We start from the raw sequence: 116,607 nt of genomic DNA, 5'->3' as shown, positions 1-116,607 counted from the left end.
ATCAGTACTACAGAAACACATGGGGGAGGGCTCAGATGTCATGTTAACAGGTTGAATCCTCTACATGTTCTATCCACTTGTTCCTTAACACACCTGTTCATTGGAGAATGGCCAGTGCAAAGCAGTGGTAAATTATGAAAAATTCTGTTGTCTCCTCACCATCCAATGTTTTCTCTCTAGGATGTCCCAGTGCCAGATACCACTCAAGCTCCAATATGTGGGACAAACGGCCTCCCTCCTAGCTTATTTTCAGAAGTGCATGGAAATGCTATTATAGTATCTGGCTCTGCTGGCTGAAAGTGTTCTCTCTGCAAAGCCTCCATATGTTTGCAGTGCAGGGACGATAAGGGCAATGAAGAGAAAACACAATGAGCTTGATTGAAAGCAGGGAAGGGTATAGCAGAGCTCAAAATGAAAGATGCATTGCTGAGTTGCAATGAATGGACCTCAGGAATTTCCAATTGCATTTAATTTATCATTATTGGATGATAACAGATGGGCTTTAATCTCAGCACAGATGCTAATAACTGGGTCTATTGTTCTTATGCAGTTCTACTTTTTAGATTGCTATTGTCATATCCAAAGGGAAACTCATATGGCAAAACATGCAAGTCATACATTGCCTACATCCAAAACCATGGCTTTGGTCAATGCACATTTCCCAGAAGACAAATAAATAAGAACAGTAAGCACTTATATCAGAAAGTCCTTTCGACTGCTTGTAGTCATTTTGTTAGACAAGCATGTACAGGGATCCACTTTTTGTTGTTGTGCTAGTGATTTAGATTGTTGTTTCTCATATTTTATTTTATTTTTTAATAGTGTTTTTATTGGTCTGTAGAGATTCTCAGTTATCCAGATCATGGTTTTCCTAAAGGTGCTTTTTCAGGAGGCAACTGGACTTTCTTGTTTTTTCTTTTGAAGATGTTCCGCTTCTCATCCAAGAAGGAATATGCCACGAATATAAATCCTTCCATTCCCCACTATCCTATGAGAGCTGAAGAAGTTTCTTGGATGTGAAATGAAATGTCTTCAAAAGAAAAAAGTCCAGGTACCTCCCGAAAAAAACACCTTTGGGACTATAGTGTTTTTATTGTTTCCATTTAATTTTACTTCAGCCCAGGATTGCTAAGTAAGATGGGTAGTCATATATATTGGATAAACAAACAAACAAATAAACAAATACATACCATTTTTATATGTCTTCCCACAGCTACTATTTAAAGAAGAATTACCTCAGATATGTCTAAAAGGCTTCCTTAAAAAACAATTTTATATCACCAGAATGGCCTGAAAATCCCAGTGTTATCCTCTGGTTTCTTGACACCAATTTTCTCTCATTCCTAGGCTGCCCACAGTTATATGGGGTACTAAAATGGGTGCATATACTTTTAATAATAAATAGGTTTTTAAACATGATTTAACTAGTGTAATTCCATTGGTTTATGTCAGTGGTTCCCAAACTCGGCAACTTTAAGACTTGTGGACTTCAACTCCCAGAATTCTGGTTTACATAAACCATTGGTTTATGTATTACAAATAAATCATTTTTCTTCCTGTTTATCATAGAACCATGTTGGAAAAAAATAAACAAGGTAATTCTGCCTCTGATTTTTGAGGGAGTTAAATTTATGTTACAAGGGCAGATTTTAATTGGTAGATTCTCATGCCCAATTAATTTTGACACAGAGGCTACATCTTACATAAAAGAAAGGTGAGAAGTATATGACACTAGTTGTGCTTCAGCCAATCCCTGCCTTCAATATATCCACTCCTCCCAGAGTGTGTTGGCCAGAACTTACCTCAGTGAAGAATTTTGACTTGCTCAACAATCCAACCACACAGTGTGGTAAAGTTCTTTTGGAGACCACCTTGATAAAGTTCAAGGCAGAGCAAAGGTGGTCTGTTTTGAAGAGTGGTTTGTTTCAATCTCAGGAACTTGTGTTTTTGGTTTATGTGCTAGACATGTTCTAAATGAATATTCAGCAGAGCAACCCGCCCACTGCCTTTTGTAATTTAGAAGTGGAATTCTACTTTGCTTTTTAGTTTTGCTTCAAAAGGCCGCTTTTGCTCAAGCCTTATAAAAAACAAAGCACATTTTTCAAAGATCTGTACTGCCTTGGTGGACAGCACACATTTGATTTAGCCTGTCCCTGGTGACATAAAGTAGAAACAAGATTTCAAACAACTGATAGCAGTAATTGAGTTTTGCTAAGGTTTGCTGGTGAGGAAAGATTCTGAAACCTGAACTTGTAAATAAGTGTTTTTCAAACTTGGCAACTTTAATGTATTTGGATTTCAACTGCAGAATTGCCCAGTCAGTATACTGGCTAAGGAATTCTTTAACTCCATCCATTTGCTATGAACTACTTGTGATTTATTAGCTCAGTCAGGGTAATTGCCTATTAGGCATTTACACCACTGATTTAATGTTTTCCCTACCTGTTTGTCCTTCCTGCTGGTTGCCCATTTTTTAACTCAAAGATCTGTTGCCTTTGTTACCCAGTCTTAACACTGTGAATGGAGAAAGTCTCATTTAGAGAGGAAAAAGACCTTTTTGAAGTATTTAATAAACTTCTGTGGAATGTAAAGAAATTGGTCAACTTTTTCTTTGGCCTATCCCAATCTTTCCCCTTCTGTTGTCCTCTATATGCATTGAACTCGGAACTCTATATACATTACACTCAGAAATTGTCCTCCCAGTGTGACCAATGGTTTTGCTGACTGGGAAAATATAGTCTGCCATATCTGGGGAGTACAGAATTCAGACTAACACAGCCTAACACTGGTGCATGTCCAGTGTATCTTGAATCATACTACAGCAGTTAATTGCTATTGTCCAATCCATACTGTTTTGCAAACATGCTTGACTTCTGTCCTCATGAAACAAATGTAGGTACCATAAATATTGGCACATGGTTGGCTCTAAATTAGTATAGGATGGTTTCCTTGCCAAATTATCCATTATTGGTGCAGCTATCATTAATTTGGTTCTAGGCTATGCAGGTGCATAGATTTTGTACCAATAGGGACACATCCCCAGTTACATACAATCTGTTTTGACAGCATCAATCTGTTGGGATGTAACTCAGCAGAACGAAGAGCAACCTTTGCCAAGTGATGATTTGGAATGCAGCTTCGACGTCAGATGTTTTCCCCCACCCACTTCATCTTTCTTATTTAAATTAGTTCAGAAAGTGCCTGCCAAGATTAAGGTCAGATGTGTGAATGTTTCCTGAACTTTGTTCAAGCTTTGCTTTAGGCCTCTCTTCCTCCTCCTGTTTTAAAGAATTGGCTGCAATTTCAAAGTAACACATCTCAAATGGCATTTTTTTTTAGAACTCTACAGGTCTGGGTAGTCTCCTCCAGTTTTAAAATTTTCAGCATACAACATTGTTTAAAAGTCAATGAGAAATTAAGACTCCATCTTCATTAAGTGCCATCGTTCAATTAGTATGCTGGAAAAAATGTCCATCTGGGTTCAGTTCCAAGTGGGGAGAAAGACATGGAAGCTGTTTAATGGTGGACAGGTTTGATGTCTTGGGCAACATGAGCACACGGGTGAGAGAGAGAGAGTTTTATACCCTCCAAGGCCCTGCCTTGGAGCTTCCTGTTCCTGTGTAAGAAATGTATTCTGATTGGTTGTCAAACTCCCATGGGTCCATGCAGGAGTAAGGTTGTTTTGAGTCCCAGGCTTGGTTGAATCTTGCTGGGTGATGTAATGAAGGGGCTTTGGGCAATTCCTATTATGGTTTAATGGCTTTGTCCCAGTTTGGATCTTGACTGTGGCTAATCCTATCACCCTGGAGCTGAAAGTTTCTTGCAAACAGGATGGTGCACACTGTTCCCTCTAAGGTGCGCGCCTGCGCGGCCGCGCACATGAAAAGAAAAGACCGCGCAGGACTTTTTAAGTCCCGCGCAGTGATTTCCACAGGCTCCGGAGCTGGGAAGGAGGTCCTTTGCAGGCGCTGGCCAACTGGCCCTGGACTTGTTTTGATGACCACGGGGCGACTGACGGTAATTGTGAAGCCCCAAAGCCCCCACCACCACCGGACTAACTGCTGCTGCCTTCTCCTCCTCTAACAGCACCGCCGGATTTGCTGCCCGGCGCTGCGGCTTTGAGGAGCCTTGAGGCTACGGGAGCCAGCCAGTAGGAAGGCAGCGGGGGGGCGGGAGCAGGAAAAAAAGCCCGATGGCTCTTCAAAAGCACGGCGGTGGAGGAGGGGGCAGGGTAACGTGGAGCTCAGGTGCTCCGAGCAGAGGGGGAGTCGCGGGAGCTTTTGCAGCTTCACCTCAGCCGCAGCGCTGGGCAGCAAATGTGGTGCTGTTGGAGGAGGAGGAGATGGCAGCAGTTATTCTAGTTGTTGCAATGAGCAATACTCATTGCTTCCATTATTATCTTCATGCCTGAACGATGACCTTTCCATTTTAAAAGTAAATTATTTATGGAAAAAAGCCCAGTATCCATTTCAGGTTATGTAAGTAAAGTTAGATAGCTATAGAAAGTACAGACTAATATCTGTTTATATTTTGGGCTGTCTAAGGTCTTATTGCAGAATATTCCTAAAAAAATGACAAGAGCTTCCCTTATGTCTCTTATCATTATTATTATAATTTCCAAAATGCCAGAAGAGTAGTTGAGTGCAAGGAATTGCAGAGAAAGTCATCCAGCCTTGATTGAAAGGAAAAACTGAACATAACTCTATACAATGAAATGCCAGTAGTGTTTAAGCTTGTTCATGTTCCAGCAGAGTGGCTTGCTAAAGTGACTGTTTCATGTAAATTGAACTGAAGTTGTCCATTTAAAGTTGCATGTGGCAATCTAAGCATAGTGTCTTACATTCTCTTACAGCCCATATCAAATATTTATCCCCATCCAAGATGGATGATGGTCCTCTAGGAATAATGTATAAAATCTGGAGGAGTTGAGAGTATTATCTTAAGATGCCATCCTTTGTTTGATCTATATTGGGATTTTTAGGGTTGACAGGTTTCTACTTGATGATTAGACCCATCATTCCAATTTTGTAAGAGATGCTGGTGTTTATTATGAATGGCTTTAGGAGGTTGTTCTTGTTTTGTGGAATTTGTACCCTAACCTGCAGATCTTTAGCAATTCAAACTATTTTCTAAAAGCAGCCTTACTTGATCATATTTGTACATTGTTGTTGGCTGGTTTCAAAGAAAATATAGGAAATCATCAATTAGATGTTATTTGGTTGAATACAAGGATTCCTGATTAATACTCCAACTTCAGACAGGACTGTTTTAACTGTAACATAAGGCAATGGGTTTCTGAAACACTGCTACAGTATGGGATTCCTTAGAAGGTAACAGGAGGAAATTATGTTACAGAGAGATTGGTATTAATATGCTCCATGATTTATTACAAAAAAAAATGTTGACTTGCAAATTTGCCCAGCTGAAAGAAGAGCTATCCCACAAAGAGCAAAGTCATAGCAGAGAATTGGAAGAAATGAGGCTTGAGGTTACCCAACTAACACGGGAACTGCATCAATATGAAATCACAATTGCTTCTTCTTTGGGTTCTACTTTAAGCTTAGAGCAACAACAACTAAAAATAGAGAATGAAAAAGTGGAGCAAAAGACAATAGAGCACACAAGTCTTAAAGCTGTCAAGTTTGAACACCTCTGGGTTTTTTTTTCCTAAAGGGTTAGAGGTGCAAGGATCTTGTAACCTGACAGCTTTAAGACTTGCGCACTTCAATGCCAGAGTTCCTGAGCCAACATTTTGGTTGCTAAGCAGGAGCGTTGTTAAGTGATACTGATATTATATAACACTTTTAATTAAGCGGGTACCTTGAATAAACATAACTTTGAGTTTCAAATAATACTGATTTCATTGTTGTCTTAGGTAACATCTGTGAAAAAAATTCAGGTGCTCAGGCATGAAAATGTGCCGCTCAAACACTATACTTTTCCGCTCACACTGAAAAAAAATTAGAGGGAACATTGATGGTGCAGTCTTTGGTCTTGTAGATAGGTTGGCACCAGTCTTTCTGGAGCTATTAACAAAGGTGATGGCTGATTTCCATGAGCATGTTTCTCCTTTTCTCATCCAGGAAAGTATAATATCCTTTTTAATATTTCCTAGTATATTTCATTCTTCTAGGAGAGGGGTGTGCTAACTTCCTACAAGCAGATCACAGGGGAATTAGGGGGAGGGAGTTGAAATTTGATGACAACCCATCTCAAAAGCTCAGGAGTTACATCAGAAAGAAATGGCACCACAAGGGAAGGGTTAATTGTGGCATTTGGGAATCAATTTTATTATTCTGAAAGATGGACTTACTGCTCAGTGGCAAAGATCTAGAAGTCAGTTTTGCCAAACTTTCAGCAGCAAAGGAAATTATTTCCAACTTATGAAGAGGCTTAATCTGCCACAAAGATCAGCAGATATGATTGAGTCTGATCTCTGAATCTGATATACTTTGCCTCACTTTGGAAATAAGAAATAGAACGGTTGATCCCTCTGTAAGCAAAACATTTAAAAATCAAATGGTTGATTGTCCGCAGGAAGATAGAGCCAGGGAGAAAGGGTCAATCCACTATCAAGCATCATGCCTGATATACCTAAACAGGCATATATATCTGCAAAGTGGCTAAATCAATCTTACTGATTATAGCAGAAATTTGTTAGGTGTGAAACCTTATAATTATGTTTACCAGCTCCCACTGTGTGCTGCACCACAAAACGAAAACCCGTCTGCATCTATATCTTACCCTGCCCCATATGTCCCTCGTTGCTGTAACCTCACAGCTGTCTTACATTACCTCCCCAGGGCTTCATTCCCATCCCCCAAATGTCACTCTTGATTATGTATTAATTACTCATCACCCAAAGTGTGGAGGCGCTGTACTTAATGCCCAGCTTGAATGTATACATCTTCCAGTTTGTCATTTAACTGCCTCCAGCAATAGCTGCCTTTATAAACCGCCTCATTAAGTTTAATTTAGTCAAATGCCTTTGCCTTGTTTTTTTTAAAAAAAGTAGAAGAGGGTTAATAAAGAGAACAAGTACTTCAACTGGTCAATGCTTATTTTTTTAATCATATCTACAAGTTGGAAGAGTGTATTTTAATATTATAATCTGCCTAGAGTTGCCTAGCAATGAGATAGGTGGCTAAATAAATAAATATTGAATATATACCTTATATTGTCTGTTGTCTACCAAATATAGCTGAGGTAGCAGTTCATTGCCTGCTATCTGGAAATGTAGGACAGTAGTCTTGGAATAAGGCATGCTTAATTACTACAAAATAGGACATCACAAACTCAGAGAATATATTCAACTGTAAAAACATGTATTTAGAGTTCCAGTTTATTTCATAGTGCACTTTTATGTTAGAAAAACATTTTTCCCCATGATGCTGTGCTCTGCCTTACTGGAATGGTAATGATTTTAATAGATTTAAAAGTAGTGATTTTACATTTATTCTCTTGCCTGTAATTGGGGATGGGGTATGGGGAGAGAACAAGGATGAGTTAAAGCAGTAGAGGAAGCAATTGAATGTAAATTAATTTGTGTAAGGGGGATCCTAAGTGAGGATTCAGATTTTCATTTTCACTTTTTTAAAGTTGGGAGCCAGAAAAAGGAATGAAGAGCTAAGGCAGCAGCCAAAATATTTTTAAAATATAAATTAATCTCTTGCATGTTTCTGAGAAGGAGAAGGTGGTGTTTTTATTAATTTATTTTGTTCTCTGGTGGATGGAGGAAAGCAAAAGAAACTAGGTGCAAGACACTATAAAGGCATTTTAATAGTAAACATTAATGTATCTTGGAGGTCAGGAGATGGATGAATTTTAATTAATTTTGATTTTTTAATGGAGAAGAGGAACCATCCTTCCACTGGTGCAGTTTTGCTTGTTAATGTTTTGTTGTTGTTTGTTGTGCGTGTCACTCTGTGCATTTTCTGGGAAATTTTAACTGATCAGAATAAAAGGTTAGGATTTCTGAGGGCTAAATATCTTATTAAAGACAGGCTATCCTGGATACAGGTTTCAAATAAGATCAGCAAAGATTTTTTTAAAAAGAGGAAAACAAAGGAGATATTAGAACCCAAAGGCAAAAATACACAAAGAGAAGGATCTTAGCAAAGAATGTCAGAGAGCTCTTAGAAGTAGTATTAAACGAGCTTTGTAAAGACTTCAAAGATGAAAACAAATACAAAGACAGAAGAAAAGTCTTCCAAAAGATCTCCAAATGCAGAAAGTTCAAACCCTGAACTGGTAGACAAAGGACACCAAAGAACAAATAGTAAACTAACTGTTTCAAAAAGATCAAATAAAGACAGAAGGGCTATACTGAAAATTCTGAACAGCAGAGATGTCAACATCCATGATATTTTTTTTACTTATAAGATGTTTCAGGACTTGGAGCTAAAGTTGGATCAGTACTCCAGACATGACCAAGTTAAAAGACTACAAAAATTAATGGAATATCTATCTATAGAAATATGGCAAGGAACAGAAGAAGGATCAGTAAAAGTTCTAAACAAGCTCTTGCCAGCAAATCTGGGGAACAAAACAACGGACAACAGATTGGAAGAGCTTAATCTACATATTGGTATCAGAAAAGAGACTTAATGGAATGTACAAACTATTGTATTCTATGCTTACTATCGCCTGCTACCAAAATAAAACTCAGGATCATCCAACACACTTTAGGAAAGTTGAGGAATAAGAAACATTATTGCTAATGCACACTGGATAATTGAGAAAGCCAAAGAATACCAACCAGAAGTCAAAAAGTACTTCACTGATTATAGAAAGATATTTGATTGTATGGGCTATGTTAAGTTGCAGAATGTCCTTAGAAAGATGGAAATCCCAGAACATTTCCTAGTCCTCATGAGAAACCTATACACAAGACAGGAAACCATATTTCAGACAAAAAAATGGCAAAACAAGTAACGTAGTGAGATAAGGCTCACTTTCCTTATTCATTCAAACAATGTGCTAAATAGTTACTAAGAAAAGTTAGATTAAAAGGAGGTGGACATGATTTAAACTGAAGGAAGAAATATAATTAACCTGCTGATGACATTATTCTGATAACTGGAAATGCAAATATCCTGCCTGCTCTAGTAATGAAAATGTCAGTGTTCCAAGTATCATGCAGAATTAAATCAGAGTCCAAGGCAAAATGATTCTTAAAGTTCCAATTTAATAAGTCAGACATCTTGGCACATCTGTGGAATCCCAATTCTGGAAGTTACCTAGGATTCCCACCCAGTTGAAAGTTCATGATCTTGTCCCCACACCCACAAATCCTTCACATGGTCCAATCTTCTTCTTCCACGCTGGCAAAAGATGACCTTGGGCTTCTAGAAAAGAATGACAACAACACATTCCACAATTCTACTCCTTTCTATTCCCCCCTCCCAACTACTACACCAATGAAACAACATAATGAAATAAGAGAGAGTGTGGCAGGCCAAAGCTCCTAAAAGGGATATAACTGCAGGCCTGACAGAAAGTCAGGTAACACAGTGAAAAAAATGGATTAAAATTAAATATAAAGAAAATCAAATTAATGACAGCAAGTACAACAGCTAGCTTTAGAGTTGACAGTGAAGATTCTAAAGTGGAAGATAGCCGCTATCTTTTAGGATCAACTATCAATATTAAAGAACCAGCAGTCAAAAAATATGCCATAGTAGCTCTTAGCAGAAAAACAATGAAGGCATTGGAACAGTTATTCAATTATTCTGATATGTTTATGGACATCAAAAACAATAGGATTTGGACTTTCCTTTGACATTCTATGGATATAAAAGTTAGAGTTTAGAGGAGAATAAAAAGAATATTGGCATTTTTGACTTTGGTGTTGGAAAATACTGCTGATAGTAAATAGTAGATATTAATTTAAAACAAGCTAACAAATGGATAGCAATTACATTTAAACTTACATACCACTCCATAATGCTTTACAGCACTCTCTGGGCAGTTTATAGAATCAACATATTTCTCCCAACAATCTAGGTTCTCATTTTACCAACTTCAGAAGGATAGAAGACTGTGTCAACCTGAAGCCAGTCAGGATCAAACTCCTGGCAGTTGGAAGAGTTAGCCTGCAATACTTCATTCTAACTATTGCACCACCACGGATCATGCACCAATTCAATTCAAAGTTCTTACTGAAGGTCTAAATGCTCAGACTTAAATTATCATGTTTTGCATACCTTATATGAAGACACAGGTTTCTTGAGAATATAATTTATATAATGCTGGGAAAGATGGAAGGAAATTGAAAAGGATAACCAGCAACAAGGTAAATAGTCTTGATTATAGTGGTGATGGGTGCACCCATGACAGACAAAGGATTTGGCTGGGAAGCAAAAGGCTAAAGAAAGTCTATCCATATGACCTATTTATATGCTGAGGATCAAAACACATAATCAATCAATGAATTAATATGTTTTCTACTCTGGTGTCTGTTAAAAAGTATTTTATTTTAAAAACAGGGACATCGTTTTTTGAAAAACCTGATCAGCCACTATATTATATCTCAGTTAATTAGAGAACCAACGAATCATTGTGCGAAGTGAATATTAAGGTTGTATATTGATTTTGTGTTTGCTATCTTTTCCTTTTTATATTAACTGATACAAGATAATTCAATGCAACTGCAGTTCTTAAGGAGAATAAATTAAATATAGCTTCAAAATGCATTTTAATTAAGATTTACAACATTGATTTAAAACTTGTTGGTAGACTAGTTAATAAAGAGAGCAAGCCCCAGCTGCTGTTTTCTTTGGCTTCTGCTCTTCTCATGCTTTTAGGCTCCCCATGAGCCTCGAGATATTATAGATCTTATCAATTCTTCACCTTTCTATATTGAAACATTTTGCCAAGATGTACAGATTCCCCTACTGGATCTAATTTTTCAGGAATTATCTATACTTTGCAACTGATCCTTGTGTTTTCTTGACAAAGACAAGTATGTTGGTATTTGATATATTAATTTTCAGATCCATATTTCTCACTGGGCCATATATCTACTGTATGTAAAGTTCACTGCAAACCATTTAGGTTTTTAGTCAGGAACACAGAATTATTGGCATACAATTACAGGTAGTCCTTGACTTACAACCACAATTGAGCCTGAAATTTCCATTGCTAAGCAAGACAGCTGCTAAGTGCAGTTTGCCCCATTTTACGACTGTTCTTGCCACAATTGTTAAGTGAATCACTTCAGTTGTTAAGTTAGTTAGCAACATGTGACTCTGACTTCCCATTGACTTTGCTTTTCAGAAGGTCACTAAAAGTGATCACATGATCCCAGGACATGGCAGCCATTACAAATACATGCCAATTGGCAAGCGTCCAAATTTTGATCATGTGACCATAGGGATGCTGCAATGGTCATGTGAGAAATGGTCATAAGACACTTTTTTCATTGTCAAACGGTCACTAAACAAATGGTTGTAAGTCAAGGTCTATCTGTATATCTGAATTTACATTCTCAAAACACATACCTCTGCTGTCCCCACACACAAATGCATTCCTTATGCATTTGTCCATAAATACCTTAACATCCAAGAGAAGATCACACATCCGTGCCTCACTGCCTGCCCAACAGTGAGACATTTGCTAAACGTTGCATTCCCACCCGCACCTACTTGAATTCCATTCTCAGTTATCACTTTCAACCACCAATCTGCACCAGTGGTGGGATTCATTTTTTTTTTGCTACCAATTCTGTGGGCATGGCTTTGTGGGCGTATCTTGGTGGGCGTGACGGGGGAAGGATACTCTAAAATCTCCATTTCCTCCCCACTCCAGGGGAAGGTTACTGCGAAATCCACATCCCAACTGGGACTTGGGAGACTGAGAATAAATGGGGGTGGGGCCAGTCAGAGGTGATATTTACCGGTTCTCCAAACTACTCAAAATTTCCGTTACCGGTTCTCCAGAATTGGTCAGAACCTGCTGAATACCACCTCTGATCTGCACATTTCATACAAATGTGAAATGGAGAATGGGAATATCCAGTTTTGGAAACTCAGAGAGTCTAAGTGTTAAGAAATGTAAAAACAATGTAAATAAAGAAAAAAATGAGATAGACATTGGGAAATATATAACAGTTAAAAGTGTAGATGTTGTGTGGAATTATGCTCCTAAAAACGTATTTTGATATTTTATTGTGAGCTTCAGCTTACCAAGTCTGGGATCTGACAAATAAAATAATTCTATGTAAATGGAAGGAAATTTATTCTGCTACTAATGAATGGATTCAAAATACATAGTCCATCAATGTTTGTAATCCCTTTATATTCTAAAATAAGATGAAGCAATATGTTTCTCCATTTAATGACAAATTTAAAGATTGAAGTAATCTTTCACTGAAGCGAGTTTTTTTTCTCCTAGTTTCTTTTATATTTTCCTTTGTGTTCACTTTACTTTAATCACTGTAACGTATGTAGTTTTTTTTTGTTGTTGCTGTGCAATGACTGACAAATTATCTTTTGGTTTTTTAATCTTATTTATACTTCCCTTATTTAAAATTCAGTTCCATAGTTTCCAAAACGTTTCATAATTTCAACCTTATTCCCTTGATATAAATCCATAAGCAGTCAATGCATTTCTTTTTCGTACTCAGACAGCGTTCAATTACCTGCTGAATAGCAAATTTCGGATTCACATATTCTTTGCTCAGCATTAAGATTCACCTTCCCAGATGTTTATTGCTGCCTCTGAGACCTTTTCAGTTAGAATTATACCAAACACCTCCCTAGCTCCATTCGTTTGACCTTTCCCTTTGTGTAAGGGCGTTGCGCAGGCATGGATACAATTTTCACACATGTTAAAAGGTCACATAAGCGAAACATATTCATTTGTCAACTTTCTATAGTTGATATGTCATGTATTATCTTTTAACAATGTAGCCAGATGCACTGGATAACTTTGTTTTTGACCAGTTTTTAATCAATTGGACGTTTACACACACATATATATATAGCTTTTTTTCATGTTTACTTCTTTGACATAACCATTTTCACTCTCCTAAGAATCTTTAAGAATTCTTTTGTTTCGGTTTTATCCCAAAGCATTTAATTCTTAATTGCATTCACTTTGCTGGAAGCTCTTTTTCTAATTATTTTTCACCTACTTCCAAAACATTCCCCTCCCCCAATCAAATCATTTTGTATTTTGTCAGTGTCTTTGATCTGAACCACTCCTTATTCTCTTTTTTTGACAAGTGTGAGACAAGGGTGCCATACCAAAGATGAAGCAGGCACGTAAGCAGGATGGACAAAAGCCCTGAATATTATCTGAATCTTATCTAGAGCAGCAGCCTCCAACCTTTTGAGGGCCAGGGACCGGTTCCGTGGAGAGAGGTTGTTCTGCGGACCAGTTCCGCGGGGTGTGGTTTCGTGTGTTGCCTGTAAACCGCGGAGGGGGTTCGCTTGTTTGCGCGACATGGTTTCTAGCATGCTGCAACCCGTTACCAGTCCACGTACCAGGGGTTGGGGACCCCTGATCTAGAATATATATATGACAATGCTTGACAACCAACAGAACAAGGACTTGTGGGAGAATGAAAGGAATCCCCTAAGCCCATCCAATCTTTGAGTTGTGCTTGTATCCAGACTTGGCAGCTTGTGTGCCTTTGGCTAGTGCTTGCCATGGGTGTGTGTGTGTGAAAGAGAGAGAGGTATGTGTGTGAGGGAGAGGGAGAGAATGTACATTGCAACAAATAAACTTTTGTGATTACTTTAGAATTAGATTCACTGGGTCTCCCTCTACTCCAAAGAACCAGTTGTGTCTCAGTATTCAGTTGAAAATTATTTGAATGTGGCTGTTGACCAGGGCTGTGAATGTGGGAATGACCATAAGCTGTAACCTGAGAGCAGGTGTGTAACACTATATGTTTTGCAACTATTTTTCTCTCTCTATGCATATTATACAGTAGCTTTTTCTCATCCTCATTTTTGTAGCTATTAGTGTCTTGCGTGCATAGTTTCTTATCTGCTCCTTCCTTTACTACATCATTCCACAAGCATTTGTCTTCGTATTTCCCATTAACATTAAGTTCACATCCTTCCAATGCATTTTGCAACATAATTATTTCCACTGTATTCTAAGCAGCTTCTTCATCTTTTTCTCTTATGTTCACTTTCCATTCATTCACCTGTGAAATTACTCTATTGCATAATACATTTACAGGACTCACACTGGTTTTTTCTTAACATTGTTCTACTTTTCTTTTTTCTTTTCTTTTTTTCTTCTTTTCTTAGAATTATTTATATTCTTAAATTCCTATTCGCATCTCTACCATATGTAGCTTAAACTGTATATTTGAAACAAAATGAAACTTTCTAGGCAGAAATTCACTAGTCACTATTTTTATTCTTGGTCTCTGAATGATTAAATCATTTTTTCTATATGTTATCTTCCTATTTCTATCCATCCATTTCAACAAATGAATAACTCCCAACCCCAAACTAGAATATTTGCATTTTTTCCAAAAATTCACTGGACTGTAACATACAACCAACACCAATCTCTAAATTTCTATTTTTCACACACATCCATCCACAGATAGATGATACCAATTTATACTTATTGGCATAGATTTTGTTTGGAATTACATTTTCACTTTCACTCTCCTACATGCATTCATCAACTCAATTCTATGTGACATGATCACTTTTATTGAGACCTATTGTATTTTTTATATTTCTTTTAGCTTTACAGACACATCCTTTTCTTTTTGTTGTCTCATTGGTTATTTTTCTTATGTTCCAAGTTCAAGACCTTGAATTTAGAGATAGCGATCTCCACTTACCATCATGGTTCACCTAATGCTTTTTAGTAAAACAGAAAATATATGGACTACCTTATTAACTTTAGTCATACCTGTACCTATACTACATGTGGCATTCCTTCCTAACAGCACCATGTCAGTTCTGGCCCATATTTGCTAGTATAACACAAGAGCAACCAAAGCTTAATTTTACCTTAAGTATGTTCATGCTATTTTGTGCCATGTCACTAGTATTAAAGCCAGTCTAATCTAGAGGCTGCCATAAAAGACTACACATATTATAGCAACTAGAAGATCCAGTAAGTGTACTGACATATTCAAGACACAGGTACAATACTGCATATATACCTTCTTTTATTATGTTTTAAAAGTGTAGAAATAGCATTTAGATTCTATGAATATAAGGAGACAGATTTTTCTCTCTCTCCTGTGCCTTTAATATTTGCATGATCAGCAGAAACATGGCTGACTTTAGACATATCCATATTGCAAGTTCAACTTAAGAAAAGCTGTTCCTGATCATTTCTTTTTCCAGTCATCCTAGTGCTACAACTACACTCCCAGATTCTATTGGTGGTCTGAATCCTACCAGTTATGACATTCCCACCTGAATTTTCATTGATGGAAATAGCTTCCAGTGGAAATAATCACTTTTAACAATAGAATAGACAGAGCCTTTAGAAAAGAGGAGAATGGGCGACTGAGAAAGGCTTCTTATATGGAGAACAGAAGTATAAAAGGGAGAAATTTACAGGTGCAACTTTTCCTGAAATACAGGTGAAATTCAAAAAACTACAATATCGTGCAAAAGTTCATTTATTTTAGTAATGCAACTTAAAAGGTGAAACTAATATATGAGATAGACTCATTACATGCAAAGCAAGATAGTTCAAGCTGTGATTTGTCATAATTGTGATGATTATGGCTTACAGCTCATGAAAACCCACAATCTCAGAAAATTAGAATATTACATGCAATCAATAAAACAAGGGTTGTACATAGAACAATATTGGACCTCTGAAAAGTATAAGAATGCATATGTACTCAGTACTTGGTTTGGGCCCCTTTTGCAGCAATTCCTGCCTCAATGCGGTGTGGTATGGAAGCTATCAGCCTGTGGCACTGCTGAGGTGTTATGGAAGACCAGGATGCTTCAATAGCGGCCTTCAGCTCTTCTGCATTGTTCGGTTTCATGTCTCTCATCTTTCTCTTGGCAATGCCCCACAGATTCTCTATGGGGTTCAGGTCAGGCAAGTTTGCTGGCCAATCAAGCACAGTAATCCCATGGTCATTGAACCAGGTTTTGGGGCTTTTTGTAGTGTGGGCAGGTGCCACATCCTGCTGGAAAATGAAGTCAACATCCCCATAAAGGTCGTCTGTGGAAGGAAACATGAAGTGTTCCAAAATTTCCTGGTAGATGGCTGCGTTGACCCTGGACTTAATGAAGCACAGTGGACCAACACCAGCAGATGACATGGCTCCCCAAATCAACACAGACTATGGAAACTTCACACTGGACTTCAAGCATCTTGCAGTGTGTGCCTCTCCATTCTTCCTCCATACTCTGGGTACTTGGTTTCCAAATGAGATGCAAAAGTTGCTCTCATCAGAAAAGAGGACTTTGGACCACTGAGCAACAGACCAGGTCTTTTTTCTTTAGTCCAGGTAAGACACTTCTGACGTTGTTTGTTGTTCAGGAGCGGCTTGACAAGAGGAATATGGCATTTGAAGCCCATGTGCAGAATCCGTATGTGTGTGGTGGCTCTTGATGCACTGACTCCAGCCTCAGTTCACTCCTTGTGAAAGTCCCCAACACTTATGAATGGCCTTTTCCTGACAATCCTCTCCAGGCTGTGGTCATCCCTGCTGCTTGTGCACCTTTTTCTTCCACACTTTTCCCTTCTACATAACTTTCTATTAATGTGCTTTGATACAGCACTTTGGGAACATCCAACTTCTTTTGCAATTACCTTTTGAGGCTTTCCCTCCTTATGGAGGGTATCAATGATGGTTTTCTGCACAACTGTCAGGTCAGCAGTCTTTCCCATGATTGTGATTCCTACTGAACCAGACTGAGAGACCATTTAAAGGCTCAGGAACCGTTTGCAGATGTTATGGCTTAATTATCTGATTAAAGTGGGATACTTTGAGCCTAGAATATTGCACCTTTTCACAATATTCTAATTTTCTGAGATTGTGTATTTGGGGTTTTCATGAGCTGTAAGCCATAATCATCACAATTATGACAAATCACGGCTTGAAGTATCTTGCTTTGCATGTAATGAGTCTATCTCATATATTAGTTTCACCTTTTAAATTGCGTTACTGAAATAAATGAACTTTTGCACGATATTCTAATTTGTTGAGTTTCACCTGTACACCATATTATAAATGAAGCTCGGCTCCAGATTGACCTTGGCAACTACATGAAAGAAGTTTGCTAATTGCTTTCTTCTCAGATTTTTTTTTAACTTTCGAGATTTCCAAGTAAGTATGTATCCAGTCTGATTCTGCTTAGTTTTCAAAATAAGCTCAAGTTAGCTAAGTATTGCTACCTCTACAGATAAGACTCCTGCTGAAGCTGCAGAAAGACCTATTATAGTTTCAGTTTGGTCTTTGATTTTGCCTGCTTAAGAGGGATATATGGGAATTTCCTGGAATGCAGTCATCATCCTTTTCCTTCCCTCACCAATGGATTCTTTGGTTGACAGGCTAAGCAGGAGCAAGCTATATCTAGCATTGGGAGCATCTGGATACTTTTTGTGCAAGCATCTGACCCAGAACCTTTTTCTGCTGATGCATGGGCTACTATTCCCATAATCCTCATCCAGCATGGATATGTTAGCTAAAAATGGTGGAAATGCTGGTCTTCCATATAAGGAGTGTGGCGCTTGAAAGAAGGCCAAAGGACAGTTACCTATCAGGGTAAAGAGTGAAATGACCATTCTGGTATACAGCAAGTTATGTCTGAAGAGAATAACATGATCAGACAATTGTAACAGCATGCAGGAGGCTCTTAATTGACACAGGGGGAATTGCCAGTCGCAAGCTCTGTTTTGTGCATTTCCAATTGTCTGAACACATTATCCACTTTACCTTTTAAAAATGTCCCCTTACTTTCTGGGATTGTCTTCCCTTTACAACAGGAAATTATAGGTAAAGACATACAAGACCTTTAGCATTTAATCCATATCTCTTAATCAGCTATTTTAAATGGTTCAGTGTTTTGTCCATAAATCATTTTATGGAGTTGGTGTTCCAAGCATGCATTTCACAGCAAATTTACCACCACGGCTTCCCACAGGAAATGTATCAATCTACTATTTACTTTTTAGAAGTATGATATATTCCTGGGTTACCTTATGAAAGATTCCAGTTCTGCTTTCCCTAATGCTGTATAATTTTATAACAAAATTGTTATCCCTCTATATTATGAACAACTCAATGAGGTTTACTCAGAAAAAAACCTCATCCAATAGAATAGAATAGAACAGAATTCTTTATTGGCCAAATGTGATTGGACACACAAGGAATTTGTCTTTTATGCATATGCTCTCAGTGTACATAAAAGAAAAAAATACATTCATTAAGAATCATAAGATACAACACTTAGTGATAGTCATAGGTTACTAATAAGCAATCAAATCATATTGGAAACAAATAAAACAATATAAATTGTAGAGACACAAGCAACACGGTTATAGTCATAAGAGGGGGGGATAGGTAATAGGAAGGAAGAGAATAATAATAATAATAATAATAATAATAATAATAATAATAATAATAATGGTTATGGTTAACAACAGGTACATTAAAGAAAGAAACAGAGTCACTAATCCTGGCTGCGCAAGAACAAGCTATCCGCACAAATGCCATTAAGGCCAAAATCGAAAAATCCTCTGATGATGCCAAATGCAGACTTTGCAAAGAAGCTGATAAAACTGTTGATCACATACTCAGCTGCTGTAAAAAAAATCGCACAGACTGATTATAAATTGCGGCACAATTCAGTAGCGCAAATGATCCATTGGAATTTGTGCAAAAATTTTAATATTAAAACAGCAACAAACTGGTGGGAACATCAGCCTGAAAAAGTCACCGAAAATCAGATGGTCAAGATCTTGTGGGATTTCCGTATACAAACGGACAAAATACTGGCGCATAATACACCAGACATCACACTGGTTGAGAAAAACAAGGTCACAATCATAGATATTGCAATACCAGGTGATAGCAGGGTCGCCGAGAAGGAACATGAAAAAATCGCAAAATACCAGGACTTAAAAATCGAAATTCAACGACTATGGCACAAACCAGCAGTGGTAATTCCAGCGGTAATTGGCACACTGGGTGCTATTCCAAAAGCACTGGAATTACATTTAAAACAGTTAAAAATTGACAAAATCACCATCAGTCAAATGCAAAAAGCCGCACTGCTTGGATCTGCACGCATATTACGAAAATACGTTACAACGTCCTAGGCCCCTGGGTGGGGCCCGACTAGTAACCAATGCCAAATCTGGCGAAACAACTGGCCGCTGTGATACAATTGTATAATAATAATACAGTCTTAGTAATAATTTGACAGTGTTGTGGGAATGAGTTATTTAGCAAAGTGATGGCATTTGGGGAAAAACTATCCTCGCGTCTAGTTGTTCTATCCTCTAGTGTCGTTTTGAGGGTAGAAGTTGAAAAAAAACATGTCAAAGATGTGAGGGGTCTCACATGAGATATTTTCGCAGTCCTTTTTTTGACTCATATAGCATACAGGTCCTCAATGGAAGGCAGGTTGGTAGCAATTGTTTTTTCTGCAGTTCTAATTATCCGTTGGAGTCTGTGTCTGTCTTGTTTGGTTACAGAGCCAAACCAGACAGTTATAGAGATGCAGATTACAGACTCAATAATTCTTCTGTAGAACTATATCAGCAGCTCCTCGGGCAGTCTGAGCTTTCTGAGTTGGTGCAGAAAGAACATTCTTTGTTGTGCTTTTTTGATGACATTTTTGATGTTAGGTGCCTATTTTAAGTCTTGAGATGTGATAGAACCTAGTCTGGAATTTCAATTGGTTTTGAATGGAGATATGTCCTACGTTCGGGGAACAATAAGCCCAAATAAAACAAAAATAACCACTACAGCAAAAGGTAATGCATCTTCAAGCAGCAAGCTGGAACTGAGCAATGGTTAGCTAAAACAAACTTATGAGGATTATCAGTCCTATTAAAAATCCCTACTAAGAATATTTTATTCAGACACTAAAAAGGACAGGAAAGGAATGGTAGAAGAATTCAGAAAGGCGAGGGAAGCTGAACTACATGATTAGGGTCTATGACAATTCGCCACAGCCAACTCACCATAGCCATCTCAATTCAGCCAACTCACTGCAGGACAAAGGGTTGCACTAATATCAAATAAATGGTGGAATAGAATCATTAAATCATTAAAGAAAGGGTGTAAAAGGAGGGATAGAATGAAATGTGAATGACAAAAATTAAAATATCTTTTATTTATTTTAAATAATTAAATCCAATTGTTAAATTGTCCGGCAGCAAATTGGCCATGGCAAATGGTTTTGTGGCAAGTTGGCCATGGCAGTTGGCTGCAGCAAGTTATCCTATTCAGACATGTCTGGGTGACCTCAGCAGAATTAACATTTCTTGAGTACAGGAAGATATTATGCCATCTTCTAGCATTACTTTACTAGGGTTATTGTACAATAGTTTGCACACTCTTTAGAACTCCTCTTTTTATCTTGGAATGTAGTTTGACCTCTTCCAATTGGCTGGCCACTATGTAATTCTCCGTAATTGGTTTAGTTTTTTAACTTGGTAATAGCTGAAGTGCTGATATAATTTCAGCTTCTAATACTAGAGGTCCTTGTAGATAGGGAATATCTTCTAAGGCAGGTGTCCCCTGGGCCACAGCCTACTCCCGGACCATGGCCTGTTCAGAGCCAGCTGCAGAAGCAGGCATACTCACAGCGGGCAGGTGAGCATGTAAACGCAGCTCCATTTGTGCTTGCCCACCTCTTATGCAGAACCATCTCCTCTCCTCCCCTCAGCCAGTCTACAAAGCCGGAAAGCTTGGAGACCACTGTTCTAAGATATCTTGGATATTGACACCTCTATACAGTATTTCAGTATGTGCTTTCCCTTTTCCTTTGATCTCTTTGAATTGGTTGCTATTTGTCCATTGGTGTCCTTTAGTATTCCAATTTGAGGTTGAAACTTTCTTCTGAATTCAGAGTTCTTTTAAAAAATGTCCCTTGTTTTTCTGTGTTTGTTTCTCTCTTTGTTGTCCTTTTAAATGTTGCAGTACTGTTCCTTGTCTCTATTAATAGCACACTGAACCTGTTTATTAAGTTCCTTTCTGACAAGTATGTCTTCCACAATTTGTTCTGGCATCATTATTCTCTTTTTTCAGTTTTGGCAGGTCCCCCCCCCCACACACATTCATCCTTAACAACTTTAAGTTCATTCCATGATTCCTCTGGTTCTCTATGAATAAAGTTAAGAACTTGTTGGTGTTGTTCTTGAAAATGGTGAGTATATGTTTAAGATCACATTGTGGAAACTCACTGGCTTTCTTGAAGTCACTTCTGTGTGGAATCGTGAATTGAGAGGTAAACCTCCTGTGAACCATAGGAGACATTATGACTGAAAGGCAGCTCAGCTATTTATTTATTTATTTATTTATTTATTTATTTATTTATTTATTTATTTATTTATTTATTTTTATATCCCACATTTATAAATAAACCAAAAGCAGTAAAAACACACAATACACCTTCCTCCTACTATTTTCCCCACAACAACTCTGTGAGTTGAGTTGGACTAAGAGAGAGTGACTGGCCAAAGTCACCCAAGCGGCTTTCATGCCTAAGGTGGGAGTAGAACTCACAGTCTTCTGGCTTCACTTCAGATGAAGGAGAGATCTTGAGATCACCCATATGTATTCTGGGCAGCTGTTTTTGGTGAGTAGATAGCAGAAATTGACATTTTTGTGGTTGCTTGCAATTAGGTATGAGTAACAAGATTCCATTACGCTATGAGCCATTCGACCAACCTTAACCATTTAATCACTTTGGAATTTACTTTTTTTCCTTATTGTTTGTAAAACATTGCAAAACCTTCAGAACTGCAAGTTTGGCATTTGCTGGACAAGTTTCTTTTCAATCCATTCACACACACACACACACACACACACACACACACGTGCACGCACACACACACACACAGAGAGAGAGAGAGAGAGAGAACATAAAGTTTTAAGAGATGTTTTGCAATATAAAGCAAAGGAATGATGTAGCATAGATTTTAGAAAGTTTTTTTAAAAAAATAGATTAAGGGTTAAGAATAATTTGAATTAAAGAAATACTTTGAAATTAATTAAAAGGATCTTTCCTCGTGGGAAAAAAATCTTTGCTTGCATTACAAACTGATAATAGAACTTTGAAGTGTGGACATTAGAGAGTATCATATGTCTACTGGAAAGGAAACATTTGATGGTTGGATACAAGAAATTCTCAAACTGTTTAACTCTACAATGGAATCATAAGCTTTTATTGAAGAGGAATAAGCCCAATGGATAAAGACAAAATGGACTTTACAGTGGATTTAAAACTTAGAACTTACAAGAAAGAGAGAAATACAAATAAAGAGGGGGGAGAAGAAAGAGGGAAATACAAAATAATAATAATAATAATAATAATAATAATAATAACAACAACAACAACAACAACAACAACAACTCCGCTGTTGCCGGTCCCAAGCCCGGATGAGAAAGGAGGAGGGTTGGGGTCAGGTTGGCATCTGGTCCCGTAAAAAAAACCCCGCCAACCCATACAATATGGTGAAAAAAACAAATAAGAATTCCATACCGCATCGGTCATCGCGCGGGTTAACAATGGCCACGGCGGATGTTGGGGTCCCTGGACATCCGTCGACAAGTGGGCTACAAGTGGACCAGCCAACAAAACGACAAAAATATAGTGCAGATGAAAACCGTGCCATAATGGCCTGTTACTACAACTCAGAGCCAGAAAAAAGAGGCTACTTAAAGCGAATGTATGAATTATGGAAACAACAATATCCAGATTCAAATGTTAGTGAACAACGACTAGAAGATCAAAGGCGATTTATTATACGGAATAAAGTGTTTAGTGAAGTTGAACATGAGGAAATTCAGGCAAATTGCAAAACCCAAAAAACAATATCACAAGCGGAAATAACTGATATTCAAGACACAACTAAAGACATTATAGTAGAACTCCCAGAAGAAGCTCTCGGGGAGGAAATAACATCACCACCACTAGAACCAGTTATCACTGAACCAACTGATGAACTAACTCAAAAACAAAAAGAATTGAAGGATAAGATCATGGAGCATTGTCTGCTTAATGAGGAAAGGCAACGTTTACCATCACTAAAAACTGTGCCTAAGAAAATTTTGGCCCCTATCATGAAAATGGTTAATGCAGTGTTTTCGACAATTGAACCGGGATCCATCTTGGAAACAAACCAGTTAATGTACAGTGCAGCTGTAATAGTCACTAATGAACTAAGTATTAAAATTAAAGTACCTAGTCACACAACAGAAAAAGCATCAAAGCCAAAGTGGAAAATCCGTTTAGAACAAAAAATCAAAAAATTAAGGACAGATGCTAGTAACTTAAAGAACATGCATGAGCAACGGCTTAAAAACAACAAAATCATAGATCGGCTAATCAGAAGATATAGATTGGATACAAGAAACATCAATGAAGCTGTAGAGATTGTAAAACAGCAGATAACAGCAACAGCTAGAAAAATTGAAAGATATGAGGCACGAATCATCCAATATAAACAAAATCAGCAATTTCGATCAGACCAACGGCGTTTTTATCAAAGTCTTAATGTGAATGGTGACACCAAAAGTGAAAAACCAGAAAAACAGGCCACAGTTGAATTCTGGAAAGAATTGTGGGAAAATGCAAAGGACTACAACAAGGAAACAAAGTGGATACATGACTTTGAGAAAAGCATTGGCAACAAACAAATGCAAGTATTAGAAATAACAACTGAGATGGTCAAAAATCGTGTTAAAAAGGTAAAGAATTGGACATCACCTGGAAAGGACCAATTACATGGTTTCTAGCTCAAATATCTGACCAGTTTACATGCAATATTGGCCAGGCAACTGAATGAAATTTTACAAAAGGGCCAAATTGATGAATGGTTGACAACTGGAAAAACGTACTTGATTCAGAAAGATGCAACTAAAGGAACAACACCTGAAAACTACAGACCAATAACATGCTTGCCAACAACCTTCAAATTACTCAGAGGCATTATTGCAGATAACATGATGGATTATTTGGAAACAAACAACATCTTGCCAGTAGAGCAAAAAGGCAACAAAAGAAGGAGCAGGGGCACAAAAGATCAGCTTCTAATTGATAAAATGATATTAGAAAATTGTAAGAACAGAAAAACGAACTTGCATATGGTCTGGATTGATTACAAAAAGGCATTTGACTCACTGCCACATAGTTGGATCATAAAATGCTTAGAAACAACTGGCATTAGCAAAAATATTACATCCTTTACTGAAAAGGCGATGAAACAATGGAGAACTGAGTTGGCAGTAGGGAATGAGATCTACGGAATGGTGAATATCAAGCGAGGAATTTTCCAGGGTGATTCACTTTCACCTCTTCTCGTCATCATCGCAATGATCCCACTATCAGTAATCTTAAAAAAAATGAAATTAGGCTACCAAACAGCCAAAGAAGCTGAAAAAAAAATCCGCATTTACTATATATGGATGATTTGAAACTCTATGGAAAGTCAGAAATAGAAATCCAATCATTGACAAACACAGTCCGAGTATTCAGCACCGATATTTCAATGCAGTTTGGCATGGAAAAATGCGCCACTGTATCCATATAAAGGGGCAAAATCACTGCATGTGAGGGAATTGAAATGCCCAATGCCCAATTAATTAATTGCAAAGAAAATGAAGCCTACAAATGCTTAGGCATTCTGCAGTTGGATAACATCAAGCATGGAGAAGTAAAAACTATTGTCAGGCGAGAGTACACCAACAGAGTTAGGAAAATTTTAAAATCTAAATTGAATGGTGGAAATACAATCAAGGCCATAAATACCTGGGCAATACCAGTTATAAGATACACAGCTGGTATAGTTAACTGGACACAAGCTGATTTGGACCTTTTGGACCAAAAAACCAGGAAACTAATGACAATGCACTACAGTTTACATCCACGTGGTGATACTGATAGACTATATCTGCCCCGAAAATCAGGTGGCAGAGGATTATTACAAGTGAAGCAAACAGTTGAAGAAGAAAAACATGCACTGGCTGATTATTTAAAAGAAAGTCAAGAACATCTATTAATCGAAGTAAAGAACAAAAATCTACTGAAGGCCCAACAGACAAAACAAGAATACAGAAAAGATGTGATAAAATCAAGAATGGAGAGTTGGCAGAACAAAGCACTGCATGGCCAATTTCTGGAAAAAATAAAAGATAAAGTGGACAGTGAACAAACTTGGTTATGGTTAACAACAGGTACATTAAAGAAAGAAACAGAGTCACTAATCCTGGCTGCGCAAGAACAAGCTATCCGCACAAATGCCATTAAGGCCAAAATCGAAAAATCCTCTGATGATGCCAAATGCAGACTTTGCAAAGAAGCTGATGAAACTGTTGATCACATACTCAGCTGCTGTAAAAAAAATCGCGCAGACTGATTATAAATTGCGGCACAATTCAGTAGCACAAATGATCCATTGGAATTTGTGCAAAAATTATAATATTAAAACAGCAACAAACTGGTGGGAACATCAGCCTGAAAAAGTCACCGAAAATCAGATGGTCAAGATCTTGTGGGATTTCCGTATACAAATGGACAAAATACTGGCGCATAATACACCAGACATCACACTGGTTGAGAAAAATAAGGTCACAATCATAGACATCGCAATACCAGGTGATAGCAGGGTTGCCGAGAAGGAACATGAAAAAATCGCAAGATACCAGGACTTAAAAATTGAAATTCAACGACTATGGCACAAACCAGCAGTGATAATTCCAGTGGTAATTGGCACACTGGGTGCTATTCCAAAAGCACTGGAATTACATTTAAAACAGTTAAAAATTGACAAAATCACCATCAGTCAAATGCAAAAAGCCGCACTGCTTGGATCTGCACGCATATTACGAAAATACGTTACGACGTCCTAGGCCCCTGGGTGGGGCCTGACTAGTAACCAATGCCAAATCCGGCAAAACAACTGGCCGCTGTGATACAATTGTATAATAGCTAATAATAATAATAATAATAATAAACATATACAAATAATTAATCAAAAGAATAATATGGACATGATAGATAGATAGATAGATAGATAGATAGATAGATAGATAGATAGATAGATAGATAGATAGATAGATAGATAGATAGATAGATAGATAGGATAGACAGACAGACAGACAGATAGATATTGGATGATAAGGAATTTACTGGAGCTATATCACTGGAACTACAAAGGACTTAGATAAGGACGACAAGAAGTTCGAGAGAGAAAAACAAGACTATGAGAAAATAGATGTTGTAACTTTATTTGTAGGAATTAAAGTGTACTGGCAAAAACAAGAAAAACTAAATAATTGTTTTTTTTTAATTATGATTTAAATAATGGTTTGCTATTGCAGATAGTCCTTGATTTATAACCAAAGTTACAATGGCCTCAGAAGGGTTATTTTACGGTCCATAAAGCACTTTCATCCATCATAAAATGTCATTCTGACATCCCACCTGCAGTCACATGATTCCATTTCAGCAACCATCTTACATTTACAGATTAACAGAGTATTTATGAATAGTTGCAGCACACTATGGTCATGTGACTATGATTTGCTATGTTTCTGGCAAAAAAAATGCACATTCAGGATTAATAGATTGGCCTAATGACTGTGTGGTTTTCTTAATGAAGAATGGATTTTAACAACCAACTGATTTGCTTAATGAACTCTCTAAAAATGGTAAAAAGAATCACATTCAGTCACATGGTTATCTCAACTCACGATCGAAATTCTGGTTCCAACTGTAGTTGTAAGTCGAGGACTACTTCAAATGTTTGTTTTTTAAAAAAATAGGATTGGATGATGATGGTTATTTGTGATAATGTTTAATTAGGTATAATGGATTAATTTGTAAGATTATTTTTCATAATGTTTAATTGTTGATTGGGATAGGATTTTGTTATTTGAAGACAGAGGTTGGGGCAATTTGCTTAAATGGAAATGGAGATATCAATATTGTTATTTCTGTTAATCCTTATTGTGTTAGCTCATTAATAAGGAGAATTGAGGATTTAGAGATAACTTTACAGAAAACAGGATGAGGCTTGGAAAGTGTAGCAGTATTTAGTTCCATGTTAATGTTGACTATATTTACTGGAAAGGAAGGGGAAGTTTTGTCTTCTAATTTTTTCCCTCTTTTTTCACATACATGGTCCCATGCAATATAAATTGATGCCTTTGCCATTGTCACTAAAGTAATCAACTACCTCCGGCCACTTCCTACATCACTTGTTGTTCTATGTTGATGCCTGCTTGCTTCAGATGAGCTGCTGGGATGATTTTAATGCTTTGTGTGACCCTACTGGGAATATTTACTCTTAATGTTCACTCCAGGTATTCTTCACTCATCCCTCCCAGAAACACCCCTTCCCCATCCATGATGCACAGGGGACTTTGGGGATGGGAAGTAAAGCAAGGTACGGTTTCAAAAATTCTTCTCAAAAATAGCAATAGCACTTAGCACTTAGACTTATATACCACTTCAGAGTGCTTTACAGCCCTCTCTATGCGGTTTACTCCCAACCTATTGCCCACAACAATTTGGGTCCTCATTTTACCCACCTCGGAAGGATGGAAGGATGAGTCAATCTTGAGCCTGGTGAGATTTGAACTGCCAAACTGCTGGCAGCCAGCAGTCAGCAGAAGTAGCCTGCAGTACTGCACTCTAACCACTGCGCCACCATGGCTCATAAAAATAGTATAGTATACATAATAGTATACCTAAAATAGTATTTAAAGCTTTTAATCTTCAAAAGTGAGCTAAATTAGCATGGATATCAAAGTTTTGATCTCTTATAAGAAAGGGAGTGAATAGGGCAGTACCTAAGTAATCGTTGCATTATCACCCTGACTCATTTATGGGGTTTTATAAAAATACAAATGTTGTGGGAATCTTTTTCTGTCTTGATTCTTTTTGTCCATACATGCAAAATTCTTTGCAGAAGATGTGGAATAACTGTGTTGGGTTTTAGACTGATCACATTAGGGACAATTCACTTGGGGCTGGTCCTACCTAAAACTACGTATGTGGTCATGCGGTTCTGCCTTGATAGACATACAGGAAAATGGCAGTTTGGTTCGTTCTCTCTCTCTCTCTCTCTCTCTCTCTCTCTCTTCAGCAGATGCAAAAGGGGTGGTGCTGCAAAAGGGGCAGGACTCAGCAAAGGCTCCTATGAAAAGGAAACCATCTTAGCCAGCATAACATGAATGTTTCCTTTCAGGGAAATGAGTGCTCATGTGATGCTTGTGTTGGAGGGGAGAAATGGGGAAGTGAATGCAGCACTCAAAGGCTTTGTAGAAGAGAAGAGATCAGGAATTAAAAGCCAGCATAGAAAGATCCAGAGAGAAATGACAAAGAAATAAGATCCGCAGAGAAGCAAAAACAAGGATTCTGAGATTGGACCTCCACCATGGCCTCTCGGCAAAGTGAAGAGGAGTGCAATCCCCTGTTACAGCAGAAAGGAGCCCAACTGAATGGACCAGCCACGTCTCTCTTTGAGGGCAGAAAGGCTGCCTGCCTGGCTGTGTTGCTGGTGGAGATCCTGGAGCGGGCAGCTTTCTTTGGTATCGTCTCCAACCTTGTCTTGTACCTCAACAGCAGCACCTTTAACTGGGGTGGCTCACAGGCTTCTCAGGCAGTTTTGATCTTCATAGGTGCCTCCTACCTGCTCTCGCCCATTGGGGGCTGGCTCGCCGATGCTTGCCTAGGCTGCTACTGGACTATTGTCTTCAGTTTCCTGCTCTACCTTGTCTCAGCATGCCTGTTGCCCACTGTGGCCTCTCAGGAGGGGCGCCTCTGGTTGTGTGGAGAGATGCCATCCTACCCAATGCAGCCTTTGTGCCAGGGTGACATGTCAGAGTGTAAACAAACACTGCCAAGTCCATACTGCGCCCCTCTCCTGTACACTGGCCTGCTGATCCTGGCCTTTGGCATCAGCTCCGTCAAAGCCAATCTCATTCCATTTGGTGCTGATCAGGTAAGAGATCATCTCTCGGATCTATTCTTTATTTATTTCAAGGCAAGCAATTTGGAATTATTATTAAATTCGTCATTGGATTGCTGGGATGGTTCTATCCCAATAAGCCTCGGGGTTTTGCCTTAAAAAACATATTTTAATGTAATGTAATATCTTCTATTGCTTTGCCTTTATTGATTTCATATAGCTGTGCTGCATTTTTTGATACACGTTTTCTAAATGATTGCCATCTAAAGCAAGTTCAGAGAAGGAAGACTATAGGAAGACACAATACTATTTTGGTTTAATTAGCCCAGGGCTGTCCAAACTTGGGAACTTTAAGACTTGTGGACTTCAACTCCCAGAATTCCCCAGCCAGCCATGCTAGTTGGGGAATTCTGGGAGTTGAAGTTCACAAGTCTAAAAGTTCCCAAGTTTGGACATCCCTGAATTAGCCAAAGATAGAGAAGGCCTCTGAAAATGAAAGAAATTGTACCAGGGATTGAAAAGGCAAGCCTTGGTGGCTGGCAAAGCTCTGAGGGATAAAAGAGTTTTAGAACTGAAGAATGTTAGCAATGATACTCTCCTCCCCATCAAAACGATATCTAGGCCAGGTAGTTAAAGTAGCAGCAGACTTAATGCAGAAGTGAGAGTGATTAACAGCCTTGGAGGAATGCTGGAGATCATATGACCCAAAAAAATATCTTTAGAGTGGGGGGAAGAAGAGCACCCAGTAAACCTCCTGTAAAACAATGGGGAAACAATTATCTTAATCAGTGGTCAACCTGCTGTGTGGTAGTAGGGACAACCATTAAGCGGGATGATAGGGTTTTTTTTTCCTTTGAAAATCAGAAGTCCTATAGCACTTCTTTAATGCTTATTATTCATTGTTTCTGGAAATCCTGAACTTATTCATTTATTTCTCATTTACAATTCACAACAGTCTTTCCCCACTATTTAATTAAAGCGGTGGCCTTATGTTGTCAAGCAATGCATCAATCTCTATCCCGCCTCTGAGTCACATCCAAATAGTGTGTTTCCCAATTGACACAAACCAACATTACAGCAAAATGACAATGCATGTATAATGACACCATGAAAGGATCTCCCGGGTTGCATTCTGAGATCTGACGGAAGTATATAGGTCATAGGATTTGTGTCAGAAGGACACACATTTTGTTACTTGTCCCCCTTGTTGTTTCTACGGAGGCCTGTGGGGTCGATCACTGCTGACAGTCATGCTTTGTTCCTGTTCCTTTCAAATCATCAGTGGGGAAAATATCCACCGACCAGAGCACAGCAGCAGGAACAGGAGAGACCTGGGGTGGCTAAGCAGACTAGAACAACTATACTTCCTTTACTCTAAATAAAATGTTGGTGGTCTGCTCTTTTGTCCTCTGTCTTGCTGGAAGCTGAGGGAGAAGCTGGTGTCAAATCAGAATGGAAGATGGGGAGATGACTGCTCTAAAAGGAACTCGGGGAAACAAAATGTTAATGGAGAGGACTATCTCTGGATGTGGAAGATGCCCAGTGACCACAGAGGGTGTGCCTCTGCTTCCCAGCATGCCTCTGATAAGATCCACAATAGCTGACTATGTGTGGCAAGGCATGACAGATTTTGTACCCCTTGGGATAAATGTTGGGAGGGGAGGGATGCTGCTTTAAGACCAGTATATCTAATAAAGTTTTAAAGTTGTTTCATGCACAACCTGTAGACAATATGAAGGCAATGTCATGCAAACAAATATGTGTTGTGTAAAGTACAAGCAAGGCTAAGGGCCTGTTTTCAGTGCCACTTATTACCTCCACAGTTGGAAGAGCAGTGCCATTTGCAAAAGGAAAGTTTTAATACCTTCCCACCATTCCTTCTCTTGCCCCCAGTCAACAATTAACTTTTTCCTTTATCTAACATGGGCTTCCATACTTTTCCAAATGCAAGGAGCTGCTGTTTTTTGTACAATGCAATACAGACTCATTTCCTTTCCCAGGGGATAAAACATGAGAGAGGTTTACTCATATTCTTATTTTCTTTTTTAGCAGTGGTGCTCTCTAGAGCCATTCTGTACATGCCAATAATTTGACAAAAATTGCTATATTATATAAATGTTTACTAATCTAGACATGCTTTATATCTGGATGCAAGAAGGAAGGGAAGGGCGGAGTAGGGAGGGGAGAAGAGAGGAGAAATAAAGAGAAAAACAACTAACTGGACAATTATTGTTGGACTTAGCATATTAAGGACTAATTCAGGAGAATCAAGCCCCATTCTTTTCTCTCTCTATTTTTTTTTCATTACAGGTAACAGACCGTGGCCAGGAAGCTACCCGACGTTTCTTCAACTGGTTCTACTGGAGCATTAACATTGGGGCTGTGCTTTCGCTGCTGGTGATTGCCTTCATCCAACAGAATGTGGACTTCCTGATTGGCTATGCCATTCCTGCTGTCTGCCTGGCCCTGGCCCTTGTAATCTTTCTTCTGGCTGCCCCCATCTTTGTCACAAAGCCAGCTGCTGGCAGTCGAGTCTGCACCATGTTGTATTTGGCTCTCCAGAACAGCTGTTGTGGCAAAGCATTGCAGAAGGTGACCATAAAAATCAGGTAAGGCAGACAGAAGCCTCATTGCACAAGGCGGCCTTATGGCTGCCATATATTTCTGGTGGTCTGTGAGGGATTAGTATCCCCTCTGTTGTAGCAGTAATCTTCATGCATTGGAACTGAATGAATCTCAGCAATGCATTTCCATCTGCTTTGGACAAGGCCTTTGAAATAAACTTGGCTTCGCTGAACTTAGGACTGGGCCATACACCTCCTTAAACCTGTGACTCTCCCTGCAAGGGATCAACAGGCAAATAATTGCTTGGACTTGGGTGCATGTCCAGGAGAGGGAAATTGTAGAACTCTGAGTAAGTACAGACTTTATATTTTTATGGTGCAGATGACATATCCAAGGAACTCCTTGTGGATTGTCATCAAAAAAAGACAGGATGTAATCTAATCTAAATACTAGTGGACTTTGCTTTCTGCTTGCAGAGCATTTTTTAAAAAATCCAAACATACATGAGGAAGCATTGTAAAATGGCAATCCCTAACTGCAGCTTGAAAAAATGTAGCCCATTTTACCAGCTTAAGGTACATCTCACTTCATCCTGCAGCTGGACCATATTGTCCTAAAATGATGAACTCTTAATTTCTTTTATCTTTTAATTTGCTTATATGGATGAATGAAACGCCACAATTAAATCATGGGCGGAGAGAGAGATCTGTTGTATTATTATTTGGATTTGATGATTAGAAATTGTATAAGAAGAGGCATCAAATAAGGGGGAGGAAATCTGCAAATAGTGTTAGGACAATGTTTCCTGACCTTGGCAATGTTAAGATATGTGGACTTCAACTCCCAGAATTCTGGGAGTTGAAGTCCACATATCTTGAGGTTGCTAAGGTTGGGAAACATTGCATTAGCAGAAGTAGTGCAGACTCCTTCTCACCAGGCACATAAGAAGCTGCATTCCATTACTAGGCCTTGTGTACTGCCAAAGGCAATAATATTTTGGGTGAGGCAGTCAGAGGTTGTTTTGTCAAGTCCCAATGGATAAATCCAGACAATGCATTTACAACTTGGCATTCTGCGTGATCCAGGCAAATTGTGGTTTACTCAACAAACTGGCTAAACTTCATACCATAACTCAATGTCTGAGGGCTGAGTCGGAGCAGTGGTCCTTCCAGCTCAGGAAAAACATTACCTGTTATAACTGGTGGCTCCTTTACTAGAATTTTAGATTTTCCCCAGCCGTGACCAGAATCGCTAGATGAAACTTTTGCATTCAAATCATGAACCAAATTACTGAGCAATGTCCTTCCCCTGTGAGGTTTCTCTGACAGCGTGAACAGTAGGAAGAGAATTGCTCCCTTCGCTAACAAGGTTTAAGCACTTATTTATAAGATCTAATTGCCTTTCCTGCAGGAGCCCCTAGCAGTGTACCAAGTTCTTCCTTCTCCCATTTCCCCACACAACAGTGACCCTTTGGGGTAGATTTAGCTAAGGAAAAGTGTTTCCATCACTAGGAATTGAATCTGGATCTCCCCAGTGCCAGTCCAATTTATTATCACTGTGTTGGTCTCACTAGATAAACCAGATCAGGAAATCAGCTCCACAGGCAGGCTGATTGCAATGTATCTTTTCCTTCTTCCTTTTTTTAAATAATTCAGTGAAGTAGGGAGGTCTCTGCCTAAGCCACTTCTGAATATTTTCGCATTATTTGCGATAAGATTTCAATCCCCTTTGCCTGGGCAATCAATTCATAGCAGATTTCATAGCAGATTTTTATATACCGCTTCATAGGGCTTTCAGCCCTCTCTAAGCGGTTTACAGAGTCAGCATATTGCCCCCAACAACAATCCGGGTCCTCATTTTACCCACCTCGGAAGGATGGAAGGCTGAGTCAACCCTGAGCCGGTGAGATTTGAACCGCTGAACTGCTGATCTAGCAGTCAGCCTGCAGTGCTGCATTTAACCACTGCGCCACCTTGGCTCAATTCTACTGCTAGTCCTCAATTTATGACTATAATTGTGCCAACAATTTCAATTGTAAGTTACAAACTTTTTTGTGGGGATCGTTAAGCAAATACAGCAGACGTTAAACAAACGTTAGCCAAACATTGGAAATACATCTTGGTTTCTGGCCAAAATGTTGTAAATTTCAGTCACTTGGCCACAGGATGCTGCAAACAGTTATAAATGCAGGCTGGTTGCCAAGCACCCAAGATGTCATCCTATGACCAGGTGGGAGGCTTGGACATTGGAACTTCAAATCTGGGTTGTAAGTAGGTTTTTGGGGGGGAAGGGGGGTCTATTGTAACTTGAAATAATCTGTTCCCTGTCTGGTGCCCTCCAGTGATCAGACAACAGCTTCCAGATGACTGGGATATGTGATCTGACCCATCTAGGAGCTGGCTTTCCATTTTGGGGGAGACCCAACATCTTCCTCCCTCCCTTTTCTTTACAGGGCAAGGAATCCCCTGCTGGAAGCAGACAGACCCAATCCCCTTTCAAGGGAAAGCAACCAGCCTATGGGGTCATCCAATGAACATGCCTCCAACCTCCACGTAATGGCAAAGATCCTGCCAGTTCTGCTGACTCTCGTTCCCTATTGGATGGTTTATTTTCAGGTAGCCACCTTACAGGGCCTTCCTTTTGTCATATGGGAAGATCTCCTGACTGATGGGCAATAATGCCAGCAGCAGAAGGAAGCATAGGGGCTTGTGGTGTTCTGGGAGGGAGTATTTAGCTGGGAATCTGAGCAGGATGCCAGTTTCAATTTGCATTTTAAAAGTAAGCACTTACTTAATATTTATTTAGGGATTTACATTCCATCTTTCCCCACTATCAATTGTACATTAAGATTAAACAGTAATAGCATAAAAATAAACTTGTTAAAACGGAAGACGTGCAAGGACGGCAGCAAAAATCCAGCATCAGAAGAAGCCTTTTACTGTAACGGTTTAAGGGAGTTGCCTAGCAACAAAATTACCTCCCCAAAAATGGCCAACAAGCAGCTTCTTTGGGCAAGCCTTCCCTGATTGCAGGGCCATTTAGAAATGTTCTTTCCTCACCATTTGCAAGTTTCACCCCAGGGGATCTCCCGAGAAGGCTCTTGATGATGATTTCAGTGAAAAAGGAAATTCAAACAGATGCATTTTTCTTCTTTGCAGGTTAATGCAATTGTTAGAAGATTCTGTGCCTCAGAAAAGCGGTAGCACCTTCAAAAATGTTAAAATCCTTTTTTAGTAGACAGTTTAGATACATTTGTATCCCCCCCCTCAAAAAAAGTCCTTTCAACCTTAGAGATGTGTACGTAAAAATACAAACTGCTGCCTTATTAACTGGTTCATAGGTATGGAGCACTTCAACATCTGCTGCAACGGGTTGGTGGGGTAACCTGGCAGATGGCTATAACTATTGTTCCAAGCAACTTTATACTAAACATAACATTCTGCTGGCTCAAGGACTAGTGGATATCACTTCAGCATGCTGACTGGCTGTGCCCCAGGGCAGGCCTTGGGGTAAACAAGGCTCTGAGGACTGGAATTGGTTTGCCCTTATTAAGTGTGGAATTTTGTGCAGGCTGGATGTGCCCCTTCCTTCATTGATCCAGTCAGACCTTCAGCATCTGCTGCAGGAACAGTTTGGAGGGTTTCGGAAAGGATAATGTTCCCCACTTGGAAGATGTGTGTTCTAATGTTAGGTTGTGTCCAGTGGTTCAGAAAACGGGTTTTCATATTTCCAGGAGATGCCAAAGACTGAAACTGATATTGTGGTTCCCCAAAAATAAGACCTAGCTTGATTTTTAAATGTGCGCCCAATATAAGCCTACCCCCAAAATAAGTCTTACTTAAGACCCCACCCATTCCAGCGTGCATGGGATGGTGTGAGTGCTAGGGTGGCGATGGTGGGGTAGGGCTGCCCTACCGCTACTTACCTTCAGACAGTTGCAGCCAGGCCTTGCATGTGTCAGCGAAATGGAGGCTGGAGGGGGGGAGGTGCCATGCGCATCAATCTGGAGTCCATTTCTTGCCTGCAGATTCCTTTCCTGGAGGCCTCTGACAGCAAAATGGAGGCCGGGGGCTCCTGTGAGATGACTCAGTGGAAGACATCCCTTCCAAAATAAGACCTGGTGCCTTTTTTTGGTGGCATCTATATATCTATATGTGTGTGTGTGTGTGTGTGTGTGTGTGTGTGTGTGTGTGTGTGTGTGTATGATCAGGCCATGGTATCTTAAATGAAAAAGATGTGCTTCATCACCAGCCTTCATTCCTCCTTATGCACTTTTTCCATGCCATGCATTTCTTTGTATTGTCAATTTCAGTAATGCTCTGGTGAAGGACAATTAACATTGTAATTTTGGGGTGGCAGCTTGTATATACAATGTAAGTCCTAGGGTGGTTACTGCTTTCTGTAGATTGCACATTCATGGCAATTCAACTTTGATCTTTGAAATGTTGTCTAGAGAGAGGGGGGGGGGAAGCAAGAGAATCTTTTAGACATGTAGAAAAAAGATTTCAGCTGATGCCAGGAAAAGAAGTTTCCCTCTATGTGTTTTTTTTTCTATCACTGCTCATTCAATTTCACAAAAGAACACTTCCTTTAGAAATTCTTTCAAAGGAAATAAAAAAGCATTGTAATGAAACGTTCATAGGTGTGGCGGGATATTCTTGCCCCTTAGGGTATTAGTTATAAGAGAGTCAACCAAAGTGTAATTATTTGATTGTACACACTTTCTTCTGGATATTTGAAGAAAGGGTTGCCATGCTTCGATTGTGTGATACTGTTGGCATTAAGAGGATTCCTATACTAAGAAGTGAAAACATAATTTTTTATTCTTTAAAAAAAAACCGATAAATCATCCACCTAATATCTATGTCCTTACATTGGATGTAGAACCCTGGAAGGCTAATTTGGGATAGATTTTTTCTGTATAGAAAAACAACCTTCATATCTGCAAATTTATTTATTTACTTGATATAACCATTATTTTACTTAATCTTCAGAGAGAATCCTGCACACTATCTAGCACTGTGATGGCGAACCTATGGCACGTGTGCCAGAAGTGACACGCAGGGCAATCTCTCCAGGCACACTAGCCATCACCTGTTGTTCTTCCAGGTTCTGGTGCGCCTGCTTGCCCAGTTTCTGGCACATGCATGCGCCATGTGTGCCAGAAACCAGAGGACCAGGTGGCCAGTTTGCATGCATGCGCCGGAAACCGAAAGAGCTGCTCTTCTGGTTTGTAGCACGTGTGCCCATTCCCTCCCGTTTCCACATTTGGTGCCGAAAAGGTTCACCAACACTGACTTAGCCTGATCATGCTGAACATGAAAATAGCTTGGTTCTCTTCACCAGATAAATTCTGCCCAATTGTTAGTAGGAAGACAGATTCCACTAAGCTTCAGTCCATGTGCAATTCAATTTAAACCCACTGAATAAATAGTAAGCAGATTCACCTCAATACTATCAACCTGCCAGGTTTTAGGCAGTCTAAATCGTCGTGAAAGGTTGGTTAGAGAAAAAGAGAAGCCTGCCACTTTCATTTCTCCCCTGATGCCTGTTTGCTATTATAGCACAGCAATAAAATTGATAAATGATTGCAATAAACTGAATGAAATGTGCACTTAAAAAAAACAAAAAAGATCTGTTTTTTTCTATAGTCTTTATTTTTAAAGAATTGTAAATCCTTGTTATGCAATGAATTTCATTTGCCAAGAAAATCTAGAAGCAATTATTCTAAAGAGATACATGAATGAAGAAAAGAAGAAGAAGACGGCAAAACTGCCTTGGATTATCCTTAAGCATTTTCTCCCCTTATTTTGGCAATAGGGTTCAACAGAAAGGAGAAAGGAGAGCTGTAGGGACAGTGTGCTCAACTATATGGGTTGAAAAGGTCACCTCTTAAGTAGCTTTTGATTGCAAATGATGTGTCCTGAAAATAGTTAGTTGCTCATTGTGAATGATTGAGTGCTTCCTGCTGAGTAAGCAGAGACTGTTGCAGAAACTGTAGAAAGAATATAAGGCAGCCAGGATAGATGTGAGTGAGCGAGCAATGAGTTTGTTGAAATGCAACTCTGTGTAAGGAAAGGGCAGAAAAAGAAGAAAGCTACAGCAACAGCAATAAACCAAAATAAGAAATGACTGCATACTTTAGATTTCAGCATATTTTAGCAAACATAAGTATGTTTTCTTGATAGACGAAGCTCATCAGAAGAGGCAATCAGGATGAATAAGAATTCCTAGAAATAGAAATACTAAAAGTGCAATCACAACCGTTCCAAAATGAAGAAAATGTGGTGGGGAGGGGGAGGTGGCGCGGGGGGGGGGGGGAATGCCAGCAGAATATATATATTCTGCAGATGATATAGGAAGTAGATGGGATGACTGATATTCTAAAAGACAAATTTCAAATTATCTTGATATAGTAGAAAAATGGACCAACAGCCATTTGGGTCTCGTGGTTAAGTTGCTAACCTACAAACTGAGAGAGTGTGAGATCTACTCCCGCTTTAGGCATGAAAAGCTGATTGGGTGACTTTAGGCCAGTCACTGACTCTCAACTCAACTCGCAGGGTTATTGTGGGGAAAACAGAAGGAAGAAATATTAGATATGTTTGCCACCTTGAGTTATTTATAAATAATAAATTTGGAATGCAAATCAAACAAATATAAAGTTCTTCATTTAGGAAAAACAAATTAAATGAGACAACCTGTGTGTTAATCATCTATATGTAATCATAACATTCATATCTGTGAAAGTTGCTTAAATGGAACAGCAATTCATCCAAATATCAAGGCAAGAGAGTTCATTTTTACAAGATGTGTTCACGCAGAAAATTAGCAACCATTAGTCAGGGATACTTTCATACCTTTCCTATACTGACTGGGGGTGGGGTGGGGTGGGGTGGGGTGGGGGAGGAGTTGATCATCTAAACTGTACTTTCCAGCTCATCCTATGTCATAATTGCCATATCTAATTACCTATGTTATGACAGGACACTGGCATTACCATGTAATAAGACTCACTGTTCCATGAAGATGGATAGGGTCCTCTGTTAAGGATATAGGATAAGAACATCAATTTCCCCCCAAATAGGTGCCTTTCTAATATTTTAAGCTTCAGTTCCAATTGTCTCCAGCCACCATAACCAATGGACATATTAGTTTAGCTAAGAGAATATGGGAATTGGTTTGACATATCTCAGGCTTGCCAGGTTTAGTGCATGTTATTTTACTATAGGAAAGCTCCATATAGAAAAACATTTAGGTTTTGTATTTATTTCTTTAACAACATCATTTTGTATTTTATTTTAGATGCAGTCAACCTACTACTTGCAGGGTCTCCATCTCTCCATCCCCAACTTCTTTCAAAATAGTCATATGAATAACAGTGCACTCTCAGCAACCATAGATACTATATATATGGTAAGCTATGGGGCAGATGAACCAACTGGTTTGGGTTGTTATGTTCTAAGAAACTTGGCTTTCATTCAGTCATTCAAAAGCATGTTGGCTCTCTCAAATCATAATAAAAGTCCCTCTAATGGAGAAGCTCTAAGTGTCCCACAGCTCACATAAAGGGCCACCATCAAATATTGACGAAATAAATAGCTCTGTTGGGTAGAAGAAAAGTGATCATTTGTGGAATGAAGGTGTGTGAAACAGATCCTTTCAATTGTCCTCTTCTCCAAGAACCCAAGTCCAATCCTTAGTTTTGTAAGCAGGAAATCTCCTGACCAACTGCATATATCATAGTTAGTTAAGATCATAGGCCTTGGTTACCATAGATGGAAGAGAAACAGTTCTATTTTCTATCAAGCCACAAGTTGACTACGGCAGAGAAATTACTGAAACATTAGAAGAGTGCATGTATAAGTAGGAGAGTGAGGATTGCAACAAACTAATGTTGATTATTTCATTTTTTTTCCTCAAAGAGATCTGTTATTTCAGGATGAAAATTAATTGGTTCTTCTTTCAATTTGTACTTCCATCACCATGAATTTAAATCTAGCTTGTAAATATATTTGAGTGGGGTTAAGAGGCTTCTACTACAATTCATCTGAACCCTGAAGCAACGGTTGCACATTATTGCCAAGAACCTGCGGAATGCCATCTTGAACCATACCCACATCCAAAATCATGCTACCCTCTCCCCTAAAAACTAAAAAAGAGGGGGAAGGATTCCGCACCTATGTGATGCAGCACAGCTAATTTGAATCACTGGATCATTCACCACACATCTTTCCCTGCTCCAGCTAACAGATGTGACTGCCCCAGTTTATAGAATGGTCTTGCTAAAGGCTGATTCACATGACGGAGAAATAGGATTTTCTGCTGAAATCTGTTAAAATGTCTGGATGAAAGTCCAAGAGTAATCAAGATTAGCTTTTTGCTTATTGCAAATCACTTTCAGTAAGAACAGTGTGCTGAAAGCTTCTTGCCTGTATATAATCAATCCAGGAGAGTTAAAAGGAGTAAAATATGATTTCAGGTGTTCTTTATTTGCCTGGAGGAGAAACAATTCACAAGCCTGGACAAGAACACTGAGAATGTGTGCTAGCTGAGGGGATTTGACATTAAAACAATCAGCGCCATGGTACATCAGTGGTATTCAATTTACAACTCCATCCACATCTCCTAGCACTTTTGTATCACTTCTAGTAGCCATTCCTGATGCTTTTAGTACTAGGAGATTTGAAAGATATAAACAGTTGCACGAATATTGGAAGCATCTGTGAAACTGCATAAATCTATAAATATTACAATTTAGTTTTGTTCATTGACTCTTTAGAGATAAAAAAACAGCCTTTTTGTGTAATGGAAAAGAACTCAATGCCGAATAATATTTGCATTCTTTTCCTCAATCTCTCTTCAGTTTCCAGATGCCTGGCTCCTTCTAGCCAATGTAGTGGTTCTGTTGATCCTCATTCCATTGAAGGACCGGGTAATAGACCCATTCCTAGCAAAGAAGAAGCTGTTGCCATCAGCACTGAAGAGAATGGCCCTGGGCATGATCTTTGGCCTTGGCTCAGTCCTATTAGCAGGTAAGCACTTCATTTGTAAGCTTTTACTAACCCCACATTCTGTACCCCTAAAGCAGGGGAGGCTAAAATGCTTTGGTCATCACCTGGTTTGCTGAGATACTTAGATATATGGTATGGGTTTCTCCCATGATTGTCCAGTTTTAGGTTGATATACATATATGATATACATATATTTGTTAATAATCATACATTTGTTAATATGGTTTTGGGAAGATGAATAAAGCTTTAATCTGCTAATGTAACATTGAATTATGCACTGAAAAAGTTAAAAGTACTATGGAAGTTAGGATTTCAATCAGCAGTAAATGTATGAAGAAATGAATTTATTAGGTATTGGATACTGTAAAGAAATTATGTTATGATGAAAGAGCACCAGCAAGAGGTCCCCACAGGATCAGATATTTTGTTTCAAAATGAGCTATAAAAAGAGTTTTCAGAGGAAGAAACGACAGACTGAAGATGGCGCCACAAAAAACTGTGACAATGGCTGCCACAGGTAACAAAGAGTCAATGAGTAAACCAACTCTTCAGAACCTCTCTGGACAAGGAGAGGATGGGACATCATCCACATGCACTCTGAATAGTTGCTCCTTACAAGAAGACCACAAGACAGTAGTCCCCAGGAGATTTTGAGAACTGAAAGACAACGAGGATAGTCATCCTGCTTGTAAATGGGATCTTTGCCCTTTAAAGGACACTAGGCTCATGAATTTTCTTTTCTAATCACTTTTTAAATTTAATTAATTGTAATTATGAAGAGTCCTTCCCAAAGGAAATAGATTTGTTTGGACTTTTAGTAAGACATAATAAAGATAAGCAATTTTAAAAATTAGACACTAGAGGGAACTAAAGATTTTTGTTAAAGAAGAAAAATACACGAACCAGCTAATTAATTGGGTCTTATAAAATGATACAAAACATTAAAACACTGAAAATACTGATGGACACTTTTGAAAAATGGAACCAGAAGTTAATATCAACAATGTCAATAATAATGTTTGCTTCTATGGATAGATTGTGTCCAAAAGATGTTATGGAAGTAATGGTAGATATGGAATACGTTGTATTGAAAGGCAGAGATGGCATCAAAAGTGGTTCTACCAATGACAGACTACGAAAGTGACATGGAAAACAATGTCTCACTGGATATATAAAAGAAACTAGTTAATGATATACATATTCATCTATTTCTGAATTAGCTTTCTATTTCTATCGACATAAACGAAAGATGGGCTAATATTATTCTATGTGGTCAAAGTTTAATGCAATGCTAAAAAAAACACCCCTCTGATTTCCTCGTCTCTTCCTTTCCTCTTTTTTGTGTTTTATTTCTTTTTATTTTCTTCTTCTTGCTTTCTCCTTTTTATATTAGAGTAAACAAAGCTTTAAAAATTTATTTCTCTTTACTGCTAAATGGAATGTTGGATACCTTCGCTTCTGTACCTCAAAAGAAGGCAACGCAAACCATTTCTGTATTGTATGAAAATACTACTAATGTAATTGTTGACACTGTTGCCCCAATTTGGTTTACTGTAATCAGCTCTATACCTCCTTGAAAAATACAGCAGCCTGTGGAATAACAAATCAAAATTACTGTAATCAGCTAACATCTCTCTTATGATTACTCCACTAGTTACCAGTAGCTTTTGGTGCAATTCTAAGTGCTATTTTTGACCTATAAACCCTTGTAATGCTTGGCACTAGGATACATACGTACATGATTCCTTTTCTCTATAGAAGCAGCTAGCTCATCCAGCACTCTCAACATCTTTTCATGCATCCTAATTTTACAAGTTCACAAATCCACAAGCTCGTGGACAGTTGCAACTCCCATATTATGGAATAATCTTCCTCTGAAAATTAGGCTACTTCCTTCATTCCTTCCAGAACAAAGCAGTCCTGAGATTTGTACAGGGAATAGTCATCATGATGCACTTATATTGTTGTAGATCTTCTTTTACCTTGATTTTTAATCTTTTTTGAGGTATCATGTATAATGTAAGGAGTTAGTTTTTTATGTCTGGCAGTATAAAAATGTAGTCAATTAATCAAGTAGTTAATAGGTGCCTGACTCAAGGGAAACAATGCCTTCAATCTGTACGGTACTGTCTGTGCCTCAGTGATAAAAAAAATCTTGATCATTAATGTTTAAGCCAACATAGTTACATACTCTCCGGGGATTGAATGTTCAAGTGCCTGGCATCCCAACCTGTCCCTGATGACATAGCTGTTCCGAGATGTTTCAGTCATCTCCTTGAACCCCATCAATCTCTTACCAAGTCTACATCTTTCATCCTTGCCAAACATAATCTGTTCTTTATGTGCTTTATGTGGGCAATGTGAACAAAGCAGCGTCTTGGTTTCCAGTTGAAATTTCGAGCAGTCTGTCTTGATATTGTTCTGAAAAGTTGTTAGTTGTTCTGCAGTTTGGACACTTGAGAAAGTGAAAGAAAACAGATACTTTCACATTGTAGCTTTGGAAATGGTTATTAATTGTACCATAGACCAGTGGTGCAATTCAGCTGGTTGTATCCGGTTTGGGTGAACTGGTACTGGGGGCGGTGAGAAGTTCCGCCCACCCGCAAAACAGTTCATTAAAAAGGAAATGATTGTTAAACCACGGTATCTCAAATGGGCCAATTTAAAGACTCCAGAGGGAATGGAATTTGGGGAAGTTGTGACTGCTTTAGTGTTGCTGGCTGCACTGCTGGGCTACTTCTGAGGTCACATGATCTTCATTTTCAAAGTTCTATTAATAGTTTTCCAGCAAGTCTCACAATCCCTCCCTCCCTCCCCCACCCATCAGTAGTTACTTATCTGCCTGTGAAGAAGGAAAGGAAAAGGGAGGGAAGGGAGATTTCCAATGCTCCCTGCCAGATTAGCACATGGAAACTCAAAAGGGGAAGCAAGCTAACAGGATGTCGGAAGATGCTCCTGCTTTTTGTCCACTCTTGTTCATCGTATTTCTGTTTAGGGTAAAGAAATATCTCTGGAAAAAAATCCAATGGGACATGGGTTGTCTAGTAAGTATTTTTATACCTATAGTAAATATTTTATACCTAACATAACAAAGATATGACACCTATTTTCTGATTTTTAAAAATCTGCCTCATCTATGAGAATGCTCTTCACAGTATCTTATTCTGGGTCCAAATGCTTTTCTCCTATCTAGGTTTCCTGGAAACTAAGCGGCTGCAATATGTGAACAACAACCAGACAATCACACAACGAATTGGGAAAGATGAATACTCTGCAGCCCCACTCTCCATTTTCTGGCAAATCCCTCAATATTTACTCATTGGAATCAGTGAAATCTTTGCCAGCATTCCGGGTAAGCCAGAGAACAAGGCTTTATTAACCCTGTTGTTCCTATATCAGCATTAAACCAGAATTTCCTGATCCGAATGTAGTGCAGCTAGTTGCACATCAAAGATGAAAAAGCACAATATTCTCATCATGACCTCAGGAGCCTTGAACTATCCTTCAAACCTACTTTCAATGTGCTCCTCTAGGTTGCTAATCCTTTGAATTCTTTCTGTTTTTCCAGGGCTGGAATTTGCCTATTCTGAAGCTCCCAGAAGCATGAAAGGAGCAATCATGGGTCTTTTCTTCTTCATTTCTGGAGTTGGATCTCTTTTAGGATCTGGCCTCCTGAGTTTACTCTCCCTGCCAACCAGTGGTTGGATGCACTGCCCAGAAGATTTTGGTGAGCATCTGTCATACCCTTTAGTCCCTCCCTCCACTAAGGAGAATGGAGAAGCCATTCAAAGAGTTTTCACTGTTCTCCAGCAAAGCCAAATATCTTAAGGTCAAGGCTGGTAGACTGGAGGAGACCTAGAGAAAATTATTTAAAAACATGTTGTCAAAAGACTGTTCTACGCAAAGGATTCATGGACCTGTGAAGGCTGCAGAATGCAAGAAGACATCCTTCTGCAGCTGTATACTAAAGATTCTCTTGCTCTCTCTTTCTTGTCTAGGAAACATCAACAAATGTCGGATGGATTATTATTTCTTCCTCCTAGGTGGGATTCAGGCGATAACATGCATCCTCTTTATGTTCATCTCCGTCCGCTATGAGCGTCAACAGCGACCCACCAGCTGAGAGAACAATTTTGATCACATTTTTCAGGACTGCAAGAAGGCACACATGCTTTTCATCATGAGGTTCAATGCTATGGCTGTTGCAGAAAGTTAACCAATTCAAATGTTGTGAAGGCTGTATTAATGAAAATTGTAATGAATGAAATTAATGAAAGTAATCCAGATTACCAACAACAGCAGCTAATCAGGGTACTAAGAAATACAGTTCTTATTTGAGGTGTTAATGTTTTCCAGAAACTCAATATGAACAGTGGAGTTATGGGAAGATTGACGCTAAGATATTAACTACTGAATGTAAGTTAAACGGATCATGTCTTGATCCATCTAAATGGTTCTTGCCCCTCTTAGTACTTACCATCTTACCATCTCCTTTGAGCTGAACCATTTTTTGGGGAGACAAAATTATTGTATGTACCTGTACATAGACATTCACGTAATTTGGAGATCTGAAAGTCATCAGAAGCTTCTGATACTTTCCAGCCAAATATCAGTGTTGCAAATGTAGATTTCATGGGGATCACAATTATGGAATAAAACCTTGTCTTTATAGCTTGTAAAGTAATAGGAAGATACCAGAAGTTTCCTTTTCAGCAACCTACCCAGGTCTTAAAAATGCATATTACCAGTTGCATTTATTTCTTTAAATAAATAATGTATTGTCCTTTATCTGTGGACATGCAAATCTTTGCTTCCAAATATTGTTGGATAATACTGAAGAATACAGAAATATCATATTATACATTATATTATGCATATGGACATTTATAATGGGAGCTACAGTTATGTGACTGTATGGTATATGGGGACTTAACATATGTAGCTTTAATTTTGGACAAATGCATTTCTGCATTCATGTACAAAATCTTAAACATTTAAAAAAAAAAACCTTTCAGGAAATAGTTTGAAATTGATATGAAATCCATTATCCCTTTCTGGATGGCAAGAATGGAAATTACAGGTATTCTTGCAAAATCTGAGAGACAAAATTGAAAAAGATATTTCCCCCAAGTAATTGGTATGAAAAATACCCAGCATGTGCAGATCCAAAGAGATGCCCTAGTTACTTAAAATCAATATAAAAGTGAGGGAAATGGAGGATTTAAAAAAAGAAAGGAAGGAAGAAAGAGAGGGGGCAAGGAGGAAGGGGAGAGAGGGGGGCAAGGAACGAAGTGGGGGAGAGGAGAGAGAGAAGAAGGAAAGGAGAGTGAGAGAGGGAGGAAGAAAGGGAGGAAGGGGGAGAGAGAGGGAGGGAGAGAGAAAGAAAATACTTTTAAATTTTTGATTTGGACTGGAACATTAAACCTACTCTATTGGGGTTGCTCATTTCAGATTCAGCTTCCCAAGCTTTCAATTTGCTCTTGAATGTTTAAAATTCAAATTAGTGTTAACTCTATAAAATTTCATACTTGGCAGTTCACCAGTTGTTAGCCTCATAAAGTAGACCAGATTAAAAACAGATACCAAATGAGGCCTAAATCTACTTTTATTAAAATAGCTACAATAACTAAATCTAGTGCCTCCCTCTTCTATTTTCATGTGAACAGAGAGGGGAATGGGAGAATTGTCTGAGGTGCTTTTGTAAATCTCTTTTTTGGCCTGGATTCAAGCCACATTTGTCTGATTGTTGCCTTGGTAACAGATCTTTCTTCTGTCTTTCAAGACCATCCTGTGTACTCTCCACACTTGTATAATCCTAGACATAACCAGGCGTATAGCACTGATGAGAAGTAAAGCTATTTTAGCAGAAACATGAAGTTTAATCTGAAAAAAAAAGGAATTAATGATCTTTAGTTTACTACTTTATTTGAGGAGATCCTAGGAAGGAGAAAGTTGGTTAAGGCAGCTGTGGAAGATTTGCTCAGAGCTGACCATTTTTAGAATGTAAGAAGTCTAGAAACTGTTATATAGAAGAGAAACATTTTAGCAGATGCAACATGGCAGGATATAAAAATCAACATCTCCAAAAGCTTTCTTGCCTATACACATTAGAAAAGTACAAGGACCGAATAGTGAACCTGGAAGTCCCCATTGCACTTGGAGAAGTGGAACCGGTGTAGCTGCTAGTAAGCCTAGGGAAGCAGCAACCAAACATACATCAGTTGTGTGATTTATACTCCATCTGTATCATCCAATATGTTATTGCCCTCAATTTTATTGAGCACTATTGTTTCATTAGATGCTACACCCTGAATGATGTTGGTTTAGCAATTCTCATTCCCCACCGCCTAGCAGTGCCTGTTAGTATGTGTCATAAATCCATTCCTGTGTTTTCCTTTTCTATAAGCTGCCTCCTAGTTGCTAAGATTAGTAAATAACTAGATAGAGCAGTGTTTCTCAACCTTGACCATTTTAAGATGCATGGACTTCAATTTCCAGAATTCCCTGGCAATCCCCACCTTGGGATACATCTTAAAAGTAGCTAAGATTGAGAAACACTGATCCAGAGAGTTCTTTGTTAGGAACTGATTTTATACTATAGGTAGTCCTCGATTTACAGTCGGAATCAGTACCAGAATTTCTATTGCTAAGCAAGGTGGTCGTTAAATGAGTCACACCCAATTAGCAAATCTGGCTTTCTCCATTGGCTTTGGCTTGTCAGAAGCTGGCTGGGAAGTTCGCAAGTGATCACATGACCTCGGGAAAGTACAACCATCATCAATACATGCTGGTTGCCAAGTACTCAAATTTTGATCGAGTGAGCCTGGGTACAAGTGTCGTGAGTGTGAGAACCCGTCATAAATCACTTGTTTCAATGCTCAAGTAGTCCTCAACTTATGACCACAATTGAGCCCAAAATTTATGTTGCTAAGTGAAAAATTTGTTAAGTGAGTCTCCCCCATTTTATGACTTTCCTTGCCACATTCGTTAATGGAATCACTGCAGTTATTAGTAATACAGTTATTAAGTGAATCTAGTTTCCCCATTGACTTTGCTTGTCCGAAGGTTACAAAAGGGGATCCACATGACCCCAGGACATTGCAACCGTCATAAATGCGAGTCAGTTGTCAAGCATCCGAACATGACTTTGGGGATGCTGCAATAGTCACAAGTGTGAAAAACAATCCTGTCACTTTTTTCAGTGCCATTGTAATTTCAAATGGTCATTAAGTGAACTGTTGTAAATTGAGGACTACCTGTACATTGAAGGGTAGCTAAATGAATGGTTCTGAGTCCAGAATTACCCATATTTGTAGTTTAAACTACCTTCTCATAAAGAAAGTTTAACTAAAATCATGCCGAAAGCTATTCAGAGGATCTCCTGCATCGCAACAGTGATGATACACTGGCCTCAGGCTAGGATCAAGGCAACAAATATTCGGAATGAAAGGAACTGTCAGGTGTCTGGACTTGCATAGATGACTACTTCTCTATTACCAAGGAAACACAAATAAACCAGACTGCACAAAAAATGACACACCTTTCATTTTTAGTTATTATTTATTTTACTTTTTTTTTTAACAATGTAAGAATTAAAAATCTTCCATAAATAAAGGACTTGCCTGGCAGCCTCCCAATAGTACGGTATAAAATATGAGCGACTGTACAAAACTCTTAAGGACATCAGGCACACAACCAGGGTGTAAAAGGCCCAGCCAGTGCTCCCTGGAGCTCTGTCCTTGCCCGCCTTTAGGGGAGGGATCAGTGAACTGGGAGGGGGGGAGATAGGGGCAGAGCCCCAGGCTCAGACCACAGGAAGGACGGAAAGACACTCGTTGTTCATACCATCACAATGGACACACACTGGCAATGAGGGTCAACGTAATATGTGAGGTCTTGGATCAGCCCCCTAGGTCACCTTCACAGTACATCACAGCCAGCCTATCTCTCACCTGCAGCTACATTCCAGTCTCCAAACTCCACTTCCACACCTCCTAAGGGGGTAGGGGGAGAAGCAATGAGCATACGTGGGCTCTCTTCCCAGGAGGAATGGGCTAGTTCTGCTGAGAGAAGAATAGGTGGAGAGAATGCCTCTAACCAGAATGAAAAGGATAGCGCAGCTAAGGAACTGTGTCTGTAACACAAAGAGCAGCAGAAATATCTCTGGCTCTTTTTCTCCTCACAAACACAAGGCTGGTGTCCTGTTGTGGAGAGCCCTTATTTAAAAAGAAGCAGGTAGAGAGTTCAGCTGACTGATCCTAGGAGAGCACCTAAGGGGGTGACCATTGGTTTGCCCACCGGAATGGGCTAGGGCAGATCAGGAGCTACCTCGAATCCTTTCCATGTAGCTGCGTAGCTCATCTGGGTCACGCAGCCCCATGTCCTCACACACCCAACGAATGTCATCTTCGCTGGCTACCAGAATGGATTGAACTACTGGTCCAGAAGCAGGGGGGCTGGGTGCGGAGTTGGACGGGGAAGCAAAGGTCACAAATTCTACACGCTTCCGCCGACCCCCTACATCCCTGCCCTCTTTCTTCCTGGACAAGGTGCTGGTAAGCGCTGGGTTCCCTGGTGCAGTCAGGCCCAAATTACTAACAGAGACCCCGGTTTCTGGCTCTGGTAATGGAGCTGGGGCCTCTGGAGCCAAAGCTTCCAAAGTTCCATCTGGCCCTGCACAGCAAGAGTACCCATCATTGGTGGTGCTAGATGGGCCCCGAGGCTGGTCTTTGCAGTGTTGCTTGCACAGATCCAGCTGCCGACTAAGATCCTCCTGATCTGTGCCTAGCCAGACCCAATTGTGAGGCTGCTGGGCAGAAGAAGCTGGACCTGATCCAGCATCAGGAGGCTCCTTGCGCTGATAACGAAGGACAAAGACCACACAGTTGACGAGGAAGATAAAGATGGCAAGACAGAACACTCCCAGGAGGACATACATTCCAATCTCTAGATCTGTCACCCTTGCAGGTGCTTTCACCATCTCATCTTCCTCCACTTCTTCCACTTGTTCAATATCCTCATAGGAGCTAATTCCAGCTCCCTCAAATTTGCTCATCGGTGGCCCTCGTGCTACTGGGCCACGCCTCCTTGAACCTCTGCCATTCTCTGTGATAGCCGCAACAGTCACTGCTTCACCTGACATGGCACCTTCTGCTCGCTGAAAGGGAGCCTTACCATGTCGATGGAGATCTTCTTGCTGTGGGCTCTTAGTGGTCAAGAGGTGCCAGCCAAAGTTCACTTCCAGCCACGCTGTCCCCTGGGAAAGGGGAGCCTTATGTTTCCCCTTGCGGCAAGAGTCTGGGGAATGTAGGCTGAGCTGCAGGAGGGACCCCTGGCCTGGCCCTTCTGCAACAATCATTGGGTAAGCATGTTCCTCTTCCAGCCGCACAGATATTACTTCAGGATTCAAAGAAGAAAGCAAGAGAGATGCATCCCGCCAGCCATAAAGCTCTACTGGAGCCAAGGTGTGATCACTGAATACCAACCAAATGCTCAGAACTGCTTCCTGCAGAAAAAGAAAGAAAACTGGGATCTCAAGTTGCCTTAAAATGGTAATGGTGCGTTGGGCAAACAAAGGCATCATTATCCACATTGGTAGCAGATATAAATCATGCTACCCAACTCGATGAAGCAGCTTCCCCTTTACCAAATTTCTAAGATTTGACTACTACACATCATGGCAAGAAAACTCACCATACATTGATCCTCTGTCATGACACCCAAATAAAAGATTTTGCAAATCTTGGCAAGAACAAGACACATGATACATTCCATATTTGAAGACACATTCCATATTTGAAGAAAATTACAACATGACATTTCTATCAAGTCTAACTTGATCTTAAGTGAGCCATGGAAGGACACGTATGCACCCTCAAAATGCAGTTTAGTGCTTCTGTAACACAGAAGGATGGAAAATTAAATTCATAATGCCATGAATGTCTAGAAAACTCCTCACCTGTTTCGGGGAATGCAGAGCAGAAAATCCTTGGCACATCGCAGTGAAAACATTCAGATGTCCTGGTTCTGCAAACAGTGTGAGTGATAGATCTGATACCAGCTGGGCTTGCAACTCTGTAACTGAGACCTTCTCTTCTGACACCACCAAAGTCTGTTCCCCCAGGATAGAATCAGAAACAGGAGAACGCACCTGAAAAAATCGAGAATATATTGTTATTTCATAAGGAGACTTTGCGCAAAAACTGTATCCATTTTGATGCTTTTTCTCATCCATTGCAACATCAAGTCATGATTAACAGAATGATTAATTTGCCAGCCAAGTGACCAAATAGGGAGAGTAAGTTCCCCTCAATGGCTGACAGATAGTTATAAATGATAGATAGATGCTAGATGGACGGATGGATGGATATGAGAGAGAGAGAGACAGAGACAGAGAGAGATGATAAATGGATGGGTTGAGAGAGAGGGAGGGAGGGAGAGAGAGAGAGAAGGAGGGAAAATAGAAATGCTTGCAATGTACAGTGTTTCATAGATTGCTTGTAAAGCTGTCACATCCCTCTTTATAGTTTCTTTCTTCATATCCACATTCACCATATTATCCCACCATTTCCCCAAACTGGAGACAAAAGTAACATCCATAGCATGTGCACAGTTCATCTCTTTGAACAACTATCATCATACTCCAAGCAAACTTCTCATCTCATTCCATCCCATCTCAGCAAGGAATCACTCAGCCCTCATTTTTTCCTCACATGCTCCTTACCTCCACGGAGGTCATTCCTACTTCACGGCCAACTACCACCTTTCCACCTTCCAGTGTTGCTATTCTAGGGTCTTGGATTCTAGCATGCTTCTGCACCAGATGGGAAACATCTAGTAGCCAATCAGAGCTTGGCATATAGGTCAGGTGACGTCCACCGTCTAGAGGGTGAGCTACAAAATGGGTGAGGAAACGGACCCCAGCACGCTGGTATTGCAACCGACAGCCACGTGCTCTCCTCTCAGCTTCTTCTCCACCCTCTTCTGGTTCTGCTGGACTGTTCAGAGAAGAAATGCAAGAACCTAGCACATTTACAAAGCGCAAGGCAGTTAATTTAATATTCTCTAGATGATTCGGGGTCACAACTCCCATTATTCTGTATCAGCATTAGTCCTGGTGATAGGGAATCTAGAAAACATACTCACAAAACATCTACAGGGAGCTAAGTTGAGGAAGGATGCCACATCTTTAACCCATTGTTAGCGACTCTCTTGGAATCATGACACTTACCTTTCGGATGCTGGGCCAGGTACCCTCCAGCCTCGTATTTGCTCCAAAGAGGTATCAGTCAGCTCAATACGCAAAGGCAGAAGTGGAGCCCAGACAGTAAAGAGTAATGATGCATGCAGACGACGGTGCCAGAAATCCACCCTTACACCCCGTGCCCCTCGGCTCTCTTTTCCTCCTACATAGACAGCATCACATACATCTGATACCTAGAGGTAAATTAGAAAACACATTCAGGTCCATAGATGTACATCCAAAGGCCCAAGGGTCAGAAGAAAGCAAGAATGTCCATACTGATTCCTTAACTCAGTATGGGATTTCTTTCTTTTGTTTTCCTCTAGAACAATTCAAGATGGAACCATAGCTGGAAATTGTTGTGAGTTCTTACAATCTATCAGTGTGAGACTGGATCCTTCTGGGTGCTATAGAGAAATGGGTTGCGAATGTCAAAGGAAATGACGGAAGTCACACACTATTATTGGATATACTGGTATAATTATGTTTCTTGAGTTTCAACGTTGCTCGGCTTCATTCTATGTTTCCCATAGGAATTGCACGTGCATGAAAACATGGAGGAAGAACATTGGACAAAGACAATGCTGTGGCCACTGATGGAGACCACTAGAAGGGAGCATCCCAAAAAATACAGCACGAGCTTGCTAGATCAGTGGAATGCAAGGTCTTAAAATGTACAAGGAGAAAGGATAAAATTAAGATGAGGTGTTATCAAGAGGAAGCTACATGGATGAGGAACCAAGATTTCAAAACATTCCAGGTAGTAATGCAGGGTCTATTTTTTCCACAAATACAGTAGAAATATAAAGTAACACAAACAGGCTATTTGATTTGGAATGAGAACTCTGGCTAAGTTACTAATCTCTTCTCTCTATTTGCACAATATACTGAGTCATAAACTAACTGAATTGGCTGAATTTGCCAACATCCTAAACTATACATATTAACTAAAGTTAAAACTAACACTACATTGTTGTGAGAAGGCAACCCCTAAAACTTTTAACTGACATGATTAAGCATGTTTTGTAACTGTGTCTGACTCTCATTTGAGAAATAATTTGACAATTAGAGAAGAATGCTGCAGTCTTTAAAAATGTTGCTGATTTTGATCCAAAAGCTTTTATGGCGGTGCTTGTTTCTCACCTGTAGGACCTGCTTATTAGAGGATTCACATCCCATCTGCTGAGTTACTTCGGACACAGCACCTCCTGTTTCAACCACAACCAGCCTCACAGGCACAGACTGGGGGATTCCTGTGAGAAGTGCAGTGTTCACAATTTCCTGTTCCTGGAGAGAGTCAAAGGAATTGTGTAAGAATCCATGCTACAAGTTATCCATGAGAAGAAAAACACCAAGTTTCAGGCCTTACCTTTACTAATGGAACCAAAGCCCGCACATCTCTCTCTGATACTTGGATCTCCCACACCATCTTGTCCTTCTCAGCCTCAGGATCCTGGCCAGGGTACTCCACTTGCCAGGTAACAGGGCGTGTAGCGGCCAGAGCACCTGTACTATTCTCCACAAGAAAATCCAAATATAGAAACTCTGGAGAATCTGCTGCCCTAAATGGAAAGGTTAGAAATTAACACTCAAGAGATCAGAGAACCCAGGGAAAACTGAGGAGATGATAGAACACCTGGAATAATAATATGTCGACCTCACTTATCTTGATCAGCATGGAGCTGAAAGAGCTGAACAGCATTCTCTGGTTCAAAAAACTAACCCATTCAGACTTTCAAAATGTATTTCTCATATTGCTGCTAGATAAAAATTGAAAAATTTGTGGCAGCTGAACACCTGCTACTGCCTAATGGGCACAATATTCAGTTTAAAGACACAAAAATACTAGCAATCTTGTCAAATCATCAAGCATGACTACTTAGAAAAGATATTGAAATGCGTAAACTTCCCAATAACTTGAACAAGAAGGTTAACCAAGCCTGATTTCCAGCTTTACATCATACCAAAATAAGACAACCTTTAATTAACTGACACCAGATAAACTTTACAGCAGTCTCATTTGAAATATAATAAACAGCAGCATGTTTCAAAGGCCAATGAAAAAATGAGTTGCTCTAAAAATTCCTCAAATCAGACAAATTTATCTGGATAAAAATCCAATCCAAAATCTAATTGGTAACTGGCTTTTCAGAATACCAATGCCATAGTCCACTTAGAAATTAGTTCTAGTGCAAGAGTTCAGTCTTCAGTTTGAGCTGCCAAAAAGTGTAGTGATATAAAAGATCACTTTCACCTCTGAAGATGCCAGCCAGAGATGGGTTGCTTCCGGTTAGGGTGAACTGGTAGTAGCAGTGGCTCGGATGGTAGGCATTGCGCACAAGCAAAATGATTGTATATAATTTGGAAACCCACCACTGATGCCAGCCATAGCTGCTGGTGAAAAATCAGGATACCAAATAATTAGTCCCTGGTCTATTAACCCAGAAACGTAGCACTACTAAATCTCTTTGATACTTTTCCTGCTCTGGAGCATGATTGATGCAAAGAAATACACAATAGATGCTGCTTGAAATGCCTCCAAGATGTATACCCAACCAACCATTCTTGTCCTACTTTTCAATAATAGGAGTCAAGGATGGTGCCAAAACCACACAAATGCCTCTAACAAGCATTGGAGAAATGGATATTCTTTTTCAAGTTTTCCTATTTCCTGTCTCAGGGATGAGCAAGCTGTGACCTATGGATTGCGTGAGCCTCTCTCTATTTCATGACTCTGAGAAGCCACAATTTTCACCAGAACATCTCCTTTCTTAAAAAAATTCCACCTTCCCACTTCCTACAAAAAACTTAAGGGATGAAATATTTCAGTTGCATACCTGGGCCTACTCTTCTTTGTTCATCAATAAATAAATGTTGAGATAGTATAAGGCAGATATTTGGCCATAGGTTTTAGTACTAATTGGAGATGATAATAATAATAATGATGATTTTCATAACTGAGGTTGCACTTTTTATCGCAAATGTAAGCTCCTTGTAAAATACAGTAGATCTCTGGTTTTGCTTTGTTTTGAACCTTACTGGGAGATACTGTTTTTGAGCTCATTCTTTTTGGGAAGTGGTACAGGGTGCCAGTGCTACCACTGGCCCCTGGGTTGAATCTCCCCTCACTCTGAAGCCTCCCAGGTTGTCTTCACTTCCCAGCTGGAAAAAGCCTAATGAGGGAAGATCCTCCAGAATCTCTTTTCCTGAAATTTGGTGGAAGTATGGGAAGCCAGGGAGGTTATACACTTCTGGAGAGGCAAGTGTGCAATGAAAGAGGGGACAGTCTGTACCTCTTTATTGCTATCAAGAACATGAAATGCTAGGCCTGCGTATTTCTCTCAAATGCTCAACTCCTTGAGAAGAATTTTTCAAGCTAATTCTCTTACATTAAAATTGAATTGACAACTGATATTAACAAATGCAGAATGTCACTTTGGGGAGGGGAGGGAAGAGGCAGGATACGCTATACAATATAATTGGCTGGCTTTCTGGGAAGAACTATATCCTCATTCCCCCTCCCCCCATGCTTGTGCCTACACAGGGGAAAAAAAGAAGGGAAGAACTTTGTGGCTGTCGAACTGGAATCAATATTGTAGGGGGAACAACAGATGAGAGTTCTTTTGTTGGGGTCCAAGGAATGAAAAACTCCAAGTATATGCACTCCCTGGATTTCTGTCTAAACTTCCTTAGCTCTTTTTAGATTCATGGCCAACCAGAGTATTCAGTATCTAAAAAAATCAGACTTGCCTGAATAATACAAGGAGTAAGGTAAGTCTAATTTAGTGGAGAAAATTAATATGCTGAGGCAGTTACAGAACTATGCAAACAATTTGAATAGCTCTTAAAGACGTAGAATGAAGTACTGGGTGTAGACCTAGGGCATCTCAGTTTCTGTTAACAACTTCTGCTCAACAAGATTTTAGTCCTAGTGACAGTGAAGAAGGAAACAGCAGACACGCATTTATTGGAAGGAGAACTTGTCCCTTCTATCACTAACATAGAATTATGCAAACTAGAACAGTTGTACTGTTATGTAAATTAAGGAACAATGAACTTTGCCTAGACTATATAGTTGATAAATGATGTGGTATTCAACTTCCCTTCAAGCAAAAAAATGAACTTCCTTTTACAAGGAATGGGGAGAGACAGAGTGGGTGGAGTCCTAGTTCAGTACTTTCTTCATAGGTCCAGTATATGTAGATAAGGGCAACGTTTTCCTTTCAAAAGGAAAACACCCAATGCATTATAGTACAAACTGTTCAGAGATGCTGCCTGATGCCTCATCCCAAGATGAGCCAAGCAGTTCTGTAGAAACAATTATGAGCCTCAAAGGCTACCTACTTCCAGTCTAACCAACTGCCAGAAGAACGACGACAAGTGATCAAAGCAGTGTGGTGTTTGGCACTCTTGAACTTGTCCAGCTTTGCCGTCCAAGCCTCTGGTCTGGTGGGGCGAACAGCCAGAACCTGTAATCCTTTCTTTGCCTTGATTCTGAAAGGAAGCACAAGGAAAAAAAAATAAGATGTACAGCAAAGCAAAGACCATCTAGACAGCCTCAGTGGTAAGGTTGGAAGGAGCAAAGAGAAGTCTTTGAAGGATGAGGACCTTCGGAAGAGATGAAAACCTGTATCAGAGAACCCAGAGAGTAAATGGGCATCAGTAAATTCATAGGTTTGCTGTAAATCTCAGCTCTGCCATCAACTAATTAGGCAATCCACTCTCTCACATCTTCAATCTCATCTACAGGAGTTTCCTGAATAATATAGAAGTCCAGAGTGATTGCATATTCCACAACTAAGAAATGGGTGCAATGAACTTGAAACAGTTGAAAACAATATGATACGCAATTGTTCACAATTATGATTACTTATCAAGATTGTGTTCACTGTGACTGAAAAGACTTTTGAATTCGAAATTCTTGGTTTCTCGTTCAGGTCAGTGCATGGCAACTGTCACTCACCGGAGGGTGAGCAGATCAGCTGTGAAGTTCTGTTGCAGAATGAGAGTGGCAGTGAAAAGCTGTCCTGGGCGCAGGGCTGTGTCAGGAACTCGGACCATCACATTGTCATCCAGCCGCACTTCCTGCCGCCGTGGAGGGCTCATCACTCTGATGTCCACAGGACCAACATAGTGCAGCTGCTCCTTGGAGCTTCCTGTACCCGGATGCGGCCTCTGCTGGGTTCGCACATGGGGACAATCTCTGTGTATTTTCCCAGGTAGAGTGGCCTCCAGCCTATAGTACAACTCCGCCCTTAGAGTTGGGGTGACTGAATCCTCAGATCTGCGATGAAGAGTACCAAGTGGAGGAGAAAACCAGCGAGGGGGAAGTTCTAGTTCCACCACACACATGCCCAGGGGAGCCTAGATAGGAAAAGAGAGAAACTCACATGCTATTGACTCATTGTAAAGCCCACCCTCAAGCTATGCAAAGCTTATACTGAGTAAAGGCCTGGTCTATGTTGCCCAATTCCACCTATTCTAATAGGCAACAGGTCCCTGAGAAACTGATGCCAATGTCTCTTTCTCTCTCCCCCCCACACACACCTTTCTCACATTTACACTAATGAGTGCAATAGCTGGATCAAATGTGAAACCTTATACAGTTGGTACCTTGGTACGCAAATGCTTTGAAACTCATTGAATTTGGTACTGAAGGCATTTTAATGCGGAAATTTTATCCCAGTACTTATTGTTTGTTCAGTACTCAGCACACAAGATAGAACTTGTCGGTGTTGGCTGCCTTGTGACTCACTACATTATTTCTTACTGGAAAACTTTGTTTGGTACTCAGCATGCCTCCCAGAACCAATTAACAATGAGTACTGATGTACCATTGCAAATACATGATATATGTGCTCTACTGCTCAGTTATGGTCCCTGCCCCAATTACTTGCTACTTTTAGATATTCTTCTGAAAGCACTTGTCTTAATCACTTTAGTGACAATTCTCTCACTCTTCTCTCCTATCTTTTTAGGAATCAAGTGATTCCTTCTGAGAGGAATCAATTCCACATTTTGGAGTACAATTAATCCTCAACCTACAACCACAATTCAGTCCAGAACTTCTATCATTAAGCAATACAGTTGTTAAGTAATTTGTGCCTGATTATATTATCTTTCTTTGCTGCTGTTAATGATGTCAGCATCTCCCAATGACTTTGTTTGTTGGAGACTCCCTAGGAAAGTTGCAAATGGTGACCACATGACCTCAGGATGCTGCAACAGTCATAAATACATGCCAGTTGCCAAGAGCCCAAGTTTTGATTACATGACCTTCAGGGATGCTGCAACAGTTTCAAGTACGAAGACTGATCAATGTCACTTTTTTCAATGTTGTCACTTTGAATGGTCGCTAAATGAATGGTCATAAATCAAGGACTAGCCATAGTCAGGACAATGGCATCAGCACATAACAAACAGCAAAGATTCCCTTTCAAAAGTTGGGAGCTGTTATTACATACACCTACCACAAATGTCTTTGCACTAAGCTTGGAATCATTTTCTTGTAGGAATAAAGGCATTTTATGAAAGATGAAGAAAGGAGCAATTTATTCCATGCCTTATACATGGCATGGCATTTGTGGGTGGGGGGTGGGAGCGTTGAGAAGGACAAATATATTTGAGAAGAAAACCAAACTTCAGACCAATCAGATGTTTTGCATCCTACGTCTGCTTTAAGCAGTGTTTACAAGAAGAATGCTATTATTTAATATTTAACTATTTTTTAATATTTAATATTTAAATATCAACCTTTTCTGTTCTAGAATCATGGATTCCTGGGATTAATTGCATGGCTCTTTAACACGCAGATCATACCAGAGGCTTGTGGAATTAAATCATCATATAGATGATCCATGAGAATCCATATATCATCATATATTGTCCATGATCTCTTAGAACCTCCAAGCAACTTGCACCACATAACTTTAGCTCACTTCCACAAATTCACTTCCACTGTCTTCAACAGAATGCAGTCAAATAGCCACAGCAGAACTTTACTTTCCAAGCCATCTGAGAATCATATACTTAATTTCTCCACAATTTGTGAGAGTGTAAACATACATACTTGTGCCTACCTGAAGGTGGCAGGCCCGATGCACAACCTGGGCCTGATGAAAGACATGCAGGCTGACACAAGGCAGGGGTTGTCGTTTTGACATCCAATCCTGCCCTTGGAGGTGGAAAAGAACACGAGCATAGGGCTCATAAGGAGATACTGTGCCTTCAATGGATACGGCACGGATGTCCCAAGTAGTAGAGACATCTGTGAACTGGGAATTACCTGCTGGAATTTCCTGGAAAGAAAAAAGAATCTGAATTCAGGATAGAATCTTATTAAACAAATCCAGGGAAGAATCGAACTTGGCACTGTTCCAGTTCTTGCACTGGGAATCCTCAGTGTGGTATCCATAGGTAGCTCACTTGGTACCTATCATGTTTCCTGCTCCAATTTAAAAAACAAACAAACAAACATGTAAATAGTACCAGTAATCTAGTTACAGAGCAAAGTGGCAACCTCTAGCATCATTCTACTTTACAAGCATGATTCTGGATCCCACGTGGATACTATAAGCATTTTTAGAAAAGAAATACAATAGGTGGCTGCAAATTTTTGTGTTGTTAAAAGCAAAGTTTCTTTTAAAAAAAAAGATAAAACTAAACAGACGTAATTAGCAATAGCACTAGAGATCTATATGCCACTCCATAGTGCTTTACAGTGCTCCCCGAGCAATATATCAGCATATTGATCCCCAACAATCTGGGTCCTCATTTTACTGACTTTGGAAGGATGGAAGGCTGCGTTCACCTTGAGCCCTGTCTGGATTGAATTCCAGACTGTGGGCAGAGTTAGCCTGCAATACTGCATTCTAACCACTACGCCACCATTAGGAACATACTGTAGATACCCATTACTAACCAGGGGGACATCAAAATGTCAAAATATTACATTGTGACATCACATAAGCCCCACCAAATGTATACTTTTGTTGTAAATCACGTTTTGACATTTTTCCACCTTGCCTCTCTCCCCCCCCCCCCCCAGGATACATTCTTAAAGTTCCAAATATGGCTTAAGTGTTGTGGTTTCCATTTTGTATCAAGGCATCTTTCTAAACGATTTTAAGGCAAATTTACCTGCTGGACAGTGAAAGGAAGATATGTAGCTTGGATACTGGGCTTTCCTGCAAGTCGACGATGAAGGAAGAGGAATGTCTCTGAGCGAGAGCTGAAGGAAGCATTTCCTGGTGAATAACGGTCAGTACGCTGAAGACGAAAATACTCTGAGCCGTTGAGTACTTTTAATTCAGCTGGCAAATACACCGTGTCAGGAGGATCAGATTCACAATCAGCTGCAAACAGGAGAACTATGTCCATCAACATCAGACATGCAACTTCCTCACTCCATAGACACTTACATTTGTGACCCCATTCCCACTCCCAATCCTTCTATGAGATGGAGGGAAACCCTAAGTAAAAGAATGGAATGTATTGTGTCCAAGGTCATTTTGGCAAAACTAGGAACTCAGACTTGGATCAGAGATAATCAGTAGGTCCCCAAAGAAACCATCTCTGGCTCCAATTACTCTAAAATTGTGCTAAAAAATAATAATTCATCTGTATGATAGTTTTTATCGGTGTTTTGCAGAGCACTTTCAAACAACAAAGTAGGGCTTCAAGAATAGGACTACCCTATCTTGCTGCAGTAATCTAACAAAAAATATGGACCACTCTGCTTTCTGCAATTTAATACAGCTAGATTTTTGCAGTCCAAATACTATACTCTTCTGCAAACAAACAACATCTAAAGGTGTAGATTGAGACCTCATCATGAAAATCTATTATATGGTTGATATATTATATGGTTGAGTCAACATTGAGTCAGTGACAGATAATAAGCCAATGAAATTAAACCCATATAACTGGTGACCTTATCAAAATAAATCATGATTGTGACCAACAAGTGTTTTACATGTAACCTCTACAATCATGGACATTCAACTGTTGATGTAGCGTGTGAACCTCAGCCTGATCTCAATTTTGGAGATGAGAGTTACATTTTTAATGGGCAGCTTCTTCTACTTCACAATCAATCTGAGTAGAATGTCTATTAAATATGTCCAGATTTTCTGCCTAGTGATTGCTTATTATAAATAAATGGTTGCATCCATTACTCTGTACTTATATATCCAGAATGATAGATTAGATAGATAGATGGATGGATGGATGGATGGATGGATGGATGGATGGATGGATGGATGGATGGATGGATGGATAGATAGATAGATAGATAGATAGATAGATAGATAGATAGATAGATAGATAGATAGATAGATATTGATAGACAGACAGACATAGGCAAAAATCTGGACTTATATTTAATAGGCGTTCTGATCAGATTGATATACCAGATTGATTCTGGTATATACCAAATTGGTGTGTGTGTGTGTGTGTGTGTGTGTGTGTGTGTAGGTACTGTATATATGTGTGCTTATATACCTTATTCTGATATACATATATAGAAAGAAACATTTCCTTGTATATAACACTCAATACACTGAAGACGGAAATACTCTGAACCATTGAGTACTTTTAATTCAGTTGGTGAATCTGACAAATGACTGATGACTTCTCCTATTGATCTAATTCAGTACAATGTTGTAACTGTACTGTGTAGTCGTCGTCATCATCATCATCATCATCATCATCTGTTCTGACCCCCTCCTCCGTCCAGTAACGAATGCCGAGACAAGCTTAACTGGAATGTACTTTAATAGCAAGAAACCAAAACCTTGGTGGCTGAAAGCCAAGCATAACAAACAGATAAGGACCTTGGCAGCAACTCAGACAAACCTTGGCAGCAATCCAGCCTGCCAAGGTAGTTACAAAAGTTATCCAACTTTTAGTCAATGCATTGACTTCTGCAAAGAGGGGTGTGTGCACAAGTAGTCTTTTTATAGTCTGGAAAGGAGCCTAATGACCACCAGCTGAGTGTAATTACCTCCTGTAACTGCACAACTGTTCCTTACGCCTATTAGCTCTTCGATGCCGGGCATCCAGGAACAACTCACTGCTGGACTCAGGCTCACTCTCCCTTGTCTCCTCCCCACTGGTCCAAGGCTCAGGCGCCTCCTGGTGGCCAACCGGCCTCTCTGCACCCTGCTCGGAGTCGGAACCCTGTCCAGGGTCCTCCACATCCTCCAGAGCCGACTCATAGGGCCCCTCGCTGTCGGAGTCTGGTGGCAGCTCCAACAGCTCCTGCTGGGCCACAACAATCATCATCATGTTTTGATGATCTTTGTATTAGAATTTCTATCCTATGTTACGGGGTTTTAATTGCTTTATGATTTTAAAAAACTAGATAATATTTTGTTATATTTAAAAATGGTTTATCCATGCTTTGGATTCTGCTATCAATGAAAAATAGGTTATATATTTTATGAATAAACATGTACTTAAATTAATAGGAAAAATAAAAATGAATAAAATTATTGTTACTATTGAGATTTAATATAATATTTTAAGACGCTCATAAATTTATTCCATTTATTGCCTATATATTATCTCAAACTTTCACAAAAGCACAGTTTATTGAGAGCAGTCTGATGTTTACTTTTTAGTGAGCTTTTCCTGTCCTTTTTACATAGGTCTGTATCTTGAAGTTCCCTCAAATTTTTCACTAACTCTTAGAAATTATTTTGACTAACTAAATAAAAAGACTTTCCTTCTGAATATTGAAATTGGTAAACTATAAATATTAAAATTTTATATAAACATGTGTCTTGAGTTCAATTGGACATTTCTCAATTAAGTGCACATTATTCAGGGAGTAAATCCTAATAAATTCAGTTTAACCTACTTCACAGAAAGTATCCTCAGGATTGTATTATGAAGTGAACGACTGTTGTATTCTACAGTGCAGCTAATTGGAATTGCACTAGAACAAGAATCTGTAGCACAATTTTACTATGGACCTTTTTGGAGAAACGGCTTGAAGATTACTTTGACCAGTTTACTGGAAGCACCTTGAATGTACAAAATGATAGCAGTACACATGCAGGTTTTTTAAAACAAAAATTACTCAGATGTCAACAATCAGGAATTCAAGATAATTGACATGGAGATTTCCTTTCATTTTATTTCAAAAACAACAATCCTGCAAGCTATGCTGCGTGGGGAGAGAATGACTGGCTCAAAGTCACTCAGTAAATTTACATGGCTAAGATTAGGATGCAACCTGGGTTTTACCAATCCTTGCCCAATACTAGCCCTTCGATCACACTAGCTGTCAGATGTCTTGTACATATTCCACTTATAAGTGAAAGTAGGCTATAAAATGAAACATGCTTCCTCTGCTTTTGTGACATTCTGATTGAACTGAGGCCAGATTAAGTCCCACTTAGATAAGGCCTACTGAACTAAATACAATTTAGGTCAATGGGCAAATTTAAGTCCAATGATTTCAATGAGTATCATCTAAGCATGGCCAAGTCTGAATCCATCAAGGGAACTGCCCCTGAATTGTGCTACTAGTTATTTTAAATCCTTGGTTCTTTTATAATGGTGTGCTATTTTGTCAAAAGTTGCCTATGGGGAAGTCAAAATGTTTTCAGAATGAAGGGTTTTAAAAGATTAAGCAACCCAATAGTACAAGAAAAATCAAATCCTGCTATAAGATACAGTTATTTGCACTACCCAGGGCCAACAAATCTGCCTTTTATGATACACAGAAAGGCACAGTACAAACATCCTGTCTCTTATTTCAGGTGTTTGCATTTTGCTTTTCCCACTTCCTATTATAAATTCAATTCTCATCCTTCTCAGAATTCTCTGGACACCCACAGCTTGATAAAAAGTAAATGCAGGCAACATCTGATGAGGGAAAGGGATGAAAACCAAATAGATGAGGAACATTAAGGCTGTGTATTTCTAAACTATCCTTTCCAGTTCCCTGATTTTAGAAGCTGTTCTGTAAGAGACAGATGTATGAGCCTGTTGGGAGGGGAGAATGAAATATTTGAAACAGCCAGGATCCAAACATGCCCAGTAACCCAGAGCCTGGACTACAGCCAACTAAAGCAGTAGTACAAGGAGGCTGGGAAATCATAATGAAGAACTGCATTTTTAAATTATTTTTGGTAATTATGGAACCCAGTATATACTTTTGAGGGGAAGTGGGAATGTCTGAAAAGTATAGTAAGGAGAGAGGCTCTATTACAGAAATTTGATTTTATTACTTAAATAATAGAAACTATTTTGGCAATTTAGATTTCAAAAGGGCAGGTGATCTTGAGCACCATAATTTGTTTTATCTTTTAGTCCATCCCTCATTCAGGAAAACTGAATAGGTCTTCTCAAGTCCTAATGTGTTGTTGAGAGTGCTTATAAACAGAGATCTAATTAGGGAAGCTAGGGATATAAACACCTCACATGGCTCCTCCAGAATATGGTACAGCAGGGGGGGGGGGGGATTGTGTCCAGTTCCCTAAACATCTCTGTTGCTCTCCTCTGCACTCTTTCTAGAGTCTAAACTTCTTTTATATATTGTGGCGACCAAAACTGGTTGCAGTATTCCAAGTGTGGTTTTACCAAGACATTATAAAGCAGTACTAATACTAAAGCAGTACTTCACAGGACCTAGGTTCTATCCCTTTGTTAATGCAATCTAAGACTATATTGGCTTTATATGTGGTACATTGCTGGCTCATATTTAAGTAGTTGTCCACTAGGACTCCTAGATCCCTCTCCCCGAAACAGAGCACTATGGCTTAACAGCTGGTTTACAAAGGTGAAAGACCAATTTCAACGGTGCCCTTCACACCTTCATACCTCCATATCCTTCTCTAGTAATTTCCTGATGTCTTGAGATAGTTTTCCATGGAAATGATTAGCATTTCCCTCCCACCCCCTTTTTTGTAACCCACAGAATTCCTCCAAATTGTCATGTTGAATGGTCTCTCACGTTGTTCCAAACAAAATTACTATCAATTAAGTTTTAAGCTTAAGTTTAGGTTTAATGCAGCAAGAATAGCTTACATACAAAACTTAATTCCTGGAAAAAAGGCATTACCATAAGAAATGTTGTTGTGCCCACTTCGATGGTGGCCACTATTCTGGCCACCACAAAAGACTACCTATCAAGATTATCTTTGGCTCATCAATAAGTGCTGTTACACTAATGGATATAGGGAAAGGTCTCCTAAATGTCCTCTTTAAAAACAAAACAAAGCAAAATTCTGAAGACACAGTTGATCCTGTTTAGTTCTTTCAATATTGATAGGTTTTTATTCTGCTTTTTAATTGGAACTCTTAACAATTAATTTGTCATTCAAATTCTTTGCCTTTGTTGGATGCTTTGTAATCATCTAAATTGCTTTGAGAAGACAAGATGAGTTAAAATATTTTATACAAATAGAAAATTGACCCCGACTCATCACTAAATAATTTATGGTAAAGACAAAAATAAAAGAAAACCACTGTAGCGCTCCATTTGTGTCATCTTGAACTATGTTTTACTTTGTAGGTTGCATAATCAAAATCAAATGAATTGGGGGGAAGGGGAATTAAGTGCCAGTCAAAATACAATTGTTGCTCAGGTTAAGGACATTCTGCAGGTGACTCTGCCAGAGTAAATTTTGTTTTATCAACAATCACTAGCTGTCTCTACTTAAAACTCCCAGATCTGAGCAGTCAAACCATAGTTTGACACTTGATAACAATGAGTTTACCAAATGATCTTCCAAATGTTTGCAGTTCAAAGCTGCTAGCCCTGGCTTTCCTGTCTTCTGCTTCATAATGTACTTTACCCCGTTTTCCTCATTTGCTGATCAACACTTCAGTTTCATTTGGCTTTTCTGTACAAAGCAGCCATTTTATTTCTTCTGGATGCGCAAAGGACTAATAAGAGTTTCTTGGATGGTTTCTACTCCCTCCCCTCAATCATTTGGAACAGTAATATTCAACTAGACTTGAGTTTTGAGTTTTGGCATGTTTCCAGCTTCCAACAATGTTGATACTGATAAGGACGTTGTTTTAATTAACTGAAATCGAATGAAGTGCTCTGTGAATTACGTGTCTGGCAAAAGGTAGCATTTTCCTAGCATTTCCTAAACAGCCACTTGTGGAGAATATGTATATATGAGATACTGTAGATGGCCTACGGAAAAATATTGTCTTCATTGTCCATTTTATTTGGGGGTCTGGATTTTTAAGTGAGGCAAAAAGTTTAGGAATCACATATCTAGTGGTCTCTGGAATTTTGAAGCTCAGATATCATAAGTCAAATAAAACCTTCTGGATCTAAAATATATGTTATGGTCACTTCTCTCTAGTTCAAGTTCTCCTGGGCTGCTGCCTAGGCAGGAGATAGTTACAAAGTGATTAATATTTGCAGAACAGCATGATCATCCCCACTCCGAAGTCCCAAAGGATGCTGGTAATTCGGGGAGTTGAACCTAATGCTTCTATAAAGCATTAAGCTGGGAAAGACTTTGGATAAATTCTAATGGGTGGCGTATGGTGTGCTTGATATATTTACAATTACAATTACAATTTGGCCATAAATTGTATGAGAATAACTACCTTCCCTGCACTACCTTCTCTTCAGCAATCTGCAGCTTGCTGGTCTTCCAATGCTTCCATTACATACAACAAGAAGATAGTAGGAAGAAATTCCTAAAACGGAGCTTTTGTGGAGTGTTGCAGCTATCACCACTCTCTTGAAAACAATGTTAGAAATATTCTTCTTCCTCTGGAGATAATCTTTTAGCCCAATTCCCTGTCCACAAATTCATCAGAGAATTTTGAAAGGCAATTGGTATTCAATTCTAGCCCAAATGTTGCATTCTAGGAAGTCAAATTGCTCTGCCAAAATTGTACTTCTTTATAACTGACACTTCTTTCCTTTTCCAAAAATACACAAGATTTTTCTAATTCATTCCCAAAATACAGCTGTAAAGTGGGGTCATCCGAAAGATAATTCTCTGCCTAAAAGAATACTGAGCTCCAAGGTTGGGTGGAGATGTACACCTGACCTTGCCTGATTCAAATCCAGCATCCCACTTGGTCCTCCACTGTAAGAACGAAAATACAACATCCTTCAAAGGTCATATTGCAACACTAACTGCAGGCATGAACAATGTATTAGTAAAATCCAGGACCTGGGAATTGAAGTGGGCAAAACAAATAAGGATGTACTGCTTCACTGAACAACATCCTCTTGCGAATTCAACAATTAATCAGTAGAACTGGTTGCCTTCAGAAATTGTGGGTGCTCCCCCACTGAAGATTTTAAAGAAGAGATTGGACAACCGTTTCTTTGAAATGGTATAGGTTCTCCTGCTTGAGCAGGGTGTTGGACTAGAAGACTTCAAATGTCCCTTCCAACTCTGTTATTCTATGTGTGTTAATAAAAATAAATAAAAAACTAAATGGCATACAAAATAAATTTGGTATTATTACATAGTCCATCATATAAAATCTACTGCCTTTTCCAATGCCACTTCTTGGATTAAAGCACCAAACAATGCATAACCATTACAGTTGTGTCCATGGAGATGAACAATCAAAAAGAGTGTCTATCTAACCAGGAAAAATCTATTCTTATTATTAAGGATCAGGCAAGTTATAATATGTGAAAAATTTATGCTAAACTTCAGATGTGGTACAAGTCCAAGTGCAAAGTTGTATGTAGTCCATAAATGGGTTATTCTCATGCCCTTTACACCAAATCACCTCCATGCTCAAATACTTTATGCCTATTGATCCATTACAGCTACCATCCCTTGAAAGAGAAAGGTACAGACCAATGCAAAGTAGACTTACATTTTTTTTAGAACACCTTCCAAACCACTAAATTGATGCTTTTCTATGTTTGCCCAGTTTAGGAGTAGAATAATAGAATCATACTGCTGGAATAGCAATAGCAATAGCGCTTAGACTTATATACCACTTTACAGCGCTTTACAGCCCTCTCTAAGCAATTTTACAGAGTCAGCATATTGCCCCCAACAATTTGGGTCCTCATTTTACCCACCTCCGAAGGATGGAAGGCTGAGTCAACCTTGAGCTTGGTGGGATTTTAACTGCCAAATTGTAGGCAGCTGGTAATCAGCAGAAGTAGCCTGCAGTACTGCACTCCAACCACTGCACCATTGAGGGAATGAAAATTGGGATTTCTTTATTCCTACCCATTGCTTGACACAAGACGTATAATGGAAGATATAGCTACACCATCCATGATAATTGGTCATTTAGTCTTTTTAAAGTGCCTTCCACTGAAGTGATCTTGCTATCTCCTCAAGCAGTTTGTTCCATTGTTGAAGATTCTATATTTTCAGAAAGGTTTTCCTGACAGTTAGTCAAAGACTACCTCCCTGCAATTTCCAAATATTAGGTTCCCTCATGCTCTGAAGAGAAATAAGAATGTCTGCATGATAGTCATTGACATATTCAGAAACTCAGGTAAAGCAGGCATGGGTTAGCATCGCCTCAGCTGGACACCAGTGTTAAAAATCAGTTGAAAAGCCAACCTGAGAATAAAAGGCTTCTTTCAAGGAACTAAGTATTAGCCTGATTAAAAAGTCATTAAGGCTGAGATTATCATTGGTGACTACTATAGTCTTGATATCTATGCATTATCTTGGAATCAGATATGGTGAATGTCTTAATACTAGAGCCTGGGCATTGGTGATGCTTGTGGGAATCTCAAAACATTTGGTTAATCTATGTTAGAGACAAAGTGCCAGATTAGCAAATTATAGCTCATCTGAGGGTTTTGTATTCCTGAATGAAAGCTGAAAAGCCCTCTCTTCTAGCATCCAGCACTGCTATGGATGTGACATCTTGGCTCAAAAAAATTAGGAGTCCCGTCTCCCATTTTGAAAGATGAGATATATCCAAATATTTTTATGCTTTTATTTTCTGCAAACTAGAAACAGACCAATTCCTAAACAGCATTTCAGCTTTCTAAACTGTTGCAGCAAACATATTTCCTAAAATTGTGTGGCTATTAATAAAAATTACATCACTACATTTCTGACCATAAGAAACCATGAGTTAAACTGGCTGTCTATATGATCCGCTCATCAATTTATGCCAGATGAGCAAGGATAAGAAAGAATCCAGATTTCACTATATAGTATTATATTGAGGTTAGTGGCTAGAGGCACAATGGGAAAGTGCTCAGTCCAACAATGAATTTCTCTCACACACATGCACACACATAAATCTGTATCAATGGTTATAATGCAACCTCCATAAAACAACATCTTTTGCTATCTCCACCTGCTCCTCTGTCTGATATGAGGCCAGAGCAGCAAACAAATACCCCCGCCCCCATCTAGAGAACAATCAGTCCATTAAAAGACAGTGAACCCATGGGCACCCTTTATCAAAGCTCCCTCAGATTCTGCTTTACAGGATTTCCTTCTGAAGAAGCAGCAGATGGTTGAGAGATACCATGACATCACTCCCTGCCCTGTTAGGTTCCAGAAAGGGGGATGACAGGGAAGGAGCAAGGGACTCCTTACCAATCTGGTTTCTTCCTCCCCTGGGCTGTGACCTCTGACACCTCACCTCCCTTCTATGCTAATAGATGTTTCTTCATCTATTTTCCCCTCATCAACTTGACATGGTGATCCAGCCACAGGCTTATATCTTCCAATATATTTTGGGTCCATCTCTCACAACATGTCTGTTTTCTCTCCTCCTCTGTTGGCCATAAGAAAAACCTTTCAAATGTCACCTTGCACAACACAATTTCCTTTGGCGAAATAGCTCTCCATTTCACAGTCACAGCAAAATCAGGTATTACTGGCAAATATATCCTTCTCCCCACAATAGAATATACCCTCTTCAAGGTTTCAGGCAATAATAAAACTTTCCTGCTTACCTTATAAGCTTGCTTTTAAGAAGAGAACCAGGAGAATTGATTCAGTATTATAAAATGGACCCAATAGCTCTTAGCCCCAAAATGTTTTCATTCAAAACAACATAGGGTATAATTTATGGTTTGGAACAACGATCTCACATGTGCAAAATGATGCTGAGATTATTACTGGGAAACATTTCCATATATTTAATTCTTCAATATTATTGAGGCAACCATATTCTGATGTAATCCTGATCATTGGTATTAAGGGATCCAGCCTGGCTATATATCTTTTGTTTATATGACTTCAGAGAGGGCTCAGAAATCAATTAAGACTGTAGAGAGAAGCGAGGAATGCGGCTTGTTGTCTTTAGGCTCTTATGACAATTTATACCACAAAAGAAATAAATAAAGGGTAGCAAGTAGTCTCTGTATCTCCCCCATGTGTGAACTTCAATGCTGAATGGTCATGTTAGCCAGGGAAGATTAATATTGCAGTCCAGTACCTCTGGAGGGTATCTGGCAGGGAAGGAAGGATGCTTTGCCCAAACCGAGGGTCTTAATTCTTAAAACATAAACATTGGTAACTACTTATTCTCACTAGAAGAGCTGTAAATATAAATAAGGAGGATCTGGGTTTTTTTCTGGATTGCTTTGAAAGAGAAAAATGCAAGGAGTGAAGTCAGAGACGAGCAAGTAGGTCAATGATAATCATATTTGAAGAGCTTTTCAGCCAGTTGGAGAGTAGGACAGAGTATTTTCGGGGAGCAGTAAAGCACAGCTGTATTTGCTTTTCTAGGGAATTTTATTTCCCTAGGGAAGCAGCGTCTGTTTCCCTTCTTCGAGACTGGGAGGAGGGATCTCTCCTCGGGGATTGACCCTGCCCTGCTGGAAGAGGGGGAAGGCGTGGACTAGGGAAGCTAATTGAATCACAGAGATCCCAAACGGCTCCTTTGCCTTTCAAGGTAAATTTAACCCTGTCCTGCAGGAGGGGGAGTTGCATCTCCAAGATCTCAACAGCACTCTCGGGAAAACCCGCCACTGCAGGTAAAGAAGGTGGCGGGAACTTGTGTGGGGAAAGAATTAAATAATCCCGCAGCACCTGGGGATATACAGGTTGCGAGAGGGGGAGGTCCAACCTGGAGGGAGGGGAAAAAAACGCCGCGGGGGAAACCTCTGGGCTTTGGCAAACAGCCGGAGGGCACCTTCTTTACGATCCCTACCTAGGAGTCCGAGAGGGGGAGCCCACAGCGGCGAGCCCCAGCTGCTCGGTGTACACACACACACCCACACACCCACCCACACACACAGCCGCCGGGTAGACGGGTTCAGTGTTTCCATGGTGATCACCCGAGAACGCGGGATAGTTTTCGGAAGCCGAAACCAAAGGATTCCCTTACCCAACAAGTCTCAGAGGTGACCGAGCTCCGAAGACCCGAATTGGCCGATTCCCGTCGGAACAACAGATCTCCCCCGCCCACATGCACACCAACACACACAGACACACTTCTCCTGCCGGGACCCGAACTCAGAGACCCTCCCGGGGAAGGATCGGCTCCCTTAAGGTAAGGACCGAGCTAGGGAAGTTTTCTACCGCCGGCAACCAAGCGAACAATCAGGACTCACCTCTGGGAGCGCTCAGGGAAAGAACCGCGAAGACCAGCCAGAGCCCGGGGGCGGCGCGGCTAGAGCCCATTCTGCCGGACCCGACCCGCCTCTCTTCCTCCGCTCAGATGCCCACTCGCGCCGCTGCAGGACGCAGGTCCATCCCCGCCGGGCCTGAGTGGCCGGCGCGGCTGCAGGGCTCGGCTTCGGGCAAGCGCCCGTCGGAGCTGTGGTCCGTGCGCGCCCGCCCCTCGCTGCCCGAGTCGCACAACGCAGCCCGGACAGATAGTTGCTGAAGCTGTAGGTGTTGCTGCCGCCGCCAGGCTACTCAGACAATAGAGATAGGCAAGCGGAGGAGGGGAGAGGAGCACATGGGCTCCGCTCCTGCCCGCATGCCTGCTGGGTCCTAGAGCCCCTCTGTCGACAGCCCAGGCGACTCAGCCGTCCCGCTAGCCGCGCCTCCCCGGGACGAGGCCATTGACTTGGGCAGGAATTGATCGCGATCGGAGCCAGGCGGGGCCGCGGCGACAGAAAAGAAGAGAGAAAGTAAAAAGGAGAGCCACGTCTGTGGAAAATCAATTGTGAAAAAAGGGGGGCGGGGGTAGACCCAACAGATGTCTCGATACTCTCGTGTCCTAAGCAGGAGCTTGCAAGAATGGAAAGAATACTTTACTGACCATAACAGTTCTAACGAAGTGATGATGCCCGTCTGTCACAAAGAATCAGAAGTGACTGAATAGCTGAACGACAAGAACAACAATGGACCTCAAGCTCTCCTTTGCAAAACCCGCTGTGTTCCCAAATGGAGAAAAATCAGCCAGCAACTGGGATGTTCCCTTTGCGGTGAAATCTGGAAATTCCTCCAGTCTTTCTCAAAGTGATGTCCTTTAGATGTGTTGAGACTGCCGTTCCTGGAATTTTTCCACTAACATGGATTGTGTATTATGAACCTCAATACATCTGGAGGGCATTATGTTAGATGAGACTGGTCTGAAGCGATTCCTAATAATTCATTGGTTTTACACAAGATGCTACAGAATAAAGTATGTTAATCTGGTTTTTGTGTACAGGTGAAACTCGAAAAATGAGAATTTCGTGCAAAAGTTCATTTATTTCAGTAATGCAACTTAAACTTAATATATGAGATAGATTCATTACATGCAAAGCAAGATAGTTCAAGCCGTGATTTGTCATAATTGTGATGATCATGGCTTACAACTCATGAAAACCCCAAATCCACCATCAGAAAATTAGAATATTATATGCAATCAATAAAACAAAGATTGTACATAGAACAACATTGGACCTCTGAAAAGTATAAGCATGCATATGTACTCAGTACTTGGTTGGGGACCCTTTTGCAGCAATTACTGCCTCAATGCGACATGGCATGGAAGCTATCAGTCTGTGGCACCGCTGAGGTGTTATGGAAGACCAGGATGCTTCAATAGCGGCCTTTAGCTCTTCTGCATTGTTCGGTCTCGTGTCTCTCATCTTTCTCTTGGCAATGCCCCACAGATTCTCTATGGGGTTCAGGTCAGGTGAGTTTGCTGGCCAATCAAGCACAGTAATCCCATGGTCATTGAACCAGGTTTTGGTGCTTTTGGCAATGTGGGCAGGTGCCAAGTCCTGCTGGAAAATGAAGTCAGCATCCCCATAAAGCTTGTTTGCAGAAGGAAGCATGAAGTGCTCCAAAATCTCCTGGTAGACGGCTGCGTTGACCCTGGACTTAATGAAGGACAGTGGTCCAAAGTCCTTTTCTGATGAGAGCAACTTTTGCATCTCATTTGAAAACCAAGGACCCAGAGTATGGAGGAAGAATGGAGAGGCACACACTGCAAGATGCTTGAAGTCCAGTGTGACGTTTCCATAGTCTGTTTTGATTTGGGGAGCCATGTCATCTGCTGGTGTAGGTCCACTGTGCTTCATTAAGTCCAGGGTCAACACAGCCATCTATCAGAAGATTTTGGTATGGAGCAAACCGTAGGATTGCTGTGCTTGTTGGCCAGCAAACCTGCCTGACCTGAACCCCATAGAGAATCTATGGGGCATTGCCAAGAGAAAGATGAGAGACATGAGGCCGAACAATGCAGAAGAGCTGAAGGCCACTATTGAAGCATCCTGGTCTTCCATAACACCTCAGCGGTGCCACAGACTGATAGCTTCCATGCCATGCCGCATTGAGGCAGTAATTGCTGCAAAAGGGTCCCAAACCAAGTACTGAGTACATATGCATTCTTATACTTTTCAGAGGTCCAATATTGTTCTATGTACACTCCTTGTTTTATTGATTGCATATAATATTCTAATTTTCTGAGATGGTGGATTTGGGGTTTTCATGAGCTGTATGCCATAATCATCACAATTATGACAAATCACGGCTTGAACTATCTTGCTTTACATGTAATAAGTCTCATCTCATATATCAGTTTCACCTTTTAAGTTGCATTACTGAAATAAATGAACTTTTGCATGATATTCTAATTTTTCGAGTTTCACCTGCAGCTTGTTGTAGGAAGTTTCCCTTCTATGATTTCCTTCCTTGGATGCACTTTCATTAGGATCAGAGTTTATGGGGAAGTTAACCTGCCAGTCCCTCTATAGTGCTGTTTTGGTTTTGTTTTTTGTTTGTTTGTTTTTTGCAAAATATTCATTAAATGAAATTGCATATTTAACAGTGACAATGTTTCAAGTAACGTCCAAAATTATGGTTTGTTAAACCAAAGACAATAGGCTGGCTTCATGATAAAACATTATGTTAGTCAAAATAGATCTGGGGGGATTAAAAATGTTCCACTAAAATATCATACCATGGAAGTCAGGAAATTCTTCAATAACGGGAGTGTTTTAATTCAGTCTTTAATTCTAGGGAGTTGGCAGATAGAGGAAAGCTGCTCATTCACTTAAGTTAACTATAGATGGGATCCCTTTCAGTTGGTTCAACTGAGAGTTGATACAATGAAGGTGAGTTGGGAAGTCCCTTGTTCAGCATTACCCCAATCAAAAACTCTCATTGTCTGCTGACCATAAGGATAAACTAAGCTCAGTACTTGAATGAGACACCGCTAGGAAATATCAGGACTCAGATTCAGAAATCAGTAAAACATCTATGGGGAAAATCAGTTCTTAGATAAATGGAATCAATTAAATCAATTTTATATATACAGATATGAGACCACAACCTCATTAGAATAACCCCACATTTGCAATGAGAACTTTTTTCTTTTATGTCTGGAATTCCCAAACTGCCCCGTGCTCTTGATTTATGGAGACGTTTTCCTCCCTGTTGTAATGTTTTACTGCTTTATTCCTCCCTTTTGGTTTCTGAAAGGAAACAGGCACAGGAAGTGACCAACAGTCCATTACTTATAGTAACTTGAGATACTCCAAACATAAATGCTTACATCATCTGTTGCTTATGCATTAGTCTCTCCTACCTTTTTGAAATGTACAAATAGGAGTGCATCACTTTCTTCAATGTTCTTCAAAGAAAGTCCCAGCAGCATGTGCTGTTTAATAAACATTGCAGTAAGCCTTGATTATTTGCATTGGGTCCTATGTTTGAGTCCACACATCTCAGAAAAGGACAATGTCAAATTACCTCTATACCCCCCCCCCAAAAAAAATTATCTAGAAGGAGAGCCTACTGAGATAGAAAAAAAAGGAAGGTGTGCCTGCATAGTTTCTATAAGATCTCTTACCATTAAGCTATTGAAAGCCAGGCCAAGATAACTCTAAAGCTAAATGCACTGTAAAGTCATCAAGTGAAAGACCTACTCATTCAAATCCTTGTTAAAGGATTGAATGTAGAACATCTACCATATTTTTCAGAGTATAAGATGCTCCGGAGAATAAGGCGCACATTAGTTTTTGGGGAGGAAAACAAGAAAAAAAATTCTGCCTCTGCCTACCAGCATCCATTGGTATTCACCTGGCTAGCATCCTTTCAGCAAATAGCCTGGTCAGCTTCAGCACGTTATCGCAGCCTGATTCAGTACAAGCAGCTGATTGGTGGTTGGATTGGTCTCCTGGAATACTGCCAATCAGCTGTTCAGGGTTGTGGGCATCGCCACAGCACATTATTGCCAAGCACCATCTCCACGCATCATATTTTCGGCCCCCCGTCATTGCCTTTTTGGCCTCTGCACGTTGTGTCTTCAGCCCATTCCAGGCGGGGGAATTGCTACCGATTCCCGCCACCTGGAACCACCCAAAAATGTGATGCATGAAGGTCAAAATTGGGTCATGTGGATGCTAAAACATGATTCATGGAGGCCAACAATGCAACGCACAGAGGCAGCAATTGGCCGTGATGTACTGTGGCGATTCCTGCCGCCTGGAATGGGCCAAAACCGTGATGTGCAGAGGCCAAAAATGGGAGGTGTGGAGGCCAAAAATGGGGCATGCAGAGGCCAAAAATGCTATGTGTGGAGGCAGTGATTGGCAACGATGGGCTGTGGGAATCCCCAAGCCTGGAATGGACTGTAAATGGGGCATGCAGAGGCTGAAAACGCAACATACTAAGGCCAAAAATGGCCGAAGGGTGAGGGCTGGCAAGTGGGCACCCTTGTTGGCTTCAGCAACATTCACTGTGTAAGATGTACAGACATTCTTCACCCACTTTTAGGTGTGGGGAAGTGCATCTTATACTCCAAAAAGTACGGTAATATGGAGGATGTCTGTGCCTGAAGAGTCCCAATAAGAACCAAACTGATTGTGATCAGGATCCAATGTAACATTGTTTATCAAGGAAACCACATGAGTATGAAGCTACTAGAAATCCAGCTTAACTCAAAGGAGATGCCATCTAATTACAAGGCTGTGCGCTGTAACCTGATTTGTAAACCAGATTAAAACCATTTTTTCCTAGCCAGAGTGGCTGGGTTTGCAAAATTATTCTCAGCCAAAGAGTACGTGTGTGCGTGTACATTTGGCATAATGGACAAACCCAGCCAATGATACTATCTGACTTGTTCTTTTATCTGTGTTAATTTTAGTTTTGAAAGCATGATTTCTAACTAGGCTTCTGTCCAAAATCCTGAGTTGGCAAATACATTGAAATACCAAGTGAAGAAATTTAGAATGTTTTCTGTTTTGTAAAAAGCTGCAGCAACCTTGGCAATGATTGTTGCTTGCTACAATCTCCTTGCTGGCTCCTGGGCTCCTAGGTATGCACTATATGCTCATTTAATGAATACATTGTCATATCACGGGCTCACACATCCAGGCAGCTTCAGCTTCATTTGCCCAGACTGCGATTTATTCCTGAATACTTAAATTAAGGAGGTGCCCAGCACACAGACCAAATTAGCATACCTCATTTCTGCGGTTTCTAGCAGATGCTTTTGCCCTGAACCAGCTGCAAAGAAAGCAGAGCGAAAGACTTATCTGCATATTTTTCAACCTAAGGGAGGTTCAGATCTCATATTCACCTTCTCTCTTATAGCAATAAGATGTATCTCTTTGCTATTCCCCTGGTGTCCCCACCCCCCAATTTATTAAATATTGACTGACAACATTAATGCTACTGTCTTAAATACAATAAAAACACAAAGACTACAGGGCTAGCCATGAGAAGTTCTGTTACCACCTTTCTTGTTTACAAAGGCCATCCAGAGGGCAGATGAGTAACTGGGAGGGGAGGCACTGAGACTGAGTAGACCCAGTCACTGTGTAGATCCTCGGGCACCCACCTATTCTGAAGCCTTCAGTGCCCTCTTCCTTGTACATCTACCCTACTCCGCCTAAGGCATCTATCCCACTTTGCCAGTTGGAGGACAGGCACTGTGGGATGTTGGCCTTTCATACTACAACTTGAAGTATGTCAAAATCCATTGATTTCAATAGCTTATTTCTCCTGAATTGTGATTGGAAAATATTGTACAAGTTAGATCATTAACATTTTTTGTGTGTGAGAGAGAGGAGGGAAAGTCAGAGGAAATCAGGAAGCAGTCTTGTTCCTCAAGGGGAGGAGAATAATAATAATAATAATAATAATAATAATAATAATAACAACAACAACAACAACAACAACAACAACTCCGCTGTTGCTGGTCCCAAGCCCGGATGAGAAAGGAGGAGGGTTGGGGTCAGGTTGGCACTGGCCCCATAAAAAAAACCCGCCAACACATACAATATGGTGAAAGAAACGAATAAAAATTTTATACCGCATCGGTCATCGCGCAGCTTAACAAGGGCCACGGCGGATGTTGGGGTCCCTGGACATCCGTCGACAAGTGGGCTACAAGTGGACCAGCCAACAAAATGACAAAAATATAGTGCAGATGAAAACCGTGCCATAATGGCCTGTTACTACAACTCAGAGCCAGAAAAAAGAGGTTATTTAAAGCGAATGTATGAATTATGGAAAGAACAATATCCAGATTCAGATGTTAGTGAACAATGACTAGCAGATCAAAGGCGATTTATTATACGGAATAAAGTGTTTAGTGAAGTTGAACTTGAGGAAATTCAGGCAAATTGCAAAACCAAAAAAATATCACAAGCAGAAATAACTGATATTCAAGACACAACTAAAGACATTATAGTAGAACTCCCAGAAGAAGCTCTCGGGGAGGAAATAACACCACCACCACTAGAACCAGTTATCACTGAACCAACTGATGAACTAACTCAAAAACAAAAAGAATTGAAGGATAAGATCATGGAGCATTTTCTGCTTAATGAGGCAAGGCAACGTTTACCATCACTAAAAACTGTGCCTAAGAAAATTTTGGCCCCTATCATGAAAATGGTTAATGCAGTGTTTTCAACAATAGAATCGGGATCCATCTTGGAAACGAACCAGTTAATGTACAGCACAGCTGTAATAGTCACTAATGAACTAGGCATTAAAATCAAAGTACCTAGTCACACAACAGAAAAAGCATCAAAGCCAAAGTGGAAAATCTGATTAGAACAAAAAGTCAAAAAATTAAGGGCAGATGCTAGTAACTTAAATAACATGCATGAGCAACGGCTTAAAAACAACAAAACCATAGATCAGCTAATCAGAAGATATAGATTGGATACAAGAAACATCAATGAAGCTGTAGAGATTGTAAAACAGTGGATAACAGCAACAGCTAGAAAAATTGAAAGATATGAGGCATGAATCATCCAATATAAACAAAATCAGCAATTTTGATCAGACCAACGGTGTTTTTATCAAAGTCTTAATGTGAATGGTGACACCAAAAGTGAAAAACCAGAAAAGCAGGCCACAGTTGAATTCTGGAAAGAATTGTGGGAAAATGCAAAGGACTACAATAAGGAAACAAAGTGGATACATGACTTTGAGAAAAGCATTGGCAACAAACAAATGCAAGTATTAGAAATAACAACTGAGATGGTCAAAAATCAAGTAAAAAAGGTAAAGAATTGGACATCACCTGGAAAGGACCAATTACATGGTTTCTGGCTCAAATATCTGACCAGTTTACATGCAATATTGGCCAGGCAACTGAATGAAATTTTACAAAAGGGCCAAATTGATGAATGGTTGACAACTAGAAAAACATACTTGATTCAGAAAGATGCAACTAAAGGAACAACACCTGAAAACTACAGACCAATAACATGCTTGCCAACAACCTTCAAATTACTCAGAGGCATTATTGCAGATAATATTATGGATTATTTGGAAACAAACAACATCTTGCCAGTAGAGCAAAAAGGCAACAAAAGAAGGAGCAGGGGCACAAAAGATCAGCTTCTAATTGATAAAATGATATTAGAAAATTGTAAGAACAGAAAAACGAACTTGAATATGGTCTGGATTGATTACAAAAAGGCATTTGACTCACTGCCACATAGTTGGATCATAAAATGCTTAGAAACAACTGGCATTAGCAAAAATATTACATCCTTTACTGAAAAGGTGATGAAACAATGGAGAACTGAATTGGTGGTAGGGAATGAGATCTACGGAATGGTTAATATCAAGCGAGGAATTTTCCAAGGTGATTCACTTTCACCTCTTCTCTTCATCATCGCAATGATCCCACTATCAGTAATCTTTAAAAAAATGAAATTAGGCTACCAAACAGCCAAAGAAGCTGAAAAAATTTCGCATTTACTATATATGGATGATTTGAAACTCTATGGAAAGTCAGAACTAGAAATCCAATCATTGACAAACACAGTTCGAGTATTCAGCACCGATATTTCAATGCAGTTTGGCATGGAAAAATGCGCCACTGTATCCATAAAAAGGGGCAAAATCACTGTATGTGAGGGAATTGAAATGCCCAATGGCCAATTAATTAAATGCAAAGAAAATGAAGCCTACAAATACTTAGGCATTCTGCAGTTGGATAACATCAAGCATGGAGAAGTAAAAACTATTGTCAGGGGAGAGTACACCAACAGAGTTAGGAAAATTTTGAAATCTAAATTGAATGGTGGAAATATAATCAAGGCCATAAATACCTGGGCAATACCAGTTATAAGATACACAGCTGGCATAGTTAACTGGACACAAGCTGATTTGGACCTTTTGGACCGAAAAACCAGGAAACTAATGACAATGCACTACAGTTTACATCCACGTGGTGATACTGATAGACTATATCTGCCCCGAAAATCAGGTGGCAGAGGATTATTACAAGTGAAGCAAACAGTTGAAGAAGAAAGCAAGAAGAAAAACATGCACTGGCTGATTAATTTAAAAGGAAGTCAAGAACATCTATTAATCGAAGTAAAGAACAAAAATCTACTGAAGGCCCAACAGACGAAACAAGAATACAGAAAAGATGTCATAAAATCAAGAATGGAGAGTTGGCAGAACAAAGCACTGCATGGCCAATTTCTGGAAAAAATAAAAGATAAAGTGGACAGTGAACAAACTTGGTTATGGTTAACAACAGGTACATTAAAGAAAGAAACAGAGTCACTAATCCTGGCTGCGCAAGAACAAGCTATCCGCACAAATGCCATTAAGGCCAAAATCGAAAAATCCTCTGATGATGCCAAATGCAGACTTTGCAAAGAAGCTGATGAAACTGTTGATCACATACTCAGCTGCTGTAAAAAATATCACGCAGACTGATTATAAATTGTGGCACAATTCAGTAGCGCAAATGATCCATTGGAATTTGTGCAAAAATTATAATATTAAAACAGCAACAAACTGGTGGGAACATCAGCCTGAAAAAGTCACCGAAAATCAGATGGTCAAGATCTTGTGGGATTTCCGTATACAAACCGACAAAATACTGGCGCATAATACACCAGACATCACACTGGTTGAGAAAAATAAGGTCACAATCATAGACATCGCAATACCAGGTGATAGCAGGGTCGCCGAGAAGGAACATGAAAAAATCGCAAGATACCAGGACTTAAAAATTGAAATTCAACTACTATGGCACAAACCAGCAGTGATAATTCCAGTGGTAATTGGCACACTGGGTGCTATTCCAAAAGCACTGGAATTACATTTAAAACAGTTAAAAATTGACAAAATCACCATCAGTCAAATGCAAAAAGCCGCACTGCTTGGATCTGCACGCATATTACGAAAATAAGTTACGACGTCCTAGGCCCCTGGGTGGGGCCCGACTAGTAACCAATGCCAAATCCGGCGAAACAACTGGCCGCTGTGATACAATTGTATAATAATAATAATAATGGTGGTGGTGGTGGTGGTGGAATCCATAGATGAACCAAAGTTTCTTAGCGCCAACCAAAATGAGAGCTACCAATTCTGGTTTGCAAAAATCTGGAGAACTACTAGGAGGTGCTATAGAGTTTTCTCTGTCTCTTTGCTGCCACCTGGTGATCCTAACTTAAAGATGTGCAAACTGTTAAGATCTTCAGAATATTTCCTCAGGCCAAGTAGTTCAACTACTCAGTATGAGAGTTTTCTGCTAAGATGAAATCATTTGCACACATTTTTTGCGGATAAAGTCTCCCCCAAACTTAACTGAGCTCCAGGTGGACTTTGTGGAGATATCTTTGTAAATTCTAAGTAGAAGACATTCCACAAAATGAACCACCCCCTCCAGCATGACCTTTTTTATTTTGTTACACAATTCAAACCTGCCTGGAATTAGCAAATTGGAGTTGAGGTTCGGAAATTGGGTGCTGTACCAGAGGCATCATTGACAATGGAACAAAAACAAGCTATGGCAATTCTTAGATTAAGGGAGTCTTAGATGCAGAATTCCAAAGAACAACAGCAACATACCATGTGAAATACAATGTGTTCTTCTTAAATTGGTTCAGTTTTATAAACAGCTTACACTTAGGCTATAGTAAGACTTTTATTTTCTGCCCTCAGGTATCCTGGAGGGCAAGTTTTAGAAACCCCTCTGTTCAGAAGGAACTTGTCTCTGTCAGTCTGGGAATATCGAATCACTGATCCCTCTGTTGCTGTACTCTGTTGTAGCTTCTATAGAGAGATGGGTAGTAACATACTTCATTAAGTTATTCCCCACTGACCAGATTAATTTCATGTAAATCTCCTTCATGCAAACAAAGACACGAAGCTAACACAAGCCAGTTGCTAAGTTTGCCTTTGCAGCCAACAGAATTCATGCTTTACTAATTGCAAATTAATTTTGGATTGATGTAGAGCAGAGCATTTATTGCATCATATCATATTGCTTTTAACAGAATATCCTTGGTGAGTCTATGACCTGCAATAAAATAGTCAATTGTGAGAACAACTTCAAAACCCAGATTCAGCCAATTGAATTGGCTGAAAAAGCAAAGAATGTTGCTTTAGGAGAAGAAAAAGAAAGGGGGAGAAAAAGAAACAAGAGGTTATAAAAGCAATAAAAAACGTCTGCATCTACAAGACACAAGAAATCATTAACAAAGATAAATAATTAGAGAGAAATCTGAACAAGAGGAGTGAAGTGAATAATTTAGTGCCGGAGAAGATAAAACGTCTGTTAAATGCAGAGAATTTCAAGGTTAAAAGCTAAAAGCTGAAAGCTGACTGAAAGGAATGAAGTTCAAAAATGTTAAAAAAGAACAATTGTAAATGGATGATGCTTAATGTTGACACAAATAAGAAATTGCAGCATTTAGCAAATGAACATCCACTTTTGTATATATATATAAATATACATTTATACAACAAAGGCTTGTGGTAAACGTTTGCCATCATCCATAATAAGAACAGAGCCTATAACAGAGGTCATTTATTGTATATATTTGGCATGTTATTATAGCAGTTTTGTTTTACCTAATTGCATCTGTAATCCATTTAGAAATGGAATGCATAATTATGACATTTCACATTCTAATCATATAATAGTTTGAAATCATCAAATTGGCTGGTTTTTTTTTTAAATCAATGACAGAGAATGTTATTTAATAAGAAACAAATGTGGATTTAAGTTAGCTTCTAATTAGAGGAACTTAAATATCTGAGTACCAAAGAGTTGAGCTTGATTTAGCATTTCAGCCACCATGCAGGCTAGGAACTCTGGGAGCTATAGTCCCAACCGAAAATTAGGAAAAGGCTTGTTTAAAAATTCATTAGTGAATCTAATTAACACACACACACACACCCTCAGGGTTGAACTCTAGAGTTCTTGGTCCTCTCTGAGCTTGGTTGTTTGCTTGCAAACATTTCATTGCCTGACATGGTAAACTCATCAGTGCAGGCATCCAAGAATCCATAAGAGGAACATGAATGTTTAATATATAAAATTTATGAATAGAAGATATTCTTCAAATCTCGGTCCACAGGTGAAAATAAACTATCTACTTGCAATTGCCCAGCAGAATCAACTTCCATCTGATGATTACCACTCACTCACAATTCCATTTTTAGAGAGAAATAGAATTTTTATAGAGACTACAGTTACATATTATTAGGATGGCCAAAGTGTTACCTTCTATGACATGCGTCCAATCCAGGGGTGGGTTTCTGCCGGTATTACTGTCAGTTCAGTGTGCGCGGGATTTGCATGTGTGTTACAGTTGCCTGTAAATAGGTCTGTGCATGCGCAGAACATTAAAAATGTCAAAAAAACATGCCGTGGCAACCCGGGAATCGGTTCAGGGGTGTGGTAAGCCTGCTGTCCCTACCGGTTCAGCAACCCAGTCACAATTTCCAGCACTGGTTCACCCAAACCGATGCGAACCAGTAGCAACCCACCTGTGGTCCAGTCCTACTCCATTCTTACAATAATATAAGCCAAACATTTTTTTTTCATTATGCACATCATTATTTAAAGTGGCCAATACGATATGGAATTAGTAAAATTACACAATGGATCATTTACTGTTCTCTTATGTCCCTATTTACTAGATGCCACTGTATCTAATAAATAGGGGGATCATAACACTTCTTGCTGACTATGAAATAGATTTATGAATGGCATGAACCTAAGCCCCTATACTTAGGAAAAGGTGATAAATATCCTATACTTCTGATCATGTTCTCCTCGGTCAGAGGTGTCAAACTTGATTTCATTGAGGGCTGCATCAGGGTTGTGTTTGACCTCAGTGGACTGGGATGGGTATGGCCTGGGTGGACGTGGCCAACTCGACATCACTCATGTCAGGGGTGCCTTTGGTAGCTCGAATGCTCTGCCAGAAAATAAGGACTCCTGAGCTCCATTTTGGGCTGCGACTGTTTCCTGCAACCCTCTGCCAGGGAAAATAGAACTCGTGAGGGCTGCAAGCAGCCCTCCCTAGTTCCATTTTTGCTGGCAGAGGCACTGTGGCCCGGTCCTTCGCTGTTTCCATGGCAGCCCCGCAGGTCAGATCTAAGCACCCCGCAGGCCAGATCCAGTCCGCTGGCCTTGTGTTTGACACCCATTCTTGGTAGAATTGGTGTGCAAGAGTTTAGCAGTCTAGAGGCTGAGGTAGAAATCTGGAAGTTCCCAGTTAATAATTCATATCTGCCATGATCTCACTAAATGCCATCCAGAGTCTCATTATCATTTCCAGCTTATCTTCCCCTGGAATATATGAAATTTCCTGATTTATTTTATTTACATAGTTTTTGTAAAGACTATAAGAAAGCATACACGTGGTGTATTTGGAAGGGCTACAACAGTGCTAAGATGGCATTTTTAAAAAGCATTGCTATTTTGTTTTGTTGGTGCAAAGTTTGAAGAAGACCTTCTGGAATTTCTCTCTGACCTCTGGTTAATTAATTCTGAAATTGTTCCTTCAGCAGTTGGAGATTACTTGACTACGGTGGGAGATAGATCTGGTCCCATTAGAGTCAGGAGAATAATGAGAAGCAGAGATTGAATTTGGATGAGGGAATAAACAATTTCTCGCTAAAGAGATATCTCTGCTCCTCAACAGCAAAACCTGAGCTGCCTGGCCCGGGGCTACCAGCTCTGAGGTAGGCAGGGAGAAGCAGCCTATGCACCTTGACATCATTTCTGTGGGAGCTTGTATGACAAATTACGCTTTCAAGGCTCAGAGGTATTAGCTGGTGCAGCTATATAAGCAGGTTACAGTACATTTTCTAATTTGATTTGCAAAAAAAAAATATTGCTTTATTGTAACAAGCTTAAGAATGTGGCTTGACAACAGCTATGACCTATTGGTGTGACTAACAACAGATTTTTTCAAAGTAGCCTATAAATAAAATTTATATTAATAAAATAACAACCATGACAAAGCAGCTGTTATTTAACAATGAATGAGGCTGGCTTGAGAAATGAACACAGTAGAACAATTAACGCCTTTGGCTTGCCAAGGCAAAATTATGAATGGAATGAATCGTACATTAGCTTCTTGGAATAAAGTACCATCAAGATAAATGAGCTCTGTTTATGGGCCGACTGTTTTTAATCATTTGAAGCTTTCATCAAACCAACGGCTTCATTTTTGGATATGAAATCAGTTCACACTAGAGATTGCCTCCTTTTGCTCATCAAAGAATGGCAGAGCGACTAGTTGTATTTCTTGCCACAAAACACATTTTCTTTCATCCAGACAAAGAATAAAGACACTCAAAACTCAAGAGTCTTCCCCACTGCTAAGTAGAAGGGCTTTCCATCTAGCCCTGAGCTGCTAGGAAATGATACTGGCTTGAAATTTGCTGTATCCATTCGTTCTCTGGGGATATAAGCATGCTATTAAAATACAATACTATACAATTATAGCAATAGCATGTAGACTTATATACCACTTCATAGTGCTTTACAGCCCTAAGTAGTTTACAGAGTCTGGATATTGCCCCAAACAATCTGGGTCCTCATTTTACTGACCTCATAAGGATGGAAGGCTGAATGAACCTTGAGCCCTAGGCTGTGGATCGAATTCCAGGCCCTGGGTAGAGTTAGCCTGCAGTAATGCATTCTAACCACTGCACCACCATAGCTCTTTACCCAGTAAAAAAAGCATTAGTGCCAAGGCATATTTATGCTGTGGCTCAGTATAAGTGGTGACATAACTTTTATGAATACATTTGGAAAGCTTGATATATGCCTTTCATAGGCTGGAGACTTCCAGTTGGGCTGTATGCCAGTTGTCATCAGCAATGTTGACTGGAGATTGTGAGAATCTCAATACAACACATTTGGAGGACACTAGATTGCCAAATAAATAAATAAATGGGTAAGACAGAAGCTCCAAGTGCACACTTCAATGATCCATAAGCAAAAAATAGAAGTCAAAACGTGAAGGATAACTAGGCTACTGAGATTTGTTCATTTGCCTGGTTACATCATATTGCATTGTAAAATCAAAGGATGGTAGAATGCTTACCACTTCCATATCTTCTTGTCCAAGACCTTTTCCAAAGAAAATGCATTTTTCCCCATGCAGTGAAAATGACGGTAAATATGTTTGGGGATATGTTGAAGAGGTAAGATTTATTACAGGTAGTCCTTGACTTACAGCAGTTCATTTAGTGACTATTACAAGTTACAACAGCACTGAAAAATGTGATTCGTGACCATTTTTCACCATTACGACCTTTGTAGCATTGCATGATCATGTGATCAAAATTCAGATTCTTGGCAACTTGTTCATATTTATGATCATTGCTGTGTCCCAAGGAAATGTGATCCTCTTTTGCAACCTTCTAACAAGCGAAGTCAATGGGAAAGTCAGATTCACTTAATAACTGGGTAATAACTTACCAACTGCAGTGATTCACTTAACAACTGTAGCAATAAAGGTCATAAAATGAGTCAAAGCTCACTTAACAAATATCTCACTAAACAACAGAAATTTTGGGCTCAATTGTACAATGGTGCAGGCTTAGTGAAAAGTTACACACTAGTACAGAAAATCTTTGGAGAGCTTCTTAAAAATAAACTTCCTTGAATATTTCATAGAATGAGCCTGCAAAAACAACCAGCCTTCGTCTGCAGGTATGTTCAGCATTAATTGGTGAAAAAAATGTTGCTTTGTCAAGTCAAATCAGAAACCACTGTCTTCCCCCACCATCAGAAGGTCACCACAAGATTTTGCACTGAGGAAAAAGACAGCTTACATACAATATATCCACAACCCTTTTGCAGCCAGCTTACCGACCAGAAGTGGGTTCCTACTGGTTCGCACCGATTTGGTGGAACCGGTAGTGGAAATGGCGACTGGATTGCCGAACCGGTAGGGTCGGCATGCTTGCCACACCCCCGAACCAGTTCACTGGTCACCGCAACATCTTTTTTGAACATTTTTAATGTTACAGGTAACTGCACATGCAAGCAGAGCACGCACAAATGGCGCCGGCACCGAACCTGCAGTAACACCGGCAGAAACCCACCTGTTACATACCTGTGTATTTCCCCCCTTTAGAACCTGAAAAGCAGCCAAGGACAATGGGATGTGATTAGATAGATAGCCTTTATTTGGAAAACAGTAACATACTATTCAATCTACCTAAAATTAGAGCTTTAAAAATAGTGTGTGTTTATATATATATTGGCAAGCAATATATTGATAACAATACAATTTTATATGTAGTGTAAACAACAGGCCCCCATTCTCCAAGAGGCAAAGAAGTCTGAATTTTTAGTTTTGCTTAATTGCAGTATAAATTCAGTCTGGAGGGAAGGCCTGTGTATATTCCCCTGATTGTTTGTTTATGGCTTATCTCTATTCTGGGTCGGCAGGGGAACACCACTTGTCAGAACCACCTTAAATTACCTCACACATAGCACTGGCATGCATAAGAATATGATGTAAACTTTTTTTTAAAAAGGCATCTTTGGTTTGCGTTAAAACAACTTCAACACACGCAATGTTCTGATTGCACCATAAATGCAGTAGTCATCCTTAACTTTCACAGAGGCACTGAGTTTTATAAATATGAGCATGATAGTGTAGAATAATCATATCCTTTCTCTTATCCCCATCCATGAAATTCTGTTTTTTTGTTTTTTTGCTTTTAAGAAAGAAGCATTTTTCATTATTAGTCCCCATTGTCTTTAAAGAAGCCAACAGCTGCCATGAGTCAAATGAAAAACAGAGTGGAAAAACGGGGCCTAACAAGGGGAATGAAAATAACGAGACAAAAGTAGAGAAAGGGCTTTTCTAAATATTACTACCAACTAAGAAGAGATAGAATGTCAGGTGCAATCATTTTCCTAGGGAGGACTTCCATCCTTAAATAGAAGTGGGCAAAAGGAACACGTACAAACTGAAAAAGAAGCAACGTAGGGGATAAAGAAAGAGAGAAATGTAGTTGCTTCTTGGAGAAGATGGGTAAACTTGTTAAGCCCCCTGCCTGAAATTTATTCTTCGTCCAGGTATCTGGGAGACCGCTTCTGCCGGCGTTGCAGTTCTTCCACTTGGCGCTCCAAGTTGTGCACTTTAGCCTCCAGCCGTGCATCAGAGCGATAGGATCCACTCAACCAACCCAGCAAAACATAGAGAGTTAGCAAGGCCAATAGAAGTAAAACCTGTACCGAATGGTCAGGCACAGTAAACACAATAAATGCAAAGCAGCCTCCAAAGAGAACCAGCTTGAGGCCCCACATGAGGCGGCTCACGATAGTGAACAACAGGCTGAACAGCAGTGAGAGTACCCAATAGCTGATCAGGGCAGCCAGGCTCCAGAGCAGCAGTGCCTGAACCTGCTCAGGGCTCAGCTTCAGAAACTGTGTTAATCCATCTCCTGAAACACAAAAAAAAAACGCAATCTAGTCAGTCCAATGTAGCACTACACCAGCCTTCCCCACATGGGACCCCAGGTAAATTAAGTCAAATTTTCAACTAGGATATAATCTACGGTAGTTTAGGAGGAAGCTTTACCGCATGCAGGAAAGAAACACGCTTACTAGCTACTTACAAAGAACAACTACACTCAAGCGTTAAGTATTACAGCTCAAACAAACTCCTCCTTTTTTACCTCATGGGGTACCTCATTAATTCCAGAGAGCAGCAGGTGGGCACTTTGGCATATTTTATGGCCGTAAATCTTTGTTTGCCTATTAAGCTTTGGGCTGCTTCTCTGTCTCATTGTGAACAAGGAGGGTGGGGCATCTGTTTGCTCCCCTAGCTCAGCACTGACACAAACGATCAAGGAAATTTCAATCAATGGAATGATTAACCTCGTGTTTGAACAAGTCTTAAGATTTATATGAGTTCATTTTTGACATGTAGAAGGATTAGGGAACTACCACATACTGTATATACTCGAGTATAAGCCTAGTTTTTCAGCCCACTTTTTGGGCTGAAAAAAGCCGCCTCGGCTTATACTCGAGTCAGTGAAAAATTTGCCCGAAATGGAGGAGAAAAAGGGGCGGGGCCATGCCGCTGGGTGACACTTGTGAATGGCCCAGTGCCCCTGTGAGTTTCCCCTCCCTCTGTGTCAGTTTGCCGCGCAGCGCGCACCACACCATCCCCCCTCCTCACGTTCTAATGTAATGCAGGGCTGTCTTACGATTCCCCTTCCTCCCCCTCCTGCCGCTCTGCAACGATGTCCCACCTCCTCCTTGTTATGGCAAGCAGCCACATAGCGATGTCCCACCTCCTCTGGTACAGTGATCCAATGATATGAATCACTGTGCCGTGTGTCATAGGAGGCGGGACATCGCTCCCGCGGCTGCACGGGACATCATCATCACAGCGGGACATCAGCATCATGAGGTGAGTGAAGTATTTCATTGAATACACCGCTAGTTTACTGTTTTTCTTTGAAATAAATATTCAAAAACATTATTGGTATCTATTTTTATTTTTGAAATTTACCGGTAGCTGCTGCATTTCCCACCCTAGGCTTATACTCGAGTCAATAACTTTTCCAGTTTTTTGTGGTAAAATTAGGTGCCTCGGCTTATATTCGGGTCGGCCTATACTCGAGTATATACGGTATCTGGGTGGCGTACATTAAAAATAATCATGCAATATATATTTAAGCACTGATAAGACAACCACTGGGAAAAGAGTCATGTTTTCAGAACTCTTTGGAACACGGGCATGGTGGGAGCCGGATAACTCCTGGGTGGGTGGGTGAGAACAGTGCAGGAACAGACAGCATACACTTCCTAGGTCTTATCAGATGACACTGCTTTGTGGATGAGATCTTCAACATGGTAACTCTGTCCAATCATACAGGCTGGGCAGAGGTCACCAAAGGCAGGTGGTCTTTAGATAACAATGTCATGGAGGACTTATAGGTAATAACCAGCACTTGAATTGTATCCTGAAGCCTACTGACAATCAATACAACTCAAGGAAGAAAGCTATTACACAGATTTATAAGTTATGCCCATAATTGCTTATGTCACCACATTCTGAACCTGCTGCAACTTTCAAATGGTTTCCAAGAGCAGCCCCATGTGGAATACATTGTGGTAGTTCATATGTGAAGTAACCAAATTGTGAGTAACTGTCTGATCCAGGTTTCCAGATCCAGGTAAGGACACAATTGCTACACAAGTTTGAATTGTTGAAAGGCTCCTTAGCCATGGTTTCTACTTGCTCAACACACACAATGTTGAGCAGGAGCCCCATAAGACCCCCAACTCACATACCAGTCTCAAAAGAAAATCCCATTTGGGTTAAAAACAAAACATCCCCTGCCCTGGGGTGGGATTCCAAAAGGCCACAGTAACTCAGTCTTGTTAGGGTTGAAGTTAAACCTACATTAGCAGTATTGTTCTGGGTTTTACAGCACATATTTGCATGGGGAATAAGATAAAGCTAGTGTTAAAATTAGAGTTCCAATCATCAAGGACTATAGTTAAAAATTAATGGCACAGTTAAGTACTCACACTACACCAATTCATGGTTGGAACCTCCTGCATTTAGAGATCAAGATTTTGCTTGGTTTTGCCTATCTATTTCCATCTTTAATCTCTTCCCAGATGTTGCAAGATTATTTTTTTGTATCTTCTACCAGCTGTTAAGTGAGATACAGTAATGTCTTTATTGGCTTTGACTTCTATCAGTTTTACTGTTTTGACACTGGTTTCTTCTATTTTGGGTCTTTGGCAGCTTTTTTTCACCTTTATCCCAGAAACTTACTTGATTTCATTCCACAGCTTCTCTAGCTCCCTATCAGTGAAAGTCCAGGACATCAAAGAGATTCCTGAGATTCTTGAAAATGATGAGCTTATATTCAAGAACATATCATAGAAACCAGTTGGATTTGTTCTTTCATTTTAACTTACTTGAATTTTAAACATGAGCAGTTCACAATCTGTTTCAGTCACCCTCTGGCCATGTCTTTGCTATTATAACTGAACTCTTTCACCTTTTTGTCTCAAAAATATAATCAATTTAATTTCTTTGTGCTGTGTTGCATGTTGAATGGCATCTGACCTGAAGAGCCCATCTTCAAGGGCTATATTACCAATCACTTTATATTGTCTAGTGAGAGGCAAATAAAATGGGTTTTTTTATTTGTTAACTAACACAGTTACTTTGTATTTTAATCTGATTTATATTCTTTATTTTAAACTGATGTTCAAGATTTATTAGCTTTTAACATTCCTAAACTGATAAACAAGCTGGACACTAATTCCTGATAAGAAAAGTTTGTTAGTACAAATTGGGGTCTGGCTTATCTTTTGTGAGTCCTAAACAACCTTTCTCCTTACAATTTATTCCCCTTCAGACTTCATTTTAATAAACATGTATGCTATTATCCTGTCCAATCAACTTTCCTCTTTCAGACTTCTTTGTTATGTTAATTATAAAAGGGGATGTAAGCTAAAGATCTTTGAATGAGGAATCCCTTTTGTCTGAATATTCTGATAAACTGCAATAAATGATCATCCTGTCTCGGTTTGTCTCATTGTAAAATATGCACACCGAGGCACGACCCTGAAAATGTCATATTTGGCCATCACTAGCCATGTGGTTTTCTTGTTAAAAAAATACAGGATACCTTCTCCTGCATACTGTAATATGAAACTTTGTTGTCCTAAAGTTTTCATCGGTCTTCATCAACATTCTAATATAGGTGTTTGCTTGTTTGTTCCCAATTCCCAGCTATAAGTTCAGGGAAACCCCTAGATAGTACAACAGTCTTGTGAAAGTACAACCCCATCTAAGACCAAGGCTAATTCTGTGTCAGGATTGACAGCGAGTCTGTTCCTCCCCATTCAGTTCCAGCCTTCAGACAGTCATTCAGGATTTTGATATTATCTCTTGGGTAGTGGGCATGACCGCTATGTCTTGGGTGACCCTCCTGGAAGAAAATATTCCTGGTACATTCCAGTATTATTAGTTATCCCTCCCAGAAACATCCTGCCACTGCCATAAAGGGGCTACATAACAGGACTTGCTATGACAATTACAGCTAACTATGAAAATGCTAATCCTGGCCCTTATACTAACACCAATATTACAATGTAATATTAAACCTTAAATATTCCAAACCTTAAATTCACTATAATTCCAATGGAAATATATATTGTACATCTCTAAAAAAGTATCTTAAAAAACCTCTAGTCTAATCTAAATCTAAGAAATCAAAACAGTGCTCTCAAACACTTACCTTGGTGCTAATTTTAACCAAAAGCCTTAATGAACATAAACTCTTAATTTGACTTAAATCCAATATTGTACAAGTATATTACAAACTAATCCCATAAAAAAACTTCAACTGTAGCATAAATCTAAGGTTTCCTATTATACGAAAACAGGAATCCAATGTTTGTTCTTATATTCAGACTCTGTCTTGTTATGGGGCAACTAATGACAAACGTTAACTATGATGTAATGCTAAACAAATCAGGGATGAAGATTCCTGGGTACACCTTGTTATTCCTGAGTAAGAACAAGCCAAGATGCATCAAATTATTAGCAATCATGCTCATTTATAATAATCCAAAACTCCGGGGTTTTTTGAGATATATAAATGTCAGCATCAATTTCATTGCTCTGGACAGGGCAATTGTTTATGTAATAGACATGTTCATATTTAAATGTATTCTTAGATACATTACGTATCAGTTCAGGAAAGAGCCCTGAAGAGTCATCCTGAACACCCTGTATTTAGAAACTGACTCCGCCAAACCCATATAGGACAAAGCCTTCCCAGTCTTTCCCCAGGGACAAAGTGCATTTATGATAAGGGCAAAAAGACACCAATATAGCATTCTCAACCATATAAATGGTCAGTAATATATCTTTCAAAAGAAAAGCATTAATGATGTCAGTAAGGAAGCTTATAGCAAGGAGGAAAAAAGGCTTTTTCTTCTCCCAGCTTAGCAGAAAGTTATAAAAAAATGACAGCCAGAGAGGAGCATGGAATTTATCAGTGGTATACTAGGCCACCCCAAAAGCTCCCTAAAGAGGATTTGGGACTACTTAGCAGCAAACTGAAATGGCTCGACGGGTTTCTCTCAAAAAAACCAACCCAGGATTGAACTGTTGAAGAAAGGGTTATGAGGAAGATGAATAGTATCTCAAAAGAAGCTCATGAAACCTTGTCATTATGAAAACCCCATGAGTATCTTCTGATCACTAGCAGTTTCATTTTACTTCTTTGAAGAAACTACTGAGATTACCTCTTGAATGAATCTGAACAATATTCATGATGAATTGCTAGTCTAAGGTTAAAAAAAAGTGGTGGGGAACCAGATTGGCCTTTTCTGGAAAAAAGCAGATTGTTCCTCTTTGCTGACTCCTACTCAGTAGTGATCCAGTTTAAGCACACATTTAATATCTTAATCCTTCCTTTGCTTACTTGGAAGACAATTGCAAAACATTTGAAAGGGGAACTAAAGTAAGAACAGGACTGTGTCCCATATCCTGTTAGATTGCAGCATGCTTAACCTCTTCTGTTAACTTCTATCTTTTTTTACTCACTTTGCCAATAACCTGGTCACTTACCAGCCAAGCCAAAGGATGTAAGAAGCTGCCCTGTAATGCGAGCCACAACAGATAAGGCTGAAGAGATTCCAGAGGAAACTATCCAAAGCGCAGCAGACATATTCTACAAGGAAACCAATTACACACATAATTCTTCTACAGCACTTATTATTAAGCATTTTAAAAATATGTCAATTTACCATAAAGGGGATGGTCTTTCACCTGAGCCACATAGCAAATGATAGGGCTGCAGCTCCCCCCAGTGCTGAAATGAGTTGGGATTAAATTGAGCAGTGGTAATAAAGTGTAGATTTAACAGATGACTAAAACGGTAAACCAAATGGAAAGCACACACGCTCTGAGTGGCAAAAAGAGCTAGGAATCATATGCAAAACTAAGAGTCTACTTGCCTGATATAATAGCAGATTTGAAGGTACAGTGACTAAAAATATCAGAGCGGCTGGAGTATGAATTAGAAGTAGGTTGAATTCCAATGGAAACCTTTCCAGGATGAGACTTCCATCCTGGCCAGCATACTTTTAAAAAGTATAAACTGCTTCTACAAAGTTATGGGCATGGCAATGCTTTCACCACCAGTCTCATTCTCCCACCATCTATGCATTCAAAGTGTCTGTGAACGATGGATGATCACCAGTACAAATGTTTACACTCAAAGGATTCTGCAGAACAGAGGCCTTATTCCCATTGAACCAATTTCGTTATATTTATTTTGTACAATGACAATAAAGGCTACACTACTAGTAGAACTCTATCTGCATTGGTTTCTCCCCTGTAAACTCCATGTCATTATCAACAAAAAATATGTCAATTTACCATAAAGGGGATGGTCTTTCACCTGAGCCACATAGCAAATGATAGGGCTGCAGCTCCCCCCAGTGCTGAAATGAGTTGGGATTAAATTGAGCAGTGGTAATAAAGTGTAGATTTAACAGATGACTAAAACAGTAAACCAAATGGAAAGCACACACGCTCTGAGTGGCAAAGAGGCCAGGTGATTTTTGTGATACTATTCTAAGGTTATGGGAAAATCTTTTCATGTAATTAACACAAAATATGGTCACAAGCTAGGGCACTACTTCTGAACTTTGGAAAAGCTTACATTGAATTGGGAACATATGTTGGCATAATCAGGAGTCTGATATTTGAAAACTGTTCTTAAAAAAAAACAGATTTGGACTTGACATTCAGAAAATGGTTTATATCTGAAACTTGTAGGAATTTATAATTGTCATTCATGTCAGGAAATAAATCATTGTATATTTTCTTTCCATCCACTAGTTTCTCATTATAATATATTACACTAAATAAGCTGTTTAGAATCCCTTTGAATAGAGAAGAAATCACTTCTGAAACATTCCCAGAAAACTGCAGGGATTTCTCCAGGCAGGCTCCAGGGGTCAAGACTGATTCAAAAGTGTGTGCGCGTACACACACACACAGGAACACACAAGATTTCTAGGAATAAGATGAAGATTAATTTTTCGACCACATCTAGAGTACCCTGCACTCGCAAAATGTTTTCTAAAGAACTGATGGACACTTGTGGAGGAAATATGAGACAAAAGAATCAAGGAAAAGAATTGTAGGAGGAGAATCTGATTGCACAAATAAATTTTTAATTTATAAACTGTAACTTATATTAAAAATAATTATGGTTATATTAACTCTTTGCAAATATAACATTGAGTTGAATATTATTTCCAAGCTATTACATAGCATCACTTGGGGGGAGGGGCGGAGAAGGGAAGACATGAAGAATTTTCATAGACTGCAATCAGCTAACCAAAACTGCAATACAAGACATTTCCTAGGTCCTTTTGTGTGTTTGTGTAAAGAAAAGCTGGGCTGTTTTGAGCCAAAAAGCCTATTTAAAAAAAAAATACAAGGGACACAAATCAATCCTGAATAGCTCTCAGGAGATAATGTATTGGAATACTTCTTCCTATGAAAAACTGAAAAGACTAGAAAATCAATTTGAAGGTTATGGTGGTCTTATATACTAGCTATTGGTAGACAAAGTTTTTATTTAAACAGCATGACTGAATTGTTCTATCTCTGGATAATTTCCTGGAAAACTGTATAATTATACATTTTCCCAAATTGTGTCCCTCAATTCATAAGTATGTGACTTATTTTCCACATATATATAAAAACAAGGATAGCACTGCTGTCATACCTCATTCACCATCAGAAAGTTCTCTTTACCAACCAAATTCTCCAGTGTCTTCCTTACAGTACGAGTCACTTCAGATAAAAAGTCAGGTTCCACACGCTTTTTTCCCCAAGACGAACTTTGGTGGTGTTGGGCATTGGCGAAACAGGTGTTCACGAAAGAGAGCAACACAATGATGCCCAAAGATGAGCCAAGCACCATTTTGTGGAAACTCCATAAGTTATATCTCCCTCCGACCATCTTTTCAGTGTTTGTCTTCACACCCAGTCTTTCTGCAAGTATGAAAAAAAAGAGAGAGCAGATTCATTAAGATAAAGTATATTTCTCTCAATGGGAAAAACCTGTCTTCCTTTGGATGTTAAAGCTACTTCTTCTGTTTTCCTTGATATTGGCCATGCTAGCTGGCATGCTAAATCAGTCCTGCCTGAAGAATATGGGATTCCCTTCCTATGCTTATCTGAAATTAACTGCCTTCTTATCAAGAAATCACAAGCAATACTCTGGTTTTTTTCCAATGTATGTATGTATGTATGTATGTATGTATGTATGTATGTATGTATGTATGTGTGTATGTATAATGCTTAAAACGGAAAGATTCAGATCTTCACATATGGACAGGCTTGTAACAAGAGAGGCTTTGGACTGTCAGGTCCTACACTGCTTGCGAGTTAAAAATTAATATTGACACCTTCTACTGTGCCCAATTGCTAGCTGCAATCATTCCGCTTCGCTGTCATAACACTAGACAGCAACCAACCTGCAACTATTTACACTCATTGGAAATTCCACATACTTTTAAACATTAGTTCCACAGAGTGGCTTACAACCAGTATGGTGTTATTGAGACATGGACAATGTAGGTTACTGCTTATTGCTTAGAGAAGATGAAATTGCATAACTGGTGATAAATGCAAATGCTGATTGCATTGTCATTTTCTACTGCTTCACAATTATGGCATCTCCCCAGCAAAACCCCCACACAGATTCTTATTAGAAAAAAAATGAAGATTCAAAGGATGTGAAACTGTTGGCATTCACAATCCAGCCCCTGGTTCAGCATGTACTCTGAAGCACTCCACATTGCAAGCAATGTTCCCTTACACAAACTGCTGCTAAGCCTCAGTAGTCAGAATTTCCAGATTCATCCAGAAAACGAACCAAATCTCATAAGTCTGAAGTCTGCTTTGGAAAAGCTTACAGCTCTACAAATAGAATGCCTACTCTAGGCAAAATATGGAACATAGATTTATTTTTAAAAGTCCACTCCAAATAAATAAGCAGTTACAAGCCAATTTCCTCTTCTATATATCCTTGGTGTCCCGGTCTCATACACCCTGGCCTGTATCCAGAAACGTAAGAACAAACATAGCCAATCTCAGGACATGTGTGTATAATCCACGCCGTTTCCACCGCCACAATACATTCCAGCAAGTTGAACAAGACCCGATTCTCTTTTTCTAAATTCATTTCTCGGCTCAGTCACAACCTACGGGAAAGCCACCAAAATTGTCTGCAAGAGCCTTCGTGATCTGTAGAAGGGGATCCCTCCACATCTCATTATCTGAAAGCGAGAAGCTACTTCTCCCTCCAAAAACTTCAGGTGAGCTGCATTAAAGGAAGATCCCGTGCGGGAGGGAAGGGCAAGGCGACCCGCAACTTCGGGACTCGAACGCAGCCGCCGGCTAGAAAAGTTGGGTGCATACTTAACCTTGCCACGAGCTTGAAGAAAAGGAATGGAATGGCAGCTCCAGCTGTATGGACAATTTTTTTTCTCTCTCCCTCCGTCGGGGGAAATTCAAAAATAGCCTCCAAATCCAGCTACTTTCTGGGAAATGCAGTCCAAACAGCGTCGGAAGGCGCTTTAAACCCTAGTTCGGAGCATGCTCAGAATTGTACTCCAGTGGTTCTTTGTTTTGGAAGTATATATATAAAATACACGCAATCTCTTTTAAGTTTACCTGAGAAAACGCTCCTCCCACGGAGTGCCTTCCCTTCAGAAATAAGCCCTGCGCCTTTCCTCTCGTTATGGAAAGCTTGTGAAAACTTGCCCGAAGGGCGGGTAGCGGAAAAGCGACCCGGCCACGATCCTTAGGTTTTGATTATTGTATCTTATACATGATGGTTCTTTGGTTCTTTATTATTATTATTTATATTTGATTGCGATTACTATAATCCGCATACTGCATGGTATCGGAATGATTGAAGTGGCATAAGGCATCTGTAGTAAATGAAAAAGAGCAACAGAACAATCAATTATCTGTGCGCTCACAACAAGGGATTGTTTCCAAATGTTTCTAAGGCAGCGATGAAAGTTGAAAATGGTCAGTCTCCAACCTCCTTCAAGTGTTGTTGTCGCCTAACAGTTCAACTATTTATGGCAATTTCTGCCTCCGAATTGGGCATACTATGGAGGTTTTGCTGGTCTATCACCAATAATCCGTCTCAAACACAGCGAAGGGCTATGATTCCTGTCTTTCGAAATCAACTAAAGTTCATATGAAAAGTACTTTCTTTACTTTTGCTGTTTTTCCAAGGCTGACTTGATACATTACAGAGGTGCGCTTTGTTTTTTGTATTCTCCATTATTTCCTGTTCCTAGAGCTTGGCAACTATCGCTGAATAAATGTACTTCTCAACTACATTTCGAGACCTGAGTTATGCCCAGCAAGTGCATGACGGGAATGGTAGTTTCCACGACCACCCCGTCCCCCGGATGCGGAAGTGGATTGTGTTCGCCGGACGGTGAGGTCACGCGGCGGGGGTTGTGGCTCTAACGGGGCGTGAGCGAGTGGAGAGGTTCCGCTTCCGCCTTCTTGCTGGAGGATTCGCGCGCGATTCGTGGCCTGTGGCGTGGTGGCGTTTAAAAAAAGCTGAACCGGATTACCGAAAACCGAATCCTCCTCCACCTCCTCCTCGGCCTTCGTGTCCCCGAAGCCGCCACAAGGATTAAAACCCCGAGGGATCATTAGACTATTACAATAGCCATAGGGGGATTATCCTGCGCGCCATGTCCCTCATATGCTCCAGTGAGTGACCCGCTTTCTCCTCGGCTCTCGTTCTTCCCGCACAGCTGCGGCCTCGCGCGGAGGGAGGAGGCGCACGCGCGAGAGGGGCTCCCCTTTCATCAGCCCCAAGCGTTTGGCGGTTAACTGGCAGTTCTCAATATTGAGATGTCTGAGGGGTTGTAGTGTTTACAGTCAATGGGAGAGGATGATGGTTGCTATTGTAGACTACAGGTAGACAGGCAGGAGCCGAGAGGCCGTCACAGGAGAAAGCAAGCCCTTTTCTCTCTCCCCCCCCCCTCTCCCGAAGGCCGGACACCAAACAATGCATTCAGTAGTCCATTTAATAAATGTGCGGGAGAGAAGAAACCCTTCTTCACAGTTTGGTACCTGGTCTCTGAACAGTTACTAGAGGAAGATAAAGCTTATACCTCTCAATTGTACATCTTAGGGAGCTTTTATTTTTAGTTGATCACATTTTTTCAGAAACAAACTGAGTTCGGTTTATAATGAACCGTACAATTGTCTAATCCATATAGAAGTGCCAAGAGGCTATCAAAGCTGTCAAAGCCAAGCATCTGCTAGTGCAGGAATTTTATATTCATCACATTTTTTGAACCACTCTTCTCCTTCACAGAGAATGCAAATTAATCATCAGTTACAAATTACATTAAACTATTTCAGATACTTGCAAAATGCTATCTTATTCCATTCATTTATTCTCCCCCCCCCCCCCCAAAAAAAGCTAGGGATAAAATCCAGTTCCTTCAGTTTCTCATAAGCATTTCTGGTCCTCTGATTTCCTTGTTGACCTTCTCTGAACCCATTCATTCGTGACCCGACTAAAGCGCGAACGTTATAACTGCGGCGCTAAAACCGCGATGTCAAAAGCGCGGCAACAACAGCGCGCCGACAGAAGCGCGATTTAAGGTAAGGGTTAGGTTTAGGGTTAGGTTACAGCGCGCTTCTGTCGGCATGCTGTTGTCGGCGCGCTTCAGGGCTCATTCGGCGCGCGGTTTTAGCGCCGCGGTTTAGTCAGGCGCGCTTTTATTCGTGCATTTGTGGCGGAACCCATTAATTTACTTTGAATCTTGTTTTCGAGGTGTACAAACGGACAGTATTTTAGAGTTATCTGAATCAGAACGTAATGACCTAATTTGAAACTACCATCAAAACAGACTTGCATTAAGTTTTTGGCAACTATATGATTTTTCCTTGCTCATATTTAGCTTACGATTAACAGGTCTTTTTTCCACAAATACTACTATTAGCTAGATATCCCACATATTTTTTCCCCAATGAAGACATTTGCATTTGTCGCTATCACATTTCATCTCTTATTTTCTTTTTAATTTTTTTCTCTATCTTGTTTCATAGAAGATTTCTAAATTTTCTTTCCAATTATGCTCTCAGTTTGTTGGATTACATTTATAATTGTATAAAATACAGATTGTGATGTGGGCATACATGGCATTTCCAAATTAAAGTCTTGAGCATTGTGAGTCAGATTTGCATAAATACCATTTCCAACAGTAGGTGTTTTTAAAGACATTAAATCAACATTTTGGTTATCTTTTGGGACTTGATACTCTAACTGAATATTATTTGCTTGTAACCATCTTGTGAAGATCCATTTGTGGAAGATCCTATTAGTATTATATCTATATCTTTAAACCCAAAGAGAGTAACTTGATTTATAGAAGATGTTTGCTTTAGTGATTTTTCCCCCTAGTCAAGATTCTCATCACTCAAAAGTTGTCCCTGTAAATGCACTGCCCTTGAAACGATCATATTTTACTGCACTGATTTTTGCAATAATTTTTGACAGGATATATAACATATTTTCAAATTGAGAGCATGGATATATATATTTGAATATGTTAAAATTTTGCTCTCGGAGGAAAATTCTAAAATTACAATGGCAACAAGCATTTTTAACTCTGGCTAGAAAAACAAGTTTCAATAAACTAATAAAATTAAGTTTTAATATTTTTTATGTAGTACCTATCAACTTAATTAAACTGTTGTCTTACATCAAACTTTTAAATTATACCTCTATTTTCTACTAGTGTTTTATGGCCACAATAAATGTTATTTACTGGTAGCATACTGGTATGCACAATAAGTTTTTAATGAGTTTAAAAGTCTTTAAGTGCAACTTTTTATGTGAATTTTATTTTATCTTAATACAGTGATGGTGAGCTGTTTGGGCTTGGTGTGTCAAAAATTCAAAAAATGCCTAACTTAACTCTGCTATGTATCCCCACTCCCAATGAACAAAAGACAAACAATTATGTATCTGTCTTGCCAATCATCGAGCCCCCCCCCCCCCCCGAATAGGGATAGTTGGCAGCAGTGCTGAGACTTGGCCTGAAGCACCAAGGATCCCATAGCACAATTTGTTAAGTATTCATATTTTCAAAAAGAATAGAAAGATACATATTAACACTGTTGATAGAAGACATGCCTATGAAAAGTTGGTCCTGTGGTTTGTAAATTACTAAATACAGCATTTTTTCCTAACCTCCACCTTTTTTCATGCAGTTTCTAATGAGGTACCGGAGCATCCCTGTCTGTCTCCAGTCTCAAACCATGTTTATGAGCGAAGACTGATTGAAAAGTATATTGCAGAGAATGGGACTGATCCAGTGAACAACCAGCCACTGTCTGAGGAACAGCTGCTAGATATCAAAGGTAAGGAAGATCAGGAGAATTAGTTTGTTGAATCCAGAATACCTAATCTGACTGATCTCTTACAACCTTGTATGGAAGTCTTGAAAATATTTGTTAGTTTATAGTAAGAGGTAAAGCAATTCCAAAATATCATGGTCAGGTTTATAGGGAGGGTTGTTCAACAGATCCATTTAGAACAATTAATATTTCAAAAAAGTGCTACTTGTATAAATCTTATTTATTAAATTATAAGATGCCCATCTCCCTAACCAAAGCAACTCTTGACTAAAATGTATATCTGGTACTTCTCCCTAATCAGAAATCCCACCTATGTTTACCTATGTTTGCATTTTTTTACTTTGTACTTTGTCCATTATTTCCATGTTGTTCTTTCAAACTGATTTGCTTGAACATCTGTCTCCAACTATACTTATATTAACATCTGATCAGATTTTTATAAAACATGTGTCCATTCTGCAGCTTCTGCAACTGTCATAGCCACAGTTTAAAGGCTTGTGAGAGTAAATATTGGGGTTCTCTAGAATTAATGCTTGTATATATTTCATTCACAGTTGCCCATCCAATTCGGCCTAAGCCTCCTTCTGCTACCAGTATTCCAGCTATCCTGAAGGCACTACAAGATGAATGGGTATATATGTATTAATACAATAATCCAGAATTATTATTTTATTGTAAGCAAGTAATTTCTGCCACTCATGTAACACCAACAATCAGATTTTGTGGTCGTTCAACAAGGGAGTCGTAAAAATAATTAGGCTGGTTTCAGATGTCATGAAAACTATCCATTTTCACTTTATTTTTCCTATTCATAAGAGTGGGAAAACCAAGGCAGAAATTAATGGGCTGCTTATGCTGTCATGCTGTGTGTTCACAGTTACTAAGCCAGCACGTCCAGATATTGTTACATACAATATTAATGTACTGAATTACTTCCTTCAGGATGCTGTCATGTTACACAGTTTCACTTTGCGGCAACAACTTCAGACTACACGCCAGGAACTTTCTCATGCACTCTACCAACATGATGCTGCCTGCCGTGTCATTGCTCGTCTCACCAAAGAGGTGACTGCTGCAAGAGAAGGTATAGAATATGTATTTCTATTCTTTTAATGGGGTGCAAGGAGAGCCCCCATTATGCCAACTGTGTTAAACCTGCCAAATCATCTCATTCTTCACAGCTTTGGCAACTCTGAAACCCCAGGCTGGCCTTATTGTTCCCCAAGCTATACCCTCTTCACAACCAAATCCTATGGTACGTTCCACATATTTTCGTAATTCTCTTCATGCTGTGCCTTCTTTCTCTGAACTAAAATGCTGCATTTGCTCTTTTTTCCAGGGTGCTGGTGAACCAATGGATCTAGGAGAGTTGGCAGGAATGACGCCAGAAATTATCCAGAAAGTAAGAAATGTTTTGGTTTCAAAATATAATACACTGGCCAGAGCTGTTAAGTATAAAGAAATGATTCTGTTATTTCTGTAGTAGGAATGTGAAAAGGGTTTGCTTTGAACTTGAATTTCAGGCATGAAACTTTCTGTTTTAGGTATTTTACAAAACTTTGAAAATGTTTGAAGCAGTCCATTCCCAAAGGGTGATTTTATTCTTGAAACACAAACTTTTTGCATATCCTATTCTATATCACTATGCTCTCAACTTTACATTAATGGTGTTGTTTCTAATACTAAATGCCTTTTGGTACATTAAATGCCTTTTGGTAGTGTACTTGACCATAATTTTTCTAATGTTTTTTTCTGTCCTGCAGCTTCAAGACAAAGCCACAGTGCTGACCACAGAACGCAAAAAGGCAAGTGCCCCTTTTTATTAAATGGGTGTGGAATTGGGTGATTCTGGGATGTACATAGAAATTCTCTTAGTAGAAGGACTGATCAATCCAATTGCCTGTCCTAGGTAGTTTGTTTTCTTGGTGGATGAATTTTGTTTCCCTCTTTTTGCAGAGAGGGAAGACTGTGCCAGAGGAACTGGTGAAACCAGAAGAACTTAATAGGTACCGGCAAGTGGCTTCACATGTGGTAAATATATGATCAATTGAGAAAGTTATCCTAAGAATCCAGAAGATTCCTAAATTTCTTTAACAATTCTGGCGAATTTCCTCATTGCTGCCTGATGGAAGAATGTTTAAATTAATTATAGTTTTCTGTATTTTAGATTTCTAGTGCTTTGGTATGTCTGAGAAATTATATACTTTTGAGCCTTTCAAAAATACAGAATTTCTAGATGCTTCCTCTGCATCTTCAATATAGCAGTACATTTTGGTCTTTACTAACAAATATCCAACAGCAAACAAAATATGGACTATACACACACCAACACTTCACACACAAAAGGAGAATATACCCTCCTTTTGTAAAAATTTCCTTGCTGAATAAAATGATAAGATTTGGAATGCTAATTGCAATACTTTGTGTTTTTAAACAGGGATTGCACAGTGCCAGTATCCCTGGCATCCTTGCTCTTGACCTGTGTCCTTCTGATACCAACAAGATCCTCACAGGTACGTTAAGACTTCTGATTTAATTTTTTCACCAGAGTGCTGGTTTTTTTGCTCCAAGTGTATTTTTGGAAGGACAGTAGCTTACATTCCATATTTTACAATGCTGAAGTCAGTTTCCATGGAGCATCAGTAGTAATGTTACTGCAATATTATGCTACTTTTATGTATTTTAAGTCAACCACTGAACAATGCTTTCTATAAATAAATTCTATTGCTGAGCTGCTCTGGTTTCTGGTATTTATCTTTGCAGGTGGGGCTGATAAAAATGTTGTTGTCTTTGACAAGAGCTCAGAACAGATCCTGGCCACCCTGAAAGGTCACACAAAGAAGGTCACCAGCGTAGTCTTCCATCCATCCCAGGTAAGAATTCTGGATTTTCTGCAGTTTTTTTCTGTGAAAGAATCTCTTAGGTGATTGAAAGAATTAGGTTTACCAGGTTTACAAGTAGTCTTCCATAATTGGTATTTAAGGAGATGGACTTCTCTTTGCCCTCCAGGAACTGGTGTTTTCAGCATCTCCAGATGCTACTATCCGGATTTGGTCTGTCTCTGGCGCTTCCTGTGTGCAGGTTGTACGAGCCCATGAAAGTGCTGTCACAGGGCTGAGTCTTCATGCAACTGGAGATTATCTTCTCAGCTCTTCTGATGATCAGGTGAGAATGAATGCAGAATATCTTTTAGCCTAGATTTAAAAAAAATAAGAATTCAACCTAATAATAAAGTCTTCTGGAAACAATTACTTATGTACAGCCTCAACATTTGCTTTTTATAGTATTGGGCTTTCTCTGACATCCAGACTGGCCGTGTTCTCACCAAGGTCACAGACGAAACTTCTGGCTGTGGTATGGATCTTGCATTTAGAATCTAGACATGCTTGAATGTGTGTGGTCTCAATGTGTTGGACATGTGGGAGGGAAGAAGCTAGTTGGAGCTCCCTCATTTATTCAGTGATCCAATATTCTTTCCTGCAGCTCTCACCTGTGCTCAGTTCCATCCTGATGGGCTTATTTTTGGGACAGGAACAATGGATTCCCAGATTAAAATCTGGGACTTAAAGGTAAGAATTGGGTTGTATTACGACAAATAATATAATGCAAGAATGTGGGAAACTTTTACTTTGAGCTTGATTTTTACTGATTTGCTGACATGGACCATGTTCCAAGTATCCTTATCCTTTTAGAGCTTTAAATAAGAATTGCTTTAAACCTATTAACTAGAGCTTAGAGATTTAGAATATTCCATAGGTCTAGTAATATATCCCACCTACTTTTATTTGTTGCTTACATGCTGTTTTAAATTCATAGGATTATATGCTGCTTTATGTTCAGCATTATATTTTATCTCAGAATACTATATGATATAAACCCTTGCAATGCATACTGTGTGGAACACAAATAATTTTAATGAATTGAAATATGAACTCAAATATCACTACTGACTATTTAGATTGCTGCTTAATGCTTTTGTGAATTACTAGGTATGATTCTGTTATATACTATTATTTAGAAAGATTTCATGCTGAAATTACAAAACAAACTCTCTTTAGCTGCTTCTTTGTTGCAGGACCTTTTTGTCAGATATTTCTCTTCCCTGGAAGAGGTAGATTCAAAGATGGGGATAATTTGAAATAACCCCTCTTTTCATGAGTTATAATCCTCATTCTTTTGAATCAAATTGATAGTTGCTGTTTTCAGTACAAAGATTTAAGGTGTCTAAATCAGTGTTTTTCAACCACTGTGCCGCGAAACACTAGTGTGCCGTGACACTAGTGTTCCGTGACATAGTGTAAGGTGTGCCGTGGGAAAAACACTTTATATATAGTCAATATAGGCACAGAGTTAAAATTTTTTAACATTTTCTAATGGTGGTGTGCCTCGTGATTTTTTTCATGAAAAAAGTGTGCCTTTGCACAAAAAAGGTTGAAAAACACTGGTAAATGATTATGTAAAGTGTCTTGAGAAAATGGTTCCTTTTAGTGGTGACATAATAGTTTCTTTTAGTTATCACTGTTGTATCACCTAAAACGCATGGAAGACTTTGGTGATGTACTAAAGGCTCATTTCATTCTCTTTCAAACAGTTTTTTAGTGTCAAAATCTGGTCTATCTGAAATATCTATCCTCCTAGGTATTGTCAATGTTATGTTGAGCTCAAAACATTATACAGGAATATTATGGACTGTAGAATGAACGCTCACATCTCTGTTCATGGTGAAGGCAGAGAAGAGATAGGAGTTGCATTTTTTTGGAGGGTATAACAACACTCAAATATCCACTAATTACTTGCCTTCCTCAGGAACGGACTAACGTCGCAAACTTCCCTGGACACTCTGGTCCCATTACTAGCATTGCCTTCTCTGAGAATGGCTACTACTTGGCCACTGCTGCTGATGACTCCTCAGTCAAACTTTGGGATCTCCGCAAGCTGAAGAATTTCAAGACGCTGCAGCTGGATAATAACTTTGAGGTTTGCCTAGTTACATTTGTTTGTCAGTTCTGTATTTTTTGTTCTTCTTTGTTTTAATATAGCCACTGAAATCTCTTCCGACAGATTTCACCTTGCTGCTTTTAAAGCTTTAGAATCTCCTCCTTGAAATGGAACAAAACCTGTTGTCTCTATGCTATATGAGAGATTGGTTTCTTTTGAAATGTGCGCACCCTCACAATACAGGTGGCTTACATTATAGCACAATACAAAAACAATCCAAACTATAACAAATAGTCAGTAGTTCCCATAGAATCACTGCTAGGTTCAATTATGACATAGACTAACATTTATTCCAGGAAGGCTCTGCAGAAGATGGCCTCAGAGATGTCTTAGAGCAGAGTTCCTCAACCTTTTTGGGTTGGCAGCCTAGGGAGGGGACAGAGGGGATGATTTTGTGAGAGTAGTAGGCACATTTTCAGCAACACTCAGGCCAGTGGGGCCACAATTGCTTGCAACATGGCTTGCATGAGGGGCCGCACCATTTGCAGCAATGCTTATATAGCCCAGTGGCATTTGGCCACAGCCAGGTACCACAGGTTGGGTAACCGTCCCAGGGCATATGAACATATCATGCTTTGCTTCTAGAAACCTATTTTCTGTGCCTTTCCTCTTTAGGTGAAGTCTCTCATCTTTGATCAGAGTGGTACCTATCTGGCCCTGGGTGGTACTGATGTCCAGGTGTTCATCTGTAAACAATGGACAGAAGTTCTTCATTTCACAGGTATGAGATTGTTGGCCTTTGTATCATTCTCCACAGGTACTGTACAATATTGTCATTTGTATTGATCGCTAGAATCAGTACTTCCATTATTTCTGCTGCCTTCTGTTTCTTTGAAGTGATAATCATAGTGTGAAAAATATCTTGTCTGACTTTTTTTCCTTTTTTTCTACAGAGCACAGTGGGCTGACAACAGGAGTAGCCTTTGGGCACCATGCTAAGTTCCTCGCTTCCACAGGCATGGACAGAAGCCTGAAATTCTACAGCCTGTAGCTTCTGTTTCTAGGATGCAAAGCTGCTGGATCCTATTCTCTGCTGTAATGAAAAACTATGGGGTAAACATGGGGTGTTGGACTGATGGAACATCGTGAACATTACAGCTGTTGATGTCAATTTTCTGTAGCATGGAATATTGGCCTCAGTTTTAAATACATTTATTTTCCTCTTTGTTTTTGATATAGATCTGCAAATGTAAGAATACTTAGTCAAAACCCGTCCACTGCTGACTCTAGTAGGGATAGTGGCAGAGATGAGGATGAAGAAAGGGAGGGGGAAATGTGCAAATTTTTGTATGCTGCTCTCTAGTTTCATTAAAAAAAAATTAAACTATAACAATGCTTTTGGATGGTATCTCACATTTCAAATATTTGTATATTAAATGACATTTTTCAACATACAGTTGGCTGTATCTCTTACAAATATTTATGCATCAGAAGGTATCACAATTCAGCAATTTTGATGATGAGTTCCTTAAAGATAGTATTCAATTTGTAGGCACATTCTGAAGGTAGTATATTCTGGTAGCCGTTCAGTAAAATGGAATGTTTGAAATACAATCTCCAATAGGGAGCGTGCAAACTTCTTTGAGATACGATATCTGGTACTTGTTGGTTAGAACAAGACAGAAGTATGTTATGTGGGCCAGGACCTAATTTGCATAAAGACACCTTTCTGTGTCTAGATATCAGTGTGATTTTGTTCAGCCTTTTTCTCTGGGCTTATTTCCAAATACTTACATTTTAGTTTCATTTCATTTTGTAAACATATAAATGTGTACATTTTGTAAGGTTCCAGCAGTTTTCCCCGAGCCACTGAGATGCCAGAGTGAGACTCGAGACGAGGCTTGCAAAAAGTATCAGCTTTTATTTATCTCCATAGCAAAAACTGGGTGACAAAACTATATCTAAAGCATACAAACAAATGCATGTAAGGAATAGCCACAGCCTGCCAGAGTGGCTCAGAGGATTATATACATTTTAGGTAGATAGAAACAAAGTTCATCCAATCAGAGACAAAGGTTTGTTACCAACGTGATCTTTAAAGCGTTCTTTTGTTCAAGCTCCTGTCTCTGCTGCCTTATCTGTGGAGTATTCCTATAGCCTTGTGTAGGGGGTGGCTGCTCCCCTTTGCCAACTTGTTTTTCAGCAGAATGCTTTAAGGATTTATGAGCCAGGAAAACTCCCTAGTTGGTTCCTTTATGCAGCCTGTGTAACAATTTCTTCTATGTTTTCAAGAATGTCCCTAGCTTTGAAACCAAGAATAGAAATGAAACACAGCAGTGAGTTAACATTTGCAGTCCAGTATTAAAGTTCCAATTTGCTAGACTAGAAAACAACTAATTTCTGACAGTATACAATAATATAAGCAGAAGCAACTATTGATTCATATACTCCTTCAATTTTATTCCATATAAACATTGTTTTAAGCATCACTTGGTTATATTGGGATAAAACAAAGGCCACAAAGTAGTTACCCATGTTTTAATCTAACATTTGAGGTGAATCCATACTCTGTAATTAGTTTATGGATCATTGTTTTAGGCCAGAAGATTGAAATAACTCAGCAAACTGGTTAAATTAATCTTGGGAAGTGTGTTTTATTACCACAGCCCCAGTACTCCATTTTCTTCAACCAATATTTAGAAATTTCCTGAGAACTTGCATGCAGGAACTGTCACAGGACATTAAAACATTTAGTTTTAATATCGAAACTAAGATATTAGATACCAATTATCAGAGATAGCCATATTTGTCTGTAAGCTTGTCATTACATTTATTCAGAAAAGCTAGATAGAATTTTTTTTTACAAATTCTTCATTAAAAACATGGAACTACAAGGGTTTCACTTTTACTATATCATATTTTCAGTTCTGAACTGGAAGACAAAAAAAAGGTTTCCACAATTTTCACAAGTTGATAGTGTGGTTGCCTCATATTCAAGTAAACAGAAGAGGTTAAGCATGTCAGTGTAACTGTCAGGGGGCACAGTCCTATTCTCACTTTAGTTCCCCTTTCAAATTTTGTGGAACTGTCTTCCAAGTAAGCAAAGGAAGGATTGCAATATTAAATTTTTGCCTAAACTGATCACAACCACTTTTCCTTTATATATGACTGGTCACTTAATGGCTGTTCAGTTACAACAGACCTCTGCCCCCCGCCCCCCATCCCCAGCTACTTATAAACCCATTTCAAAGTTATGGTTGCTGCAATGCCCCTATGGTCATTCACCCTGATGACTGACTGCAAGAACAGAAGCGATGTCATTTTAAGTATGCCCGCAAACGTTTGTGGGTGCACCGAAATGGCAAACATTAAGCTGCCACAAAGCCCAGGGAGGAACATCTTCATTTTGCTGCCTCTGCAAACTGCTTTAAGGCAACAAAATGGAGTGGTTTCCCCTCATTCATGTTTTAGCGGGCCCAGTTACCACTTTGTACACTCTTTCACAAATGCTAAAAGTTCAATTTCATGGAAGTGTATGGTAGCTTCTATATTCAGAGCTATATTTAGGGAATCCAGCCCAACAGAAGCAGCAGTAACTGCATTATAAAGTAGACAGCCTTAATTGATCTCTTAATCCTTGCCTTATCGCAATTGTTGAAAGATTCACAACACAATACAACAAGGAGACAGGTGATGAGAATACAATCCCTTCCAAAGTCCAATTTGGACTTGACGTTTGGAAAAATAGCTTATATTACTATTTGAAACTTGTAGGAATTTGTAACTCCTTTTCCTGCACGGAAACAAATCTCTTTATATTTTCTTTCCATCCATTACTAATTATAATACACTACACTGAAGAAGCTGTTTAGAATCCCTTTGAATATAGAAGACGTTTTCCCAAGAAAACTGCAGGTAGTTTCCAGGGGCCAAGTCATCTAAATCTCATACAAAAAGTAATTCGGTTACTGCTGTTTTTCCAAGGCTGACTTGATACATTACAGAGGTGCGCTTTGTTTTTTGTATTCTCCATTATTTCCTGTTCCTAGAGCTTGGCAACTATCGCTGAATAAATGTACTTCTCAACTACATTTCGAGACCTGCGTTATGCCCAGCAAGTGCATGACGGGAATGGTAGTTTCCACGACCACCCCGTCCTCCGGATGCGGAAGTGGATTGTGTTCGCCGGACGGTGAGGTCACGCGGCGGGGGTTGTGGCTCTAACGGGGCGTGAGCGAGTGGAGAGGTTCTGCTTCCGGCCTCTTGCTGGAGGTTCGCGCGCGATTCGTGGCCTGTGGCGTGGTGGCGTGGTGGCGTTTAAAAAAAGCTGAACCGGATTACCGAAAGCCGAATCTTCTTCCTCCTCCTCGGCCTTCGTGTCCCCGAAGCCGCCACAAGGATTAACACCCCGAGGGATCATTAGACCATTACAATAGCCATAGGGGGATTATCCTGCGCGCCATGTCCCTCATATGCTCCAGTGAGTGACCCGCTTTCTCCTCGGCTCTCGTTCTTCCCGCACAGCTGCGGCCTCGCGTGGAGGGAGGAGGCGCACGCGCGAGAGGGGCTCCCCTTTCATCAGCCCCAAGCGTTTGGCGGTTAACTGGCAGTTTCTAATATTGAGATGTCTGAGGGGTTGTAGTGCTTACAGTCAGTGGGAGAGGATGATGGTCGCTATTGTAGACTACAGATAGACAGGCAGGAGCCGAGAGGCCGTCACAGGAGAAAGCAAGCCCTCCCCCCCCCCCCCTCTCCAGAAGGCAGGACACCAAACAATGCATTCAGTAATCCATTTAATAAATGTGAGGAGGAGAAGAAACCCTTCTTCACAGTTTGGTACCTGGTCTCTGAACAGTTACTAGAGGAAGATAAAGCTTACACCTCTCAATTGTACATCTTAGGGAGATTTTATTTTTAATTGATCACACTTTTTCATAAATAGTGGAGTCGGCTGGAAGCAGTAATTTTTTCAGAAATATCTGCTATCTGTTATTGTAGGTATCCCACATCTCTAACCTTTCATTTTATTTTTCTTCAGTGAATCTGCTTCTCATATCTCACATCTTATTGTATTTTATTTTTATTCCTTTAGCTTGTTAAAGGGAAAGTTTGTATATATATTTTCCAGTCATATTCTCAATTGTTTGACTACGTTTCGATTATATAAATTACACATTCAGTGATGTGGGCATACATTGCATTTGCATCTTAAGGCATTAAGAAATGCCTTTGAGACTGATTTGTATAGATGTATTTCTAATAGGAATAACGTTTTATTCCCAATCACTAATCTTGTTTAAAGCTTCATGTCTTCCATTTAATCTCTGGCTTTCCACATAGGGAGAAATGCCTACATACATTTTTGGAATATATAAATTATCTAGCTCTATTCTGGGCTAATTAAGGGATTTATTTTAGTTACCTTCATTCTGTATGTTGAGATTGGGAGTAGTGGACTCATACATCTGTTTTCTAGATGACTTTCAGTACTAGTATCTGTCAAAAGAGATGGGTGGAAGTTGGTCAGTGTTTGATGATCTTTCCTGCATTTTGACTCCTGTTTGGTGGCTTTAGCATGACTTTATGGCTTTCTTCAGTACCCCCTCGTGTTCTCCATGCTATTTAACATATGTATCAAATTACTGGCATCTGGAATTTGGGCAACATGTATTAGCAATAATTAGCAATGATACTAAATCCTGTCTCTTCTTTCCAATGAAATTCAAAGAATCTTGCTATTCATTGAGGCTTAACACAAAACAAAGATATTCCCAATCAGTCAAAATACTGTTTGAGCATTAGACATTTAATCTGTCTTGAAGATTCGGTCAGCAGTTTCCATGTAATTCCAGATTTAGACTTCAATGTAGATGTCTACACTTTAGTGGTATCCAGAAATATACAAACTGTGCTATTTTTCAGAGTGTCCTGTTTGCCAATAGTAACATATTTTAATTATATCCCCCTGTTAATATAATGTGCTCAAAGGAATGCTTTGAAAATTACTTGGTAATTTCAACTAAGATGCACCCACCCACATTAGGAAGATTTCTAAATGTCTAATTCCCTGATTCCAGCAATTTTACTAGTCAAGATTCTCATCACTCAAAAGTTGTCCCTGTAAATGCACTGCCCTTGAAACGATCATATTTTACTGCACTGATTTTTGCAATAATTTTTGACAGGATATATAACATATTTTCAAATTGAGAGCATGGATATATATATTTGAATATGTTAAAATTTTGCTCTCGGAGGAAAATTCTAAAATTACAATGGCAACAAGCATTTTTAACTCTGGCTAGAAAAACAAGTTTCAATAAACTAATAAAATTAAGTTTTAATATTTTTTATGTAGTACCTATCAACTTAACAATTAAACTGTTGTCTTACATCAAACTTTTAAATTATACCTCTATTTTCTACTAGTGTTTTATGGCCACAATAAATGTTATTTACTGGTAGCATACTGGTATGCACAATAAGTTTTTAATGAGTTTAAAAGTCTTTAAGTGCAACTTTTTATGTGAATTTTATTTTATCTTAATACAGTGATGGTGAGCTGTTTGGGCTTGGTGTGTCAAAAATTCAAAAAATGCCTAACTTAACTCTGCTATGTATCCCCACTCCCAATGAACAAAAGACAAACAATTATGTATCTGTCTTGCCAATCATCGAGCCCCCCCCCCCCCCCCCCGAATAGGGATAGTTGGCAGCAGTGCTGAGACTTGGCCTGAAGCACCAAGGATCCCATAGCACAATTTGTTAAGTATTCATATTTTCAAAAAGAATAGAAAGATACATATTAACACTGTTGATAGAAGACATGCCTATGAAAAGTTGGTCCTGTGGTTTGTAAATTACTAAATACAGCATTTTTTCCTAACCTCCACCTTTTTTCATGCAGTTTCTAATGAGGTACCGGAGCATCCCTGTCTGTCTCCAGTCTCAAACCATGTTTATGAGCGAAGACTGATTGAAAAGTATATTGCAGAGAATGGGACTGATCCAGTGAACAACCAGCCACTGTCTGAGGAACAGCTGCTAGATATCAAAGGTAAGGAAGATCAGGAGAATTAGTTTGTTGAATCCAGAATACCTAATCTGACTGATCTCTTACAACCTTGTATGGAAGTCTTGAAAATATTTGTTAGTTTATAGTAAGAGGTAAAGCAATTCCAAAATATCATGGTCAGGTTTATAGGGAGGGTTGTTCAACAGATCCATTTAGAACAATTAATATTTCAAAAAAGTGCTACTTGTATAAATCTTATTTATTAAATTATAAGATGCCCATCTCCCTAACCAAAGCAACTCTTGACTAAAATGTATATCTGGTACTTCTCCCTAATCAGAAATCCCACCTATGTTTATGTTTGCATTTTTTTACTTTGTACTTTGTCCATTATTTCCATGTTGCTCTTTCAAACTGATTTGCTTGAACATCTGTCTCCAACTATACTTATATTAACATCTGATCAGATTTTTATAAAACATGTGTCCATTCTGCAGCTTCTGCAACTGTCAGAGCCACAGTTTAAAGGCTTGTGAGAGTAAATATTGGGGTTCTCTAGAATTAATGCTTGTATATATTTCATTCACAGTTGCCCATCCAATTCGGCCTAAGCCTCCTTCTGCTACCAGTATTCCAGCTATCCTGAAGGCACTACAAGATGAATGGGTATATATGTATTAATACAATAATCCAGAATTATTATTTTATTGTAAGCAAGTAATTTCTGCCACTCATGTAACACCAACAATCAGATTTTGTGGTCGTTCAACAAGGGAGTCGTAAAAATAATTAGGCTGGTTTCAGATGTCATGAAAACTATCCATTTTCACTTTATTTTTCCTATTCATAAGAGTGGGAAAACCAAGGCAGAAATTAATGGGCTGCTTATGCTGTCATGCTGTGTGTTCACAGTTACTAAGCCAGCACATCCAGATATTGTTACATACAATATTAATGTACTGAATTACTTCCTTCAGGATGCTGTCATGTTACACAGTTTCACTTTGCGGCAACAACTTCAGACTACACGCCAGGAACTTTCTCATGCACTCTACCAACATGATGCTGCCTGCCGTGTCATTGCTCGTCTCACCAAAGAGGTGACTGCTGCAAGAGAAGGTATAGAATATGTATTTCTATTCTTTTAATGGGATGCAAGGAGAGTCCCCATTATGCCAACTGTGTTAAACCTGCCAAATCATCTCATTCTTCACAGCTTTGGCAACTCTGAAACCCCAGGCTGGCCTTATTGTTCCCCAAGCTATACCCTCTTCACAACCAAATCCTATGGTACGTTCCACATATTTTCGTAATTCTCTTCATGCTGTGCCTTCTTTCTCTGAACTAAAATGCTGTATTTGCTCTTTTTTCCAGGGTGCTGGTGAACCAATGGATCTAGGAGAGTTGGCAGGAATGACGCCAGAAATTATCCAGAAAGTAAGAATCAGAACTACAGATAAACAGTTATAATACATTGGCCTGAGCTGTTAAATATAGAAATCATTGTGACATTTCTGTAGTAGGAATGCACAAAATCATGTTGAGTATGGAACTTTGCAAAACATCTAATTTTAGGCACTATCACAGCATATGTTTTCTAATTTTTATAATGTTTTTCTGTCTTGCAGCTTCAAGACAAAGCCACAGTGCTGACCACAGAGCGCAAAAAGGCAAGTGCCCCTTTTTACTAAACTAGGCTGTGGAATCTGAGGTGTTTCTGGGATGTGCATATAAATTCTGTAAGGTAATTTGTGTTCTCGGTAGATGGATTTTGTTTTCTTCTTTTGCAGAGAGGGAAGACTGTGCCAGAGGAACTGGTGAAACCAGAAGAACTTAATAGATACCGGCAGGTGGCTTCACATGTGGTAAATATATGATCAATTGAGAAGGTTATGCTAAGAGTCCTGAATATTCTTAAATTTCTTTAACAATACTGGTGAATTTCCTCCTTTCACCCTGATGGAACAACATTTAAATTAATGATAGTTCTTTACATTTTAGACATTATTGTACTCTAGAATGTCTGAGTGTATATACTCTTTTTAAAAATACAGAATTTCTTGTATCCACATGCTAGCTCTGCATCAACTTAGCAGTATATCTTGGTCTTTACTACCAAAATCCAGTTAGTAGAGTTTTGATCGTAATTTTAATCTTTGTTCCTCTGTTTCATTATGTAACAATTATGGGTAATTGTTTTGCTTTATTGATGCTGGATTTCCTTTTTGCTTTTTCTGCTAATGTTGCAAATTTACTACATCTTGCCAGGATAAAAACTGCTTAGTTTTTAGGAGCATCAGCAAACAAAAATATGGACTAAACACAAATATCTCTCACACGCACACATACAGAGAAACCCAACTTTTGTAAAAACCTCCTCTTATCTTGTTCTCTGGTCAGTGAATAAAATGAGAAGATTTGGAATGCTAATTGTGATACTTTGTGTTTTTAAAAAGGGATTGCACAGTGCCAGCATCCCTGGCATCCTTGCTCTTGACCTGTGTCCTTCTGATACCAACAAGATCCTCACAGGTATGTTAAGACTTCTGCTTTCTCTCCCCCCCACCTCCCCCAAGCTGTTTTTTGCTCCATGTTTATATTTGAAAGGATAGGAGTTTACAACTCATTTTCGTGTTGATGACATCTGTTTCCATGAAGCACCAGTAGTAATGTTACCGCAATATTATGCCACTTTTATGTATTTTAAGTCAACCACTGAAGAATGCTTTCTATAAATAAATTCTGTTGCTGAGCTGCTCTGGTTTCTGGTATTTATCTTCTTTGCAGGTGGGGCTGATAAAAATGTTGTTGTCTTTGACAAGAGCTCAGAACAGATCCTGGCCACCCTGAAAGGTCACACAAAGAAGGTCACCAGCGTAGTCTTCCATCCATCCCAGGTAAGAATTCTGGATTTTCTGCAGTTTTTTTCTGTGAAAGAATCTCTTAGGTGATTGAAAGAATTAGGTTTACCAGGTTTACAAGTAGTCTTCCATAATTGGTATTTAAGGAGATGGACTTCTCTTTGCCCTCCAGGAACTGGTGTTTTCAGCATCTCCAGATGCTACTATCCGGATTTGGTCTGTCTCTGGCGCTTCCTGTGTGCAGGTTGTACGAGCCCATGAAAGTGCTGTCACAGGGCTGAGTCTTCATGCAACTGGAGATTATC

At 39.5% G+C, this 116,607-nt stretch overlaps 5 protein-coding genes across 8 annotated transcripts in view; 3 read left to right on the top strand and 2 right to left on the bottom strand.

Moving 5' to 3' along the window:
* Positions 1-28,403: 28,403 nt before the first annotated feature.
* SLC15A3 (solute carrier family 15 member 3) lies at positions 28,404-45,548 on the top strand. The gene is made up of 8 exons (XM_032211625.1): positions 28,404-29,136; positions 31,414-31,712; positions 34,121-34,283; positions 38,974-39,084; positions 40,535-40,703; positions 43,876-44,034; positions 44,251-44,409; positions 44,681-45,548. The coding sequence occupies exons 1-8, from the start codon at positions 28,570-28,572 to the stop codon at positions 44,803-44,805; spliced, it is 1,752 nt and encodes a 583-aa protein (XP_032067516.1). The 5' UTR covers positions 28,404-28,569; the 3' UTR covers positions 44,806-45,548.
* A 2,707-nt stretch (positions 45,549-48,255) lies between these two features.
* TMEM132A (transmembrane protein 132A) lies at positions 48,256-71,738 on the bottom strand. The gene is made up of 11 exons (XM_032232519.1): positions 71,423-71,738; positions 60,064-60,278; positions 59,004-59,222; positions 56,888-57,288; positions 56,269-56,418; positions 53,294-53,486; positions 53,068-53,211; positions 51,913-52,118; positions 51,406-51,679; positions 50,641-50,832; positions 48,256-50,187 (listed from the first exon to the last, which is right to left on the bottom strand). The coding sequence occupies exons 1-11, from the start codon at positions 71,490-71,492 to the stop codon at positions 49,000-49,002; spliced, it is 3,252 nt and encodes a 1,083-aa protein (XP_032088410.1). The 5' UTR covers positions 71,493-71,738; the 3' UTR covers positions 48,256-48,999.
* A 16,008-nt stretch (positions 71,739-87,746) lies between these two features.
* TMEM109 (transmembrane protein 109) lies at positions 87,747-98,519 on the bottom strand. Of its 4 annotated transcripts, none has more exons than XM_032219720.1 (4): positions 98,312-98,519; positions 95,799-96,067; positions 93,623-93,725; positions 87,747-88,451 (listed from the first exon to the last, which is right to left on the bottom strand). In XM_032219720.1, the coding sequence occupies exons 1-4, from the start codon at positions 98,376-98,378 to the stop codon at positions 88,069-88,071; spliced, it is 822 nt and encodes a 273-aa protein (XP_032075611.1). In that variant the 5' UTR covers positions 98,379-98,519; the 3' UTR covers positions 87,747-88,068. The 4 variants fall into 4 exon arrangements, with proteins under 4 accessions (XP_032075611.1, XP_032075636.1, XP_032075630.1 ...); XM_032219745.1 differs by lacking the exon at positions 98,312-98,519 and adding an exon at positions 97,754-98,273; XM_032219739.1 differs by lacking the exon at positions 98,312-98,519 and adding an exon at positions 97,499-97,744.
* An 88-nt stretch (positions 98,520-98,607) lies between these two features.
* Positions 98,608-107,880, top strand: LOC116510237 (pre-mRNA-processing factor 19). The gene is made up of 16 exons (XM_032219709.1): positions 98,608-98,821; positions 101,342-101,491; positions 102,043-102,119; positions 102,431-102,572; positions 102,670-102,743; positions 102,828-102,890; positions 103,252-103,293; positions 103,445-103,519; positions 103,926-104,001; positions 104,252-104,361; positions 104,498-104,653; positions 104,773-104,842; positions 104,972-105,057; positions 106,295-106,465; positions 107,102-107,207; positions 107,380-107,880. Exons 1-16 carry the CDS (start codon positions 98,803-98,805, stop codon positions 107,475-107,477), a joined length of 1,515 nt encoding a protein of 504 aa, XP_032075600.1. The 5' UTR covers positions 98,608-98,802; the 3' UTR covers positions 107,478-107,880.
* A 2,773-nt stretch (positions 107,881-110,653) lies between these two features.
* PRPF19 (pre-mRNA processing factor 19) overlaps positions 110,654-116,607 on the top strand; it is a 9,400-nt gene continuing 3,446 nt past the window's right edge. The window contains exons 1-11 of the mRNA XM_032221481.1: positions 110,654-110,906; positions 113,334-113,483; positions 114,031-114,107; positions 114,419-114,560; positions 114,658-114,731; positions 114,816-114,878; positions 115,070-115,111; positions 115,232-115,306; positions 115,898-115,973; positions 116,229-116,338; positions 116,475-116,607. The exon at positions 116,475-116,607 is cut by the window's right edge and continues 23 nt beyond it. Coding sequence (XP_032077372.1) covers positions 110,888-110,906; positions 113,334-113,483; positions 114,031-114,107; positions 114,419-114,560; positions 114,658-114,731; positions 114,816-114,878; positions 115,070-115,111; positions 115,232-115,306; positions 115,898-115,973; positions 116,229-116,338; positions 116,475-116,607 — 961 coding nt within the window. The 5' untranslated portion in view covers positions 110,654-110,887. The remainder of the gene's footprint in view (positions 110,907-113,333; positions 113,484-114,030; positions 114,108-114,418; positions 114,561-114,657; positions 114,732-114,815; positions 114,879-115,069; positions 115,112-115,231; positions 115,307-115,897; positions 115,974-116,228; positions 116,339-116,474) is intronic.

This window comes from Thamnophis elegans, chromosome 1, assembly GCF_009769535.1.
Source record: "Thamnophis elegans isolate rThaEle1 chromosome 1, rThaEle1.pri, whole genome shotgun sequence".
Lineage (NCBI taxonomy): Eukaryota > Metazoa > Chordata > Lepidosauria > Squamata > Colubridae > Thamnophis > Thamnophis elegans.
The sequence above is the reverse complement of the archived record's forward strand: the minus strand, read 5'-3'. Positions and strand labels throughout refer to the sequence as shown.

Bases quoted from the DNA above. Each gene is read 5' to 3' on its own strand.
- TMEM132A (XM_032232519.1), bottom strand. From the start codon at position 71,492: ATGGGCTCTAGCCGCGCCGCCCCCGGGCTCTGGCTGGTCTTCGCGGTT. The intron at 60,279-71,422 runs GTGAGTCCTGAT...TCCTGTTTGCAG, and splicing joins TTCCCTGAGCGCTCCCAGAG to CTGATTGTGAATCTGATCCT. The intron at 53,212-53,293 runs GTAAGGCCTGAA...GACTCTCTCCAG, and splicing joins CTTTGGTTCCATTAGTAAAG to GAACAGGAAATTGTGAACAC.
- SLC15A3 (XM_032211625.1), top strand. From the start codon at position 28,570: ATGGCCTCTCGGCAAAGTGAAGAGGAGTGCAATCCCCTGTTACAGCAG. The intron at 34,284-38,973 runs GTAGCCACCTTA...ATTTTATTTTAG, and splicing joins ATTGGATGGTTTATTTTCAG to ATGCAGTCAACCTACTACTT. The intron at 39,085-40,534 runs GTAAGCTATGGG...ATCTCTCTTCAG, and splicing joins CCATAGATACTATATATATG to TTTCCAGATGCCTGGCTCCT.
- LOC116510237 (XM_032219709.1), top strand. The intron at 102,891-103,251 runs GTAAGAAATGTT...TCTGTCCTGCAG, and splicing joins CGCCAGAAATTATCCAGAAA to CTTCAAGACAAAGCCACAGT. The intron at 104,002-104,251 runs GTACGTTAAGAC...TTATCTTTGCAG, and splicing joins TACCAACAAGATCCTCACAG to GTGGGGCTGATAAAAATGTT.
- TMEM109 (XM_032219720.1), bottom strand. From the start codon at position 98,378: ATGGAGAATACAAAAAACAAAGCGCACCTCTGTAATGTATCAAGTCAG. The intron at 96,068-98,311 runs GTAAAGAAAGTA...TCATACTTGCAG, and splicing joins GCCTTGGAAAAACAGCAAAA to AAAGACTGGGTGTGAAGACA. The intron at 88,452-93,622 runs GTAAGTGACCAG...TTTGTGTTTCAG, and splicing joins TACATCCTTTGGCTTGGCTG to GAGATGGATTAACACAGTTT.